The sequence below is a fragment of the Thamnophis sirtalis genome, unplaced genomic scaffold (genome assembly GCF_051295495.1).
Source record: "Thamnophis sirtalis isolate CommonGarterSnake01/CBP01778 unplaced genomic scaffold, rThaSir2_p1.2 scaffold_15, whole genome shotgun sequence".
Taxonomy (NCBI): domain Eukaryota; kingdom Metazoa; phylum Chordata; class Lepidosauria; order Squamata; family Natricidae; genus Thamnophis; species Thamnophis sirtalis.
The window spans coordinates 41372580-41512092 of NW_028261395.1; the positions used below are offsets into that span (position 1 = coordinate 41372580).

Below are 139513 nucleotides of genomic sequence, written 5' to 3' on the forward strand. Positions count from 1 at the left end.
GTTAAACCTAGAAATAAGGAAAATATTGCACCTTGCGCCCAATCATTTGGTGGTGCTGGTGTATTTATATTTTATTTCCCTCTAGGTATTTTAAGAGCAGTGAAGTGTTAACACCACTTTATAAGGCCTTGGTAAGGTCAGATTTGATATCCTGCATCCAGTTTTGGCCGCTATGATGTAAAAAAGATGTAGGAACTCTAGAAAGAGTGCAGAGAAGGGTAACAATTAGGGGACTAGAGGAACATATGAAGAACGGTTGCAGGAACTGGGCCTGGCTAGTTGAATGAAAAGAAGGACTAGGGGAGACATGATAGCAGTGTTGCAAAATCTCAAGGGCTGCCCCAAAGAAGAGGGAGTCAAGCTATTCTCCAAGGCACCTGAGTGTAGAACAAGAAGCAATGGGTGGAAACTAATCAAGGAGAGAAGCAACTGAGAACGGAGGAAAAATTTCCTGACAGTGAGAACAATTAATCAGTGGAACAGAATTTGCCTCCAGAAGTGAATGCCCCAACATTGGAAGCTTGTTTAATTTCCACCTGTTGCTTCTTGTTCTGCCTTTTGGTGCTTTGATCCCCTTCTTCTTCGTGGCAGCCCCTCAGATATTGGAACGCTGCTATCAGGTCACCCCCAATGATATGGTTGGATTACCGTTGTGTAATGTTGTGTGTTGTGTGAATGCAGTCTTTCTATAAAATCACTGTTTATTCAATAAAACACAGGGTTGTTTTTTTTAAAGTAAATAAAATACCTTTAAATAAATGTGTGTTTCTGTGACATTCACGCTCAGTTGAATAAAATGAAACAAATCCCACTTTAGCCCTGGGGTTTTTTTTTGAAAGGGGGGGGGCGCGGGAAGCTGCATCTCCACACTCCTTTTCTGCACTAAGTCCTGTCCAATTCACACTTGGTCGAGCGAATCAAACATATCTTTGTCTTCTAATCAGGCTTACGGTGAAGACACTGAGATTTAACGCAGAATATTTCAAGCTTTATTGTGGTGAGGGCTGCTTTTCTGCATTCCAGCAGGACAGGATAAAATATAAAATAAAATAAAATAAACGCCCTTATATCGCTTTAGCGTGTTTCTTTTTAAAAGGGCCCGATCCACCCGGATTTTGGAGGCCCGTTTCCTCAACCGCACCCTGGCCATCTTTTTCCAACAAGGGCCTCCATTAAAAAACCTCATGACGAATCAATCCCCGTGAGTGCCATTTTGGAGGTATACTGCCCCTCTGAACGGAGGTTCTATTTAACTCCCCACTGCTTTGTGATCTCGAGCAAGTAGCTGGGGCACCTCCTAAGCCGGGATAACCGTGGCAATTTTACGACCTGTGGACTTCAATTCCCAGAATTCCTGAGCCAGCTTGAACCAGGTTGGCTGGAGAATTCTGGGGATTGAAGTCCACAAGTCGTATAGTTACTATAGTTGTCCACTGTCCTAAGAATAGAATGGAAACTAAAATAATGAATAGAATAGAATAAAATAGAAACTAGAATTATGAATAGAATAGAAACTAGAATTATGAATAGAATGATATGGAGTAGAATAGAAAATAGAATGGAAACTAGAATAATAAATAGAATAGAAAACAATAGAAAATACAATAGGAACTAGAATAATGAATAGAATGGAATAGAATAGAATAACACGGAAGAGAACTTGGAGGTCATCTAGTCCAACCCCCTGCTTAGGCAGGAAACCCTATATACCATTTGAGACAAACGGTTGTCCAATCTCTTAAAAACTTCCAGTGATGAAGCACCCACAACTTCTGGAGGCAAGTTGTTCCACTGGTTAATTATTCTGTAAGGGAATTTCTCCTTAGTTCTAGGGTTATAATAAAAAGTATGATTAGAGTAGGGGGTTGATCTTACTGCAAAGAGGCCCAAGGTTCTTTATTAATTTAATTTGTTATTTTGTTTTATTAATCAGATTTATTCGGCCACCCATCTCGCAGCAAGTGACTCTGGGCACTGAGCGAATGCTAAATAAAAAGACATGTATAAAAACAAAAATTCCTCTTCACTTGGAGGGATTTTTCCCCTCAGTCATGACATTTCAGTTTACTCCACCTCATCACGTTGCTCTTCGTGGGGACAAGGGAGGAGGACATGTTTAATTGAATAGAAAAGTAATGTCTCCTTTGACTTGAGCGGAGCTGAAAGACAGCACTAGAGGAAAAGGGGATGAGAGAAAAAGGGAAGAGAGGAAGAAAAATGTGCGATTACCAGTAGTAGTCTTGGTTCTTGTCAGTTGCGAAGTTGTATCCGACCCATCACGACCCCCTGGACAATGTTCCTCCAGGCCTTCCTGTCCACTACCATCCTCTGGAGTCCATTAAAGCTCACGCCGACTGCTTCAGTGACTCCATCTATCCACCTCCTCCTCTATCATCCGTTCTTTTGCCCTCCATTGTTCCCAGCATGAGGCTCTTCTCCAGGGAGTCCTTCTTCCTTCTCATTAGGTGGCCAAAGGATTTGAGTTTCTTCTTCAGGATCCAACCTTCTAAAGAGCAGTCAGGGTTGATCTCCTCTAGGACTGACCGGTTGGATGGCCTTGCAGTCCAAGGGACTCAATGCAGGAGTCTTCTTCTCCAGCACCAGAGTTCAGAGGCCTCCATTCTTTGGCTCTCGGCCTTTCTCATGGTCCAAACTTCACAGCCATCCATGGCAACTGGGAAAACCATCATCTTGACTATGCACACTTTTGTTGTCAGGGTGATGCCTCTGCTTTTTAGTCGGCTGTCTAGATTTTCCATAGCTTTCCTCCCCAGGAGCAAGCCTCTTTTGATTTCTTGGCTGCAGTCCCCATCTGCGGCAATCCAGGAAAATAAAATATATCACTACCTCCATTTCTTCCCCATCTATTTGTCATGGATGGAGAGGGCCAGATGCCATGATCTTCAAAGCCAACTTTTGCACTCTCCTCCTTCACCCGCATCCAGAGGCTCTTTAGTTCCTCCTCACTTTCTGCCATTAAGAGTGGCATCGTCTGCATATCTGAGGTTGTTGATATTTCTCCCAGCCATGGTTATGACACCTGGAATGTGGTGGAGGAATTCCCTGCTTTACTTTCCTGGCTGAACTGGTTTGCTCAAACCAATTCTCTGACTTCGCGTGACATGCTGAAATGTAAATTAACATGCGAGATCAGAGATGTTGTGGCGGGACTAAGCAAGGCTCCAGCTCTCATTGACTGCCTCTCAGAAATCTTGTGAAGGTCCACATAGCTAATTACTGTTGATGTGTGCCCCCCTGCCCCACCCCAGGTCCCACAGCTGGTAAGGTAAAGGTTCCCCTCGCACATCTGTGCAAGTTGTTCCCGAATCTAGGGGGCGGTGCTCATCTCCGTTTCAAAGCCGAAGAGCCAGCACTGTCCGAAGTCGTCTCCGTGGTCATGTGGCCGGCATGACTCAACGCCCAAAGGCGCATGGAACGCTGTTCCCTTCCCTCCAAAGGTGGCCCCTATTTTTCTACTCGCATTTTTGACGTACTTTCAAACTGCTCGGTTGGCAGAAGCTGGGACAAGTCAACGGGAGCTCCTTCTGTTACGCGGCATTAGGGATTCGAACTGCCGACCTTTTCAAGCTTGTGGGTTTATTGGCTTGTTTCCTTTCTGTTTTTAATTTCCAATTAGCAGGAATCCTGCTTTAAATATACCAAATATTCTCAGCAGCTGGAACATCTGCTAGGGGTGGCATCTAGTGACTTAAAGTCAAACCGATGCTCTGAAGCCATCCATTTTTTAGAAAGGCAAAACCCTTTTGCCTTCCTAAACTGTGACTGCCGGCAGGAATAGCCGCTTTGGGACTCATACAGGGACAGCACAGGGACCCTCCCCATGTGCAATTCAATCTGTTGCCTCTCAAACCCCCCCCCCCCCAAAGTCTGGAGGCACGGTTGGATTGGCAGCTGCCACTCTTATTCCAGCGAACTCCCACCCGGGCGGGGGCCCCCATGCAGTTTAGATAATCCAAGATACAAGCCCGAGCAGGGACTCCTGCAGAGAAGCAGCAGCGACCCTCCGCATGGGGAAACCAGCCTCCTTGAGCGGCTCTTTTGAAGCCTCCCCCTTTGGCAACCCCGGGAGTTGCCCTTGCCGTCCCGCCCTAGCAGAGCCCCGGCCTGCCGGAGGGCCGCCCTCTGTGCATGCTCAGGAGCCGCCCTCTCCTTCTCCAGGGGCAGGCTTTGGTCCGGCGCCAGAGCGCAAGGAGGAGCGGCCGAAGGAGGAGCCAAGCCAGTCACCGGGATGGGTGGGTGTGGCGCGCCGTGGGGCGCCTCTGGGCCCTTCCCGGCCGGGTCTCCGATGCCTCCGCCCTGCTGAACCCGGCGCCGACCGCCCCTCGCCGGAGGGCAAGGGAGCCGCGCCCCGGACCTGTCTGGAGAACAAGGAGGAAGGTCGGCAGCGCGGCTTTTGCGCCCCGGAGATCCCCCGCTTTCGCTCTTCGCTCGCCGCTTTCCCTTTCTTCCTCCTTTCCTTTTGTGTCCCTTTCCCTTTCTTTCCCCGTTCTCTTTCTTCCCCCTTTCCCTTCGCGCCCCTTTCCCTTTCCCCGTTCTTTCTTTCCCTTTCTTCCCCCGTTCTCTTTCTTTCCTCTTTCCCTCTCTTTTTCCTTTCCCTCTTTCCCCCTTTCCTCTCTTTCCCCTTTCTTCCCCGTTCTCTTTCTTTTTCTCTTTTCCTCTCTTTTTCCTTTCCCACTTTCCCCTCTTTCTCCTTTCTTACCCTCTCCTTTCTTTTCCCTTTTCCTCTCTTTCTCCTTTCTTCCCCCGTTTCCTCTCTCTCCCCTTTCTTGCCCCCGTTCTCTTTCTTCCCCCTTTCCCTTTCCCCGCCATGCTCCTGCGGGACCCCCCGGCCACGCCGGTCTTCCCCTGGGAGCGCGGGGTGGTGCTCCTCTCCTGCGCCCTCTCCGTGCTGGGCTGCTGCCTTCTGCTGGGCACCCAGGCCCGCTGGCCCGAGCTCCGGACGCGGCCGCGCCAGCTGCTCTCCTGCCTCTCGGGGGCCGACCTGCTCTCCGCCGCCTCTTACGCCTACGGGGTGCTGAGGGACTTCGAGGCCTCGTCCTGGGACTGCGTGGCGCAGGGCGCCCTCTCCACCTTCGCCAACACCAGCTCCTTCTTCTGGACCACGGCCATCGCCCTGGACCTCTACTTCGCCATCGTCCGCGGCTCCACCGGCGCCGGCTTGCTCTGCTTCTTCCACCTGGTGAGGTGGGTGGCCTCCCCGGTCTCCCCTTTACCTGGTTTTGAAGGGGTTGGCAAAGCACACCTCTCTTCCCTCTTCTCCCTGCTTCTGGTCTCCCAAAAGCAGGGTAGGATAGGATAGATACAGAGCAGAACAGGGAATAGAATAGAATAGAATAGAATAGAATAGAATAGAATAGAATAGAATAGAATAGAATAGAATAGAATAGAATAGAATATGAGTAGAGTAGAGTAGAGTAGCGTAGAGTAGAATAATAGGAATATGGAATAGAATAGAATAATAGGACTATAGAATAGAATAGAATAATAGGAATATAGAATAGAATAGAATAGAATAGAATAATAAGAATATAGAATAGAGTAGAGTAGAATAGAATAATAGGAATATAGAATAGAATAGAATAATAGGAATATAGAATAGAATAATAAGAATATAGAATAGAGTAGAATAGAATAGAATAATAGGAATATAGAATAGAATAATAGGAATATAGAATAGAATAATAATAATATAGAATAGAGTAGAGTAGAATAGAATAATAGGAATATAGAATAGAATAATAGGAATATAGAATACAACAGAATAGAATAGAAATTAGATTAGATTAGAACAGAACAAAATACAGATGAATAGAATGAAATAGAATAATAGGAATGTAGAATAGAATAGAATAATAGGAATATAGAATAGAAGAGAGATTAGATTACATTACAATAGAACAGAACAGAGCAGAATACAGATGAATAGAACAGAATAGAATAATAGCAATGTAGAATAGAATAATAGGAATATAGAATACAACAGAATAGAATAGAGATTACATTAGATTAGAACAGAACAGAATACAGATGACTAGAATAAAATGAGAAGAGAATAAAAGGAATATAGAATATAATAGAGATTACATTACATCAGAACAGAACAGAATACAGATGAATAGAATAGAATAGAACAGAACAGAATTCTTTATTGGCCAAGTGTGATTGGTCACACAAGGAATTTGTCTTTGGTGCAGATGCTCTCAGTGTACATAAGGGGAATAAAATGTATTCATTAGGAATAAAAAGATACAACACTTAGTGATAATCATAGGGTACAAATAAGCAATCAGGAAACAATCCATATCAATATAAATCGGAAGGATATAAACAACAAAGTTCCAGTCCTGCAGTCATAAGTGGGAGGAGATGGGGGATAGGAACAATGAGAAGACTAATAGTAATAGTAATGCAGCCTTAGTGAATGGTTTGACAGTGGTGAGGGAATTATTTGTTTAGCAGAGTGATGGCGTTTGGGGGGAAAACTGTCCTTGTGTCTAGTTCTCTTGGTGTGCATTGCCCTATAGCATCATTTTGAGGATAGGAGTTTAAACAATTTATATCTAGGATACGAGGACTCTGTAAATATTTCCACGGCCCTCTTTTTGACTCGTGCAGTGTACAGGTCCTCAATGGAAGGCAGGTTGGTAGTAATTGTTTTTTCCTGCAGTTTTAATTATTCTATGAAGTCTGTGTAGGTCTTGTCCTATGTCTGGATCGCTGAGGACTAGCCCCTTGCAATGCTCCTTGGTGTTAGAAATAAAGGCCGGCCCAAAGGCAGGGATTATATTTAACCATCCCCCCCGCAAAATGCTAGAATGGGACTAACAAATTCATAATAATCTTTTTTTAAAGTATTTTTATTAAATGGTTTTCTTCATTTTACATCACAGATTCAGCTTTGCAACAGTGATATGCTGGTTGTATCCACAATTTTTTTACATTATACATACTATTATGTCTCCTAGTAGTATACAGTATCATGTTCATAGCTATTGTTTCCATATTTCTAACGTACACCTCTATATATTTATCTTTCTAGATATTTTATTTTACATTTTGCATCTTTATAACATCTTACGGTAATACTGTTCACAAAAAAATATTCTTCTATCTATCATTATACTTAAACTTATTTCTAATTTCTAATTCATTAAACGTCTTTCATTGTTCATTTATCTTATCTTTGCATCTGCTATCTAACTAATTATACCATATATCCCAAATTAAATAGTATAGTCTGTCTTTAATTTCCATTGTCAACCTATCCATCTCAGCGCTGTCTTAATTCCTCTGTGGGTATATTTCCATTTTTCCAACTTTGAGCAGATATAATTCCAGCAGCTGTTATTGCATGTAGCTTTAAATATAGAGGTTTTTTTAAAATTATATTTCCCTGTTAGCATATTTAATAGAAATAGCTCTGATTTAAGTCTGTTCGTTGTTTTACCATTTCCTCTCACCACGTTTTTATCCTTTATTCATAATAATCTTTATTGGTGTTTTTATTTTATTTTTAAACATCCTTCCCTTTTCAATTCCCCAGTGGTATTGACCTGCCTTGTAAAATGCAACACAATTTTTAAGGAGGAACGAGGTGAGATGGCGAAGAGATTTTTTTAAAGTTTGGGGGATTACCAATTGGAAGTTCTCTGTTTTATTTGTTTCTATTCTGTTCTATTCTCCAAGGCACCTGAGTGTAGAACAAGAAGCAATGGGTGGAAACTAATCAAGGAGAGAAGCAACAAAGAACTGGGGAGAAATTTCCTGACAGTTAGAACAATTAATCAGTGGAACAGAAGTTGCCTCCAGAAGTTGTGAATGCCCCAACACTGGAAGTCTTTAAGAAGAGGTTGGATAGCCATTTGTCTGAAATGGTATAGGGTTTTCTGCCTAGGCAGGGGGTTGGACTAGAAGACCTCCAAGGTCCCTTCCAACTCTGCTATTGTATTGTATTATTTCACCCATTGCAATTAGGATATTCGGGGTTATTTGAAGAAGTTATTAGATTCAAGGACTTTATTATTTATGGAAAGGCCAATGAACTGTTTGTCTCAGCAGAAGCAAACACACACACACACACACACACACACACAAACACACACCCCACACACTGCATGCTGATTGCAGGCCTTAGCTTGGAAAAAAAATTGGCGCCCCTCCGCTTCGCATCAAAAGTCCTTTATCCTTTATTCCAGTGTTTCCCAACCTTGGCAACTTGAAGATGTCCGGACTTCAACTCCCAGAATTCCCCAGCCAGCATTCGCTGGCTGGGGTATTCTGGGAGTTGAAGTCCAGACATCTTCAAGTTGCCAAGGTTGAGAAACACTGCTTTATTCATTTGTTCCCAGTTCCCATAAGCCACAGCCAGCCAAAGTCAGAGGCAAGGATGATGGAGCTGTGCTTTCCCAAAGTCGGCCTCTCTTTTTCTCTGGGCGGTGAGCTTGGCGTGGCTGAGACAACAATTCTTGGAGACCTGTTTTTCCAATCCAACAATGTTAATTTTAAAAAAAAGGAAACGAAACTTCTAAAGTAAAACCTGTTTTTGCTTTCGAAGGCCATTCTATAGTCTTCCTCTCCCCCCCTCCCTGCAAAATTAATTCTTGGATTTGGTAGAAAAGCAAAAAAAAAATGGGCACATCCTCCTTTCTCCTTCCTTGCCTCTTCTTAACATCCTCGAGTTACGTATGACAAGTGAGCCCAAAATTTCCGTTGTTAAGCGAAACAGTTAAGTGAGTTTTGCCCCATTTTACGACCCTTCTCGCCACAGTTGTTAAGGGAATCACTGCGGGTGTTAGAATCGGTTGTTAAGTGAATCTCAGCTTCCTCATTGACGCAAAAGGTCGCAAAAGGCGAATCACATGACCCAGGGACACTGCGACCGTCATAAGTACAAGTCCATTGCCAAGCATTCAAATATTGATCACGTGAGCAACAGAATGCTGCAATGGTGTGGAAAACGGTTGCAAGTCATTTTTTTAATTGACGTTGTAACTTTGGACCGTCGCTAAACAAACGGTCATAAGTTGAGACTTACAGAAGACCCCAAATCAGCCTCTTCTCCTTGGTGACTTCTATCCTAGTCCCCGACTTAACAACAGTTCATTTAGTGACCGAAGTTACAGCGGCACTGAAAAAAAGAGACGATCGTTTTTCACACTTATGACCATTGACGCATCCTCAAGCTCACGGCGTCAAAATTCAGGAGCTTGGCAACTGCCTCATATTTATGACGGTTGCCGTGTCCCCACAAAGCCAATGGGGAAAGCTGAACTCACTTAACAACCCTGCTTTTAACTTAACAGCGGCAGTGAATCACTTAACAGCTGCAGCAGGAAAGGTCAGAAAATGGGGCAAAACTCACTTAACAAATGTTTCACCGAGCCACGGAAATTTTGGACTCCATTCTGGTCGTATGTCGAGGACTGCCTGTTAATTGGGCGGATAAGTGTGTCTATATTTATTTATCAGCACAAATACAACACAAATGTAACAAAGGCAACAGTAAAAATATTGGGTTTCTGTCGTGATGGTCTCTTGTGACGAGCCGATAGACAGAGAATGGAAGCAGTCTGCTTCCTCCCATATTTGGGCATACCAGGGGTTGTGACACTAAATACATACCTATTTCCCTGGCTCAGCTGATAAGGAGGAGAACCTTGTGGCTTAGTGGTTAACACAACTGCTTAATATGTAATACAGCACAGGTTCAAATCCCAGTAAGGGTATGGCTAGCTGATGAGAGCTAAATAGCTTGAAATAGATCTATACTAGTCTCCCTTTATTTATTTATCAGCACAAATACAACATATATACATATACATATAATATACATATACATATACACATACATATACATATATATATATACACATATACATACATGCATGCATGCATACATACATACATACATACATACATATACAATAGCAGAGTTGGAAGGGACCTTGGAGGTCTTCTAGTCCAACCTCCTGCCTAGGCAGGAAACCCTACACCACTTCAGACAAATGGATGTCCAACATCTTCTTAAAGACTTCAAGTGTTGGGTATATATATATATATATATATATATATATATATATATATATATATATATATATATATATATATTGCCATAAAATGCATTTCTGGTGCTGCAATTGTAAATGAGATGTGTTTGCACTTCGGAATGCCTCCTTTGCGATATCCGGTGGTTTTGAGTTCCTCAGGCTGCAGAGATGCTTGACAAGAGACTCTGGAGTGGTTGTGCAAACAGTGGCACGAGAGAGACGTTTGGCTTTTGCACGCTTAGTCTTGAGCAGGCGGGCGAAGGCGGGCACCTGAAACTGATTTTTTTTAAAAAAAGGCTTCCCTAGCATGTGAATTGGTTTTATGTTTAGCTGCCATCTTTTCCATCCTGGTTTGGGGTTTGGGGAGCGTCACTTTCCAACCAGCCGATCCCCCTAAAGGCAAAATTAAGGATGTGTGTCCTTTTACTCCTTGATGTATCTTTAAAAAAAAGAATAGGTAGAGGTGAGTTTGAAGATATTGGGAGGCCTGGTTCCCATCATCCATCCTCCCTCCCCGCCCTGTGTTGGCTGAGGCTGATTGGACTTGCGATCCCAAAGCTGGAGGAACGCTCAAAAGAGTTTGAGAATGGAAAAATTCCAGGGGGTAAATTCCAAAGTTTGCGCTGCATTTTATTATATTTTTGTGATCAAAGGGCGCAGTGTGATATATGAAAAGGAGCACAGAAGAATCCCAGATCTGGGCTTGTTAGATTTTCTTTGGCTGATATTTGAATTATCCTGTGCTGCAAAATAACAGAGTTGGAAGGGACCTTATAGGTCATCTAGTCCAACCCCCTGCCCAAGCAGGAGATCCCCACACCATTTATGACAGAGGGCAGCCCAGTCTCTTCTTGAAAGCTTCTAGTGACGAAGCGCCCAGAACTTCCAAAGGCAACTTCTGTTCCATTAGTAAGCTGTTGGTAAGCTGTTCCGAGGAAAAACAGGGAATCGTGCAGAGATGCAACGGGCAGGCTCATTAGCCAGAAAGGCACAAATTCCTAGCTGTCTGCACCACCTGCATTCTGTTATTATTCTGTTATTCAGAAGTTATAGGAATTTCATCCCTGGAAGCTTTCAAGAAAATACTGGATTGCCATCTGTCAGAAATGGTGTAGGTTCTCCTGCTCGGTAGGTGGGGGTTGGACTAGATGACCTACAGGATCCCTTCCATTAATCTGTAAAGACTCCCTGCCTGCCTGAACTGGTGGTGGCCAGACCCAGAAACCAAGCAAGGAGAAATTTCATCAAAGAACCAAGGGGGCTTGGACTGCACCTCACATCAATATGAGTCTCGCTTTGCGTGATGGGTGGTGGAATCCCACCTCTCCAATCATAACTTGGCTTTAAAAAAAGTCACATTTCTGCGTTTCAGCGCTGTTGTGCAGAGGACATTTCAGAAGTGCAAATTAATTCAGGGGAGTTTATCCTCGTCGGCTATTCAGGGACTGCTTGGGAAGAGGGATTATGTTGCAAATAACCTACAAAACTGCATTAGTGAAATGTCAGCCGCTTGGCTTGTGACTGGAGTGTATTTATAGCTGGGGGGGGGGTGTATTTTACAACTCGAGCTAATTTTAGACCGCTGCTTGGGTTGAGAAAGAACTGAGGCTGGTGGGTTCGTTGATCTGCCTCTCAATTCATTCACATCTGGATTAAACTGGACAAAAGTCGGTCCGGATTGCAATTATAATCCAGTTCCCCAATCCGGTTCACTGTTTTGAGTCCAGCCAGAGCATGTTAGAAATGATCCACCTCCCTCCCTCCCTCCCTCCATCCATCCATCCATCCATCTATCTTTCTATCAGTGGTGGGTTTCAAAAATTGTTTGAACCTACTCTGTGGGTGTGGCCTCCTTTGTGGAAGTGGCTTGCCACCCATGTGACCAGATGGGAGTGGCTTGCCGCCCTCTCTCTCTCTCTCTCTCTCTCTCTCTCTCTCCCTCTCCCTCTCCCCCCCTCTCTCTCTCCACCCTGCAAGGGATTATGACATCGTAAAAGAGCCGAGGTGGCGCAGTGGTTAGAGTGCAGTACTGCAGGCCACTTCAGCTGACTGCTATCTGCAGTTCGGCGGTTCAAATCTCACCGGCTCAAGGTTGACTCAGCCTTCCATCCTTCCGAGGTGGGTGAAATGAGGACCCAGACTGTGGGGGCGATATGCTGACTCTGTAAACCGCTTAGAGAGGGCTGAAAGCCCTATGAAGCCCTATGAAGCGGTATATAAGTCGAACTGCTATTGCTATTGCTATCGTTAAAAGAGTATGATGATTCGAGCAAGCTCTGCCAATTTTACAATCTAATCTCCACTTCCAGCGTCCTACCTTCAAAGGGTGTCGTTCCTCAAATTCAAAAAGAAGATTTTGAGCTCATTTCCCCACCTGCAAGTGGGGAATTCTGCCCAGTTTGACGGCTCCAACTCTTTCTTTTTTCCCCTTCTCTCTCTCTCTCTTTCTCTCCCTGATTTGCAGCTGGGGGATTCCCCTTGGCATCACTGCGGCCGCCGTGGCCTTGAAAAAAATTGGCTATGACGCCTCGGACGTCTCGGTTGGCTGGTGCTGGATCGACATCAACGCGGAAGATAGGCTTCTTTGGATGCTGCTGGCAGGGAAACTGTGGGAAATCCTCGCTTATGTGACCTTGCCCTTCGTTTACGTCCTGATAAAGAAACACATCAACCGAGCGGTGGGTGTTGAGAATCTGATCGGCCGGGGGAGCTTCTACCGGCGTTCCTCAACTTGCAGTAATTCACTTAGTGACCGTTAAAAAGTTACAGCGGCACTGACAACATAGTGTAGCCTTTATTGTCATTGTGCAAAACAAATGCAACAAAATTGGTTCTTATGGGGACTTGTGGCCGTTTTTTCCCCACTTAACGACGGCTGTAGCATCCCGGCGGTCAGGCCATCAAAATTTCGGACGCTTTGCCATGGACTCATATTTATGACGGTTTGCAGCCTCTCGGGAATCCCCTTTTGTGACCTTGTGACGCGCAGAGTCCAATTCACTTAACAACCCCCCCCCCCGGTTGCTAACGTAACCCCTGCAGTGATTCATTTAGCAGCTGGTTGTTACATGCGGCAAACTAAGAAATTAAGCTCGGTTTCATTTAGCAACGGAAATGTGGTTGTAAGTCGAGGACTGCCTGTAATTGGGCAGGTCAATGATGGTAGATAACTTAAAACTCCCTCCCTCCCTCCCTCAGTCCATCTGTCTGTCTTCTATCAATCTATTATCTATCTGTCTTTCTGTCTTCCATCTATCTTCTATCCATCCATCCATCTTCTATCTATCTATCTATCTATCCCATCTCCCCTACCCCTTTCTCTTTCTTTCTTTCTTTCTTTCTTTCTTTCTATCTATCATCTATCTATCTATCTATCTATCTATCTATCTATCTATCTATCTATCTATCTATCTATCTTATCTGTCCACCTATCTTCTATCCATCCATCCATCCATCGATCTTCTATCTATCTATCTATCTATCTATCTATCTATCTATCTATCTATCTATCTATCTATCTATCTATCTATCTATCTATCTTATCTGTCCACCTATCTTCTATCCATCCATCCATCCATCCATCCATCGATCTTCTATCTATCTATCTATCTATCTATCTATCTATCTATCTATCTATCTATCTATCTATCTATCTATCTATCTCCCCTACCCCTCTTTCTATTTCTCTTTCTCGCTCATTCTATCTATGTATCTATGTATCTATGTATCTATGTATCTATCTATCTATCTATCTATCTATCTATCTATCTATCATCTATCTATCTATCTATCTATCTATCTATCTATCTATCTATCTATCTATCTATCTAATCTATCTATCTACCTACCTACCTACCTACCTACCTACCTACCTACCTACCTACCATCCTACCTACCTACCTACCATCCTACCATCACCTTTTATTTATTTATTCAATTTATTCAGCCCACCCCATCTAGTCAATGGGCAGCTTATCACATTTTAAAATGAAAAGCCATAGAAACCTCCAAAATCATTATACATCTAACTGGGGAAGGGTTGCCTCCCTCTTTTTCTTTCCCAGCACACAGCCCTCTCTGAGTATCGGCCCATTCTGTCCAGGAACCCGTCTTCCCAACCGAGAGCCGCCTCCGTAGCGGACAGGAAGCTGACCTTAATCCCGATTATTTTCATTTTCCTGCGTATCTGGAGTACCGTTCGTTTTGTCCTGACCCTTTCTGGCTCCCCTGCAGACCGAAACTGGCTCCTGGTCATACTTCACGTGAGTTTTGAAAAACAACAGGTTCCCTGCACGGGCCTTGCGCACCCAGCTGCCTCCAGATGTGCAGCAAAGGATTCTGGGAATTGAAGTCCACCTTGTTTAAAAGCTCAGGAGAGGTGTTTTTTTTTTTTTAAATTCCAGAAGCAAAATTTTTTTAAAAAAATTATTCCTCTCCTTTTCCCACCAGGGAGTTGGGAACACGTTTCAAGGAGCCGCAAACTGCATCCTTTTCGTCTTTTGCACACGAGTCGTCCGGAATAAGCTGTTTTCTTCCTTGTGCTGCTGGAGACACTCGGAGGCTCCCCCGCCGAGTTTGGAGACCAGCTTCCAGGCTGAGCCCCCGCTTCGCAAAGACTGGGAGCTGCTGCAAGGCAGCGATAGCACAGGGGAAGACTCACCCATCCCCTGAACGTTGGCCTGCATCGTGATGGAAATCACCTTTTTTGCCTGGTGGGGTTTTCACCGTGAGTGTTTTTAGCTTGTCCTCATTTTGCAAGGGGAGCTTTTAGAATAGAAAAGAATAGAACAAAACAGAACAGAACGGGAATGGAATGGAAGATGGGATGGGATAGAAAATAAATAGAAACTAGAAAATAAAATAGAAAATAGAATAGAAACTAGAAAATAAATAAAATAGAAACTAGAAAATAAATAAAATAGAAACTAGAAAATAAAATAGAAACTAGAAAATAAAATAGAAACTAGAAAATAAAATAGAAACTAGAACATAAAATAGAAACTAGAAAATAAAATAGAAACTAGAAAATAAAATAGAAAATAGAAAATAAAATAGAAAATAGAAAATAAAATAGAAAATAGAAAATAAAATAGAAAATAGAAAATAGAAAATAGAAAATAAAATAGAAAATAGAAAATAGAATAGAAAATAGAAAATAGAAAATAAAATAGAAAATAGAAAATAGAAAATAGAAAATAAAATAGAAAATAGAAAAGAATGTTACAATAGCAGAGTTGGAAGGGACCTTGGAGGTCTTCTAGTCCAACCCCCTGCCTAGGCAGGAAATCCTATACCGTTTCAGACAAATGGCTATCCAACATCTTCTTAAAGACTTCCAATGTTGGAGCATTCACAACTTCTGGAGGCAACTTCTGTTCCACTGATTAATTGTTCTAACTGTCAGGAAATTTCTCCTCAGTTCTAAGTTGCTTCTCTCCTTGATTAGTTTCCATCCATTGCTTCTTGTTCTACACTCAGGTGCCTTGGAGAATAGTTTGACTCCCTCTTTTTTGTGGCAACCCCTGAGATATTGGAAGACTGCTATCATGTCTCCCCTAGTCCTTCCTTTCATTAAACTAGACATACCCAGTTCCTGCAACCGTTCTTCATGTTTTAGTCTCCAGTCCCCTAATCCTCTTTGTTGCCCTTCTCTGCACTCTTTCTAGAGTCTCCACATCTTTTCTACACCGTGGCAACAAAAACTGGATGCCGTATTCCAAGTGTGGCCTTACCAAGTCCTTATAAAGTGGTATCAACACTTCACATGATCTTGATTCCATCCCTCTGTTGATGCAGCCTAGAACTGTGTTGGCTTTTTTGGCAGCTGCTGCACACAGCTGGCTCCTATTTAAATGATTGTCCACTAGGACTCCAAGATCCCTTTCACAGTTACTACTGTTGAGCAAGGTACCACCTATTCTCTACCTGTGCATTTTGTTTTTTCTTGCCTAAATGTAGAACCTTACTCCAGAATAGACTAGAATAGAAAATAGAATAGAATAGAATAAAGTAGGATGGAATGGAATTAGAAGAGAAGAGAGGAAATAGAAGCGAACCGGTAGCATTCCACCCCTGCTTTGAACAGTTAACTAAGCAAATGGCTTAAGTGGAGAACGAGCTATTTATCTGCTTTCTGATTTTTCTACTAAAACTTATCTTCTCATTGGTCCTTGTCTATGTTTTGTTCGGACAGGTAACAAAGACGCTGAGTGCCTCTCACAAGTGATATTCATTCACCTGAGAAAGAAGAGGGAAAAAACCCATAGACTTTTGGACTTTTTTTTTTAACAGAAAAAGAAAAACCATTAAGATTTTCACCATAAAACGGCTGGATTGGATTTCTTCCAAATAACTTTCTCAGGGTGTTCTTTCTTTCTTTCTTTCTTTCTTTCTTTCTTTCTTTCTTTCTTTCTTTCTTTCTTTCTTTCTTTCTTTCTTTCTCTTTCTTTCTTTCTTCCTTCCTTCCTTCCTTCCTTCCTTCCTTCCTCCTTCCTTCCTTCCTTCCTTTCTTCCTTCGTTTTTAAAAAGATGCTATGAAGACATCTCTTTTTCAATTTTTTAATTCAAGTTTTAAGAATAAAAGAGGATAACGCGTTGAATGAAATGTTAAGGAACAAGGCTTTCCAGGCTTAAAAGGTGGGGGGAAAGGAGAGATGTGGCTGTCGACACCCTATTTGGAAATCATAGAGGAAAGAGAGAGGGGGGGGGGGGGCTAGGTCCCATCATCCTCAACTAGCCCGATCAGGGATGGACATTGGAGTCGAGCAATTGCCTACAATTTTCTTCTTGAAACGATCCGATACGAGGCGGATACTTGTGGGTGGTAAAGACTTTGCATTTGAGTTGACTGCAAATGGTTGCATATCACTTAATTATGATTTTAATCGCAAGCCATCCAGGAAAGCAACGGACTCACACATGTCTGGTTCCAGTGGACAGCCACAATTTTGCAGGGATGCCACTTGGTTGGCCTTCGAATAAATGCTGCAATTTTTAAAACTTTTCTTTTTTGGGGGGGAGGGGGGGATGCTGATTTTTCTCGTTCTGTATACCTCACTTCTCCCTTGTGTGTTTGTGCGTTTTGAACATCCATGGAACAAAACTCTTAAATCTACAGATTAAAATTTAATTGTCCATCTGGGGCTTTGAACAAAAAGTGTGTTTTTTAAAAATAAAATAAAAATAAACGAGCTTTGAATCTTTGTTCGGTTTTTTTTTTTACCCCTGTTTTAATTCCACCCCCCCCCCACCCCCAGCAGTTCAATTTAGAGAGAATGGCAAAGATGCTTCAAAAGTGTATCTCGGTATATAATGCTTGTGTGTGTATGTGAGAGAGTTTTTCACACTTTCGTTTTCGGCGATTTGCTAGGTTTTTTTTAAAATCGTTCTCACAACCTTCTTGCATTTAAGTAACTATTTTTTACTCTTCTACCTTGTGATTTCTTGGTTTTGGCTCCCATTCAGAGCTTCTGCACTGGAGACAAATTCCATGTGTGTTTAAACACACTTTTCCAAATAAAGTATCCGATCAATTAATTCCCCCATTTCATGGGGAAACGGGGCGTTTAAATTAAGGAAGGACTGGGAAGAAAGTGCGAATAAATTGGCTTAGAATTGGGACGGAAGACCATCAGGAGATCACCAGGTGCTCGGATACGGAGGAAATTGGAAAAACTTTCTGTAGCGCAAACACTGGGAAAATTATGCGCCGTCCCTGAACCTGGAATCCCCTGGATGTAAATTTATGCAAAACAGCTCCCTAACTGCCATTTCTCTTTTCCCGGAATCTTCCCGCCTCCTTCTCCTGATTGGCTCTTAGTGCTTTTCCAGCATTTTTCCTTCAAAGGAAAAGACAGCTGTGGTTTTTCTCCCTTCACTCCCAAGACACCTTCCCCAAAAAAGAGTAAGTTGGGTTTTTAAAAAGAATTACTAGCCTTAAAGTCTAGAGACTGGCCTGCTCCAAATGGGGTGACAGAGGAGCAGTGGAGGGTCAGGGAAGATGCCAACGAATTTGGGGGATTTATTACAACAATTAGGAATCGAACAGGAAACTCTCAAGCCAAGGTTCAGAAGAAAAGAAGGGGGAAACCGTTTGCTTAGGTATGTCCTCTTTAATTTCCTCTTTGAGAAAAGCCGTCCGTTGTTGGTGATGGGCTCTAAGGAGCCTCCTCGGTCCGGCGCAGTCTATCTTGCAATCATCAGGGAAGGCAGCTTGTGGAGGTTCTCTGCCTGGATTCAGGGGGAGTGTGGTTTGTAAAAAATGTTTTGTTTTGTTTTGTTCGATCAGGGGTTCCCCTTGATCTCTCCGGAAGGATGGAGGACAATGAGGTCTCGGAACACACAATCCAAAGTAATGTGAGTTTGGAAGGCTGCGGAAAGTGCGGTTATTTCTAAGCTCCGGGGCAAGGCAGGGCAGAGAAATTATAAAGCATTTCTGAAGAGGATCAGCTCGCAACTGTATTAAAAAAAAAATTGCAGTGCCTAGAAAATCTTTGGAATCTCCTAAAGCTCAGCTGGCTTGCTTGTGGATGAGACCCCACCAGGAGATGCCTAGGGGTCCAAACTAACTTGGGGGAAATCGTTCGTTTCCCCTAACAGAAAAGCACATGCAAAAAATCGGCCGCCTTCTTATCCAAACCAGAAATTGGAAGGGAGAGGGGAAGCCTTCGATGAGTTGTGGGTGTTGCGTTGGTTTTTCTGCTTTCCACTAAAGGAATTGTGTTGTTGTTTTCTTCCACCTCCTCCTCCTGCACCTTCTCATAGAAACTGACCCGCCCACTCGTTCTCTCAATAGTGGGGTCCAGTTTGGGGTTTTTCCAGTATGGATATACGTTCTTCCTGATCACCAATCCCTTTGTGGTAAGTGAGCCCCGCTGGGTGCCGCTGGGTGGGCCTGGGTTTGGGACTTGGCAGTGATTCACACAACCTGTTGGGATTGCTGAGGTTACTCTGTGTGGAGCCAGTGTCTTTCATGCACTAGCCCACCCCATCGGGTTTTCAAAAGGGTATTGCCTCCCACTTTCTCCCCTTCCTTTTCCCCTTTTCCTTCCCTCGTCCCTTCCTTTTCCTCCCTTCCTTTCTTTTCTCTTTGTCTTTCCATCCCACCCCATCCCTTCCCCTCTCCTCTCCTCCAGTGGTGGGATTCATTTTTTTTACTACTGGTTCTGTGGGCGTGGCTTGCTGGGCATGATAGGGGAAGGATACTATAAAATTTCCATTCCCTCCCCACTCCTGGGAGAAGGATTCTGTAAAATCGCCATTCCTTTCCCACTCCAGGGGAAGGATACTGCAAAATCCCCATTGCCTTCCACTCCAGGGGAAGGATTCTGCAAAATCCCCATTCCCTCCCCACTCTTGGGAGAAGGATTCTGTAAAATCGCCATTCCTTTCCCACTCCAGGGGAAGGATACTGCAAGATCCCCATTCCCTCCCCACTCCAGGGGAAGGATACTGCAAAATCCCCATTGCCTTCCACTCCAGGGGAAGGATTCTGCAAAATCCCCATTCCCTTCCACTCCAGGGGAAGGATTCTGCAAAATCCCCATTCCCTTCCACTCCAGGGGAAGGATACTGCAAAATCCCCATTGCCTTCCACTCCAGGGGAAGGATTCTGCAAAATCCCCATTCCCTTCCACTCCAGGGGAAGGATACTGCAAAATCTCCATTCCCTTCCACTCCAGGGTAAGGAAACTGCAAAATCCCCATTTCCTCCCGATCAGCTTGGACTCGGGAGGCAGAGCATAGATGGGGTGGGGCCAGTCAGAGGTGGCATTTATGGGTTCTCCGAACTACTCAAAATTTCCGCTACTGGTTCTCCAGAAAAGATAAAGGCCACTCTTTTGAAGACAGCGAAGTCCACATTTTGGACAGAGAGGAGCACTGGTTTGAAAGAGAGGTCAAACAGGGCCATCTATGTCAAAATTACAGACCTCCCTCAACAGAAGGGGAGGGATACGGCATCATTTAACTCCAAACAGTCCTTTCAGCAGTTCCAAGAAGGCTCCACCCCCATTTGCACAGTTCAGGACACAGAAAAACCTCCAAGTGGCCTCAATGGCTTTCTAGAAGGCTGCAAATGACCAGCGGTCTGCAAGGAATCTCGATCCGTCCAGTCGGAGCTGAAGAAGCTTCTTGGATGAGAAGCGAAACGTTTTCCGAGAGCCAAGGTGGTGCAGTGGTTAGGGTGCAGTACTGCAGCCACTTCAGCTGACTGCTAGTTCAGCAGCTCGGCGGTTCAAATCTCACCGGCTCAGGGTTGACTCAGCCTTCCATCCTTCCGAGGTGGGTAAAATGAGGACCCGGATTGTTGTTGGGGGCAATATGCCGACTCTGTAAACCGCTTAGAGAGGGCTGAAAGCCCTATGAAGCGGTATATAAGTCTAACTGCTATTGCTATTGCTATTGCTATAAAAACAAGGAAGTCTTCAAAAAGCACCTTTTGGAAACCATGGTTTGTTTTCCTTCAAGAAAAAATAAAACCCAGTCTGGTTTTTCATCTGGGCCTCAGGCCTCATCTGCCCAGCATAATGGCCGACGGTGAACCACGTTGTTTGGAGGGGAAACTGTCCCAAAGTTCCCCCCCCCCGCAAATTAAAATTCTTTAGCATCTCTGCTCCAGATTCCTTCAGGACCTGGATTTTCGATAGGGCTCTGCGTCAGAGGCAGAGAGGGGGCCAGAGCCATATGACAGTTATTCAGCTGCCTTCGGAGTCAGACATCAGTGAGGCAGAAGAACAACTGGAGCCTGTTCCCAGTGTGCGCATGCACAGAGTTGCCAGACGAAGGGAACAGCTAAAGAACAGGGGTTGACTTGGGAGTGAGGCCACAGGTGGACGGTGAATGGCCCCTCCCAGATGGAATAAAAGAGGAGTGAAATCGGAGTGGAGTTTGCAGGAGACCATTAGTTCATTTAATTGGTTCGTGACTCTCCAAGGCTCCTTGCCAATTTCTGCAGATATCAGCCTGGCAGCTCTCCAAGCCAGATAAGGTCTGTGACTGTAAATCCTCCCTGGAAAGACTTTGCTGGGTGTGAATGAGCAGAATTCACGGTCAATTCATAAAAGGGCTTTTTGTCAGGACAAGGAGTTTTCTTCCTGCTCTTGGGAAGCCTCGGTCAGAACACTGGCCTACCTTGCAGGGATGTGTTAGGGGAAGTGGAAGGAGGCAACTGGGAAGGAAGTGCAATACCGTTGTGTGTTCTTGATGTGTTTTTTCCAATTTATGTTTTTAAGGTAAAGATACAGTTGATGAATCTTCAGAAGCAAGGAATCGAGAAAGACTCTGTGCGTTTCAAGTTCTTACTCGTCCTCACCATTTTGGTCCCCATTGGAGGTCTTTTGGGGGTGTATCTCTGGGGCTGCCTGGCAGACACATATGGCAGGTACAGTAGGCATAACTTAAACGGTATTCCTGGGCTGTGGACATACAACAAAGTGCCAAATTTCAGCTGTTTCTGTTGGCATTGGTGCAGTGGTGAAATTCTTTTTTTTTTTTTTACTACCAGTTCTCTGGGCGTGGCTTGGTGGGCATGGTGTGGCTAGGTGGGTGTGGCTTGGTGGGCATGACAGGGAAAGGATCAGAGGTGGGTTCATACCAGTTCGCACCGGTTTGGTAGAACCAGTTCGTCAAATCTACCGAACCGGTTAGAAGAGGTTCCACCAGTGGACCCGGAAAGCAGGCCACACTACAGAAGAGGTTCCAAAAACTTTTGAAATCCACCACTCACACACACGCACACACACACACACACTCTCACACAGAGGGAGAAAGAGGAAGAAAGGAAGAAATAAATAAAGAAAAAAGAAAAAAAGAAAGAGAGATGAAAGAAAAAAGGGAAAAGGGGACAGAGACAAAAGGAAGGAAAGAGAGAGAGAGAGAGAAAGAAAGAAAGAAAACACATGGCCAGCAAGCCACTCCCACAGGTCACATGGCTGGCAAGCCACTCCCACAAAAGAGGCCACACCCACAGAGTAGGTTCAAAAAAATTTTGGAAACCCACCACTGGAAAGGATACTGCAAAATCTCCATTCCCACCCCACTCCTGGGGCCAGCCAGCGGCGGCATTTGCCGATTCTCCAAACTACTCAAAATTTACGCTACCGTTTCTCCGGAACCTGTCAGAAGCTGCTGGATTTCACCCCTGCATTTGGTGCCATACGTTGCCATGTAACGTGGAACCATTTCCTGAGTACCAACTTAGCTCCTAACCACCAGCGCGCCAAATCAATTAAGAGAATCAAAGTTTAAATTGAGCCAGATTAACAGGGGCTGTGTTTAAATAAATATACAATAAATGACATAATAACAGAATTGGAAGAGACTTTGGAGGTCTTCTAGTCCAACCCCCTGCTCAAGCAGGAGACTCTATACCATTCTGGACAAATGGCTGTCCAATCTCTTAAAAACTTCCAGTGTTGGAGTCCCCACAACTTCTGGAGGAAAGTCATTCCGCTGATTAATTGTTCTCACTGCCAGGAAATTTCTCCTTAGTTCTACATTGGTTCTCTCCTTGTTTAATCTCCATCCATTGCTTCTTGTCCTGCCTTCCGGTGCTTTGGAGAATGGGTTGACCCAGTGGTGAAATTCAGGTTTTTTACTACCGGTTCTGTGGGCATGGCTTGGTGGGTGTGGCAAGGGAAGGATACTGCAAAATCTCCATTCCTTTCCCACTCCAGTGGAAGGATACTGCAAAATCCCCATTCCCTCCCCACTCCAGGGGAAGGATACTGCAAAATCCCCATTCCCTCCCCACTCCAGGGGAAGGATATTGCAAAATCCCCATTCCCTTCTCAATCCTGGGGAAAGGATACTGCAAAATCCCCATTCCCTTCTCAATCCTGGGGAAAGCATACTGCAAAATCTCCACTGCCACTCTACTCTAGGGCCAGCCAGATATGATATTTGCCAGTTTTCCAAACTACTCAAAATTTCCACTACCGGTTCTCCAGAACCTGTCAGAACCTGCTGGATTTCACCCTTGGGTTAACCCCCTCTTCTTTGTGGCAACAGCTATTACATCACCCCTAGTCCTTTTTTTAAACCAGACATACAGGAAGGCCGAAATTAGCAGAGTGACGCGAGTGAGTTAGAGTCGTCCTTCTATCTCCAATTGGGTTGTTATTCTATATTTTTTAATAATACTTATTGAATGAATCATATCTATATAATTTTGAAAAGTTTATTTGCTCAGGAAATCATTGTCTTGGGCCTTCTAGCCTCAACAATATGAATAGATCCCCATTTTAATCTTCTCTGTCCCCTCACCCTAATTCCCCTGATGCCAACATCTGGATGGTTACAGCACATGTTGGAGCTCCCCCTGAAGGTATTTTAGCGTATTGCATGAAACTGTTCCTCTAAAACAGTGTTTCTCAACCTTGGCCACTTGAAGATGTCCGGACTTCAACTCCCAGAATTCCCCAGCCAGCGAATGCATTCGCTGGCTGGGGAATTCTGGGAGTTGAAGTCCGGACATCTTCAAATGGCCAAGGTTGAGAAACACTGCTCTAAAAAAAAAGACAAACAAGATGCTGGTGGCTGATCTTTGAATGTGTCTCTTTCTGTGTCTTTTCAGAAAATCCGCCCTCTTAATTAGCAACGGATTTAGTATTTTTTCGTCCGCCGTCTTGTGTTTTGATAAAATATTCGAGCGCTTTGAATTCAGCATCTTTGCCCGTTTTTTTGTAGGAATGGGGTCAGGTGAGTCCTTGGCCACTTAAAAGGGCTGAACTCTGTCTTTGCGTTAAATGTTCCTTAATTTAGGAGTTTAGGATTGGGGAAGTAAAAAGTATAACACAGTGCTCCCTACCTTGGAGATTTAAATCTGCAAATATCAGGGCCAACCACGCACCATTAGATACCCCAAATTCCTGCCCTTGCTAGAATGTAGGCTGTGACCATGATGCAGTGTTTAATTTATTCCACAGGAACACTTATTTACTCTTCCCCTCTCTACATCCTTGAAATCTCTTCCTTGAATATGAGGGGAGCCTTGGTGACCACTTTGTTCCTCTTCTTCATGTGGGGATACCTTCTGGTCCAAATCTTAACCAGTCCCTGGATCTGGGGAAATGAAGAAAGTAAGTATTTTCACCTTCATCCTTGCTGCAAATGTTAAGTCATGCTAAGCCAGGGAGGGTAGTGTGTAATGGGCTTCAGTAGGCAAGAACCAGACCAGCATAGCTGGAACAACATTTATTGACTCAAAAATGGAACTCAGGAACTGCAGGCAAATGCTTATGATTTATACTCTAGGCCCACGGAGCCTTAACCAATCATAGAACTAGAAAAAGTCTGCCCAAATATAAGTAAATGTTCTAAATTTCCCTCCAAAACAATTGGGGGTCATCTAAAGGTTAGTTTCACTTTAGCACAGTTAACACTTAGGGTCATCTAAAGGTTAGTTTCACTTTAGCACAGTTAACAGGATCATCTAAACATTAGTTTCACTTTAGCACCTTTAATAGGGTCATCTAAAGGTTAGTTTCACTTTAGCACAGTTAACAGGATCATCTAAAGGTTAGTTTCACCTTAGCACAGTTAACAGGGTCATCTAAAGGTTAGTTTCACTTTAGCACAGTTAACAGGATCATCTAAACGTTAGTTTCACCTTAGCACACTTAACAGGGTCATCTAAACATTAGTTTCACTTTAGCACCTTTAATAGGGTCATCTAAAGGTTAGTTTCACTTTAGCACAGTTAGCAGGATCATCTAAAGGTTAGTTTCATTTTAGCACAGTTAACAGGATCATCTAAACGTTAGTTTCACCTTAGCACACTTAACAGGGTCATCTAAAGATTAGTTTCACTCTAGCACAGTTAACACTTAGGGTCATCTAAAGGTTAGTTTCACCTTAGCACAGTTAACAGGATCATCTAAACATTAGTTTCACTTTAGCACCTTTAATAGGGTCATCTAAAGGTTAGTTTCACTTTAGCAGAGTTAACAGGATCATCTAAAGGTTAGTTTCACTTTAGCACAGTTAACAGGATCATCTAAACATTAGTTTCACCTTAGCACACTTAACAGGGTCATCTAAAGGTTAGTTTCACTCTAGCACAGTTAACAGTTAGGGTCATCTAAAGGTTAGTTTCACTTTAGCACAGTTAACCCAATGATATACATTCAATACGTAACAGAGGATATCTTTCCATTGTCAAAAATCCCAGTGCAGAGGGATCAAAACAAGATAAGAGGCAGTAGAAAAGAGAAAGTTTAGTCTAAAACCTGGACTGTGGCCAGCAACTTCCTAACATTCTCCCTCCCTCCCCGGCTTCTCTCTGCCACAGATTTTTCATTATTAGTGGGTGTTACAGCCATATTTGCCATAATTAGTAGTATATTTTTGGTGCCATCTCCGGAAAGTCCGAGGTTTCTGTTCTTGCAGAGGAATGACCAAGAGAAAGCAAGACAAGGTACGTCTGGCATTACGGCTTTATGAGCCATTCATCTGGACCAAAGGGAGGATCAGGCCAGTAGCCCAGCTTCTGCCCTTCGGATCTGCAGGACTTGGTGGCTCCTTCCAAAGGTAGTCCTGTTCTACATGTTCTTGTCTTCCCCTCCTCTTCCTCCTCCTTTAGTTTTGAAGAAGCTGAGAGGGAAAGAAGACGTGGAGGATGAGATGTTGGAACTTTATCAAGAACACCTTGCCGAAAGCAACCAGAAGAACATGACAGTGTGGAAACTTCTTCGCTTCGGCAGCCTCCGGTGGCATCTCATCACCGTTGTGGTCTTGGTCTCCGGAAGTCGATTTATCCAAACAAACGCGGTTAGGGACTTCCCCGAGTAACCTCGCATACCATTTGCTTTTTCACGGTTCAAATTTGGAGTCTGTCCAAAGTGACGAGTGTCTGGCTTGTTATCCAGGAACAACGTTTCTGGATCCAGGTCCAGACTCTTCCTGGGCTGCTGGACAACCAAGGGATGGAGAGGCAGCTGTTACAGTTTAAAAAAGGGCAAAGTGTGATGGAATGGGTTCTGGATTCCCAGGAGGGAGGAGCTGCATTCCAGAGACAACGCAGTTATGATAGTTGGTATGAGAGAAATAGGGTGAGGACGGTTCCTCCTCAATAGTTCCCAGAATCTAAGCTTTATGGTGCAATTGTCTGGTATTATTTGGCAAGATTCAGTCTGCAGGTGATGAATCAGAAGAATTTCATTAAGGGTTGTTAGAGCCTGAGCCAATTCTACGTGTGCCTCCATCTGCATCTCTTTTATCTTTGATTGCAGGTTTTACTTTTCGCACAGCAGACCTATAGAATTTTAGGACTATCCGCCAAAGATATGAGGCTCCTTCCCTTAGTAGGAGGCTTGATCGTCCAGATGATGCTTCTGATAACTGTAAGCCACATTAAATCCCTTGATTACTGGCTTGTTTGTGTTCTCAGCTGCCTCCATCACCCCACTGATTTAGAGTGATGTACCCCAAAGCAATGCAACCAGCAGGGAGCAGTTCGGACTAGCGAAAACACAATAACAAAAGTGAAGACTGGAATTATTTTAGCCTTGGTGAAGAATTGTGGGCTCCGTAGTTTGATGATCTATTGATTTGTGTTCTTGGCTGTCCATGGTCTTCTCGGGAGTTTTTCTCCAGGGTCCCGAAGTGTCAATCCTCTTCTGCTTTGTTTTTTCCCCCCTAGATCTGCACCATCGAGCCCTTGGGGCGGAGAGTTTTCCTTTTGGGTGGCATCATGATTTGTATCATCTCAAATATTGCCCTAGTTTTCTTTTTTAAGGTAGGTAACATTCCTGATCTCTGCACCGGGCCAATTGAGTGCCCCTCCCTCTTAACGTCCCTGTGCTTTTTCTCACACACAAACCTTCCCAGCCAGTTAAAATTGATCTGGTGAATTTCATCCAGTTGTTCAATTTCACAAGTCCATCCATTTCACCAATCCATCCATTTCACCAATCTGTCAATTTCATCCAGTTGATCAATTGCACCCATCCATCAATTTTATCCAGTTTTTCATTTGCACCAATCCATCAATTTCACCAATCCATCAATTTCACTAATCCATCAATTTCATCCAGTTGGTCAATTTCACCAATCCGTCAATTTCAGCCAGTTTGTCTTTTGCACCAATCCATTAATTTCATCAATCCATCAATTTGGTCCTGTTTGTCAATTTACCTATCTGTGAATTTCATCTAGTTGGTCAATTTCACCAATCCTTAAATTTCATCCAGTTGCACCTGTCCATTGCATCAGTCCATCAATTCCAACAATCTGTCAATTTCATCTAGTTGGTCAATTTCACCCAGTTTGTCAATTTCACCAATCAATCAATTTCACCCAGTTTGTCATTTGCGCCAATCCGTCAATTTCATCAATCCATCAATTTGGTCCTGTTTGTTAATTTAATCTATCTCTAAATTTCATCTAATTGGTCAATTTCACCAATCCTTAAATTTCATCCAGTTGCACCAGTCCATCAATTTCAACAGTCCATCAATTTCAACAGTCTGTCAATTTCATTCAGTTGGTCAATTTCACCCAGTTGGTCCATTTCATAGTTAATGCCAGTTTTCTCTAGATGGGGTTCTCAAACCCTGTGGAAGATCAGTTGAAGAAATGAAGTTGGGGGTGGGAGGGTTACTACTTTGATGGTCACCCCACAGGTGCTTCCTTCTTCCCCACAGAGCAACAACCCCGCCCTGGCCTTCATCAGCATTGTTTTGATTATCCTCTTCTTTGTGGGCTACATAACGGGACCAGGTTTGTGATCAGCTGGGCTACGGAGTCTTCGCAAGTGGAAAAAGACCAAGGGAAGTTTCTGCGGTTGTTGCTTAAAAAATAACATTACAAGGCCTGCCCTCTTTTCTCCATCCAGCTTCCATTCTTCCCTTGATTATTGGTGAATTGTTCTTCCAGTCATCCCGAGCGTCCGCATTTGTCATTGCAGGATCCGTCAATTGGACAGTCCAAATTTTCTCAGCCTTGCTGTTTGTTCTGACTAAGGTAAGGGACCTTGTAATCCCTTTGGAAATTTAAAAAGTACTGTAATTTTCATATTATAAGACGCCCTTTTCCACACCCTAAAAGAAGGTGGAAATTTGGGTGCATCTTATACACCGAATGTAGCCAAAAATGCGAGGCATGGAGGAGGAGATGGTCTGTGGCAATTCCTGCAGCCTGGGACAGCTGATTGGGGGTGTTCAGCTATTTGGAGGCTAATCCACCCGTCAATCAGCTGCTCATGCTGAATCAGGCTGTGATAACGTGCTGAAGCTGACCTGGCTGTTTGCTATTTGCTGCAAGGAGGCGTCAGAGTTTGCAGCAGCAATCACATTCAGAAAGCAGACACAAGTAATGGATTCAGAAGGATTCAATAACTTCTCTTTATATATAATATAACACATGAAGTAAATATACAATACCAAAAGCAGCTTTTCCAACGTAGTATTTTCAGCAGAGGAGAGAAGTTTCACTTCCAGTTTTAGTTTCAGATATCAGCACAGCATGCAGCTTTAGTACAGAACAACCCACGCTCAGGCTCCTTGCTGTCTCCTTCCTTGTTCACACAGCAAAGAGTGTTTGTTTCCAAACAGCCCTCAACTCTCTCACACACTGACAGGACGCTAGCCAGATGAATACCATGGATGCTGGTAGGCAGAGGCAGATTTTTTTTTTTCTTATTTTTCTCCCCCAAAACTAAGGTGAGTCATACTCCAGAGTTTCTTATGCTCCGAAAAATACGGTAAATAAAATATATTAAAGAAATGTTTACTTAAAACTCCTGGGGATTTTTTTTCAATACAGAGGTGACCTTCCCATGAAATTCTGTGTGACTTGTGGGTCTGCCAAGTTTGATCACAATATTTCTTAATTTTTGTTTCTGTCTCTAGTCCTACCTTGAGACCTACTACTTGCTCCTTTACTGGCCTTTTATGATCCTCGCCTTTATCTACATTTTCTGGAGAGTCCCAGAAACCAGCGGCAAGACATTTCAAAAGATCCAGGAGAACATGGCGGCGTATTCCAGAAAAATAGTGGCTGAATAGAAACAGGAGATCTCTTTCTTCCCTCTGTTTTCAAAGTTGATCTGGAATTAAAATAATGAAGTAAAACAGAAGCTCTCTTCAAGCTGGATGGATTTATTTGTACTGTTTTTAGCTCCTCTACACTAGTTTGGGGGGGGGGATTGGATTATAAATTTAGCAGAGCTGTTGGGAGTGTCAGCCCTGCGAGGTAGGCCAAGGCAGAAAATCAATCCTGTAGGAAGGCTTTAAAAAATTCCATTATTGAGATTAGCTATAAAAAGAACATCTCGCAAGCCCGATTCTGCTTTATCCCATTTTTCTGTTGCTCCAATGAACCAGGAAGGCACTTCCAAATATTGTCTTATTCCCCAAAGGACATAAAATAATTTCCCACCCTTTTTAGCTATAATTCTTGCATATTTCTGCCAAGGTGGTTTTCCTGACTCCATTATTAGGGGAACAATTCAGCTTGTAGCTCCCATTATATAAGAAATGGATTGCCTCCTCTATCCTATCCCTTTCTCTCCCTCAGGATTGCCCCATAGAATCCTCTCCTCTCCCCTTCTCTCCCTCAGGCTTGCCTCACAGTAGCCCCACTTATCCTATCCCCTTCTCTCCCTCAGAACCACTGTTCCCTCTAAGGTGCGCGGCTGCGCGGCCGCGCACCTTGCAAGAAAGCCCCGCGCAGAGTTTCTATCTGCCGCGCAGAGATTTCTGTAAAGGAAACGTTTTGCAGGCGGCTACAACTGGATCCGGCAGTGCTGTTGCCTGTTGGAGGAGGAGGAGGCGAACCAGCCTGCCACCAACGGCCACCGCCAGCTCCGCCGCTCTTCCCGCCCCCTTCCCAGTCCCACAGTCCAGCGGACGCAGCAGAAGCAGCCCCGGGGCTCCGCTGCCGCTCCCCCCATTTTCTGGACGGGGATCCCTTGGAGAGGGGATTCCTTCCTGCGAGACCCCGTCCAGAAAATGCGGGGAGCGGCAGCGGAGCCCCGGGGCTGCTTCTGCTGCGTCCGCTGGACTGTGGGGCTTGGAAGGGGGCGGGAAGAGCGGTGGGGCTGGCGGTGGCCGACGGTGGCAGACTGGTTCGCCGCCTCCTCCTCCAACAGCACTGCTGGATTTCCGCCCAACGCTGCGGGGGCGCCAGCGGGAGCTTTGGCAGCTTCACCTCAGCCGCAGCGCTGGGCAGCAAATGTGCTGGTGCTGTTGGAGGAGGAGGAGGAGGCGGCAGCAATAGCACCTGAGGACAGGACAAGAAGCAATGGAAACTTGTCAGAAGGAGACTCAAGCTGGAAATAAGGAGAAATCTGACAGTAAGAACAATTAAAATCCTAGGAAAATGTCCTTTCATGAAAAATTACTTTTTCAGTTAACTCTGCCTGGCATTAGTTGGGGGAACAGAAATATTAGTTGGCCAATTCTAAAAGAGAGCACCAGAAAGAACTTAAAAGATTTTTTAAGAGAGCTGGGTTTTTCATTTATATTATATGTATGAACAGAATTAACACAAATTGCAGATACCAATCAAAAATAAAGAAAAAAAGGATGAAATAATGCTCATTTTTAAAAACTCAATGAAAATAAAAACAATATACCAAGAAGGTGGCATACTGGTTGTGATTTGATCTCTTCGGGGGATCCCGGGGATCCCCTATACAAGTATTTTAATATTGCAGACTTGCAGTATTATAAGTCATACTGATATTATAGAACACTTTAATTAAGCGGGTCCCTTGAATAAACATAACTTTGAGTTTCAAATAACACTGATTTCGTTGTTGTCTTAGGTGACATCTGTGAAAAAAATTCAGGCATGAAAATGTACCGCTCAAACACTATACTTTTCCGCTCACACTGAAAAAAAATTAGAGGGAACATTGCTCAGAACCCCCTTATCCTATCCGTTTCTCTCCCTCAGGCTTTCTCCACAGAATCCTCTCCTCTCCTCTTCCAACCAATCAGAATACATGTCTTACACAGGAACAGGAAACAGAGAGGTGGGACTAAACAGGTTATAAAAAGCTTTTCAAGCCCCTCCTTCAGCCCTTCTCTTCTTCTCCACCAACATTGAAGTACGTGATCACCTTTTCTGTTCAGGGCTCAAGCCATGTGGCCCTGTCCAACAATAAACCATCTTTCCAAGCAGCCTCCATGTCTCCAGTGTCTTTTTCCCCACTTGGAGCTGAACCCATTTCTTTCATCATGACAATGCTCAAAAATTGCTACAATGTTGAGGCTGGAAGGAAAGACAAAAGTAACATTTTGGAGGGCGGGGGGATTTCATCCTACCCCAACCTGGCCCAAAATAAAATATCTCACCCAAGCACAAAATTATTTAATAAGGCGGAATGCTCCCCAAAATGGAGTTCTTCATTCAAACTCGGTTCCTATTTTTTAAAAAAAGGCATTTAACAGGGTGAGTGAAAGCCGGGCGAAATGCTTTCCTGCACTCTGCAGTGTGTCTTTGTGTTTGTATAAGTTTATTCGTTTTATCAACAACAATAACATGCAAAACATAAAAACATACATCTAAACTAAGAACAAAAATTGTGTACAGAAAAGGGTAAAAAATTGACCCAAATATCAAATTAAATTTAAAGATAAATAATCCACCCTAATTGGATGCTGGAAAAAAAAAAGGAAATTTTTAAAAAACCCAGATAAATCCTTCTATCCTTACACAATTATGTCTAAAATATAGGTAGTCCTTGACTTGCAATGGTTCATTTAGTGACCAAAGTTGCAATGGCACCAAAAAGAGTGACTTATGACCATTTTTCACACTTTTGTTTTTAAATAGTCTTTATTGGTTATACATTTTTTAAAGGATAAAACATACAAATACAAATACAGTTTTAAACATACAACCCCCCCATCCCCCCCCCACGGTGACAGTCATTCACAGCCCAACTTTTTTTTCCTTCCTCATTGTTTAGTCTCTAAGCAGCATCTTCTCTTTACAAAGTTCAGGGATCTATTACAATACCTATGTTCACTTTTAGTTCCATTGTTAACAACTGCTATTTAACTTTCCCCGTTTTAAGTCCCTGCTGTTCTCCTTGTCGCTCACATATACCATAGGTTCCAGCTAACTGAACCGGGAGGCCCTCACAACAGTCACTCGTGCCCTTGTGACCTCTAGGCTGGAATACTGCAATGTGCTTTACATGGGGCTGCCCTTGAAGAGCATTCAGCGACTTCAGCTAGTCCAGAATGCAGCCGCGCGAGCGATTGTGGGTACACCTCGTTTCACCCACGTAACACCTATCCTCCGCGAGCTGTACTGGCTGCCTGTTGATCTCCGGGTGCGATTCAAGGTGCTACTTATCACCTATAAAGCCCTTCATGGTACTGGACCTGGGTACTTGAGAGACCGCCTACTGCCAATTACCTCCACTAGACCGATACGATCGCATAGATTAGGCCTCCTCCGAATTCCATCATCCAGCCAGTGCAGACTGGCAACTACCCAGAGGAGAGCCTTCTCGGTGGCTGCTCCGACCCTCTGGAACGAACTCCCCGTGGAGATTCGGACTCTCACCACCCTCCAGTCCTTCCGCGCTGCCCTAAAGATCTGGCTGTCCCGGCTGGCCTGGGGTTAAGATTCTGACCCCACTCGAATTGTGTGACTGTTGTGTTTCTTTTAATATGTTGTATTGTCCTTATGTTGGAAATTGTTTGTCCTCCCCCCCCCCTTTTTGAACTGTGAGCCGCCCTGAGTCCCCCCAGGGAAAAGGGCGGCATACAAATAAAGGGAAAATTAAAAAAATAAAAAAATAAAAAAAAGATAATGTTCTGTTTCTCCTTTGTCCCTCAGCCAACCTATCATTCTGTCCATTTTTGCACATTCATAGATCTTTTTAATTATGGCATCTTCCGGCGGTATGGTAGTAGATTTCCAAAATTGTGCATAGGTTATTCTTGCAGCCACAATTATATGTAGGCTCAAATACCATATAGATTTACTCATGTTTTCTGGTTTTATGCTTAGTGAAAAATTCTCGGGTTTCCATTCCATGCTTGTCCCGGTAACCTCTTTTAGCCATTTTTGAATCCTTCTCCAGTATTTCGTGGCCTCAGTATAAGACCACCAAATATGGTAGAATGTGCCACACTTATGACCATTGCAGCATCCCCATGGTCACATGATTTACATTCAGATGCTTGACTCAAATTTATGACGGTCGCAATGCCCCAGAATCACGTGATCCCCTTTTGCGACCTTCTGACAAACAAAGTCAATGGGGAAGCCAGTTTCACTTAATAACCATGGGACTAACTTATCAACGGTAGTGATTCACTTAACAACTGTAGCAAGAAAGGTCGTAAATTGGCACAAAGTTCACTTAACTAAAGTCTCACTTAGCAACAGACATTTCAATCTCTGAAAGCGGAACGACCTGGATGTAAATGTATGCAAAACAGCCGCCTAACTGCCATTCTGCTTTTCCCGGAATGTTCCCGCCTCCTTCCCCTGATTGGCTCTCACTGCTGCTCCAGCATATTTCATTCCAAAGAAAAGACAGCTGTGGTTTTTCTCCCTTTACTCCAACACACCACCAAAAATAGTAAGTTGGCTTTTAAAAAAAAATATTTCTAGCCTTAAAATCCAAACTCTGGAAGATCGGCCTCCACCAAATAGGCTGGCAGAAGAGCGGCAGAGGATCAGGGAGGATGCCAATTAATTTAGGGAATTTATTACAACAATTAGGAATTGAACAGGAAGCTCTCAAAAGGGAAAAAAGGGGGGGGAACCCTTTGCTTACATTTATCCCCTTTGATTTCCTCTTTAAGAAAAGCCGTCCATCGTTGGCGATGGGCTCTATGGAGCCTCCCTGATGTTCAGCAGTCTACCTTGGAACAGGAGTCACCTGGGAGAACAGTTTGGGGAGGTTCTGTGGCTGGATTCCTGGGGGTGGGGGAGAATTGTTTGTAATTATAGTGGAAGAATGAACAAAGTGTGAGGCTTTTTTGCTTTTTTTTTTTTGCTTTTTGTTCTATCAGGGGTTCCCCTTGATCTTCCCGGAAGGATGGAGGAAAAAGAGGAATCGGAACTCTCACTCCAAAGTAATGTGAGTTTAGAGGGCTGCCGAAGTTGCGGTTTATCTTGATCCACGGTTATTTCTAAGCTTCAGGTCAGAGAAATTTTAAAGAATTTCTGAAGAGGATCAGCTCGCAACTGTATTAAAAAAACAAATTGCAGTGCCTAGAAAATCTTTGGAATCTCCTAAAACTCAGCCGGCTTGTTTGTACTGTTTGTATAAGAAGATCAGAAGGGTGAAAGGAGAGGGAGGTCTAAGATGTGTTGTGGGTGTTGTGTTGGTTTCTATCTTTTTTTCCACTGAAGGAATTGTGTTGTTGTTTCTCCCCTCCTGCACCTTCCCATAGAAACTGACCTGTCCATTCATGATCTCATTTGCAGGGTCCAGTATGGCATCTTTCCAGTATGGATACATGGCCTATCTCATCACCAATCCCATTGTGGTAAGTGAGCCCTGCTGGGTAGTCCTGGGTTTGGGACTTGGTAGTGATTCACACAACCTATTCGAGTCGCTGTGGTTGCTCTGTGTGGAGCCGGTGTATTTCATGGCACATGGATCCTGGATTATCCCACCCCCATGGGGTTTTCAAAATGGTATTGCCTGCCCTGTACTCTCCATTCCACTTTTCCCTCTTCCTTTCCTCTTCCCTTCCTTTCCCCCTTTTTCCTTCCCTTCCCTTTCCCTTTCCTTTTCTATTCCATCCCATCCCATCCTTTGTCCATCTACATTAAAAAGAAAAAAGACATTCTTTTGAAGACAGAAAAGTCCACATTTTGGACAAAGAGGGCCACCAGTTTGAAAGACGGGTCAGAGAGGCCATCTATGTCAAAAGTACAGCCCCCTCCCCTCAACAGAGGAGGAGGGATATGTCATCATCTATCACCAGTTTACAACACAGTCCTTTCAGCACAGTAGTGGGAATCGTTTTTTTTTTTACTGTCGGTTCTGTGGGCGTGGCTTTGAGGGCATGGTGTGGCTTTGTGGGCGTGGCTTTGTGGGCATGGCAGGGGAAGGATACTGCAAAATCCCCATTCCCTCCCCACCCCACTAACCTGCTTTCCAGCTCCGTTCTCCTGTTCAGGGCAACAAAAGAAGATCAGCTGAGAGGCAGCAGGGGCATGGCCAGCCTATTTGCCGGTTCTCCAAACTACTCAAAATTTCCGCTAACCAGTTCTCCAGGACCTGTCAGAACTGGCTGAATACCACCTCTGTGTCAGCAGTTCCAAGAAGGCTCCACACCCATTTGCACAATTCAGGACACAGGACAACCTCCAAGGGGTCTCAACGGCTTTCTAGAAGGATGCAAATGACCAGCGGTCTGCAAGGAATCTAAATCCTTCCCTTCCTCACTGTCCAGTCAGAGCTGAAGAAGCTTCTTGGATGAGAAGCGAAACGTCTTCCAAATAAAAACCAGAAAAGTCCAGTTGCCTCTTGAAAAAAGCACCTTAGGGACAACCGTGGTTTGTTTTCCTTCAAAAAAAAAAACCCAGATGTGGTTTTCCACCTGGCCGGTCTCACCTGCCCTTCATAACGGCTGCGTTGTTTGGAGGCGAAAGAGGGGGAAATGTCATTCAGTTGGTCAATTGCACCAATGTCAATTTCATCCAGTTGGTCAATTGCACCCATCCATCAATTTCATCCAGTTGGTCATTTGCACCAATCTGTCAATTTCATCAATCGATTCATTTCACCAATCCATCAATATTGTTTTGTTGGTCAGTTTCATCTAGCTGGTGAATTTTACTAATCCTTAAATTTAAGCCAGTTGGTTAATTGATCCAGTCCACGAATTTCACTAATCCATCAATTACACCAATCCATCAATTTAATCCAGTTGGTCAATTGCACCAATGTCAATTTCATCCATTTGATCAATTTCACCAATCCATCAATTTCATCCAGTTTGTCATTTACACCAATCCATCAATTTCATCAATCCGTCAATTTCATCAATCCGTCAATTTCATAGAGTTAATGCCAGTTTTCTATAAATGGGGTTCCTAAACCCTATGGAAGATAGGAGGTTGGTTGAAGATGTGAAGTTGTGGGAGGGGTTACTAATTTGATGGCCACCCCACAGGAGCTTCCTTCTTTCCCGCAGATCAACAGCCCTTCGCTGGCTATCTTCAGCATTGTTCTGATTTTCATCTTCTTTGTGGGCTACTCAATGGGAGCAGGTTTGTGATCAGGTGGTATACGGAGTCTTCGCAGGTGGAGAGAGACCAAGGGAAGCTTTTGCGGTTATTGCTTTTAACATAAAATAAAAAAATAAAATAATAATAAAATAAAATAAAATAATAAAATAAAAATAAAATAAATTAAAATAAGATAAAATAAAATAAAATAAAATAATAAAATAAATAATAAAATAAAATAAAATAAAATAATAAAATAAAATAAAAAATAAAATAATAAATAAAATAAAATAAATAATAAAATAAAATAAAATAAAATAAAATAATAAAATACAATACAATACAATACAATAATAAAATAAAAAATAAAAAATAAATAATAAAATAAAATAAATAATAAAATAAAATAAAATAAATAATAAAATAAAATAAAATAATAAAATAAAATAAAATAAATAATAAAATAAAATAAAAAAAATAAAAATAAAATAAAATAAAATAAAATAAATAATAAATAAAATAATAAAATAAAATAAAATAAAATAAAATAAAATAAAACTACAAGGCCTGCCTTCTTCTCTCCATCCAGCTTCTATTCTTCCCGTGATTATCGGTGAATTCTTCCTCCAGTCGTCTCGAGCATCCGCGTATGCGATTACAGGCTCTCTCAGCTGGGGAATCCATTGTTTCTCAGCTTTGCTGTTTCTTCTGACACAGGTAAAGGGGCCAGGGGTGAAATCAACTTACGGTTTTCAAATGTACCTTCGGCGCATGCACAGAGTGTCCGAAATGGGATGGGATGATGTCTGAGCGAGTGGGCGGAGCTTCCCGCTGCCAGCGCTACTGGTTCACCCGAATCGGTTGGAACTGGCTGCATTTTGCCACTACAAGGTTAAAGAAAAAGTAAATAATATGTTTACTTAAAAGTTCTGTGGTTTTTTTCCCCCCCAGTATGAAGGTGACCTTCCCGCGGAATTCTGTGTGTCTCCTGGGCCTGCCAAGTTTGATCACAATATTTCTTAATTTGTGTTTCTGTCTCTAGTCCTACCTTGAGACCTACTACTTGTTCCTTTACTGGCCTTTTATGATCATCACCTTTATTTACATTTTCCGTGTCGTCCCGGACACCAGCGGCAAGACATTTGAAGAGATCCAGGAGAACATGGCAGCGTACATCTCTAAAAATCACAGAAAAATAATGGCTGAATAGAAGCAGGAGATCTCTTTCTTCCCTCTGTTTTCAAAGTTGATCTGGAATTTTTTTTAAAAAAAATGAAGTCAATCAGAAGCGCTCTGGAAGCTGGATGGATTTATTTTCTTTGTTGTTGTTTTTTAAGTGCTATCCGCTAATTTGGCAAAAACCGATTGGGTTGTAAGTTTAGCAGAGCTGTGTGAGCAGGGATCTTGGGGGTGCCAGCCCTGCGAGGTAGGCCAAAATAGAAAATCAATCCTGCAGGAAGGCTGAAAAAAAATTCCATTATTGAGATTAGCTGTAAGAAGAATATCTCGCAAGCCTGATAGTGCTTTATCCCCTGTTGTTCTAATGCTCCAATGAACTAGGATGGCACTTTCAAATATTATCTTATTCCCCAGGACAGGGATAGCTATCCATAGGTTTTGCCATCACAGCCCCCAGGACATAAAATAATTTTTCCATCCTTTTTAGCTATAATTCTTGTATATTTCTGCCAAGGAGATTTTTTTCTGTTTCCAGTTTTGGTCACTACAATATTTAAAAAAATGTTGAGACTCTAGAACAGGGTGTCAAACTCAAGGCCACGGGGTGCTTAGATCTGGCCCAAGCCCCCCCCCTGGAAACAGCAAAGGACAGGCCCGTGGTGCCTCTGCCAATGAAAATGGTGCCCACAAGCTCAGTTTATTCTGACAGAGGGTTGCAAGACACTGTCACAGCCAAAAACGGAGCTCGGGAGCCTGTTTTTGCTGGCAGAGTGCTCAAGCCGCCGCAGGAGCCCCAACACGAGGGATCTTGAGCTGGCCATGCCCTCTCTGGCCATGCCCACCCTGGCCATGCCCGCCCTGGCCAAGCCCATCCCAGCCCCCCGAGGTCAAACACAACCAGGGTTGAAATGCTCCAAAGTTTGCTACAGGTTCGTTTCGCTACTGGTTCGCTTCGTGCACATGCACGTTCCCATGCAGTGCTGAAAAAGGAGGGTAATGGAGCCTTTTCTGAGTCTGCAAAGGTAAGTAGAATAGTGAGGGAGGAGGGAAACAGCTGTGACACGCGATTTAGATTTGCTAGGAAGCAGGATTTCCTACTTTCTAGTGAATATAAATCACCCGGCACAGCTGATCGTTGGAACCTTAAAAAATGCTACCGGTTCGAGCGAACCGGTAGTTGCAATGATCAGCTGTGTGACAATCAGCTGTGTCATGCGTTCGCGTAAGCACAGCCGATTGTTGCAACAGCTGATCGCCAGAGCTACTGGTTTGGGTGAACCAGTAGCATTTTTTACTACCGGTTCAGATGAATCGGTCCAAACCGCTAATTTCATCCGTGAACACAACCCTGATGTGTCTCTCAGCACTGTTTCCTCTAAGGTGCGTGGCTGCGCGGCTGCGCACATGGCAAGAAAATCCCGCACAGCAGTTTCTAACTGCCGCGCAGAGATTTCTTTCAAAGCAAACGTGGGGAAGTCCTTTGCAGGCGGCTAGAACTGGCCACCTGCAAAGGACCTCCCCAGACTTGTTTTGATGAGCACGGAGCGACTGATGGTAGTTTGCGCCAGCCGCAGCTGCTCAAACTAGCATCAGTCGCCCCGTGTTTAGCAAAGCAAGCCTGGGGAGGTCCTTTGTGGGCGGCCAATCCTAGCCCGGCGCTGAAATGAATCCCCAAAGCCCCCCCCACCAGAATATCTGCTGCCGCCCAGCTGAGGTGCTCCGAGCGGAGGGAGAGGCACCACCGCCGCTGCCATGGGCGGGGGCGCCAGCAGGAGCTTTGCTGGCTTCACTTCAGCCGCAGTGCTGGGCAGCAAATGTGTTGGTTCACCCTCTGACTCCTGCTGAAATATCCCCTGCCTGCCAAGATCCCTTTTTCCCTCCTCGAAGGATCGAGGAGGATCCGGCCTCAGCGTGGGGCGGGGGGGGGGGGAAAGGTCTTCCTCCAGGGCCCTGGAAGGTGCGCAAAGGAACACAGTGCTGTTTCGTCTCCCACAAACTTTACGGACAGAAGGCGTAGCTGTCCTGGGCAGATTTTAGCGATCTTTTCAGCCGCTGAACGCAAACTAGTTGCTCCGGTCGCAGGTGCAAAAGGCCTCCCTATTCGGGCGGGGGGGGGGGGCGATGCAGCTGTGCCTGGGACCCCTCCTGTCCCTCGGGGCGGCGCTGATGATTCTCTTGCAGGGCGGGGGGTTGCGGTGAGTTCCTGGAAGCGAGGAGGTGGGGGGGGGAGATAGCCAGGGTCCACGTTTGCATCTTTCTCCCTGCCTCCAGCTCTTTTCCCAGAAGGAAACATCTTCCTTCCTCCGCGTTACGCTGAGCCTCGTTTAAAGGCTGCGGTAATTTGAGCTCAGGCAAGATGGGAAGAAAGGAGGCGTTTTGCACAGAACTTCTTCAGCTCTGACAGGATTGTGGGGAATGGAAGCTTGGGGAATCTCATGTCCTGCAGCCCAAACTTTCTCCTCCCAGCAACTTGGCCTGTTGGATACAGTGGTGGCGGGGGAAGAATGGGCTGGCTGGGCTGGCTGGCTGGGGAGGGGGGAGCCCTTTAAAGCCCTGCTGCCGCGCCTTCCCAGCAAGACTTCCTTTTGGCTCGCGGTTTCCCTTGCCAAGCATTTTTTTTCCTCTTTAAAGGAATTTTTGGATTTCTCCTCACCAAACCTTTAAGACTGAAAGAGTTAGAGTTGAAATATAAAGAGATTGTCAATCGCCATACTGTTAGATTGATAGGCAATTATAGACTATCTTGATTATATCCTCCTTAGAAAGAATATGCTACTGTATGGTTGAGAAAAAGATCAAACTTCATTCCATGGAATGAAGGGGAGGTTGGGGGAGGGTTGGGTTCGGGTGGGGAGGGGGGGAGGTGAGGTAAATATTTGTAAAAGCTTTTTTAAAAAAAAAATTCAATAAAAAAAAGAATTTCAACCCCTTGAAAGTGGAATCCCCGGATGTAAATTTATGCAAAACAGCCACCTAACTGCCATTCTGCTTTCCCCGGAATGTTCCCACCTCCTTTCCCTGATTGGCTCTCTCTGCTGCTCCAGCATTTTTCATTCGAAAGAAAAGACAGCTGTGTTTTTTCTCCCAAAAAAATAGTAAGTTGGCTTTTTTAAAAAAATATTTCCAGCCTCAAAATCTAAAATTTGAAGACTGGCCTCCTCCAAATGCGCTGGTGGAGGAAGGACAGGGAGGGTGCCAATTAATTTGGGGAATTTATTACAACAATTAGGAATTGAACAGGAAGCTCTCAAGCCAACGTCCACCATTGGCAACAGACTCTTTGGAGCCTCCCTGATCCACCGCAGTCTACCATGTAATCATCGAGGAAGAGAGTTTGTGGAGGTTTTCTGCCTGGATTCGGGGGAGAATGATTTGTAAAAAAACTTGCTTTTGTTCGAACAAGGGTTTCCCTTGATCTTCCCGGAAGGATGGAGGACGATGAGGAACCCGAACCCACACTCAAAAGTAATGTGAGTTTGAAAGGCTGCTGATGTTGTGTTTTTCTTGATCCATGGTTATTTCTAAGCTCCGGGGCAAGGCAGGGCAGAGAAATTATAAAACATTTCTGAAGAGGATCAACTCGCAACTGTATTTAAAAAACAAATTGCAGTGCCTAGAAAATCTTGGGAAACTCCTAAAGCTCAGCTGATTTCTTTATGGATGAGACACCACCACGAGATGCTAGGAGTCCAAACTAACGTGGGGAAAATAATTAGCTTTCCCTAACAGAAGAGAAGGTGAGGAAGATCGGCCTTCTTCCCATCCAAGCCAGAAATTGGAAGGGTGAGAGGAGAGAGGAGGTGTAAGATGTGTTGTGGATGTTGTGTTGGTTTTTCTGCTTTCCACTGAAGGAATTGTGTTGTTGTCTTCCTCCTCCTCCTGTACCTTCCCATAGAAACTGACCCTCCCGCTCATTCTCTCAGTAATGGGGTCCAGTTTGGGGAGTTTGCAGCATGGATACATCTACTTCATGATCAATAATCCTGTTGTGGTAAGTGAGCCCCGCTGGTTGTTGCGGGGTAGACCTTGGTTGGGACTTTGCAGTCATTCACACAACCCGCCTTCGTGCATTAGGGTTGCTGAGGATGCTCTGTGTGGACCCAGCGTCTTTCATGGACCCTGCATCCTGGCTTATCCAGAGGTGGTATTCAGCCAGTTTGGACCGGTTCACCCACCCTCCCCGGCTCTACGTTATCCTCTTTAGGCACGTTTTTGAGGCTGGGTGCAGAAGGCGTGTGCGCAAGCACAGGGCATCTGCGGAAGGCCACACGGACGGGCGGGGCAAACCGGTGGTAACAAAATGTGAAACCCACCTCTGGGTTTATCCCACCCCATCAGGTTTTCAAATGGTGTTACCTGCCTTGTCCTCTCCCCTCCACTTTTCTCACTCCCCTTCCCTTTTTTTCTCCTTTTTCTTTTCCTTTCCGTCACCTCCCCTCCCTCCCCTTCCTTCCCTTTCTTTCCCTTTCCCTTTCCTTTCCTTTCCTTCCGTTCCCTTCCCCTCCTTTCCTTCCCTTCCCTTCCCTTCCCTTCCTTCCCTCCCCTCCCCTCCCCTTCCCCTTCCTTCCCTTCCCCTTCCCCTTCCTTCTTTCCCCTTCCTTCCCTTCCTCTTCTTTCCTTTTCTATCCCTTTCCTCTTTCTTTTCCTTTCCTTTCCCTCCCCTTCCTTCCTTTCCTTTCCTTTTCTTCCTTTTCCCTCCCTTACCTTCCCCTTCTTCCCCTTTCCCTCCCCTCCCTTCCCTTCCAAGTGGCCTCAGTGATTCTCTAAAAAGAGGCAAATGACCAGCTGTCTGTTAGGAAACTAAGTCCTTCCCTTCCCCACCGTCCAGTCGGAGCTGAAGAAGCTTCTTGGATGAGAAGAGAAACGTCTTCCAAAGAAAAACCAGAAAAGTCCAGTTGCCTCTTGAAAAAAGCACCTTTGGGAAACCATGGTTTGTTTTCCTTCAAGAGAAAACCCAGATATGGTTTTCCACCCGGCAGGCCTCACCTGCCCTTCACAGTGGCCGCCTTGTTTGGAGGCAACAGAGAGGGAAATGTCCCAGAGTTTTCAAAGATAAATAAATCAATTTATTTAGCATCTCTGCTCCAGATTCCTTCAGCATCTGGGTTTTTCCGTAGGGACTGCCCACTGGCCAGCCTACCTCGCAGGGATGTGTTAGGTGAAGTAGAAGGAGGCTGCTGGGAAGGAATTGCAGCACCGTTCTGTGTTCTTGATGTGGTTTTCCAATTTATGTTTTTAAGGTAGAGATGCAGGTGGTGAATCTTCTGAAGGAAGGAACCGAGACAGACGCTGTGCGTTTGAAGTTCTTCTTCCTCCTCCTCATTTTATTCGCAATTGGCGCTGTTTTGGGGGTGTATCTTTGGGGCTGCCTAGCAGACAGATATGGCAGGTATAGTAGGCAGAATTTCTGGGTTGTGGATATACAACAAAGTGCTACATTTTGGGTGTTGCTGTTGGCATGGGTGCCATACATTGGCATTTAAAGCCAACACAGTTCTAGGCTGCATAAACAGAGGGATAGAATCAAGATCACATGAAGGGTTAATGTTAGGCCTTGGTAAGGCCACACTTTGAATACAGCATCCAGTTTTGGTCGCCACGACGTAGAAAAGATGTGGAGACTCTGGAAAGAGTGCAGAGAAGAGCAACAAAGAGGATTAGGGGACTGGAGACTAAAACATATGAAGAACGGTTGCAGGAACTGGATATGTCTATTTAAAAGAAAGAAGGACTAGGGGAGACATGATAGCAGTGTTCCACTATCTCAGGGGTTGCCACAAAGAAGAGGGAGTCAAACTGTTCTCCAAGGCACCAGAGGGTAGAGCAAGAAGCAATGGGTGGAAACTAATCAAAGAGAGAAGCAACTTAGAACTGAAGAGAAATTTCCTCACAGTTAGAACAATTAATCAGTGGAACAGAATTTGCCTCCAGAAGTTATGAATGCCCCAACACTGCAAGTCTTTAAGAAGATGTTGGATAGCCATCTGTCTGAAACAGTATAGGGTTTCCTGCCTAGGCAGGGGGTTGGACTAGAAGACCTCAAAATCATTGACTCGGGCCTTCTAGCATCAGCGATAGAAACAGACCCCAGTTTTAATCTTCTCTGCCCCGTCGCTTTAATTCCCCTGATGCCAGCATCTGGATGATTATAGCACACATGTTAGAGCTCCACATGAAGGTATTTTAGCATATTGCATAATCTCCTGCAATTCCAGCAACAAAAATGTTCCTTTAAAAAAAAGACAGTCTTGAGGACTGGATCCATGGGCACTGTATCTATTTATGTTAGCTTCAAGCGGGACGATGAATCCATTAAAAAAAAGTGCATTAGCTAATTTAAGCTCGAATAAGCTTCAAGGAAAAGAATAGAAAACGAAGTGGTAACACCCGTTGTAGAGTATAAATCAATACAAAGAAAACGAGAACTCGAGATCTTCTCTTTAATTCCAGTCAGGTGTGAAAGTGTGGAGACAAAGGATGACCTTGGCTTCTATTAAAGAATGAAAATAATACATTCCACAATCCTACTCCTTCTATTCCCCCCTCCCATCGACTATACCTAAAGAAACAGCATAATGAAATAAGAGAAAGTGTGGCAGGCCAAAATTCTAAAAGGAGTATAAATGCAGGCCTGACTTTATCGCTTTATAAAGATTAAAATTCTGTATATTTGATACATTAAAAAAAGGTTTACTTTTCTTTTGAAATAAAATAAAATAAAAATAAAATAAAATCAGGATGCTGTTGGTAGTTCAGGACTAAAAAAAATTAACATTTTTGCGACTCCTATTTCCTTGAATGTGTCTCTTTCCGTGTCTTTTCAGAAAATTCACCATCTTAATTAGCAACGGAATAAGTATTTTTTCGTCTGCCGCCTTGTGTCTTGCTTCCGTTTTAAAGCACTTTGCATTCAGCCTCTTTACTCGTTTTTTTGTGGGGATAGTGTCAGGTGAGTCTTTGACCACTTTATTATAAGCTTCCCCCCCAAAAGGGGATGAACTCTACCTTTGCATTAAATGCAAACCAGGGTCTCTTTGCACATACTCTAATTTTTTGGCTCCGGGTTCAATTTTGAGCTATCAGCCCAAACCAGAGTGCTAGGCTGGAACAAGAGAATACTGCACTGGACAGTTTAGCACTGTTTCAACCCAGTACTCCCTAACTTGGAGATTTAAATCAATGGTGGGTTGTTGATTTTTTAAATACCAGTACGGGCATGCTCTCTCTCCCATGCTTGTGCAAAAGTGTCCGGGTGGGAGGGCAGAGACTCCTGCCACTGCTACTACGGGTTCACATGATACGGGCTGATAAGGGCACCTCTTATTTAAATCCGCAAATCTCAGGGCCAGCCGCAAACCGTAGATGCCCCTTAATTCGGCACTCGCTAGAATGCAAGCTGAGACTGAAATGCAATATTTAATTCATTCCACAGGGACATTTACTTACTCTATGTCTCTCTACATCATTGAAATCTCTTCCTTGGACCTGAGGGGAGCCTTCGTGACCAGTCTGCTCATCTGGGTCAGCTGGGGATACATTCTGGACCAAATCTTAACCAATCCCCAGGTCTGGGGAAACAAAGAACGTGAGTATTTTCACCTCCACCTCCACAACTTTAAGTCATGCTAAGCTGGGGAGGGTATCTTTCCATTGTCCCAGCACAGAGGAATCAAAGTAAGGGGAAAGGAAGCTGAAAAGAGAAAAGTTTCTTCTAAAACATGAAGTAGGATCAGGAGCTTCCTAACATTCTCCTTCCCTCTCTTTCTAACATAGATTACACATTATTGGTGGGCATTACAGCCATATTTGCCATAGTTAGTAGTATATTGTTGCTGCCTTCTCCGGAAAGTCCCAGGTTTCTATACTTGCAGCAGAATGACGAAGAGAAAGCAAGACAAGGTACGGCCATGTGAGTCTGGTGTTACGGCCTTATCAGCTGTTTGTTTGGGCCAAAGCAAGAATCAGGCCTGTAGCCCAGCTTCTGCCCTTGAGATCTGCAAGACCTGATGGCTCCTTCCAAATGTAGCCCCTTTCTGTTGTGGCCCGCCAGTGGCCAGCAGAGCTGACAACAGATTCGGACAGTGTGGAGGTTGGTGAGAAAGATGGGCCACTCCTGGAGTCTGGGGAAGGCTCTGATGAGGGCTCTGTGTCGGAGGCAGAGAGGGGGCCAGGGCCGTCTGACAGTTATCAGCTGCCTTCAGAGTCAGACATCAGTGAGGAAGAAGAACAGCTGGAGCCTCTTCCCAGTGTGCGCATGCGCAGAGCTGCCAGACGAAGGGAGTGAAAGGGGAATGGAGTTTGAAGGAGACAATTAGTTCGCTTAATTGGTTGGCGACTCTCCGAATCTCCTTGCCAAGTTGTGCAGATATCGGCCAGGTAGATCTCCAAGCCAGAGAAGGTCTGTGACTGTAAATCCTCCCTCGAAAGACTTTGCTGGATGTGAATGAGCAGAATTCACAGTCAATTAAGAAAAGGGTTTTTTCTCGGGACCAGGAATCTGCCTCAGGCTCTTGGGAAGCCTCGGTCAGAACACTTTCCACATGTTCTTGTCTTCCCCTCCTCTTCCTCCAACTTTAGCCTTGAAGAAGCTGAGAGGGAAAGAAAACGTGGAGGATGAGATGGAAGAACTTCGTCAAGAACACCTTGCCGAAAGCAGCCAGAAGAACATGACAGTGTGGAAACTTCTTTGCTTCCCTCGCCTCCGGTGGCAACTCATCACCGTCATAGTCGTGGTCTCCGGAACTCGATTTGTACCAACAAACGCAGTTAGTGACTTCCCCAAGCAATCTCGCATACCATTTGCTTTTTCATGGTTCAAATTTGGAGTCTGTCCAAAGTGCTGAGTGGCTGGCTTGTTATCCAGACACAAAGTTTCTGGATCCAGAACCCACGCTTTTCACCTATTTAAAAGAGAATGTTTTTCTCAAACCCCAAACAATCAGTCACATGGTCCAATCTCCTCTTTCCACGGTCCAGGTGTGAGAATGTTCTTAGTTCTCAAGAGAAGGAATTTTATTTTGACTACACAAAACCCTCTATGTCTAATCCCCTCCCCCGAGTCCCTCAGCTCTAGTGTGGCAACACTGAAGCTCCAATATGGCTCCGGTCAGGTCAGCTTCAGGGTTGACATAAGGTGAAGACGGCTCCTCCTTAATAGTTCCCAGAGCCTAGGTTTATGTGCTTTAGTTTAGCAAGATTCTGTCTGCAGGTGATGAATCTGCTTAGAAGAATTGTGAGGGTTTTTTAGAGCCTGACCCAAATCCTATGTGTTCCTCTTTTGTCTTTCATTGCAGGTTTTTTTTTTCAGCAAGCAAAGCTATAAAATTTTAGGAATATCTGCCAAAACTGCGGGGCTCCTTCCATTAGCAGGACTCTTGACCATCCAGCTGATGATTCTGACAGTTGTAAGTTACCTCGTATCCTGCTTGATTACAGGTTTGTTCATTTTTTGTGCTGCCTCCATCACCCCACTGACTTAGGGTGATGTACCCCAAAGCGATACAACCAGAAGGGAGGAGTTCAAATTAGTGACAACACAATAGCACAGGTGAACACTGGAAATATTTTAGCCTCAATGAAGAATTGTGGGCTCCATAGTTTGATGATCTATTGGTTTGTGTTCTTGGCGGCCCATGGTCTTCTTGGTAGTTTTTCTCCAGGGTCCTGATGGGGTCAATCTTCCTCTGCTTTGCTTTTTTTCCCTAGGTCTTCACTGTTGATTCCTTGGGGCGGAGATTTCTCCTTTTGAGTGGCTTCTTGATATGTAGCATCTCATATATTGCCCTAGTCTTCACTTATCAGGTGGGTTACGTTCCTGCTCTCTGTGCCAGGACAATTGAGTGGCCCCCTGTTAATGTCCCTATGCTTTTTCTCACACACAAACCTGTCCAGCCAGTTATAATTGATCTGGCGAATTTCATCCAGTTGGTCAATTTCACCATCAATTTCACCAGTCTGTCGATTTCACCCGGTTTGCACCAATCCATCAATTTTGACTTGTAGCTCAATTTCACCCATCTGTGAATTTCATCTAGTTGGTCAATTTCACCTATCCTTAAATTTCATTCAGTTGGTCAGTTGCATCAGTCCATCAATTTCAATAATCTGTCAATTTCACCCAATTGGTCAATTTCACCAATCTGTCAATTTCAGCCAGTTTGTCATTTGCACCAATCCGTCAATTTCATCAATCCCTCAATTTGGTCCTGTTTGTCAATTTAACCTATCTGTGAATTTCATCTAGTTGGTCAATTTTACCAATCCATTAATTTCACCCAGTTGCTCCATTACATAGAGTTAATGCCAGTTTTCTCTAGATGTGGTTCCCAAACCTGTGGAATAGGAGGTTTGTTGAAGATATGAAATTGGGGAGTGGGGGGAAGTGTTACTGCTTTGATGGTTAGCTCACACGTGTTTCCTTTTTCCCCATAGATCAACACTCCCACGATGGCTTTCAGCAGCATTGTTTTGGTTGTCGTCTCATTAGTGGGCTTCGTAATGGGACCAGGTTTGTGACCAGATGGGATACAGCGTCTTAACAGGTGGAGAAAGACCAAGAGAGCCTTTCATGGTTCTTGCTTTAAAAAAATATATATTACAAGGCCTGCCCTCTTCTCTCCACCCAGCTTCCATTTTCCATCTGATTATTGGTGAAGTGTTCCTGCAGTCATCCAGAGCGTCCGCATATGTGGTAGCTGGGTTTTTCAGTTGGGCACTCCTTTTTTTGACAAACATATTGTTTACTCTGACTCAGGTAAGGGTGTTCTGACCTAGGCTTCCTGATACATTAAAAAGCACACTGTCAGATTTCCTAAAAATGCCCTAATTAATTCATGAGCATTGAATCAAGGTTCAATACAAAAATAAGTCATTTATTGGGAGCATCATTAGGCAAGATTTGTTCGCAGTCAAGTCTATGCTTTGTTTGATTTATTTCTGACCTTGACCTCTGTTCTGTGTCACGATAACATTCCCCTGTAAGATGCACCCCTTCCAAGCCTGCTGCACTAATCTGAGATCTGACGCCAGCCGACAGTATGCGTGGAATGCATTTCCCCTCTTTGTCTCCCATGGCAACGCAGGGAATTGACACACAGACTTACTCCCCCACACCCCTCTTTTTATTTCAAAGGCTATGATTTGTGTTCATTCAAAGTCCATAATGAGTCACAAAGAGTTGTTCAAGAGTCCTACAGTAGGCTGCCAAAGTCTTTCGGGGTAAACCTGATAAGCACCCACCGTTATCTTCCTTGAAACACTGACAAAGACTTGGAAATTGGCTTGTCAAGGCCACATGTAGCAAAGAATCAAAACAGACCACTATGAACAAAGTTGCTTCCTGCAAAGACTCAGGTGCCTTTGCTTTTCCTTTACGTCGTATAGGAGGGCCTAATTACCTCCAAGCCTTACTCCCAAGTCACCTTTTCTGTCTTAACTGTTCCTGCCTTCTGGCAGCTCTACGCATGCATGCACAGGGAACAGGGGGAGCCTGTTCCTCTGCCTCGCTGATGTCCAACTCTGGAGGCTCCGGAGGCAGCACATAACTCCCAGATGGTCCTGGCCCACTCTCCGCCTCCGACACAGATCCCTCATCAGAGCCTTCCCCAGACTGTAAGGCTGGCCCATGTTCCTCCCCAATCTCCTCACTGTCCGATTCTGCAGCCAGCTCGGTGCACCACAACAAACAGACCCTTTGATAATCTCAAAGTATGGAGGTGACTTTACCGCGGAATTGTGTGTGACTCGTGGGCTTGCCAAGTTTGATCACAATATTTCTTAACTTTTGTTTCTGTCTCTAGCCCTACCTTGAGACCTACTTCTTGCTGCTTTGCTCGCCTTTTCTGATCTTCACCTTTTTGTACATTTTCTGGGTACTCCCGGAAACCAGCTACAAGACATTTCAAGAGATCCAGGAGAACATGGCGGAGTACACCTGTAGAAATTCCAGAAAAATAATGGCTGAATAGAAGCAGGAAATCTCTTTCTTCCCTCTGTTTTCAAAGTTGATTTTGGAATTAAGAAATGAAGTAAAACCAGAAGTTCTCTTCAAGCTGGATGGATTTATTTCTACTGTTTTTTAACTCTTCTACATTTGTTTGGCAAAAAAAAAAGAGAAGAAGATTGAGTTGTAAGTTTAGCAGGCACTTCCAAATATTATCATATTTCCCGGGACATAAGATATTTTTTTGCCCTTTTTAGCTATAATTCTTCCATGTTTCTGCCAAGGTGATTTTCTTAGCTCTCTACAGATTAGGGGAGGAATTCAGCTTGTAGATCCCATTATATAAGAAGTGGATTGCTGCCGCTTCTTTCCTGCAATGTCTTCATATTGCCTTGGTAATGTCACACTGGGAATACTGCATCCAGTTTGGGTCGCTACAATAGAAAAGAAACTCTACAAAGAGGACAGAGGAGAGCAACAAAGAGGATTAGGGGACTGGAGGCTAAAACATATGAAGAACGGTTGCAGGAATTGGGTTTTGTCTAGTTTAATGAAAAGAAAGACGAGGGGTGATATGATAGGGAGTCCACCTATTCTCCAAAGCACCTGAAAGCATTTTTAGACATTTTTTTTTAAAATTAAGATTTATAGGCCGCCCTTCTCCCTGAGGGGACTCAGGGCAGCTTACAATCACAGGGAAAGGGGTGCAATACCAAAAGACAAACAGTGAGTGAACAAAATAAAATAGTAAAACACAACTTGCATTCAACAGTAAACACTCGGGCGGGTAAATTAAGAACCTATCCCCAGGCCTGATGGGAGAGCCAGATCTTAAGGGCCGTGCGGAAGGTCTGGATGGTGGTGAGGGTACGAATCTCGACGGGGAGATCGTTCCACAGGGTCGGAGCTGCAACAGAAAAGGCTCTCCTCCGTGTAGTCGCCAGTCGACATTGACTGGCAGATGGGATCCGGAGGAGGCAGGACAAGAAGCAATGGATGGAAACTAATCAAGGAGAGAAGCAGCCTGGAATTAAGGAGAAACTTCCTAACAAGGAGGACAATTAACCAGCGGAACAGAAGTTGCCTTCAGAAGTTGTAAGTGCTTCACCACTGGAAGTTTTAAAGAAGAGATTGGATGTCCATTTGTCTGAAATGGTATACAGTCTCCTACTTGATCAGGGTTGGACTAGAAGTAGCTCCAGGGTCCTTTCCAATTCTGTTATTGTATCAAATAGATCTCCTTTTGCAACAAAAGGATATGTGGTTAAATGGATACTTTAAATGCCTTCACGGCTGCCAAGAAAGTGAAACTGAGTGCAAATTTTTTATTACAGCTTTTGTGTCAGACCTGTCCCAATCTGATCCCTTAAGAAAGAGAGACCCTCGACTACATTTGGTTGAAGCGAAAGGTTCTTTTACTAAAGAGGTGTTAGCTGCAATTAAGTCAGACTTGATCTGGGTTTCCTACACTCAAAAAATACAGACAGGTTTCCCCTCTTCCCAGCCCCCCCCCCCAATGACCAGTCGATCTTCAGCCAATCAGAACTTGATGAAGTGTTTTGAGAACCCTGAGATGTTTCGGAGTAGTCCACATTATTTCTAATGGTACCTGGCCTTGGATTCTAGTGCAAACTGGTTCCCAGTTTCTGTGCTTATCACCTGTTGTCCCCCCCTCAGTTTCTGGAAAGTGAAACTGAGTGTAAATTTTTTATTACAGCTTTTATTACTGCCCAATCTGATCCCCAAGGAAAGAGAGACCCTCGACTCCATTTACATAAGTTTATTTGTTTTATCAACAAGAATAAGATGAAAAACAGAAAAACATACATCCAACACTAATAACAAAAAAAATGGGTGTGTGTCTGTGATTGTACGCAAAAAAAAGGAAAAAACAGAAAAAAACCAACTTAAATAGCAAATGAAATTGAAACATACATAATCCACGCTGACTGGATTCTGAAAAAAGGATTTTTTTTTAAAAAAAACCGATAAATTCTCCTCCACTTACACAACAGGTCTAAAATATAGGTAGTCCTTGACTTTCAGCGGTTCATTTAATGACTAAAGTGGCACCGGCACCGGAAAAGAGTGACTTATGACCATTTTTCAGACTTATGCCTGTTGCAGCATCTCCATGGTCATATGATCAAGAGAGAGATGCTTGGCAATTGTCTCATATTTATGACAGTCTCAGTGTCCCAAGGGTCACAAGTTGGCGCAAAGCTCACTTAACAAAGGTCTCACTTAGCAACAAGAATTTCAACCCCCTGAAAGGGAACTTCCGGTTGGCATTGTCTGTGGGAGTTGTTTCGTTTTTAGCAGCTCCAAACCCATTGATGCGTTAAGCTGTCTAAACAGCATCCATCAGCTGTTTGACAGATTGATTACCTCTCCTTCGGGCATAGAAGGAGAGGTGAGAAGCTGAGTTTGGGAAGTGCTCCATTCAACCTCCCCCAGGAGATAAATCTGGGGTGTGGAAGGTTTGAGCCGCCCTATAACCCAGTGAATTATCTGCACCAGGGATTTTTTCTGCCTTTTTGCAGAACGAAGGCATACGTCCACCCTCAGCTCAACTATTGATTTATACCTGATTCCAACACGGGCAAAAAAATACCGGAGTACTTCTAATTTTATGTATTACAGACTTTAACTCCATTTTTCTAAAAATTCCTTCTGATTAACTACGTGGCAGAAAGACAAAGATGGCGCCGAACAGTTTTGTAGGTGTGGTTGTGCTGTGATGTTACAGATTTTCACAGAGCTCAAACTATTATAGAGTTCAAGATCATCTAAAGATCATTAAATCAGTAGTGATTTATTAGTAAACTGCAGAGTAGTTACTCGAACAAGCGGCTTGCCTGGATTTATTAACTGGGTGCAAGATAAGATTAACTGAGGAAATGGCTTCTAAGCAAAAACCGATTAATACCTCGAAAAGCGCTGGAAGTTCACCTGCTCCGGCATCTAAATTACAGTCATTACTCCCCTCCCAACCCCCTCCTACTCCTGCTGGGGAACCTTTGACTCGAAAAATACTGCAAAAAGAATTAAATGATGCTTTAAAAAAATCATGCAGCTGTGATGGAAATTAAAATAAAGGAAAAGATCTCTGTTGCTTTTAAGGACTTGTCAGAAGAAGTTATGGGTTTGGTCCAGATTCGTAACCAAGAAATTAGAGATGATATTTTAGAGGCTTTTAAATGCTTATCAGGAATCGAGGACAAATTGGAAGATCTTGGTGATTCCAATATTAACCTGGTAACAAAAATGGATGTGTCCCAATGCAAGGTTGATGATGCAGAAAATAAAATTATAATGTTGCAGTATAGACAGATGGAATTTGCTTTAAGGATAAGGGGCCTTAAAGAGAAAAACCAAGAAAATCTGAAGGAGATCTTCTCAGAAGCTTTTGATCAACTGATGGGACGGCCAGGAGGGGACTTTGACTGGCAAATTGACAAGATATATCATGTTAATTCCTGGCTTGCTGGACAAAAACAACTCCCAAGGGACATTGTGGTGTATTTTGCCACAAGGGATATGAGGAATATTGCAAGAGTCTTATAAAACCAAGTTGCAAATTGGGGGTCAGGAGGTGACTGTTTTGAAGGAAATACCACCCAAAATGTTGAGATCAAGAAAAGACTATGCCTTCTTAGTGGATGAGCTCAAAAACCGTCAGTTACAATTTAGATGGGAAGCTCCAGCTGGGTTAGCAGTTAATTACCAGTGACCAAGATATCGTCTTAACTCAGTATGGAAGGCTAAAGATTTTTATAGCAATATACTGAAGGCTGGACATCCCCCCCTCCAGGACCCAGAGAAAGAGAACAAGAAGGACGGAACAGACAGCAAGATATCCAAGGATCAGTATTGCTGGACTAACTTCTTCTGTCGAAACTAGAAGAAGCGAAAGAGCAAAGGGAAACCCGCGTCGTCACTAGGCATATGGAACAAGAGTTAAAAAAGCAACAAGCTTTGCAACAAACACACACAATGGTTAAAGAATTCACAGGTCTTACTCAACCAAAAAATTATAGACCTATATCATTACTTAATATAAATTTTTACAAAAATATTAGCGAATGGGTTAATGTTGGTTATTCACCAACTGATTCATAATGATCAAACCGGTTTTATACAAGGGAGACAAATGAGAAGTAACGTAAGACAAATTGTTAATATACTGGAATATTTGGGAAAGAATAACCAAATCCCCGCAGCGCTTATATTTTTAGATGCCAAGAAAGCCTTTGATCGAGTGAATTGGCAATTTTTAATGAAAACAATGCAAAAGATGCAAATAGGAGAGTATTTTCTACAATCAATCAATCAAAGCAATATATCAGGAACAAACAGCACAAATTATAGTCAATGGAAGTTTAACAGAACCATTTAAAATCGAGAAAGGTACAAGACAGGGCTGCCCTCTATCACCATTATTGTTTATTATAACCCTGGAATTATTGTTGAATAAAATACGGGGGTCAGATGATTTACAGGGAATCAAGATTAGGCATTAAAATATAGACTACGTGCATTTGCGGACGACTTGGTTATAACATTAATCCAACCAGAGAAATCTATCAAGGTCTTAATGAATATGATTAATCAATATGGCCAAGTATCTGGGTTTAAAATAAACCTAGGAAAAACAAAGTTGCTAGTTAAAAATATGAACACTAATCAAAGGGAAGACTTAGAAAAAATGACAGGATGTGAAATAGTTAAAAAGATTAAATATCTAGGAGTTTACATCTCAACCTCAAACGGGAAACTATATAAGTATAATTATGAGCCACTATGGCATAGTATAGAGGTAGAGATGAAAAATTGGGAAAAATTACAATTATCTTTGTTGGGAAGAATAGCAGCAGTGAAAATGAATGTCTTGCCTAAATTTCTATTTCTTTTTCAAATGATACCAATACTTTAAAAAGATGCAAATTTGCTTGAATGGCAGAAGGGTATTAACAAATTTGTTTGGGCAGGGAAGAAGCTGAGAATAAAACTTAAAATAATGCAAGATGTACGTGAGAGAGGAGGTTTTAAATTGCCAAATTTAAAATTATACTATGAAGCAGTAGTTTTATCACTAATCAGTGATTGGATTAATTCAACAGACGATAGAACACTTAACATCGAAGGGCATGATTTGGTATATGGTTGGCATGCTTATCTGTTATATGACAAGAAGGTGGATAAGAATTTTAAAAGTCATATTTTAAGGAATGCTCTACTGCATGTCTGGAAAAAATATCAACATAAACTAAACGACAAGATACCTATGCGGGCAATTCCCAGACATGCAATAGCATAGCACAAAAATAGGATGTAATTACATACAGACAGCTTCTCACTATAGAGAGAGGTGTATTACAGCTAAAACCCTTGAATATACTAAAAGAGGAAAAGGTAATCCAAACATGGTTTCAGTATGGACAGTTACAGGCCAGATGGAAAAAAGATCAGAAAATTGGTATTACGCAAAATGAGGATAATTTACTAAAACAAATTAGGGATCAAAGTCAAATGCATATAAAAAAGGGTATATAATGTATTAATAGAAATGGATTCGGAAACAGAACTAGTCAAAGATTGTACGATAAAGTGGGCACAAAATTTTGAAGAACCAATAATGTTGGATACATGGGAAAAGATATGGGTAAGAAATGTAAAATTCACGCAAGCCCAAAATCTGAGAGAGAACTTTTATAAGATGTTTTATAGATGGAATTTAGACCCTAAAAAACCAGCTTACATGTATCCGAATTTACAACCTAAATGCTGGAGATGTGATTGTGTTGATGCTACATATTACCATATATGGTGGACTTGTAAAAGGGTTAAAGCATTCTGGATAAAAATACGGTGAATTATGCAAAATATTCTTAAAAAGAGGATAAAGTTTACCCCTCAGTTATTCCTGTTAGGTATAACTACTGATTGTACTGTTATAGAGACTAATTTGATTTTGTACTTAATAATGGCAGCAATAGCAGTAGACTTATATACCGCTTCATAGGCCTTTCAGGCCTCTCTAAGCGGTTTACAGAGAGTCAGCATATTGCCCCCAACAATCTGGGTCCTCATTTTACCCACCTCGGAAGGATGGAAGGCTGAGTCAACCCTGAGCCGGTGAGATTTGAACCGCTGACCTGCTGATCTAGCAGTAGCCTGCAGTGCTGCATTTAACCACTGCGCCACCTTGGCTCTTGCGCCACCAGCAAGACTGCTGGTGGCGCAATACTGGAAGAAGGAAGATTTGCCTACTATTCAAGAATGGACATTAAAAGTAACAAACTTAGCAGAGACGGCTAAAATATCAGCATATCTTTTTTTTAATTAAATTTTTAAAATTTTTAATTTAAAACAAATACAACATCCTTCTTTACATGCTATAGAAAGTGTATCAGTTGGTTACAATAGACTTTTGTGCATCTCTTCCACAGTCAACAAACATAATTCATGTTAACGCAAGCATTTTAACTCAAATATTCATACATGTCACCATCATCATATATCTATTTTCATTTGACTATAATTGTTATTTAAAAATAATAATAATAATAATAATAATAATAATAATAATAATAATAATAATAATAATAATAATAATAATAATAATAAATCCTCTGATGATGCCAAATGCAGACTTTGCAAAGAAGCTGATGAAACTGTTGATCACATACTCAGCTGCTGTAAAAAAATAGCGCAGACTGATTATAAATTGCGGCACAATTCAGTAGCACAAATGATCCATTGGAATTTGTGCAAAAATTATAATATTAAAACAGCAACAAACTGGTGGGAACATCAGCCTGAAAAAGTCACAGAAAATCAGATGGTCAAGATCTTGTGGGATTTCCGTATACAAACCGACAAAATACTGGCGCATAATACACCAGACATCACACTGGTTGAGAAAAATAAGGTCACAATCATAGACATCGCAATACCAGGTGATAGCAGGGTCGCCGAGAAGGAACATGAAAAAATCGCAAGATACCAGGACTTAAAAATCGAAATTCAACGACTATGGCACAAACCAGCAGTGGTAATTCCAGTGGTAATTGGCACACTGGGTGCTATTCCAAAAGCACTGGAATTACATTTAAAACAGTTAAAAATTGACAAAATCACCATCAGTCAAATGCAAAAAGCCGCACTGCTTGGATCTGCACGCATATTACGAAAATACGTTACGACGTCCCAAGCCCCTGGTTGGGGCCCGACTAGTAACCAATGCCAAATCCGGCGAAACAACTGGCCGCTGTGATACAATTGTACAATAATAATAATAATTTTTGTTACTTAAACAACACATGCCCACACCAGTGGGAAAAGAAAAAACAAACAAAGAAGACAAAAAGAACAAAAAAAACAAGGCAGGGGAAAAAAAGAAAAACAAAAGAAAAACAAAAGAAAAAAAAACACAGGTATATATTATAAAAAAAGTATATCAGCTGGTTGCAACATGTTTTGGTGCATCTCTTCCATTAATTCATATTAATTCAAATATCTTAACTCAAATGTTTACCATATTGACATCATTATACCTCCACTTTTAGTTGACTACAGTTATTTAAACATCCTTCATCCTTAACTATGCCAAAGATTTAATCCATAACCACATGCTGACATTTCATTTACTTGTTTGTAAAATCCTCCATTAACATCAAATCCTCATATCCTGTTTTAGCTGAACATCCATAATATTTAATACCCAAAATTCCATCTTCCATGCAGTATAGTTTATTATCATTCTCCCTTCTTTATGTAATTATATCGTATATCGTAATATTTTCCCCATATTAGTTAACATTTAACTGTATATATTTTATTTTATTTTTTAATAGTGATAATTATTGTGATTAATAACCTTTGTATATGGTCCAAAAATATTTCCAACCTTCCCTTCTCATATCCAATTATTATTTATCATATCAACTCCACATTATATACATTACTATCAATATCAGTTATTATTCAGCTATGTCTATTACAAATAAGAGTAATTAGATTTAGCTAATTTTGAATTGTATTCTTCCATCTATCAGCCTATATCTCTCCAATAACAAAACCTCCTTAGTCCTATTGCCATTCGTGGAACAAATTCACCAAATGTTTTTATAAGCAAGTCCAAACAGGAATATCTTCGCACCTTTTGCTTAGGATACCTCTGATGTAATAACGTTGTCCTAGGCTTGTTGCACTTTTCAGCTTGTCTTTAATTTTCAAGGGTGGTATCGAAAATTCTGCAAATGATGTTTCATAAAATATAGATTCTTTAATGCTTCTCATTCCTCCTGTGCTTTGTCTTTTGAAATAAATCTTCTGTATGGCTGCCCCCCTTTCAAGCGTTGCATCTCTTTCTCCCTCCAAAGTAAACCAGACGCCCAGCGTGTCAGCAAGTTGAGAAACTTCATTTCTGACATTCTTCATTTGTATTTCAGGAACATTCAAACATTCAACGTTCTCACTTTTTTCTTCATATTTTAATGTTAAAAACAACAAATAGTCCAGCTTTTTTTCAAATCTTTCATATGTGTCAAACAACTTTTGAAATGCGGAGAAAATCATTTGAAACGAATCATTTGAAGCATGTATAGATGCCATGTTGTGACCCAGCTAGAAGCTTTAAGATATTTGCAAGTAAGAACACGCTGGGAGCTGTGCAATCTTATCTGATTTTAGACCAACACAGCCAAGCAATAAAAGTGTCAAATTGTAAGAAGCCAAATTATAGTAAATTGGTTTACAGCCCACTTAAGGAAAGTCAGAGGGAATGTTGAAGTAATCTTTCCTTTATCCACGTAAATAGCATTCAAAACATTTAAGAAATAGGGTAACCACCGGCCATAAACCCATAAAAAAAAAACAATTCGCCACTAGATTCTTCTGTTCTTTGGTTTCAATTAGCTTAAATTTTAATGCGGACTGTATCTCTTTGAGTAATAAAATCAGCTTACCAGTTGAAAACACTCCCACCATTCTTAGGAGCAACCTGCAGTTTCGGTTAGCTTACAGCTAACTGGCAAAGGAGGTTAAATTCCAAGCCCCCCAGAGACTTTGCGAATGTCTCTGAGGTCACTGGATCTCCTCCAACCTTTCACTGTCTCTCCGGGACAGCTTGGGTCCAAAACGACCCGTCCAATTTCCTTCGGAATAGGGGAATTTCAGGAATAGCCTGAAACTCCGTCTTCTCACTGCTAAGCCTCGCCTTCTTCCCAAATATCAGCATATCTTAAGGACCACTCAGATGAGAAATATAAACTGGAGTGGAGAAGATGGATTGGCTATATTCAAAATAAATATGGGACTAAGAAATTCCAGATAGTTTATGACTGAAAAAGCGAGGAACGGTATAATCTGTTTAGAGTTAGCCTAACAAAAGAGTAGTTAAAGCTCAAATGAAAGATAATAAAAACATTCCTTAAGTTTATTTTAGTATATGCTTGTTAAAGATTTATACCCTGTATTTGTTCTGGGAAGTTGGGGGGGGGGAGGTTGGGGGGGTTGGGTTCGGGTGGGGAGGTGAGGTAAATATTTGTAAAAGCTTTTTTTTAAAAAATTCAATAAAAAAAAAGAATTTCAACCCCTTGAAAGTGGAATCCCCGGATGTAAATTTATGCAAAACAGCCACCTAACTGCCATTCTGCTTTCCCCGGAATGTTCCTGCCTCCTTTCCCTGATTGGCTCTCTCTGCTGCTCCAGCATTTTTCATTCGAAAGAAAAGACAGCTGTGTTTTTTCTCCCAAAAAATAGTAAGTTGGCTTTAAAAAAAATATATTTCCAGCCTCAAAATCTAAAATTTGAAGACTGGCCTCCTCCAAATGCGCTGGTGGAGGAAGGACAGGGAGGGTGCCAATTAATTTGGGGAATTTATTACAACAATTAGGAATTGAACAGGAAGCTCTCAAGCCAACGTCCACCATTGGCAACAGGCTCTTTGGAGCCTCCCTGATCCACCGCAGTCTACCATGTAATCATCAAGGAAGAGAGTTTGTGGAGGTTTTCTGCCTGGATTCGGGGGAGAATGATTTGTAAAAAAACTTGCTTTTGTTCGAACAAGGGTTTCCCTTGATCTTCCCGGAAGGATGGAGGACAATGAGGAACCCGAACCCACACTCAAAAGTAATGTGAGTTTGAAGGGCTGCTGATGTTGTGGTTTTTCTTGATCCATGGTTATTTCTAAGCTCCGGGGCAAGGCAGGGCAGAGAAATTATAAAGCCTTTCTGAAGAGGATCAACTCGCAACTGTATTTAAAAAACAAATTGCAGTGCCTAAAAAATCTTGGGAAACTCCTAAAGCTCAGCTGATTTCTTTATGGATGAGACACCACCACGAGATGCTAGGAGTCCAAACTAACGTGGGGAAAATAATTAGCTTTCCCTAACAGAAGAGAAGGTGAGGAAGATCGGCCTTCTTCCCATCCAAGCCAGAAATTGGAAGGGTGAGAGGAGAGAGGAGGTGTAAGATGTGTTGTGGATGTTGTGTTGGTTTTTCTGCTTTCCACTGAAGGAATTGTGTTGTTGTTTTCCTCCTCCTCCTGTACCTTCCCATAGAAACTGACCCTCCCGCTCATTCTCTCAGTAATGGGGTCCAGTTTGGGGAGTTTGCAGCATGGATACATCTACTTCATGATCAATAATCCTGTTGTGGTAAGTGAGCCCCGCTGGTTGTTGCGGGGTAGACCTTGGTTGGGACTTTGCAGTCATTCATACAACCCGCCTTCGTGCATTAGGGTTGCTGAGGATGCTCTGTGTGGACCCAGCGTCTTTCATGGACCCTGCATCCTGGCTTATCCAGAGGTGGTATTCAGCCAGTTCGGACCGGTTCACCCACCCTCCCCGGCTCTACGTTATCCTCTTTAGGCACGTTTTTGAGGCTGGGTGCAGAAGGCGTGTGCGCAAGCACAGGGCATCTGCGGAAGGCCACACAGACGGGCGGGGCAAACCGGTGGTAACAAAATGTGAAACCCACCTCTGGGTTTATCCCACCCCATCAGGTTTTCAAATGGTGTTACCTGCCTTGTCCTCTCCCCTCCACTTTTCTCACTCCCCTTCCCTTTTTTTCTCCTTTTTCTTTCCCTTTCTGTCACCTCCCCTCCCTCCCCTTCCTTCCCCTTCTTTCCCTTTCCTTTCCTTCCCTTCCGTTCCCTTCCCCTTCCTTCCCTTCCCTTCCCCTTCCCCTTCCTTCTTTCCCCTTCCTTCCCTTTCTATCCCTTTCCTCTTTCTTTCCCTTTCCTTTCCTTCCCTTCCCCTTCATTCCCTTCCCCTTCCTTCTTTCCCCTTCCTTCCCTTCCTCTTCTTTCCTTTTCTATCCCTTTCCTCTTTCTTTTCCTTTCCTTTCCCTCCCCTTCCTTCCTTTCCTTTCCTTTTCTTCCTTTTCCCTCCCTTACCTTCCCCTTCTTCCCCTTTCCCTCCCCTCCCTTCCCTTCCAAGTGGCCTCAGTGATTCTCTAAAAAGATGCAAATGACCAGCTGTCTGTTAGGAACCTAAGTCCTTCCCTTCCCCACCGTCCAGTCGGAGCTGAAGAAGCTTCTTGGATGAGAAGAGAAACGTCTTCCAAAGAAAAACCAAGAAAGTCCAGTTGCCTCTTGAAAAAAGCACCTTTGGGAAACCATGGTTTGTTTTCCTTCAAGAGAAAACCCAGATATGGTTTTCCACCCGGCAGGCCTCACCTGCCCTTCACAGTGGCCGCCTTGTTTGGAGGCAACAGAGAGGGAAATGTCCCAGAGTTTTCAAAAATAAATAAATCAATTTATTTAGCATCTCTGCTCCAGATTCCTTCAGCATCTGGGTTTTTCCGTAGGGACTGCCCACTGGCCAGCCTACCTCGCAGGGATGTGTTAGGTGAAGTAGAAGGAGGCTGCTGGGAAGGAATTGCAGCACCGTTCTGTGTTCTTGATGTGGTTTTCCAATTTATGTTTTTAAGGTAGAGATGCAGTTGGTGAATCTTCTGAAGGAAGGAAACGAGACAGACGCTGTGCGTTTGAAGTTCTTCCTCCTCCTCACCATTTTATTCCCCATTGGAGCTGTTTTGGGGGTGTATCTTTGGGGCTGCCTAGCAGACAGATATGGCAGGTATAGTAGGCAGAATTTCTGGGTTGTGGATATACAACAAACTGCTACATTTTGGGTGTTGCTGTTGGCATGGGTGTCATACATTGGCATGTAAAGCCAACACAGTTCTAGGCTGCATAAACAGAGGGATAGAATCAAGATCACATGAAGGGTTAATACCACTTTGTTAGGCCTTAGTAAGGCCACACTTTGAATACAGCATCCAGTTTTGGTCGCCACGATGTAGAAAAGATGTGGATACTCTGGAAAGAGTGCAGAGAAGAGCAACAAAGAGGTTTAGGGGACTGGAGACTAAAATATATGAAGAACGGTTGCAGGAACTGGGTATGTCTAGTTTAAGAGAAAGAAGGACTAGGGGAGACATGATAGCAGTCTTCTGATATCTCAGGGGCCGCCCCAAAGAAAAGTGAGTCAAACTGTTCTCCAAGGCACCAGAGGGTAGAGCAAGAAGCAATGGGTGGAAACTAATCAAAGAGAGAAACAACTTAGAACTGAAGAGAAATTTCCTCACAGTTAGAACAATCAGTGGAACAGAATTTGCCTCCAGAAGTTGTGAATGCCCCAACACTGCAAGTCTTTAAGAAGATGTTGGATAGCCATCTGTCTGAAACAGTATAGGGTTTCCTGTCTAGGCAGGGGGTTGGACTAGAAGACAGTCTTGAGGACTGGATCCATGGGCACTGTATCTATTTATGTTAGCTTCAAGCGGGACGATGAATCCATTAAAAAAAAGTGCATTAGCTAATTTAAGCTCGAATAAGCTTCAAGGAAAAGAATAGAAAACGAAGTGGTAACACCCGTTGTAGAGTATAAATCAATACAAAGAAAACGAGAACTCGAGATCTTCTCTTTAATTCCAGTCAGGTGTGAAAGTGTGGAGACAAAGGATGACCTTGGCTTCTATTAAAGAATGAAAATAATACATTCCACAATCCTACTCCTTCTATTCCCCCCTCCCATCGACTATACTTAAAGAAACAGCATAATGAAATAAGAGAAAGTGTGGCAGGCCAAAATTCTAAAAGGAGTATAAATGCAGGCCTGACTTTATCGCTTTATAAAGATTAAAATTCTGTATATTTGATGTATTAAAAAAAGGTTTAGTTTTCTTTTGAAATAAAAAAAATAAAAATAAAATAAAATAAAATCAGGATGCTGTTGGTAGTTCAGGACTAAAAAAAAATAACATTTTTGCGATTCCTATTTCCTTGAATGTGTCTCTTTCCGTGTCTTTTCAGAAAATTCACCATCTTTATTAGCAACGGAATTAGTATTTTTTCGTCTACCACCTTGTGTTTTGATTCCGTTTTAAAGCACTTTGCATTCAGCCTCTTTACTCGTTTTTTTGTGGGGATAGTGTCAGGTGAGTCTTTGACCACTTTATTATAAGCTTCCCCCCCAAAAGGGGATGAACTCTGCCTTTGCATTAAATGTTCCTCAATTTAGGAGTTAAGGATTAGGGAAGTAAAGAGTAGGATTGGGGAGATAGGAGGCGGGATGTCATGGTGACAGGAACCAAAGCTGTCAATTTGGAGCAGACCAACCAATCAAGGACGGAGCCGTGAGAACAGAATGTGAAACTCCATCAAAGAGGTGAAGTGGGGAGAGCCCAGGAAGAGGGAAAATCACAGGCTTTCTGCAGGAATATTCAGATCCGGCTTTGCTAATGCTGTAACCGCTTGACTTTAGTAAAAGTAATCCTGTCCTTCAGACCTGGAGTTGAGGGTCTTTCTTTCCTAAACGCTCAAGTCGGGAGAAGCCTGACAGTGAATTTCTTGGAGCCTAGGAATCAGGATGGTCATTTGCAAATATTCTGAACCTGGAGCCAAGCAATTAGAGCATTAGGACTGAATCTGACTGAATCTCCTTATGACTAAAATCCTCGAAGTCTTTAATCAGATTTATTGAAGGGGACAGAGAGTTGGGTTGCAGAAATATTGGCACGTGGCTACAAACAGTCCTTGACATATGACTGCATATTCTACATTCAGAATATTTGCAAATGATTATCCTAATTCCGAGGCTCCAAGAAACCTACTGTCAGGCTTCTCCTGATTGAGCGTCTAGGAAAGAAAGACCCTCAACTCCAATTCCGTGAAAGTAAAATATTACTTTTATTAAAATCAAGTGGTTACAGAATCAGCAAAGCCAGATCTGAATATTCCTGCACGAAGCCTGCGATTTGCAAATATTCTGAATATAGAATATGCAGTTATTACTTTCGTTAGCAAGAAAACAGGGCACTGAATCCCCCAGGAAGCAATCTCCCTAATGAATGGAGAAATCGTTTGTATGTAGAAGGAAATGTACAATTAGCCCTTGACTTACAACAGTTCATTTAGTGACTGTTCAAAGGTACAACAGCAGTTAAAGCAGTAAATTGTGAGCATTTTCACATTTGTGACTATCTCCCTTAGCAACAGAAATTTTGGGCTCAGACATGGTCGTACATCAAGGACTGCCTGTAGCCATGTGCCAAGGTTTCTGCAGCCTAACTCTGTCTCCCCTTCAATAAATCTGGTTAAAGGAGATGGCAGTCAGATTCAGACCCGTGAAATGAGAAGGAAGAGCAGGCTGGGAGAAAGGGGCTGGTAAACCAGGGTCTCTTTGCACATACTCTAATTTTTTGGCTCCGGGTTCAATTTTGAGCTATCAGCCCAAACCAGAGTGCTAGGCTGGAACAAGAGAATACTGCACTGGACAGTTTAGCACTGTTTCAACCCAGTACTCCCTAACTTGGAGATTTAAATCAATGGTGGGTTGTTGATTTTTTAAATACCAGTACGGGCATGCTCTCTCTCCCATGCTTGTGCAAAAGTGTCCGGGTGGGAGGGCAGAGACTCCTGCCACTGCTACTACGGGTTCACATGATACGGGCTGATAAGGGCACCTCTTATTTAAATCCGCAAATCTCAGGGCCAGCCGCAAACCGTAGATGCCCCTTAATTCGGCACTCGCTAGAATGCAAGCTGAGACTGAAATGCAATATTTAATTCATTCCACAGGGACATTTACTTACTCTATGTCTCTCTACATCATTGAAATCTCTTCCTTGGACCTGAGGGGAACCTTGGTGACCAGTCTGCTCATCTCGGTCAGCTGGGGATACATTCTGGCCCAAATCTTAACCAATCCCCAGATCTGGGGAAACAAAGAATGTAAGTATTTTCACCTCCACCTCCACAACTTTAAGTCATGCTAAGCTGGGGAGGGTATCTTTCCATTGTCCCAGCACAGAGGAATCAAAGTAAGGGGAAAGGAAGCTGAAAAGAGAAAAGTTGCTTCTAAAACATGAAGTAGGACCAGGAGCTTCCTAACATTCTCCTTCTCTCTCTTTCTACCATAGATTACTCATCATTGGTGGGCATTACAGCCATATTTGCCATAGTTAGTAGTATATTGTTGCTGCCTTCTCCGGAAAGTCCCAGGTTTCTATACTTGCAGCAGAATGACGAAGAGAAAGCAAGACAAGGTACGGCCATGTGAGTCTGGCGTTACAGCCTTATCAGCTGTTTGTTTGGGCCAAAGGGAGAATCAGGCCTGTAGCCCAGCTTCTGCCCTTGAGATCTGCAAGACCTGATGGCTCCTTCCAAATGTAGCCCCTTTCTGTTGTGGCCCGCCAGTGGCCAGCAGAGCTGACAACAGATTCGGACAGTGTGGAGGTTGGGGAGGAACATGGACCAGTCCTGGAGTCTGGGGAAGGCTCTGATGAGAGCTCTGTGTCAGAGGCAGAGAGGGGGCCAGGGCTGTCTGACAGTTATCAGCTGCCTTCAGAGTCAGACATCAGTGAGACAGAAGAACAGCTGGAGCCTCTTCCCAGTGTGCATATGCGCAGAGTGGCCAGACGAAGGGAACAGCCAAGGAAAACGACTCGACTTGGGAGTAAGGCCACAGGTGGGCAATGAACGGCCCCTCCCAGAGGGAATAAAAGAGGAGTGAAAGGGGAATGGAGTTTGAAGGAGACAATTAGTTCGCTTAATTGGTTGGTAACTCTCCAAATCTCCTTGCCAAGTTGTGCAGATATCGGCCAGGTAGATCTCCAAGCCAGAGAAGGTCTGTGACTGTAAATCCTCCCTCGAAAGACTTTGCTGGATGTGAATGAGCAGAATTCACAGTCAATTAAGAAAAGGGTTTTTTCTCGGGACCAGGAATCTGCCTCAGGCTCTTGGGAAGCCTCGGTCAGAACACTTTGCACATGTTCTTGTCTTCCCCTCCTCTTCCTCCAACTTTAGCCTTGAAGAAGCTGAGAGGGAAAGAAAACGTGGAGGATGAGATGGAAGAACTTCGTCAAGAACACCTTGCCGAAAGCAGCCAGAAGAACATGACAGTGTGGAAACTTCTTTGCTTCCCTCGCCTCCGGTGGCAACTCATCACCGTCATAGTCTTGGTCTCCGGAACTCGATTTATACCAATAAACGCAGTTAGTGACTTCCCCGAGCAATCTCGCATACCATTTGCTTTTTCATGGTTCAAATTTGGAGTCTGTCCAAAGTGCTGAGTGGCTGGCTTGTTATCCAGACACAAAGTTTCTGGATCCAGAACCCACGCTTTTCACCTATTTAAAAGAGAATGTTTTTCTCAAACCCCAAACAATCAGTCACATGGTCCAATCTCCTCTTTCCACGGTCCAGGTGTGAGAATGTTCTTAGTTCTCAAGAGAAGGAATTTTATTTTGACTACACAAAACCCTCTATGTCTAATCCCTTCCCCCGAGTCCCTCAGCTCTAGTGTGGCAACACTGAAGCTCCAATATGGCTCCGGTCAGGTCAGCTTCAGGGTTGACATAAGGTGAAGATGGCTCTTCCTTAATAGTTCCCAGAGCCTAAGTTTATGTGCTTTAGTTTAGCAAGATTCTGTCTGCAGGTGATGAATCTGCTTAGAAGAATTGTGAGGGTTTTTTAGAGTCTGACCCAAATCCTATGTGTCCCTCTTTTGTCTTTCATTGCAGGTTTTTTTTTTCAGCAAGCAAAGCTATAAAATTTTAGGAATATCTGCCAAAACTGCGGGGCGTGTTCCATTAGCAGGACTCTTGACCATCCAGATGATGATTCTGACAGTTGTAAGTTACCTCGTATCCCGCTTGATTACAGGTTTGTTCATTTTTTGTGCTGCCTCCATCACCCCACCGACTTAGGGTGATGTACCCCAAAGCGATACAACCAGAAGGGAGGAGTTCAAATTAGTGACAACACAATAGCACAGGTGAACACTGGAAATATTTTAGCCTCAATGAAGAATTGTGGGCTCCGTAGTTTGATGATCTATTGGTTTGTGTTCTTGGCGGCCCATGGTCTTCTTGGTAGTTTTTCTCCAGGGTCCTGATGGGGTCAATCGTCCTCTGCTTTGCTTTTTTTCCCTAGGTCTTCACTGTTGAGTCCTTGGGGCGGAGATTTCTCCTTTTGAGTGGCTTCTTCATATGTAGCATCTCATATATTGCCCTAGTCTTCACTTATCAGGTGGGTTACGTTCCTGCTCTCTGTGCCAGGACAATTGAGTGGCCCCCTGTTAATGTCCCTATGCTTTTTCTCACACACAAACCTGTCCAGCCAGTTATAATTGATCTGGCGAATTTCATCCAGTTGGTCAATTTCACCATCAATTTCACCAGTCTGTCGATTTCACCCGGTTTGCACCAATCCATCAATTTTGACTTGTAGCTCAATTTCACCCATCTGTGAATTTCATCTAGTTGGTCAATTTCACCTATCCTTAAATTTCATTCAGTTGGTCAGTTGCACCAGTCCATCAATTTCAATAATCTGTCAATTTCACCCAATTGGTCAATTTCACCAATCTGTCAATTTCAGCCAGTTTGTCATTTGCACCAATCCGTCAATTTCATCAATCCCTCAATTTGGTCCTGTTTGTCAATTTAACCTATCTGTGAATTTCATCTAGTTGGTCAATTTTACCAATCCATTAATTTCACCCAGTTGCTCCATTACATAGAGTTAATGCCAGTTTTCTCTAGATGTGGTTCCCAAACCTGTGGAATAGGAGGTTTGTTGAAGATATGAAATTGGGGAGTGGGGGGAAGTGTTACTGCTTTGATGGTTAGCTCACACGTGTTTCCTTTTTCCCCATAGATCAACACTCCCACGTTGGCTTTCAGCAGCATTGTTTTGGTGATCATCTCATTAGAGGGCTTCATAATGGGACCAGGTTTGTGACCAGATGGGATACAGCGTCTTAACAGGTGGAGAAAGACCAAGAGAGCCTTTCATGGTTCTTGCTTTTAAAAAATATATATTACAAGGCCTGCCCTCTTCTCTCCACCCAGCTTCCATTTTCCATCTGATTATTGGTGAATTGTTCCTGCAGTCATCCAGAGCGTCCGCATATGTGGTAGCTGGGTTTTTCAGTTGGGGACTCCTTTTTTTGACAAACATATTGTTTACTCTGACTCAGGTAAGGGTGTTCTGACCTAGGCTTCCTGATACATTAAAAAGCACACTGTCAGATTTCCTAAAAATGCCCTAATCGATTCATGAGCATTGAATCAAGGTTCAATACAAAAATAAGTCATTTATTGGGAGCATCATTAGGCAAGATTTGTTCGCAGTCAAGTCTATGCTTTGTTTGATTTATTTCTGACCTTGACCTCTGTTCTGTGTCACGATAACATTCCCCTGTAAGATGCACCCCTTCCAAGCCTGCTGCAGTAATCTGAGATCTGACGCCAGCCGACAGTATGCGTGGAATGCATTTCCCCTCTTTGTCTCCCATGGCAACGCAGGGAGTTGACACACACACACTTACTCCCCCACACCCCTCTTTTTATTTCAAAGGCTATGATTTGTGTTCATTCAGAGCCCGTAATGAGTCACAAAGAGTTGTTCAAGAGTCCTACAGTAGGCTGCCAAAGTCTTTCGGGGTAAACCTGATAAGCACCCACCGTTATCTTCCTTGAAACACTGACAAAGACTTGGCAATTGGCTTGTCAAGGCCACATGGAGCAAAAAATCAAAACAGACCACTATGAACAAAGTTGCTTCCTGCAAAGACTCAGGTGCCTTTGCTTTTCCTTTACGTCGTATAGGAGGGCCTAATTACCTCCAAGCCTTACTCCCAAGTCACCTTTTCTGTCTTAACTGTTCCTGCCTTCTGGCAGCTCTGCGCATGCATGCACAGGGAACAGGGGGAGCCTGTTCCTCTGCCTCGCTGATGTCCAACTCTGGAGGCTCCGGAGGCAGCACATAACTCCCAGGTGGTCCTGGCCCCCTCTCCGCCTCCGACACAGATCCCGCATCAGAGCCTTCCCCAGACTGTAAGACTGGCCCATGTTCCTCCCCAATCTCCTCACTGTCCGATTCTGCAGCCAGCTCGGTGCACCACAACAAACAGACCCTTTGATAATCTCAAAGTATGGAGGTGACTTTACCGCGGAATTGTGTGTGACTCGTGGGCTTGCCAAGTTTGATCACAATATTTCTTAACTTTTGTTTCTGTCTCTAGCCCTACCTTGAGACCTACTTCTTGCTGCTTTGCTCGCCTTTTCTGATCTTCACCTTTTTGTACATTTTCTGGGTACTCCCGGAAACCAGCTACAAGACATTTCAAGAGATCCAGGAGAACATGGCGGAGTACACCTGTAGAAATTCCAGAAAAATAATGGCTGAATAGAAGCAGGAAATCTCTTTCTTCCCTCTGTTTTCAAAGTTGATTTTGGAATTAAGAAATGAAGTAAAACCAGAAGTTCTCTTCAAGCTGGATGGATTTATTTCTACTGTTTTTAACTCTTCTACATTTGTTTGGCAACAACAAAAGAGAAGAAGATTGAGTTATAAGTTTAGCAGGCACTTCCAAATATTATCATATTCCCCGGGACATAAAATATTTTTTTGCCCTTTTTAGCTATAATTCTTCCATGTTTCTGCCAAGGTGATTTTCTTGGCTCTCTACAGATTAGGGGAGCTTGTAGATTAAGGTGACCAGATTTTAACATTGGTAAAGAAGGACACCTTTGACCGGGGGGGGGGGGGGTGTTCTTGATTAAAAATTTAAAAAAAAATCGTGACTTTTTAGTTAATGCTACCTTCAATCCTCATGAAGGAATAATCCAATTGAATTGATTAGGAATAAGATGTTCTGATAGAATAAATGGTCTATGGTTCATTTATTTTTATTATTTATTAGATTTTTATCCCACCTGTCTTATTTTTACAAATAACTGAGAGGCGGAAAACATACCTAATCTTCCTTTTAATATTTTCCACATAACAACAACCCTATGAGGTGGGTTGGGCTGAGAGAGAACGACTGGCCCAAAAGCAGGACTCAAACTCATCTTCCGTTGGTGTGTAGGCCAGCCAGGGCCGGATTTTCCTATAGGCTAACTAGGCTTCAGCCTAGGGTAGGGTGACCAGATGACCCGATTTCAGTGGGACAGTCCCGATTTTTAACAATTTTTCCCGCTTTCAACATGAAGCCCAGTGGATTTGCTTAAGAAATCCTAACCGGGGCAAGACAAAAAACACCCTGTCTAACCTCTCTCTCTGTCTCAGTACTTTCACTGAAGATATTAAAACGTTAAAGCAACAAAACGGACCTCTCCCCTCCCCCCACGCCGATCGCGTTTACCTCATTTTATAAGGAAAAAAAAAATGATCCTAGTACCATAGAGCTGCAGGAAATGGCTAGAGGGGTCGCCAGTGTTACTTCCTGGATTTTCCAGAGGGGAGGGGCACGGAGGTTGGAGGACTGCTCAATATGGTGGGAAAAGAAACTTTCTGGTAAGTGTGCTGGTTTTTTTTCTTTTCTTTTTTAATGCGTTTTAAAATAATGTAGGTTTTTAAAAATGTGCAGCTACTGTTTTTTTTATTCAAAACAATATGTGATGTGCCATGGAAAAATCATTAAAAAAAACCCTGAAAGAACAAAAGGGTTTTTTTAGGGTATTTTCCTGACCAAAACTATAATTGTTTCTGCATGACACCCTTAATCAGAAATAGCCAACTACATTTCATTCTAAATAGTTTTATTTCCTTTATTGTATGTGATTACTCAAGTCCAAAAACTGAGTTAATTGGATAAACCCAGCTCCACAATTTACTAAATATACAGTTACAGGAATTTCATGTATAGTATGCTGTCTCTTAGGGTTTATTGAACATAGGAGAATAATATGAGAGGGATTTGATGTAAAATAAGCTCTTTTAATGAATTCAAAATCAACGCAGCAGACAAGACATGGGAGTGAACATAATACACACTTTAACAATATATTTTTTTCTTTTAGTCATCAAATATTGCAGCAAGTGTGTCAGTAATAATAGCAAGACAGGAATAGGATTTTCCAGCCAGGTTAATTTTACTTTTTTATGGTTTTGATGTTGTATTTAATTTTATCTGTATTAGAAACTTATGAAGGCTGTGCAACATTTTGAGGTGATATAGAGTATGTAAAGACATGAATACAGTAGAACCTCTGGTCACAACCATAATTCGTTCCATAACTTTGGTCGCAAACTGATTTGGTCATGAATCAAACCTAATTTTGGAAATTTGGTGCTTACAAAAAAAAAATGGTGCAGAAGGGGAAATCAGCAGCGGGGAGAATGTGAATATTTTGGTCAGAAGCATTCGTGACCAGAGGTTCTACTGTATAACATCTTCACTTAAGACTTAAGATTCACTTAAGATATAACATCTTCACTTAAGATTCACTTAAGAACTGTGGCAAGAAAGGTGGTATAGTGACCAAAGTTACAATGGCATTGAAAAAAGTGACTGATGACCATTTTTCACACTTAGCGACCATTTTCACACTTAGCGACTGTTGCAGCATCCTCATGGTCACGCGATCAAACTTTTGATGTTTGGCAACAGATTCGTATTTATGATGGTTTCAGTGTCCTGAGGTCATATAATCACCTTTTGACAAAGTCAAATGGGGAAACCAGATTCACTTATGTTACTAATTTATCAGCTGCATTTATTCATTTAAGAACTGTGGCAAGAAAGGTGATATAGTGACCAAAGTTACAATGGCATTGAAAAAAGTGACTGATGACCATTTTTCACACCTAGCGACCATTTTCACACTTAGCGACCGTTGCAGCATCCTCATGGTCATGTGATCAAAATTCGGATGTTTGGCAACAGTTACAATTTATATTTGTAAATTGTAGTTATGTTGAAATAAAAAAAAACATTACAATACTATTTTTGCGTCGTATGAAAATTTTTGTTGCTCCGTATAAAATTTTTAATCAACCCCCCCCCCCCCCCCGGTCAAAGGTGTCCCTCTTTACCAATCTGAAAATCTGGTCACCTTAGCCTAGGGCCTCAAGATCAAGAGGGGCCTACATTCAAATTGTTAGCAAAATTAAAATTACACTATCCTAAAAACAGTGAACACTAAAACACTGAACCGAAAATAAGGAGAAATTCTACACATATGACTAATAAACAAACATAAAAATGTATTGGTTAAGATCGTTCCAGTGCCGCGGCAGTTGGGGAGCCCGCCCACGTTCCCAGCACCGGCGGTCGGGCAAGAGGTGCGGCCGCTCCCAGTAGCCGCCCCATCGACGCGGACCCCGCCAGGCAGGTGAGAGGGAGGGGGCCGAGCCGAGCAGCTGAGCGCAGCAGGGGAGGTGGCTGGCTTCGCTGCCTTTGCCGCAGAGCAGAGCCGCTCTTCCACTTAAAAATGGGAGATGAAAGCGCCTCATAAGTGGAATAGCCTAGGGCCTCTTTTCATCTAAATCCGGCACTGAGGCCAGCCCTTTCACCACTACACCAAAAGGCTCTCATTTAGTAGGAAGACATGGAAGAGGATTTTTTAAAGTGTAATGAGGGAAATGGGGGGAAATTCAGCTTGAAGCAAGATTTCTGGGATAGGGTCTTTCTTTTTTGGGTTGGCTTTAATGCCCATTTCTGGGCATTCTGGGAGTTCTCCCCTCGGAAGGAAGCTTTGATAGAAATATTATTTTTACTCCACTAGAAAAGGCCAAAGTAAGAGGGAAAGGCACTGATGGTGGACGAAGATGAAAAGTGAACTTTAATCACATTAACTTTTCATCTTTCTCGCCTGCTTAATTATTTTTATTAGTTTATCAGAATATGCACCGGGGGGGGGGGGGGAGATCAAAATCACAATTAAAATAGCACATACACATGCATAACCCAACATGTTCTGGTTCCGTAAAAGCTACAGAGAAAAAAAAATGAGGTACGAGGAGGTGAATAGAAATGATTTTCTATTTCTGTGCAAGTTGCCAAGGTGGCGCAGTGGTTAAATGCAGCACTGCAGGCTACTGCTAGATCAGCAGGTCAGCGGTTCAAATCTCACCGGCTCAGGGTTGACTCAGCCTTCCATCCTTCCGAGGTGGGTAAAATGAGGACCCAGATTGTTGGGGGCAATATGCTGACTCTCTGTAAACCGCTTAGAGAGGCCTGAAAGGCCTATGAAGCGGTATATAAGTCTACTGCTATTGCTATTGCTATTATCAGAATATAAAAGACAAAAAAAATGAAAATAAGGGGAAATTAAGAGTGGGAAAAGGGAAAAAGGAGAAAGTGTGTGGTCGAAGGGGAAAAGGGCGGGGGGAGGCATTGACTTCTGACTCTTTTTTAGCACAGTAGAAGATAATAACATTACAACCTCAACTTTTTACTTTTACACAATAATATATACTACCCAATTCTATAACAACGAACGATCTAATCAGGGAAATCAAAATCACAAATTTCATTTTTTTCCACCGCAAGGACAAAATTTAAAAGTGGTTTCCACATGGAAACTAAAATAGATATGTTCTTTTCTTTGAATAAAGCAATCAGTTTAACCATCCCTACTTTTCATCTTGCTGGGATAAATAAACATATAATTCTGTTCACACCAGTGACGTGCGGTCAGCTTTAGGGCTGTTGAGGCACTTTTTAGACTTGTGGACTTCAACTCCCAGAATAGCAATAGCAATAGCAGTAGACTTATATACCGCTTCATAGGGCTTTCAGCCCTCTCTAAGCGGTTTACAGAGAGTCAGCATATTGCCCCCAACAATCTGGGTCCTCATTTTACCCACCTCGGAAGGATGGAAGGCTGAGTCAACCCTGAGCCGGTGAGATTTGAACCGCTGAACTGCTGATCTAGCAGTAGCCTGCAGTGCTGCATTTAACCACTGCGCCACCTTGGCTCTTAGAATTCCACAGCCAGGCATGCTCAGTTCCGATTTAAAGCGACAGCATTTTTCCCCCTTGCAAATTAAGTTTTCCCATTTTTTTCTTCTCCCTCCCCCTCCTTCCTCCCTCTCTCCCTCCCCCCCTCTCTCAAACAGACACACGCACACAGAGAACTTCGATCCCTCTCTCATTCACTCACTCTCAAACACAAACACAGAGGTTGGATTGGATATATTTTCCAAAGGCTTGAAAGCAGCTCCTCTACCATACCCCCCCTTCCCCTGCTGCCTTCTGATCAAACTTTTTGAATTCCTCCCCCCTCCCCATACACGGACCTTTTTCCAGCTGTTTCAGAAACGATTTCAACTCTGCTTCTACCTGCCCTGCCCTGCCCTCCCCTCATGAAAGGCCAGAGCTCTGTCAGACTGAGCTAGTTGCTCCCAGAGAACTCTAAAAAGCCTCTAAAAATGCCCTCTACAGGAGGCGAGAGAATACGTGCCTCATTTGCATAAGGAATTTTTCGCTTGTTAACCCTTGCTTAACTCTTAAAAGGCGAAAAATTCCTTATGCACAGGAGGCCCCTATTTCTCTGGCCTCCTCCTATGGTTAACACAAAGCACTGTTCCAAGTCACTGTGAATCTGGTAGCAACTACCTTGGCTTTAATTATTTTTTAAAAATTCTTTAAAATTCCTTTTCCTCATGACTGGTGAGGCCATGCCTCCCCTGCCTCTAGTGACTGCACGTCCCTGGTTCACACCTATTAATCTTTATAGACTATCATCATTTATATTAAAAAGGGAAAAACCTCTTTTTACATCCATTTTAAAACTCTAAACTTTTCTTTAAAAATATTTAGCAAGAGGGAAAGGCAGAAGGAAAATGCCCCCTTTTTCCTGTGCCTTTCCTCAGTTGCTATGGGGAATGAAAGGACCAGGGTCCCCCCCTCCCTACACTGAAAAGAACCCCTGAACAACTTTGTGAAATGCACAGCTCCATTTCGGTGTTTTTTACTGCTCAGTTTGATGCCATTTCCATCAAAGATTTGGAAAAGTTTCTTCTTCTTTCCTTATGCTATAATTTTGACTTGGAGAAGTGTTTGCTGTTCTTTCTGACCTTTAAAATGATACATTTCAGTGACTCTTTTTCTGTGCTTGCCTTTAGAAGCACTCCAAGTCAATCCAGAATGATGTAGATGTTAATACAAAGAACTGAGCAAATTAAAGTGGTGAAATTAGTCCCAGGGAAATATTTTTCAAAGAAACATACACCATTTTCCCCACACGAGCCGACCTCCAACCTCTGTGCCCCTCCTCTCTGGGAAATCCAGGAAGGAACAGTCGCTACTTCTCTAGCCAAAGTATTTCCTGGAGCTCTATGGTACTGGGTCATCTTTTCTTATAAGAGGAAGTAAAAGGGGCCGGGGGGGGGTTCATTTTCTTGCTTTAATGTTTTAAGATCTTCAATGAAAATACTGAGACATAGAGAGGGGTTAGACAGAGTGTCTTTTGTCTTGCCCCGGTTAGGATTTCTTAAGCAAATCCACTGCAGTTTCAACATGAAGCCAAAATCGGGACTTTCTTAAAACACTGCGGGACACGGGACAAATTGTTAGAAATCATGACTGTCCCGATGAAAGCGGGACTTCTGGTCACCTTATTGTAGATCCCATTATATAAGAAGTGGATTGCTGCCGCTTCTTTCCTGCAACGTCTTCATATTGCCTTGGTAAGGTCACACTGGGAATACTGCGTCCAGTTTGGGTCGCTACAATAGAAAAGAGACTCTACAAAGAGGGCAGAGGAGAGCAACAAAGAGGATTAGGGGACTGGAGGCTAAAACATATGAAGAACAGTTGCAGGAATTGGGTTTGTCTAGTTTAATGAAAAGAAATGGGTGATATGATAGCTGTGTTCCAATATTTGAGGGGTTGACACAAATAACCGGAAGTCCACTTATTCTCCAAAGCACCTGCAAGCAGGACAAGAAGCAATGGATGGAAACTAATCAAGGAGAGAAGCAGCCTGGAATTAAGGAGAAACTTCCTAACAAGGAGGACAATTATCTAGGGGAACAGAAGTTGCCTTCAGAAGTTGTAAGTGCTTCATCACTGGAGGTTTTAAAGAAGAGATTGGATGTCCATTTGTCTGAAATGATATACGGTCTCCTGCTTGAGCAAGGTTGGACTAGAAGTAGCTCCAGGGTCCTTTCCAATTCTGTTATTATATCAATAGATCTCCTTTTGCAACAAATGGAAAGGTGGCTAAATGAATACTTTAAATGCCTTCACGGCCGCCAAGAAAGTGAAACTGAGTGTAAATCTTTTATTACAGCTTTTGTGTCAGACCTGTCCCAATCTGCTCCCTTAAGAAAGAGAGACCCTCGACTACATTTGGTTGAAGCAAAAGGTTCTTTTACTAAAGAGATGTTAGCTGCAGTTAAGACACACTCAAAAAATACAGACAGGTTTCCCCTCTTCCTGGCCCCACCAATGACCAGTTTGTCTTCAGCCAATCAGAACTCACTGAAGTGTTTTGAGAACCCTGAGATGTTTCAGAGTAATGCACATTATTTCTAATGGTACATGGCCTTGGATTCTGGTGCAAACTGGTTCCCAGTTTCTCTGCTTATCACCTGTTGTTCCCCCCTACGTTGTCCCTGAATTGTTGTTGTTCCCAATACATACATATACACGCACACACACACACACACGCACACACACACACACACTTTATTGCCTATTTATTCTAACCCACACCCTCCAGCATTTGATGGCAGGACACCTGTGAGGCACGAAGCTCAGCCTGAGAGACCTGCCATTTTGTTCCACATTGGCTTGTTGTAAACCAGTGACGTGTGGTGTGGTTTATGGCTGGTGAGGCACTGACACAGTGGTGGGTTTCAAATTTTTTTAGACTTGTGGACTTCAACTCCCAGAATTCCACAGCCAGGCATGCTCAGTTCCAATTTAAAGCGACTTACATGGTTCATTTAGCTATCAAAGTTGCAACGGCACCAAAAAGAGTGACTTATGACCATTTTTCACACTTATGATCATTGCAGCATCCCCATGGTCACCTGATCAAGATTGAGACAGCTTGGCAACTGTCTCACATTTATGACGGTCACAGTGTTCCAAGGTCACATGATCCCCTTTTGCGACCTTCTGACAAACAAAGTCAACGGGGAAGCCAGATTCCCTGGGACTACAGCCACGGTTCTAATTTATCAACGGTAGTGATTCACTTAATAAATGTAACAAGAAAAGTTGTAAGTTGGCGCAAAGTTCACTTAGCAAAAGTTTCGCTTAGCCACAGAAATTCCAACCCCTGAAAGTGGAATCTCCTGGATGCAAATTTATGCAAATTTCTGCAAAACAGCCACCTAACTGCCATTCTGCTTTTCCCGGAATTTTCCCACCTCCTTTCCCTGATTGGCTCTCTCTGCTGCTCCAGCATTTTTCGTTCGAAAGAAAAGACAACTGTGTTTCTTTCTCCAACAAACACACCACCAAAAATAGTAAGTTGGCTTTAAAAACATATATTTCTAGCCTTAAAATCTAAAATTTGAAGACTGGCCTCATCCAAATGGTCTGGTGGAGGAGCAGTGGAGTGTCAGCGTGTATGCCAGTTGATTTGGGGAAATTATTACAACAATCAGGAATTGAACAGGAAGCTCTCAAGTTTAAGTTTAAGTTTAAGTTTTATTTATATGCCGCCCTATTCCCTAAAAGGGACTCAGGGCGGCGAACAACTTAAACAAGCCAACGTTCGAAAGAAAAGATGCTTAAGGCTGCCCCTGAAGAGTGTTCGAAGACTGCAGTTGGTCCAGAATGAGCCGCACGAGCGATATTGGGTGTACCTAGATACATCCATGTTACACCTATCCTCCGCGAGCTGCACTGGCTCCCCATTGGTCTCCGGATGCACTTCAAGGTGCTAGTCGTTACTTTTAAAGCCCTACATGGTTTAGGACCTGGCTACCTGAGGGACCGCCTCCTGCCATTTACCTCCCAATGACCAATAAGATCACACAGATTGGGCCTCCTCCAGGTGCCGTCGGCCGGTCAATGTCGGTTGGCGGGTCCCCGGGGGAGGGCCTTCTCTGTAGCTGCTCCGGCCCTATGGAACAATCTCCCCATAGAGATCCGGACCTTTCCCACTCTCCCGGCCTTCCGTAAAGCCACTAAGACCTGGCTGTTCGGCAGGCCTGGGGCTGTTGATTAGTATCCAGCCCCACTCCAACTATATGCATGTTGTTGAAATTTTTAATACTTGTCCCAAGGGAGTGGGCGGCATACAAATGTTAATAAATCTAAATCTAAAATCTTAAGTTTGTCCCTTTTTCTTTAATTTCCTCTTTGAGAAAAGCTGTGTGGAGCCTCCCTGATCCACTGCAGTTTCAGGGAACACAATTTCCGGAGGTTCTCTGCCTCGGTTCAGGGGGAGAATGGTTTGTTAAAAAATGTTTTTGTTTCTTTTCGATCAGAGGTTTCTCCTCAGAGGGATGGAGGACAAAGACGAATCGATACCCCCGCTCCGAAGTAATGTGAGTTTGGGGAGCTGCTGAAGTTGCGGTTTATCTTGACTCGTGGTTATTTCTAAGCTTCGGGGCCAGGCTGGGCATAGAAATTATAAAGAAATTCTGAAGAGGATCAGCTCGCAACTGTATTAAAACAAAAAAATTGCAGTGCCTAGAAAATCTTTGGAATCTCCTAAAGCTCAGCTGGTGTGTTTGTGGATGAGACACCACCAGGCGATGCCTAGGAGTCAAAATTAAATTGGGGGAAAGAATTAGCTTTCTCTACAGGTGCCAAAGATCGGCCATCTTCCCATCCAAGCAGGAAATTGGAAGGGTGAAAGGAGAGGGGAGGTCTTACATGTGCTGTGTGCATTGTGTTGCTTTTGCTGCTTTCCATTAAGGGAATTGTCTTTTTGTTTCCTTCCTCCTCCTGCACCTTCTCATAGAAACTGACCCTCCCGCTAATTCTCTCACTAATTGGGTCCTATGTGGGGTTTTTGCTGTATGGATACATGTTCTTCCTGATCACCTCTCCCTTTATGGTAAGTATGTCCCGCTGGGTGACAATGGACCAGGGATGGGTTCCTGCCAGGTCTAACCTCTTCTATAGAAGAGGTTCCACAAATCTACAGTGCCCTTTAGAACCGGTTCCAGCTCCCTCCCCCTGCCCATCCGCGCCGTGACCCATCAAAACCGCGCTCGACTAAGCCGCGCCCGATTAAACCGTGTCGCTGACGTCATCAACAGGGCGACAACAGCCAGCGCGGAGAAAGAAGGGCGCTTTAAATAGCGCTTTGAAAGCAAGCCGATTCAACTTAAGGTAAGGGTTAGGTTTTGGGTTAGCTTTAGGGTTAGGTTTAGGGTTAGGTTAAGGGTTACGGTTAGGCTTAGGGTTAGGTTAAGGGTTACGGTTAGGTTTAGGGTTAGGTTAAGGGTTAGGATTAGGTTTAGGTTTAGGGTTAGGTTAAGGGTTAGGTTTAGGGTTAGGTTTAGGGTTAGGCTAAGGGTTAGGTTTAGGGTTAGGTTTAGGATTAGGTTTAGGGGTTAATTTTAGTTTTAGGGTTTACAGCGTGCTTCTGTCTCCGCGCTGTTGTCCCCCTGTTGATGACATCAGCGACGTGGTTTAGTCGGGCGCGGTTTAGTCGAGCGCGGTTTTGTGGTGGAACCCGTCCGCACATCATCAAGATGAAGAGCGAGAGGAGGAATTCTGGGAGTTGAAGTCCACAAGCCTTAAAGCTGTTAAGTTTGAACACTCCTGGCTTTTTTTTTCCTAAAGGGTTAGGGGTGCAAGGGTCTTGTAACTTGACAGCTTTAAGACTTGCATGCTTCAAATGCCAGTTTCTGAGCCAACACTTTGGTTGCTAAGCAAGAGCGTTGTTAAGTGAGTTTCACCACATTTTACAAGTTGGCCATGCCCACCCAATCACATGGCTGGCAAGCCACTCCCACCTGGTCACATGGCTGGCAAGGCACTCCCACCCAGTCACATGGCCGGAAAGCCACACCTGCAGAAGAGGTTCTAACAAAATTTGAAACCCACCACTGCAATGGACCTCTCCTCTCCTCTCATAAGAACCAAGGTGGCGCAGTGGTTAGAGTGTAGTACTGCAGGCCACTTCAGCTGACTGCTAACTGCAGTTCGGCGGTTCAAATCTCACCGGCTCAAGGTTGACTCAGCCTTCCATGCTTCCGAGGTGGGTAAAATGAGGACCCAGACTGTGGGGGCAATATGCTGACTCTGTAAACCGCTTAGAGAGGGCTTAAAGCCCTATGAAGCGGTATATAAGTCTAACTGCTATTGCTATTGCTATTTCACCTTCCTTCCCCTCCTGTCTCTTCCCTTCCCCACCCCATGTCCCCCCTCCTCTCCTTTTCCCTCCCCTTCAGACCCCTCCCCTCTCCTATCCTTTACCTTCCCTTCCCCTCCCATCTCCTTCTCTCCCCTCCTCCCCCCTCCTTTCCCCACCCCTCCCATCCCCTCCCCCCACGTGGCTATCTACCTCACAAGGTTGAGCTGGAGGGAGGCAGCTGGGGAGAGGGAAGGGAGGAAGTGCATCTCAGTTGCATGTTGTTGATGCAGCTCTCCATTTTTTCCTTTTTAAGGTACGGATGCATTTCCTGAATTTGCAGGGGGTCGACGGACGTTCCTTCTATTTCCAGTTCTTATTATTTCTCTCCGTCCTTTTCGTCCCGTTAGGAGGCCTTTTGGGGGTGTTTCTTTGGGGCTGTCTGGCAGACAGATATGGCAGGTATAGTAAGTAGGTGGCTATATAACAAAGTTCCAAATTCCGGCTGTTTCTGTTGGCGTTGGTGCCATACATTGGCATGTAAAGTGAAGCCCTTTCCTGAGTACCAAACCGCCCAGAGAACAGAATTTGATCCACTAAAAAGAGAACCAAGGTTTAAATTAACCAAGGTGAACAGGGGCTGTGTTTAAATAAATATTCAATAAATAACAGAATAACAGAGTTGGAATGCGAAGCGGAGGGGCGCAAAAAAATTTTCCCAAGCTAAGGCCAGCAATCAGCATTTATTTATTTTATTTATTTATAAAATTTATATGCCGCCCAATCCCGAAGGACTCCGGGCAGCTTACAAAAAGAGAAATTAAAAAAAAAAAAGAGATGAAAAAAACAGTTTAAAATCACAACACCACATACATTCATTCTAATCGGGGGGGGGGGGGGGCTGGACCTCAACAGTGAGGTCAACAGCCCCAGGCCTGCTGGAACAGCCAGGTTTTTACAGCTTTCCTGAAGGCCATGAGAGTGGGTATGGTCCGGATCTCTGGGGGTAGCTGATTCCAAAGTGTGCATGCAGTGTGTGTGTGTGTGTGTGTGTGTGTGTGTGTGTGTGTGTGCATTTGTTTCTGCTGAGACAAACAGTTCATTGTCTTTTCCATAAATAATAAAGTCCTTGAATCTAATAACTTCTTCAAATAACCCCGAATATCCTAATTGCAATGGGTGAAAAAAATACAATACAATACAATACAATACAGTAGCAGAGTTGGAAGGGACCTTGGAGGTCTTCTAGTCCAACCCCCTGCCTAGACAGGAAACCTTACACCACTTCAGACAAAGCATTATCCAACATCTTCTTAAAAACTTCCAGTGTTGGAGCATTCACAGCTTCTGGAGGCAACTTCTGTTCCACTGGTTAAGTGTCCTCACTGTCAGGAAATTTCTCCTTAGTTCTAGGTTGCTTCTCTCCTTGATTAGTTTCCACCCATTGTTTGTTTATTATATTTATATTTGTTTGTTTATTATATTTGCTTCTTGTCCTGCCCTCAGATGCTTTGGAGAATAGCTTGACTCCCTCTTTTTTGTGGCAACTGCTATTAAGTCACCCCTAGTCCTTTTATTAAACCAGACATGCCCAAATGAGCAGAGGGAAGGGAGTGAGTGAGAACCATCTTTCTATCCCCAACTGTGCTAATATTCTATATATTTTGAAAAGTTAATTGACTCAGAAAATCATTGACTTGGGCCTTCTAGCATAGGAACAGACACCAGTTTTAATCTTCCCTGCCCCGTCCCTCTAATTCCCCTGATGCCAACATCTAGATGGTTACAGCACACATGTTAAAGCCTCCCTGTGAAGGTACCGTAATTTTCGGAGTATAACATGCCCTCTCTCCCCCCAAAGTGAGTGAAAATTTGGTTTTATACACCGAATGTAGCCAAAAATGCAAGGTTCGGAGGAGGCAATGGTCTGTGGCAATCCCTGCAGCCTGGAACAGCTGATTGGGGGTATTCTGGGAGGCCGATCCACCCGCCAATCAGCTGCTCATGCTGAATCAGGCTGCAATCATGTGCTGAAGCTGAACTGGCTGTTTGCTGTTTGCTGCAAGGAGGTGCCAGAGTTTGCAGCAGCAATCACATCCAGAAAATAGACACAAGTAATGGATTCAGAAGGATTCTATAACTTCTCTTTATATATAATATAACACATGAAGTAAATATACAATACCAAAAGCAGCTTTTCCAACGTGGTAGTTCAGCAGAGGAGAGAAGTTTCACTTCCAGTTTTAGTTTCAGATATCAGCACAGCATGAAGCATTAATACAGAACAAGCCACGCCCAGGCTCCTTGCTGTCTCCTTCCTTGCTGCTCACACAGCAAATACTGTTTGCTTCCAAACAGCCCTCAACTCTCTCACACACTGACAGGACACTAGCCAGATGAATACATGGATGCTGGTAGGCAGAGGCAGAATTTTTTTTTTCTTATTTCCCCCCTTTAAAAACTAAGGTGTGTCTTATAGTCCGAAAAATATGGTATTTTAGCGTTTTACATAATCTCTTGCAATTCCAGGAACAAATTGTTCCCCTTAAAGAAGACAATGATAATTTTTTAAATAAACCATTCTTCTGTTTCCTGATTTCTGAATATATCTCTTTCTGTCTCTTTGCAGAAAATCCGCCCTGTTAATTAGTAATGGACTTAGTATTTTTTCGTCTGCCTTCCTTTGTTTTGATAGAATATTCCAGAGCTTTGAATTCAGCCTCTTTGCTCGCTTTTTTGTAGGAGTAGGGGTAGGTGAGTCTGTGACCACATTTTTTATAAACCCCCAAATAAAAGGGCTGAACTCTGCCTTTTCATAAAATGTCTCTTAATTTAGGAGTTAAGGATTGGGGAAGTAAAGAGTAGGATTGGGGAAGTAGGAAGGGAGGGTGATAGGAACCAAAGCTGTCAATCTGGAGCAGAATGGCCGATCAAGGATGGAGCTGTGAGAAGGGCATGTGAAATGCCACCAAAGAGTTGCCAAACCCCAAAGTTGTTCCCAAAACATCTAGTCCGAATATCATTGGTCACGGATGGTCAAGCGGGGAGGGCAAGGGAAGAGGTAGAATCGCAGGCTTCGTGCAGGAATGTTCAGATCCGGCTTTGCTAATGCTGTAACTGCTTGACTTTAGTAAAAGTAATCTTGTCACTTCAAAACTGGAGTTGAGGGTCTTTCTTTCCTAGATGCTCAAGTCAGGAGAAGCCTGACAGTAGGTTTCTTGGAGCCTAGGAAACAGGATGGTCCTTTGCAAATATTCTACAAATATTCAGTTAGCAAGAAACAGGACAGTAAATCCCCCGGAAAGAAATCTCCCTAATGAATGGAGAAATAATGTAAATGTAGAAGGAATGGGACATGGTGGCTCTGTAGCTAAGATGCTGAGCTTGTCAATCAGAAAGGTCGGCAGTTCGGCAGTTCAAATCCCATTACTTGTCCCAGCTTCTGCCAACCTAGTAGTTCGAAAGCAAATGCAAGTAGAAAAATAGGAACCATTTTTAGTGGGAAGGTAACAGCGTTCCGTGCACCTTCAGCCACATAACCACGGAGATGTCTTCGGACAGTGCTGGAACTTCGGCTTTGAAATGTAGATGAGCACTGCCCCCTAGTGTCGGGAACAACTAGCACATATGTGTGAGGGGAACCTTTAGAAGGAAATGTAGAGGTAGCCCTTGACTTACAATAGTTTATTTAGTGACAGTTCAAAATTACAACGGCATTGAAAAAGTTGTTGTTGCCATTTTCACATTTATGAATGCTGCAGCATGCCCGCAGTCATGAGAACAGAATTCGGAAGCTGGGAAACTGACTTGTATTTATGACGATCGTAGTGTCCCGAGATCATGTGATCCCCTCTTACAACCTTCTGGCCAGCAAAATCAATGGGGAAGCCAGATTCGCTTAACCATCTTGTGACTAACTTAACAACTGCAGCGATTAACTTAATAACTGTGGCGAGAAAGGTCGTAAAAGGGGGCAAAGTTGACTTAACAAACGTTTGGGCTCAGCCATAGTCGTACGTCAAGGACTGCCTGTAGCCACGTGCCAAGATTTCCTGCAACCTAACTTTGTGTCCCCTTCAATAAATCTGGTTAAAGAAGACTCTGAGGATTTTAGTCATAAGGAGACGGCAGTCAGATTCAGACCTGTGAAATGAGAAAGAAGAGCAGGCTGGGAGAACAGGGCTGGTAAACCAGGGTCTCTTTACACAGGCTCAAATTTCTTGGTTCTGGGCTCAGTTTTGAGCTATCAGTCCAAATCAGGCAGAGGAACGAGTGACGATTGTGTTGGACAGGACATCACTGTTACAACCCAATGGTCCCTAACTTGGCTAGAAATCTGCAAATCTCAGGGCCAGCCACACACCGTAGATGCTCCTAAATTCTGCACTGGTTAGAATGCAGGCTGTGATCATAATGCAATGTTTAATTCATTCCACAGGGACATTTACTTACTCTGTCCCTCTCTACATCCTTGAAATCTCTTCCTTGAATCTGAGGGGAGCCTTCGTGACGTTTTCAATCCTCTTCTTCAGCTGGGGACACTTTCTGATCCAAATCTTAACCAGTCCCCGGATCTGGGGAAATAAAGAAAGTAAGTATTTTCACCTTCATCCTTGCTGCAAACGTTAAGTCATGCTAAGCCAGGGAGGATAGTGTGCAGTGGGCTTCAGTAGGCAAGAACCAGACCAGCATAGCTGCAATGACATTTATTGACTCAAAAATGGAACTGAGGAACTGCAGGCAAATGTCTGTGATTTATACTCTAAGCCCACAGAGCCTTAACCAAACAGAACTAGAAATAGCCCACCGAAATATAAATGTCCTACATTTCCCTCCGAAACAGTTGAGGGTAGTCTAAAGGTTAGTTTCACTTTAGCACAGTTAACAGTTGGGGTCATCTAAAGGTTAGTTTCACTTTAGCACAGTTAACAGTTGGGAGTCATCTAAAGGTTGGTTTCACTGTCATGCCTCCAAAAGATGCCCTAATTAATTAAGGGAAATGCTTTACAAGTTGACATTCACTTTAGCACAGTTAACAATTAGGGTCATCTAAAGTTTAGTTTCACTTTAGCATAGTTAATCATTAGGGTCATCTAAAGGTTAGTTTCACTTTAGCACAGTTAACAGTTGGGAGTCATCTAAAGGTTAGTTTCACTGTCAGGCCTCCAAAAGATGCCCTAATTAATTAATGGAAATGCTTTACAAGTTGACATTCACTTTAGCACAGTTAACAGTTAGGGTCATCTAAAGTTTAGTTTCACTTTCGCATAGTTAATCGTTAGGGTCATCTAAAGGTTAGTTTCACTTTAGCACAGTTAAGAGTCACTGTTCCCTCTAAGGTGCGCGGCCGCGCGGCCGCGCACATGGCAAGAAACCCCCGCGCAGAGGTTTCTAACTCCCGCGCAGAGGTTTCTTTCAAAGCAAACGTGGGGGAGTCCTTTGCAGGCGGCTAGAACTGGCCGCCCGCAAAGGACCTTCCCAAACTTGTTTCAGCGGCAGCTCTCAGCCTGGCGGCAGCGTCACTCAGACTGTGGAAGGAGGGGGAGGAGGAGGGAACTAAAGAGAGCTTTTACCGAGTCTGCGCCCCACAGCCAGGACTGTCCTGGCGCCCCTCAAGCCGCGTTTCTTCCCCGCAAAGCCCTTCGGGCAACCCGAGAGTTCCGCTTGACGCCAGAAGGGCTTTGCAGGAAGAAACGCGGCGTTTCTTCCTGCAAAGCCCTTCTGGCGCCAAAAGGAACTCTCGGGTTGCCCGAAGGGCTTTGCGGGGAAGAAACGCGGCTGGAGGGGCGCCAGGACAGTCCTGGCTGTGGGGCGCAGACTCGGTAAAAGCTCTCTTTAGTTCCCTCCTCCTCCTCCTCCTCCTCCTCCTCCTCCTCCTCCTCCTCCTCCTTCTTTCTGGAGCCCCTTCCTCAAAGATTTGGTACCAAAGCAATGGCGGTGAGGAAGTTGTGTCTTTTGGATTTTGCACTGTTGTCTTTTCAATGGTTCTCAGACTGGTTGAACCTTTAGCAGCTGGGGTGATATTCTTTACTGTTAAGGTTACAATTGGATGTGTTGGACAAATCTTAAAAGATGAAACTTTTATTAAAACGTTTGACTTAACTAAAAACGTCTTCCTTTTTCTTCTTCTTCTTAAATATGATTTATTTATTTATTTTTACTTCAGAAGTTTGATGACCGTTGTACAAACTAATCCAACCTAAATGTAGAGGAGGAGAAGAAGGGGGGGGGGGATTTAAAAAGAGCAGAGGAAAAAGAAAAGAAAGCATGAAGAAAACATAAAGAAAGGGATGGGAGGGAGGGAAGGAAGGAAGGCACTTTATGTTGAAACAGAAAATATTATATAAGGAAGAAAATGGAAATAACTTAGGAAGGAAGGAAGGAAGGAAGGAATTGCACTTAATATTGAAGGAAAAGAGAATGAAGGAAAAAGTATTGGAAGGATTGAAAGAAGGAAGGAGGAACAAAGAATTACACTTAATATTGAAATGGAAAAGAAAATATAATGAATGAAAGAAGAAGTATAGGAAGGGAAGGAAGGAAGAAAGAAAGAAACAAAGACTGTTGAAACAGAAAAGATAATATAAGGAAGAAAATGGAAAGACGTATAGGAAGGAAGGAAGGAAAAAAGGAAGACAATGTTGAAATGGAAAAGAATATAAGGAAGAAAATGGAAAAAAGTATAGGAAGAAAGGAAGAAATGTACTTAATATTGAAACAGACAAGGGAATGAAGGAAAAAATATTGGAAGGATTGAAAGAAGGAAGAAAGAATGGAAGGAACAAAGACAATGTTGAAATGGAAAAGAATATAAGGGAAAAAATGGAAAAATGTTAGGAAGGAAGAATTACACTTAATATTGAAACAATTGAATATAATGAAGGAAAAGGAAACAGGAATAAGGGAGGGCTGAAGAATTCTGGGAACTGAAGTCCACCCCTCGTAAAGTGACCAAGGCTGGGAAAAGAATCCGCACTAGGGACAATGCAAGCTATGCTTCACCCCGTCAGTCCATCTTAGCGTGCAAGAAAGACATCAGACAACGCCATAGTTGCTATGGTAGCATTTGGCTATGCGCAGCGATGCTCTCCTGGTCTTTATGGGTGGGAGGGGGGCAGTTGAGCTATGATGCTAATCCCCTCGTGGGAACACAGAGGGTGGGAGAAGAGAACCAAAGAACTTCAAACTCCAAGGTTCTGGAGTGGAGAATAAGGGGATCAACTTTGTCTAAATGATATTGACATATAAAGAACGGTTGTAGGAACTGGGTATGTCCAGTTTGATGAAAAGAAGGACTAGGGGAGACATGATAGCAGTCTTCCAATATCTCAGGGCCCAGGGTTGCTCCAAAGAAGAGGGAGTCAAACTATTCTCCAAGGCACCTGAAGGCTGGACAAGAAGCAATGGATGGAAACTAATCAAGGAGAGAAGCAACCTAGAACTAAGGATAAATTTCCTGACAGTGAGAACAATTAACCAATGGACCAACTTGCCTCCAGAAGTTGGGAATGCTCCAACACTGGAAGTTTTAAAGAAGATTTTGGATAACCGTTTGTCTTAAGTAGTGTAGGGTTTCCTGCCTAGGCAGGGGGTTGGACTAGAAGACCTCCAAGGTCCCTTCCAATTCTATTTCTATTGTATTCTCTATATTCTATTCTTTCTCTGTTCTATTCTAATCTCTTCTGAACTAAATGTTTATCTAGAACTCAAATAAATAGCTGCTTTTTGGTTTTATTTTTTTTAATATTTATCAGTCTCTCTTTTATTCCATACTTCTGGTTGAAAGACTATTCTATGTCATGCTAAACAAATGCATATTCTAGTGGCGGCGGGAGCTCGTTGGCATCTTCAGCAGCAGCCCTGCCTCCTGTGAAAAAACCGAAGATGGAGCAGATCCACGCAGATGACGTTGCTGCAACATGACTGGAGGAGGAATTCTGGGAGTTGAAGTCCACAAGGCTTAAAGCTGTCAGGTTTGAAGACCCCTGGGGTTTTTTTCCTAAAGGGTTAGGGGTGCAAGGGTCTTGTAACTTGACAGCTTTAAGACTTGCACGCTTCAATGCCAGAGTTTCTGAGCCAACATTTTGGTTGCTAAGCAGGACCGTTGTTAAGTGATACTGATATTATATAACACTTTTAATTAAGCGGGTACCTTGAATAAACATAACTTTGAGTTTCAAATAATACTGATTTCGTTGTTGTCTTAGGTGACATCTGTGAAAAAAATTCAGGTGCTCAGGCATGAAAATGTGCCGCTCAAACACTATACTTTTCCGCTCACACTGAAAAAAAATTAGAGGGAACATTGTTAAGAGTTAGGGTCATCTAAAGGTTAGTTTCACTTTAGCACAGTTAACAGTTAGGGTCATCTAAAGGTTAGTTTCACTTTAGCACAGTTAACAGTTAGTGTCATCTAAAGGTTAGTTTCACTTTAGCACAGTTAACACAACTACATATACATTCAATACATAACAGAGGGTATCTTTCCATTGCCAAAAATCCCAGTGCCAAGGGATCAAAGCAAGAGAGGAGGAAGTCAAAAAGTGACAGGTTACTTCTAAAATTTGGATTGTGGTCATAAACTTCCTAACATTCTTTCCCTCTCCCTCCCTTCCTCCCTCATAGATTACTCATTATTGGTGGGCCTTGTAGCCGTATTTTCCATAATTAGTACCATATGTTTGGTGCCATCTCCGGAAAGTCCAAGGTTTCTATACCTGCAGAGGAATGACGAAGAGAAAGCAAGACAAGGTACGGCCACATGAGTCTGGCGTTACGGCCTTATGAGCCATTCATCTGGGCCAAAGGGAGGATCAGGCCAATAGCCCAGCTTCTGTCCTTTGGATCTGCAGGGCTTGGTGGCTCCATCCAAATGTAGCCCCTTTGTGTTGTGATCCGCCTATGGCCAGCAGAACTGTCCACAGAATCAGACAGTGAGGAGGTTGGGGAGGAAAATGGGCCAGTTCTGGAGTCTGAGGAAGGCTCTGAGGAGGGCTCTGTGTCGGAGGCAGAGAGGGGGCCACAGCCGTATGCTAGTTATCAGCTGCCTTCAGAGTCAGACATCAGTGAGGGAGATGAACAACTGCAGCCTGTCCCCAGTGTGTGCATGCGCAGAGTTGCCAGCCGAAGGGAACGGCTAGAGAACAGGAGTCGACTTGTGAGTAAGGCTACTGGTGGACGATGAATGGCCCCTCCCAGAGGAAATAAAAGAGTAGTGAAAGGGGAGTGGAGTTTGCAGGACACAATTCATTCGCTTAATTGGTTCGTGACTCTCCGAGGCTCCTTGCCAAGTTCTGCAGAGATCGCCCTGGCAGCTCTCCAAGCCAGATAAGGTCTGTGACTGTAAATCCTCCCTTGAAAGACTTTGCTGTATGTGAATACGCAGAATTCACAGTCAATTAAGAAAAGGGTTTTTTTTCTCAGGACCAGGAGTCTGCTTCAGGCTCTTGGGAAGCCTCTGTCAGAACACTTTGTACATGTTCTTGTCTTCCCCTCCTCTTCCTCCTCCTTTAGCCTTGAAGAAGCTGAGAGGGGAAGAATATGTGGAGGACGAGATGGACGAACTTCGTCAGGAAGACCTTGCCGAAAGCAGCCAGAAGAACATGACAGTGTGGAAACTTCTTTGCTTCCGCCGCCTCCGGTGGCACCTCATCACCATCATGGTGCTTATCTCCGGAAGTCAATTTGTGGAAACAAACTCGGTTAGTGACTTCCCCGAGCAATCTCGCTCACAGTTCAAATTTGGAGTCTATGTCCCTCTCTAAGTGCCGAGTGGCCTGCTTGTTATTCAGGAATAAAGTTTCTGGATCCACATCCAGATTGTTCCTGGACTCCAGGGTAGCAGAGGCAGTGGTTACAGTTTACAAAAGGGCAAAGTGTGACAGAATGGGGTCTGGATTCCCAGGAGGGAGGAGACAATGCAGTTATGATAGTTGGTGTAAGAAAAATAGGGTGTCAGGTTCCAAGTAATAGATTTATAGCAAGCAAAACCAAGGTAGATAAATTTATCAAAGGATAGATTTATTGGAAAAATCATGCTGGCACATATCTGGTGAAACCTGACTCTAAAGGTTCCCACGGTTTTCACCTAGTTAAAAGAGAACATTTTCCTCAAGCAATCAATCACATGGTCCAATCTTTTTCTTCCACGGTCCAGGTTTGAGAATGCCCTTGGTTCCCAAGAGAAAGTAATTTGTTTTGGCTACACAAACCCCTCTATCTCTAATCCCCCCCTCCCTGTCCCTCAGCTCTAGTGTGGCAACACTGAAGCTCCAGTATGGCTCTGGTCAGTTCAGCTTCAGAGTTGACAGGGTTTCCAGAGAAGCAAGAGACAACGCAGTTGAGATAGTTGGTGTGAGAGAAATAGGGTGAAGACGGCTCCTCCTTAATAGCTCCCGGAGTCTAAGCTTTATGGTGCTTTAGTCTGGCAAAATTCTGTCTGCAGGGAATGAATCTACCGTATTTTTCGGAGTATAAGACGCACCTTTTTCCCCCTGTAGTGTCTTATACACTGAATGTAGACCCACCCACTGGCCCCAACCCTTTGGCCTCTTTCAATTTCCATTTGGAAATTGAAAGTGAAACTTGCTGTTTGCTCCACTTGGCAAATTGCGGGGAAGCAGGTTTTTTTTTCTTGTGCTAATCAGGCTGTTTGCTGCAAGGAGGTAAGTCAACAACTACAAATGCCTATAGAATGTTCCAATTATTAGACTTATTTTTTTAAAGACTGCTTTATTATTATTATTCTAGACAACTTAACAAAACGAAGAAGCTTTTTAAAATAAATGCTTGATCTGAAGAGGCCCATTGCTATTGTTTTAAAAAGTGCTATTCTTTTAAATAGCAGAGAATAACTATACTTCCAGAAAGCACATCATTTTTAACAGCATCTGTACAAGTATAGTCTGAAATATAACACTACAAACAGTGTATATTGTCTGTTCTGTTTGTTGCAAGAAGGCAAATTGCTGAGAGGCAGATATTTTTCCCTTGTTTTCCTCCCTGAAATCTAGGTGCGTCTTATACTTTGGAGCGTCTTATACTCCGAAAAATATGGTACTTAGAAGGATTGCAATAGGGGTTTTTAGAGCCTGAGTCCAATACTAAGTGTGCCTCCATCAGCACCTCTTTTGTCTTTGATTGCAGATCTTAATTTTCGTCAACCAGAGCTATAGAGCTTTAGGACTGTCCGCCAGAGCTATGCGTCTTGTTCCGTTAGCAGGAAGCATCATCATCCAACTGATGCTTCTGACGACTGTAAGCGTGTTTGTGTGCCTGCATCACCCCATCGACTTAGGGCAGTGATGGTGAACCTTTTAGGCCCCAAGTGCCACAATACGTGTGTATGTCCACACATGCGGGCATGAGAGCACCAGCCAGCTGGTCTTTGTGAAAACCAAAGACCAGCTGGCCAGTGTGCGCATGCCTGGGTTTTTTGTCGATTTTGGCCATTTTTCGGGTCATTTTTTTTGCCTGAAAAACAGCCTGGGTTTTGTGGCCATTTTTTGGGCCCTTTTAAAAAGTTTAGAGCTTAGAGTTTTGTTTAGCTTGTATGCCGCCCTATTCCCAGGGCGGCTAACAATAAGAAGGGAAGGGGGGTACAAAAATAAAAACAACAATTAAAATTCAGCAACAGTCATAACATAGGATGGAGCTGGATAATTCAACAGCCCCAGGCCTGCCGGAACAGCCAGGTCTTAGTTGCTTTGCAGAAGGCCGGAAGGGTAGTAAGGGTCCGGATTTCAGCAGGGAGATCGTTCCATAGCAGCTACAGAGAAGGCCCTCCCCCGGGGGGTCGCCAGCTGACATTGGCCGGCAGATGGAATCCGGAGGAGGCCTAGTCTGTGGGATCTAATAGGTCTTTGGGAGGTGACTGGCAGAAGGCAGTCTCTCAGGTAACCAGGTCTGATACCATGTAGGGCTTTAAAAGTAACAACTAGCATCTTGAAACGTGTCCGGAGACCAATGGGAAGCCAGTGCAGCTCGCGGAGGATAGGTGTAACGTGGGTGTACCTAGGTGCACCCACAATTGCTCGCGCGGCTGCATTCTGGACTACCTGAAGTCTTCAAACACTCTTCAAGGGCAGCCCCATGTAGAGCGCGTTACAGTAATCCATTTTAAGGCCATTTGGTGGCACTCCGGTGGCTTCGAAGACCAGCTGACCAGAAGACCAGCTGGTGACGGCACAGGTGCCCACAGAGAGGACTCAGTGTGCCACCTCTGGCCATAGGTTTCCCATCACGGACTTAGGGTGATGTACCCCAAAGCAATGCAATCAGCAGGGAGAAGTTCAAATGAGTGAAAACACGATAGCAAAAGAGAAAACTGGAATTATTTTAGACTCGAGGAAGAATTGTGGGCTCCTTTGTTTGATGATATATTGCTGTGATGGCGAGCCTATGGCACACGTGCCACAGGTGGCATGTGGAGCCATTTGTCAGGGCACGCGAGGCGTTGCACAAGCATTTCGAAAATCGGCCCTACAGACAAACCAGAAGTTACTTCCGGTTTGCTCGTAGGGATGTTTTTTGCTCCCCGGAGCCTTCAGGGAAGCCTTATGAAGGCCCCTGAAGGCACTGAAGGTTGAAAATCAGCCCTACGGACAAACCGGAAGTCGATTCTGATTTGCTCGTAGGGCCGTTTTTTGCCCTCCGGAGCCTTCTTGGAAGCCTCCTGAAGCCCCCTGAAGGCTCCGGAGGTCCAAAATCGGACCTACGGGGAACCCGGATGTTTGAGAATTGTGATTTCCGGTTTGTCCGTGGGGCCAATTTTTAACCTCTGGAGCCTGTTTTTGCCCTCTCCAGGCGCCTAGAAAGCACCTGGAGACTGGGGAAGGTGAAAAAACTGCAGCAAAAGCTGGGGGAGTGGCTGGGGACATGCACGCACATAGCATTATGGGTGTGGCATGCTGGCGCATGACCCCACCCCCCTGTGCTCCCCCTGCTTTTGGCACAGCAGCCAAGAAAGGTTTGCCATCACTGATATATTGGTTTCTGTTCTTGGCTGTCCTTGGTCTTCTCAGGGAGTTTTTCTCCAGTGTCCCAAAGGGTCAATCCTCTTGTACTTTCCTTTTTTTCTAGGTCTGCACTGTTGAATCCTTGGGGCGGAGATTTCTCCTTTGGAGTGGCTTCTTGATGTGTAGCATCTCAAATATTGTCCTAGTCTTCACTTTGCAGGTGGGTTCTGCTCTCTACACCAGGGCAACTGGAGGGACTCCCTGTTAACATCCCTGTGTTTTTTTCCCCACACATACAAATCTTGCCAGCCAGTTAAAATTAATGTAATGCATTTCATCCAGTTGATCAATTTCACCAAATACAGTTGGTCAATTTCACCAATTCTAATCAGTTTTGTCAATTGTACCAATTTCACCAATCTGTCCATTTCATCCCATCCATCAATTGCACCAGTCCATTAATGTCACCAATTCATCAATTTCATCCAGTCGGTCAATTTCACCAATCACAGTTGGTCAATTTCACCAATCACAGTTGGTCAATTTCACCAATTCCAATCACTTTTTGTCAATTGTACCAATTTAACCAATCCATCAGTTTCATCCAGCCGGTCAATTGCGTAGAGTTCACGCCACTTTTCTGCCAATGGGGTTTCCAAATCTTGTGGAAAAGGGGAAGTTGGTTGCAGATGTGGAGTCAGCCTGGTGCAGGGATTGGGGGGATACTAGTTTGTTGGTCACCCAACAGGTGTTTCTTTCTTCCCCACAGAACAAAACAGTCGCAGTGGCCTTCATCACCCTTATTTTGACTATCCTCTTCTTCCTGGGCTACATATCAGGACCAGGTGTGTGATCAGATGGGATACAGAGTCTTCGCAGTGGGAGAAAAACAAGGAAGATTTTGTGCATTTATATATATATATATATATATATATATATATATATATATATATATATATGTGTGTGTGTGTGTGTGTGTGTGTGTGTGTGTGTGTGTGTGTGTGTGTGTATGTATGTGTATATATATATATATATATATATATATATATATATATATATATATATATATATATATATATATATATATATATATATATATATATATGACATACCCTTCTTCTCTCCATCCAGCTTCCGTTCTTGTTGTGATTATCGGTGAATTATTCCTCCAGTCATCCCGAGCGTCCGCGTATGTGCTTGCAGGATTAATCAGCTGGGGAATTAATTTTGTCTCGCTGACGCTGTTTCTTCTGACTAATGTAAGGCAGGGGTCCCATGCCCCCAGAGAACTATTTGCAACCAGGTGGCTCGAATGGCGAGTCCCCAGTGGTGGAATCATCCTGGTTTAACAAACGGGTTCAGGGATCGCGTTATTTGTCCAGTTTGAAGAAATCTTCACTCCCGGGTTTCTTCGGATTAACATAGCCAATTTGCGCGGCTCTGCCGCGCGAATCAGCTGAGAAGATAAGGATAGGAAAGTTTTACGCGGGTGGGCTGGTGAGCCCATCTGATCGTCGGGGCGAACCAGTTTTCTCCCCACTGATTGTCGGAGTTATTGGTTCGCCCAAACCTATCAGAACCAGTAGAATCACACCCCTGGCTGTCACACATGTGTACACTGGCATGCCTCTTGCACAAGTGGAGCTGCGTGTGCGGGGGCATGCCATCCCACAGCTCACATGGCCTGGGTCCCCTCTCCCACCCCCACCAGTCCGCCAAGCCTCAAAGTCTTCAAGAGCCGAGGTGGCACAGTGGGTAGAGTGCAGTACTGCAGGCTACTTCAGCTGACTGTTATCTGCAGTTCAGCGGTTCAGATCTCACCGGCTCAAGGTTGACTCAGCCTTCCATCCTTCCGAGGTGGGTGAAATGAGGACCCAGACTGTGGGGGGCGATATGCTGACTCTGTAAACCGCTTAGAGAGGGCTGAAAGCCCTATGAAGCGGTATATAAGTCTAACTGCTATTGCTATTGCTATTGCTAAGTCTGGGCACTGATGATTTAAGGGACTTTTAATCCCTTTAGAAGTTTAAAAAGTAAAGAAGATATATTAAATAAATAATAGCAATAGCACTTAAACTTATATACCGCTTCACAATGCTTTACAGCCCTCTCTAAGCGGTTTACAGAATCAACCTATTGTCCCCGCAACAATCTGGGAACTCGTTTTACCCACCTCGGAAGGAGGGGAAGCTGAGTTGATCTTGAGCCAATTGGTCAGGATCGAACTCCTGATAGTGGGCAGAATTAACCTATGATACTGCGCTCTGCATATGATACTGGGAAGGGAGGAAGGAAAGAAGGAAGAAAGAAGAAGAGAGAGAGGGAGGGGGACAGAAAGAAGGAATAGTACTTAAGACTTACATACTGTTTCACAGTGCTTTACAGCTCTCTCTAAGCAGTTTATGTCAGCCTATTGCCCCCCAACAATTTGGGTCCTCATTTTACCGACCTCGGAAGGAGGGAAGCAGAGGTGGGTTGTTCCCGGTTTGGCCCGGGTTGGGCAAACCGGTAGTAGTGGTGGTGGGAGATTCCGCCCATCTGCCTGGACGATTCTGCACATGTACAAGCGCGCCTGAACCGGTAGTAAAAAAAATTGGGTGGAGGGAAGGCTGAGTCAAACTTGAGCCTGGTGAGATTCGAACTGCCCAAACTGCAGGCAGCCTGCAGTCAGCAGAAATAGCCTGCAGTACTGAACTCTAACCATTGCACTACCATTTTAAATACTTCAAAAACTCCGCAGAGATTTTTCCCCCCCCCCTGGACAGAGGTGACCGTACTGCGGAATTCTGTGTGCATCGTGGCCTGTTGAATTTTCTCTCAGTGTTTCTTAATTTTTGTTTCTGTCTTTAGTCCTACCTTGGATCCTACTACTTGGTCCTTTACTGGCCTTTTATAATCCTCACCCTTATTTACATTTTCTGGGTGATCCCGGACACCACCAGCAAGACATTTGAAGAGATCCAGGAGAGCATAGAGGCCCGCAGAGGCCCTTCCAGAAATTCTAGAAAAATAACAGCTGAATCGTCCTTCTCTTTTCAAAATTGATCTGGAATTTAAAGATGAAATAAATCAGAAGCTCTCTGCAAGCTGAATGTATTGGTATTTTTTTTTAAAGTGTACAATGCTACATGGGAGTTTGGCAAAAAAAAAGAAGAAGAAGAAGAAGAAGAAATCACTTCCAAATATTATCTCATTCCCCGGGACATAAATTAATGTTTCCTGCCCTTTTAAAACTATAATTCTTGCCTATTTCTGCCAACGTCATTTTCCTGACTTTTGTTGTGGGCTGCCAATGTCCAGAAGAGCTGGCAGCAGAGTTGGACAGTGAGGAGGTTGGGGAGGAACATGGGCCAGTCCTGGGGGGGCTGAGGAAAGCTCAGATGAGGGCTCTGCATCGGAGGCAGAGAGGGAGCTAAACACGGACTTAGGGTGATGTACCCCAAAGCAATACAACCAATACAGGGAGCACTTCAAACGAGTGAAAACACAATAGCAAAAGCGAAGACTGGAATTAATTTAGACTCGATGAAGAATTATGGGCTCCTTTCTTTGATGATATATCGCTGCGATGGCAAACCCAAATGACACACAGTCATTTCTCAGGGCACATGAGGCATTGCCCTGTAAGCTGGCCAGTGCGCAGGAACAAGCATGTCAAAAATCGCCCCTACGGACAAACCGGAAGTCACTTCTGATTTGCTCGTATGGCCATTTTTCACCCTCCGGAGCCTTCAGGGAAGCCTCCTGAAGGCCCCTAAAGGCCGCGGAGGTTGAAAACCGGCCGTACGGGCAACCCAGAAGTTTGGGAATTGTGATTTCCGGTTTGTCCGTAGGGCTGATTTCCCACATCCGGAGCCTGTTTTCGCCTTCCCCAGGCTCCTAGAAAGCCTCTGGAGCTTGGGGAAGGTGAAAAAACTGCAGCAAAAGCGGGAGGAGGGTGTTGCTGATTGTGCGCATGTGCGCTGGGGGCACTCACATGCATAGCATTATGGGTGTGGCATGCTGGCTTTTGGCACGGCAGCCAAAAAAGGCTTGCCATCACTGATATGTTAGTTTTTTTTCTTGACTCTCCATGGTCTTCTCAGGGAGTTTTTCTCCAGTGTCGCGAAGGGTCAATCCTCTTGTGCTTTCCTTTTTTTCTAGATCTGCACCATTAGCAATAGCAATAGCAGTTAGACTTATATACCGCTTCATAGGGCTTTCAGCCCTCTCTAAGCGGTTTACAGAGTCAGCATATCGCCCCCACAGTCTGGGTCCTCATTTCACCACCTCGGAAGGATGGAAGGCTGAGTCAACCTTGAGCCAGTGAGATTAGAACCGCTGAACTGCAGATAACAGTCAACTGAAGTGGCCTGCAGTACTGCACCCTAACCACTGCGCCACCTCGGCTCTTCATTGAATTCTTGGGGCGGAGATTTCTCCTTTTGAGTGGCTTCTTGATGTGTAGCATCTCAAATATTGCCCTAGTCTTCACTTTTCAGGTGGGTTCTGCTCTCTACACCGGGGCAACTCCCTGTTAACATCCCTGTGTTTTTTTCCCCACGCATACAAATCTTGCCAGCCAGTTAAAATTAATGTAATGCATTTCATCCAGTTGGTCAATTTCACCAAATACAGTTGGTCAATTTCACAAATTCTAATCAGTTTGCACCGATTTCACCAATCTGTCCATTTCATCCCATCCATCTATTGCACCAGTCCATTAATGTCACCAATTCATCAATTTCATCCAGTCGGTCAATTTCACCAATCACAGTCGGTCAATTTTACCAATCACAGTCGGTCAATTTCACCAATTCTAATCAGTTTTGTCAATTGTAACAATTTCACCAATCTGTCCATTTCATCCCATCCATCGATTGCACCAACTCATTAATGTCACCAATCCATCAGTTTCATCCAGCCGGTCAATTGCGTAGAGTTCGTGCCACTTTTCTGTCAATGGGGTTTCCAAATCCTGTAGAAAACAGGAAGTTGGTTGCAGGTGTGGAGTCAGGCTGGGGAGGGGTTTGGGGGGGATACTGCTTTGTTGGTCACCCCACAGGTGCTTCCTTCTTCCCCACAGAACAAAACAGTCGCAGAGGCCTTCATCAGCCTTATTTTGATTGTCCTCTTCTTTCTGGGCTACATATCAGGACCAGATGGGATACAGAGTCTTTTAAAACTATAATTCTTGCCTATTTGTGCCAATGTGATTTTCCTGACTTTTGTTGTGGCCTGCCAACGGCCAGAAGAGCTGGCAGCAGAGTCGGACAGTGAGGAGGTTGGGGAGGAACATGGGCCAGTCCTGGGGGCTGAGGAAAGCTCAGACGAGGGCTCTGCATCGGAGGCAGAGAGGGAGCTAGGCAGCAGGGAGGCAGAGGAAAATCTGGATCTACCCAAACGCAAGTGTATTGAACAAGGTGGAACATTCCACAAGACGGATTTCTCCATTTCAAACTCGGCTCCTGTTTATAAAAAAGGCATTTAACAGGGTCAGAAAGCCACGGGAAATGCTTTTCTCCACTCAAGTCTTTGTGTTTCTATACATTTATTTGCTTTATCAACAAGAATAAAATGCGAAACAGGGAAAAAGAAGCCTATGTCCAAAGTTTGCCTTAGCGCCGCTGACATCAGCTGATTTTACATTCCATGTGGAAATGTATGCAAATCAGCTCCTAACTGCCAACCGCTTCTCCTGGAATGTTCCTGCCTCCTTTCCCTCATTAGCCGCATCCTTTGTGCTCCAGAGTTTGTTCGAAACAAATTTTGGCCGAGCAGATCCGGTTTGTCCCTTTTCACGCCATGGCACGGAGAAAATCCCAGTGAGTTGGCAATTATATTTTCTTTTTTCCCAGCCTTAAATGCCAAAGCTGGAGATGGGCATTTTCCAAATGTTCATTAAAAAAAAAAGACGGGGAAAAGCTTTTGTTTACTTCTGTCCCCTTCCTTCTAATTTCCTTTTTTGCAAAACACTGCCCATCAGCGGCAATGGGATCTATGGAGCCTCCCCGATCCACAGCAGTCTACCTTTGAACAGGAGCTGCCCAGGGAGCACAGGTTTCGGGGGGGGGGGACAAACGCTCGCAAATATGGTAGAAGAACGAACGAGGGGACAGATTATTATTTTTTGCTTGTTTCCTTTTTGTTGTGTGTTTGATCAGGGGTCCTCATCCCAGAAGGATAGATGCTAAACCGCGCCCAAAAAAGAGAATCCGACATTATGTGAGTTTGGTGTTTCGGATAAGTTGGTGGGTGATGGACCAAGATGGTTATTAGTCTGGATCGGTTATTATTTTAGCTTTCTTCAGCGCAAGGCAGGGTGGAGATCAGGGCTCATCCCGCAATGACCCAAAAAGTTTAGTTTAGTTTTCCTTTATTTGTATGCCGCCCTTTTCCCTGGGGGGACTCAGGGCGGCTCACAATTCAGAAGGGTGGGGGGACAACACAAACAGTATTCCAAACATGGAGACAATACAACATATTAAAAGAAAGCACAACAGTCACACAATTCGGGTGGGGTTAAAATCTTAACCCCAGGCCAGCCGGGGTTAAGTATTTCTAAAGGGGATCCTTTGTTGCTCCAGAATATACGTTCACAGTACTGTAAGGTTTTTGAATGCAGCTCCGAATCTGATAAATCCAATGAAATTCTGAACATGAGACTACTGATAAACAGCTGTTATTTCTAGCTAGAAAGCAAAACTGGGCGACCCTTTTAGCCTCCCACCTTAAAAAGGAGGCGGAGAGAAAAGCAGGCCCTCCCCTTTTGTCAAACTTCTTATAGTCTCACACAACGTGAGAAACATTATTTCATATCACGCAAACCTCGTGATTTTCTCAGCGCTTCTGCGAGCAGCGGACCTTATAAGGGGAAAGAAATACATTTCCTGGCATATAACTCAGAGCCGTGACCTGACAAATGCGTGCACGACAAAAGTGCGCCGACGAAACTGCGGCGACAAAAACAAGCGACATCATAAACGCGCCCACAACAACGCGCCGACAAAACCGTGCCCACAAAAGCGCGATTTCAGTTAAGGTAAGGATTACATTCAGGGTTAGGTTTAGGGATTTCAATTAAGGTAAAGGTTAGGTTTCAGGTTAGGTTTAGGGTTAGGGTTAGGGTTAGGTTTAGGCTTAGGCTTAGATTTAGGGTTAGGTTTAGGGTTAGGGTTAGGGTTAGGTTTAGGGTTAGGGTTAGGGTTAGGGTTAGGGTTAGGGTTAGGTTTAGGGTTAGGGTTAGGGTTAGGGTTAGGATTAGGGTTAGGGTTAGGTTTAGGGTTAGGTTTAGGGTTAGGTTTAGAACTTGTGGTTATTGTTTGTTTAAGGCGCGCTTTTGTCGGCGCGCTGTTGTCGCTTCTGCGCTCATTCGTCGGCACAATTTAGAACTCGCAGTTTTTTCACCACGGTTTTGTCGGTCGCGCTTTTGTCGAGCGTGCATTTGTCGGTGAACCACTCAGAGCTTTATCGGGGTGATATTCCACCTTAGGTTGCTGAGAATCCACATTTTAAGTTACAGCAAACAGAGAGAATCCACATTTTTGCATTTCACAAGAAGTTACTTTATCTAGGCCTACGATGGCGAACTTTTGCGGCACCGAGTGCCCAAAATGGAATATGCACGCATGTGCGTGCATGAGTACACTCGTGTGCACCAGAGCACGGGAAATCTGAAGACCAGTGAGCCAGTATATGCATGCCTGTTTTCAGGCCAGTTTTTCTGGCCATTTCCAGGGCGTTTTGGGCCATTTCAAGTCTTAAAAAGAAATATTAGAGAAGAAAAAGATATAAAAGGAATGAAAATTTAAAAAAAGAAGAATACAAACAGCAAGAATTCGCAGATGACCTGTTTTTCGTTTTAGACGACCCATCAGAAACAGCACTCAAATTGATAGAAAAGATAGAGATATGCGGAAAAGTAGCAGACTTGAAAATAAACAAAGAGAAAACGAAGATTTTGACCAAGAATATGTTAATAAGACAGAAAAACGACCCAAAAAATGGCCTTAAAAACAGCCTGGAAAATGGCCCCAAAACAACCCAAAAATGGCCAGAAAACAACCTGGAAAACAGCCTGAAAATGGGTCCCAAAATTGGCTGATTTTTGGTTTTTTTCAGGCCATTTCCAGGCCGTTTCTCAGCAATTTCAAAAATGGCTCAAAATCAGCTGGAAAAATGGCCTCTTTTTTGCCGGTTTTGGGGGCCATTTTCAGATCGTTTTGCAATGCTCTGGCGTCTGAGAAGACCGACTGGCCAGCGAGGATGACACACGCACCAAAAACCAGAAAAGCAGCTGGCGACGGTGCGCGTGCCCTCTCAACAGCAATGAACAAAAGCTGGATTCGGTTACACTCTCTGTATGCTCTAGTCCAGTGTTTCTCAATCTTGGGGACTTTAAGTCCTGTGGACTTCAACTCACAGAATTCCCTATGCCGGCTGGGGGATTCTGGGAGTTGAAGTCCACAGGACTTAAAGTCCCCAAGTTTGAGAAACACTGGACTAGTCCTTTCAGCAGCAACCTTGGCGTGTCCGTGAACCCCACAAGTCGGGACTTATATAAAGCCATATTACCTGTTTTAAAAAAAAGAAGAAGAAACACGGCTTACGGCATTCCGGTAACCATTGTTTGTTTCCCTTCCGCTGAAGCTAACGATCACGTTGATTTTTTCGATGTTGGTTTCGTATCTCGGGTATTTTCAATATGGCTACGGTATCGTGCTGGTGCACCACCAAGCTTCGGTAAGTCTCGCCGAGGGACCCAGGGTTTGTCTGGCGTGGGGAGCCCCGATTATGAACCCCTGGCCCGAGGTCTCCCTCTTAACCCTGTTTGAATGTTTTGGGTTGAACCCGGGTAGCGTGGCACCCCGGCTGAGATTTTGTTATTTTTTTCATTAAGCATTTAATATACGAAGTGATAGGAAAGTGGAGAAAGAAAAGAGAGAAAAAAAAGGAGTACTAAGAGGGGAGGAGTACCATAAAATACAAAATAGAATCATAGAAATATTATTCTATTCCATTCTATTCTATTCTATTCCATTCCATTCCATTCCATTCATTTTGTATTCTGTCCTGTCCTGTCCTGTTACATCCTATCCTGTGCGGTGCTGTGCTATCCTATCCTATCCTATCTTATTCACTGGTTCTAAAGTGAATAAAACTAGTTTAATCAACAAAACCCAAAGTTTTCATTTTTAAAATTTATTTTTTGCCTCGAGCATAAAGTCCAAGATCAGTTTCCAGCTAGAAACGAAACCGGGTGCATTCTCTCCCCCCCCCCCCCCGATGAAAAGAAGTCAAGTTTGCCCTCACTTCCTTTTTTCATTCATTCTTCTATTCCGTGGCATTGACGGATCTTTTCAGCTGGTGTTTTGCGAAGGACAATGTATCTCGCTATGGAAAGGGAAGTGTGCCAGGGTGTGCCAAGGAGCTGGTGGGCACAAGGGTGTGATTTCCCCCAGGTTCGTGTCTCTGTTTGCACACATAATACACTTTTGCACAGACTTAAGCCGAGAGCTGCATCTTTGCTGACTAACAAAACCTGTGTGCTGTGCTAAATTTGATTTTTCCCTGTATCTGTCCTGCAATTATTTATTTATTTATTTATAAAATTTATATGGCGCCCAATCCCGAAGGACTCCGGGCAGCTTACAAAAAAGAGAGAGGAAAAAAAGGCACATAACGAACACATAACAAAAGAAAACGGTTTAAAATAGCAACACCTCATACATTCATTCTAATCGGGGCTGGACCTCAGGCCTGCCGGAACAGCCAAGTTTTTACAGCTTTCCTGAAAGCCATGAGAGTGGGTATGGTCCGGATCTCTGAGGGTAGCTGATTCCAAAGAGTTGGAGCAGCCACAGAGAAGGCTCTCCTCCGAGGGCCCCGCCAGCCGACACTGACTGGCTGACGGCATCTGAAGGAGGCCCAATCTGTGGGATCTTACTGGCCACTGGGAGGTATGTGGCAGTAGGCGGTCTCGAAGGTACCCTGGCCCTAAGTCATGTAGGGCTTTAAAGGTAATAACCAACACCTTGAATTGTGTCCAGAGACCAATTGGTAGCCAGTGCAGGTCGCGGAGGACAGGTGTAACGTGGGTGTACCTTGGTGCACCCAATATCGCTCGCGCGGCCGCATTCTGGACTAACTGCAGTCTCCGAACGCTTTTCAAGGGTAGCCCCATGTAGAGCGATTTTTGGAGACTGGCTCTGAGATGGAAGACAAACAGCTGACAGAGAGCGAGAGAGTGGCTCGGTTGACTGGGGAGGAAACTGGGGAAGGGCAAAGTCAGGCTGGGCAGAGCAGGGGAGAGGAAGGTCATATGAAGACCAAGGCCCATCCCCTCCTCATCCTAGGGCACTCAGGGAAGAATGCGGAAGAGAGCAACGTGGGTTGCGTGGCTTACGAGAAAGGAAAGGGCCACAATCCCCTTCACAAGGCACACCTGGGGATGGAGTTTAAAGGAGAGGCAGTTGGGAGGGGTGTTTGATGGGAACAAACACTGAATTCCTATAGTGATGAGAGTTGTGACTTATTATCTTGCCCTGTTGGAGTGATTGATTGCAGTCAGTCTGCTTACAGCATTTGGAGTATCTGCAGGTTTGTGAAAAAGCTTTTTCTCCAGGCCAGAGTGTAAAAGGGATGTTGGGGGCAAATGTTGGGGCCAATAAAGCGACTCATACCGGTTCTCTGGCTGTTTTGCCTTCATGCCACGCCCCGGCTCGTCACAGCTATGCAGTCAGAGATTGACACCGCTGGTTATATTTTACGTGACCCGTCAAAACCGCGGAGGACAAAATCACGCTCGACAAAAGCACGCATGTGATGTCATCACAGCGCGACGAAAAAAATTAAAAATTGAAATAAAATTAAAATTAAAGCAAGCCGATTCACATAAAGGTAAGGGTTAGGGTTAGGGTTAGGGTTAGGGTTAGATTAAGGGTTAGGGTTAGGGTTAGAGCGTTAGGGTTACGTTTAGCGTTAGGTTAAGGGTTAGCGTTAGGTTTAGCGTTACGTTAACGGTTAGGTTTAGGGTTAGATTTAGGGTTAGGTTTAGGGTTAGGTTTAGGGTTAGGTTTAGGGTTAGGTTTAGGGTTAGGTTTAGGGTTAGGTTTGGGGGGGTTAGGGTAAGGTTTTCGCTTTATTTTTACATTTTTCGATCACAGCGCGATGTTTTCGTCGCGCTGTGATGACGTCAAATGCGCGCTTTCGTCGAGCACGATTTTGTCCTCCGCAGTTTTGTGGTGGAACCATATTTTAAGCTTTTGTTTTGTACCCCCACATCTTAAATTTAATTTCTGGCTGACCCAAAAATGGGAAACCTCTTCTTTACTTCCTCACTTTTCTCATTCTCCCACTTTTCTCCCCTAAGCTCCTTATGTCCAACTTGACAAAGGAGGAAAAGAAGGACTTCAAATTATCCTCGTTCGTCTTATCGTCCGCTGTCATATTATTCCCAATTGGAGGGTTCACTGGCTTTGCGTTGTTTGCATGCCTGGTGGACAAATACGGCAGGTAACAGAAGTGGCAAAATGATTTGGGGAGGGGGGAGTCGCGTACAATTTCTCCGTACCATAGAGCAAAGCAAATGTTCCCCAGGGATCTCCTGGTGGTCTCATTTCCAGGCGTTACTGTCGGAGTTTTGGCAGCGTGACTATTAATATGAGATAAACCCAGGAGCAAAACACAGCACACAAAGCCTTTCGATAATTAACAGTGGTTTATATATACATATATACAGACCAGTGGTGGGTTCCAGCCGATACAGCTCGGTACGGCCGTACCGTTAGTAGCTGGGAACAGCTGACAGCGTACCAGTACGATGGCTCGTTTGGCCTGCCCGTCCGCCAGCATTCTATACCAGTTTTTAAAGCAACCGGCCAATTGTGCATACGTGCACAGCTTGCGGCATCTGAGTGAGCTCTGACAAGCAGCTGGGTATCGCAGGGGCGGTGGAGTGCGCATGCGTCCGCAGTATGTGTGCACGAAAGGATGCACGGCCCCGTGAGCACCATACCGGTAGCGACAGGGAGAGGAACCCACCACTGATACAGACATACACATGTAGATAAATCCCTTACCACTCAGCTATGGACATAAGGAGAGAAATGAGATACATGATGAGAGAGAGAGAGACAGAAACAGAGACACAGACACAGACACAGACAGAGAGAGAGACACCCTCTAATGGCCACCTATATAAAGACACCTCTTAAGATGGTAAAAGACTTGTGTGGACCCCACCAGAGTCTTAAACTGGCTATATATGCATTCTGAATCATCCTCATTGCATCAGCTTACAGTTTACAGCTTACAACCTTACATCAGCTGGCAGCTATTAAATCCTCAGTACTTGATAATTACCCTATACTGTACAGGTGGTCCTTGGCTTATGCCGACAATTGGGCCCCAAAATTCTCTTTAAAACCTTTTGTTTCGCAATGGTGGTTAAGTGAATCTGGTTCCCCCCCGCCCCACATTGACTTTGTTAAGCGGAACAATGGAGTTTTGTCCCATTTTACAACCTTTCTTGCTACAGTGAATTGAATCACTGCAGTTGTTAACATTAGTCACCCGGTCGTTAAGCAAATCGGGCTCCCCCGTTGACTTTGCCTGTCAGAAGGTCACAAAAGGGACTTCTATAAGTGAAAAACATAAGTCATTTTTCCCCCAGTGCCGTTGTAAGTTCGAACGGTCAGTAAATGAAGCGTTCTAAGTCGAACGCTACCTGTATTTGTCCATTCAATGAGGTTGCTAATAGCTTTTCTCTCTTGCCTCTTCCCCCCCCCCTCATTTTTCCCCCTTTTGCAGAAAATGCGTCTTGCTGATGAATAACATCTTAACTTTCTTTGGCTCAATTTTTCTCTGCATATCCAACAGCCTCCGTATCTTCGAATTCACCCTGTTAGCCAATTTCTTAATTGGGATAGCTTCAGGTGAGTTGACCTCCGAGATGATTTGGGGATGATCGTCCTGTGAGAATCGGTCTCCCGGATTGGTTTGTTGATATTTCCCATGACCACTTGGGGGCGCTGAAGAGGCCGACCACTTTCTTCGAGATACGGCTCTTCAGCAATGGAGCTAATAGTAGATCGAGCAGATCTGTTCTGACCCAGCTCCCCGAACACGGCAAACCCTCTGAAGTTAAACCAATGATTCCTTTATTAGGAGTGCCGGCGGCCCCGGCAAAGAGTTTCTCTCTCACCGCAGGCTAATGAGTCTGGCTGGCCGGGAGATGAATAGTTGTCTGCCACATCTATTCATCTCCACCCCCTGCCTTTTATCCCCAAAGCTAGTATGGGGCTTCACTAGCAGCGGTGGCTCTTCCGTCCCAAGGACCGGCCCATAGATTTCCACTGCTCTCCTCTCCTCTGCCTTCTGCGCATCCGCGCGTCAGGCACTGGGCCCATCTGTTCCTCCTCTTCCTCATCAGGTACCTCCAGACCGTGTGGCTGTTGACTCTCCATCTGAGGGCTGACGGGCGGCCCAGGCTCTGCCTCTGTCTCTCTCTCCCTCAGTTCCACTCCCTCTTCCCCCTCGGAGCTCTCAGGTTGCCTGGATGCTGACCCTGATTCCCACGCCTCCTCCTCCTCCTCCTCTGATTTGGTTGCTGGAGGGGCTGGTGGCCAACAGGCCCCAACAAGACTCCTCATCACTGTTCAATTTTCTCGTTCGACTTAGGGATGTTTTCCTGCTGTGTTCCACTATACCTTCTAGAGATCTCTCCCACCCCCGTAAGAGGGTCGATGACCGCAACCTCAACCCTCTTCTTCAGCCTCGGCACATTTTCAGGTCACCTGCTAGGACTTCCGCAGATTTGGGGGAACAAAGAAGGTACGTCCATGGAACCTAAGCTTGCAAGAGACCTTTATACCGCCTGAATCTTCCGATTTCCCCAGCCCTTGAAGTTGTCCATCCAAAATGCCTTTTTCTCCTCCGCATCTTGAATGGTTCTCTTATCACCTACACATTTCCCTTGACTGTTAGTTGGTCAGATTCTTGTAGAGAACCTAAGCTTGCAAGAGACCTTTATACCACCTGAATCTTCCGATTTCCCCAGCCCTTGAAGTCGTCCATCCAAAATGCTTTTTTTTTCTCCCCCCTTCCTTCCCAGGTTACCCGCTCATGACTGTTGTTCTAGGTACCACTGCTACCTTTTGCATTGTGCTCTTCCTGGTCTGTCCGGAAAGTCCTCGCTTTATTTTAATCCAGAAGAAGAATGAAACCAAGGCAAGAGAAGGTAAAGAGATTCTGGTAGTTAGCAAAAGCCTCCTGGCTGGATCGCAAATGCGAGCTCCCGACTGGATCGCAACAAGCCGATACTCTTTCCCCCTTGTTGTACGGTGCAAATTTACTCTTCGTCTCACGGACTTCCCTCTTTCCAACCAGTTTTAAGAAGCTTGAGGACTGGAGAGGACGTGGGGAATGAGATACAGGAACTCAACGAAGAAGATTATCAAGAAGTCTTGGCCAACGAGAAAAAGATGACAATGAAGAAATTTTTACGTACTAAGAAATTCCGGTGGCCCATATTCACAGTCATCGTGTTGATGGCCGGAAGTCAGCTTACTGGCATCAATGTGGTAGGGGAGAAAAAAACATCCCAAATCCTTATTGAACACCCCTCTCCCCACCCACCCAAACCAAGTACAATAATGTACAATAATAAGCCGAGGTGGCGCAGTGGTTAGGGTGCAGTACTGCAGGCTACTTCAGCTGACTGTTATCTGCAGTTCAGCGGTTCTAATCTCACCGGCTCAGGGTTGACTCAGCCTTCCATCCTTCCGAGGTGGGTAAAATGAGGACCCGGATTGTTGTTGGGGGCGATATGCTGACTCTGTAAACCGCTTAGAGAGGGCTGAAAGCCCTATGAAGCGGTATATAAGTCTAACTGCTATTGCTACAATATGAATCCCATTGTTTCACGGGGAAATAATGTCATCTCCTCACTTTGTCGAGTTCCTTTCTCTTTTAAGGGCAGCTGATAAAAACCTAAAATCTCCTTCTTTCTCTTTTCCCTCCCCCCTGCCCAAATTTATTTTCCAGTTTCATCTTTATCACAAATTCTCTCTTTTTTTATATCTGGACACAGATATTCTTCTACGTCGAGAAAATCTACATGACACTGGGGTTACCCAGGTCGATCTCAAGTATCATTGCTGTATGCATCCATGTTGTCCTCGTCACTACCGCTTTTATCGCGGTAAGCTGCTCACTTTTCCAGCTGACTTCACGGCAAAAACTCAGGGCAAAATGTGTGTTCTCCCCACCCACACCCCCACCCCAGGCCCCCTGCATTAAAAATAAAATAAAATAAATCAAAATGTTTTGATCTCCGAGTGAGGCTAAAGAAGAGGAAATAAAGGTTTATTTGGACGAGCGGCTCCATTTGGTAGAGACAACCATAACAGAAAAACAAAACTGGAAGGGACCTTGGAGGTCTTCTAGTCTAACCTCTATTCAAGCAGGAGACACTTTGCCATTTCCGACAAACGGCTGTCCCAGTTTCTTCTTAAAAACCTCCAGTGATAGAGCACTCACAACTTCTGGAGGCAAGCTCTTCCACCGGCTAATTGTCCTCCCTGTTAGGGAATTTCTCCTTAATTCTAAGTTGGATCTGTTCTTGATTAGTTTCCATCCATTGCTTCTTATCTTGCCTTCTGGAGCTTTGGAAAATACCGTATTTTTCAGAGTATAAGACGCACTGGAGTATAAGATTCACCAAGATTTTGAAGAGGCAAATTTTTTTTAAAAAGGTTTTGCGCTCTGCAGACTTCCCGAAAACGGCCCCTTTTTTCACAAAAATCAGCCAGTTTTTTTCCCAAAAAGAGGGCACGAGAGTCTGGGGCTCTGATGCCCATTGCCTTGAGATCCCCCTGCCACCATACCTCCGTCCCAGTGGTGGGTTTCACCTTTTGTTACCACCAGTTCACCACGCGCACACACACACGCCTCGTAGGTGCACGGGCCCCTTCCACACATGTGCCTGGCCTTCCGCACATGCCCTTTGCTCTCCCATGCCTTCCGTGCAAGTGCCCAACCTCAAAAACATGCCTAAATAGGATGGCATAGAGCTGAGGCGGGGTGGGGGTGGGCGCATCATGATTTCCGCTATTAGTTCAGGCGAACCGATCCGAACCAGCTGAATACCATCTCTGCTCTTTTCCCTTGGTTTATTTTTCCCCCCTAGGTCAATTTTATTGAGGTGTGGGGCCGGCGTGTTCCTCTAATCATGGGTTACATGATCTGTAGTATGACCTGTATCATTTTAACCTTCACACTGGAATTCCAGGTTTGAGAGCTCCCTGCTTCCCGCGGGGAACTCCCCCCTTTGCTCTTCTTCCTGAGCTCCCGCACCATGGGATACAACCGGTTCGATCCGGTACGGGCGTACCGGTTCCTTCTTATCCTTGCTAGGAGGGCGCGGATAGTGGGAGCACCTGAAGCTTAGAGGAAGCTGGGTGCTGGCGCAGGAAGAAGGGGGTCTCCTTCCCATGGCTATCTGTCTCCCTTTCTCCCTTTCTTTGCACAGGAGCAATCCTATGTGATGTCTCTTCTAAGCCTGCTTTTCATCATTATCTTTTTAATCGGATATATGCTAGGACCAGGTAGGCAAACCAGCTGCACCATGCCGAACCTTTACTAGAAACCCCAGGCGGCCGTGGGGCCCGAAAAACCAGCAAATGAGGAAGCTACATCAAGCTGGAAGGGACCTGGGAGGTCTTCTAGTCTAACCCTCTGAAGGCTGAAAGCAGGAGACCTTATCCCGGCCTGGTCAAGCCCTTCCTTTCTTCCCCCAGGTTCGATCCACTTGGTCGTGCTGGGGGAGCTTTTCTTGCAGTCAACCCGTTCTTCGGCTTTCACCATAGGATACATCACCCTGTGGTTTATTCGCTTTTCCTCTGGGGTACTCCTGGTCCATCTGGAGGTGAGTCCTCGTACAAACTGGAGTCTGGGTGGGTTGCACCTTTACAAGATCCTCGGATGGCCTTGGGGGCCCTCCGCTGTCCGAAATCTCCCGCGAGGACGTCAGAGTTGTGATTCTGGGTTGCAACGCCCATGTGGGTAGACGGCACCGATTTGGGGGCTTAGAGGGCTCTCTCAAAAGAGCCAAGGTGTCGCAGTGGTTAAGGTGCAGTACTGCAGGCCACTTCAGCTGACTGTTATCTGCAGTTCAGCGGTTCTAAGGATGTGAAAGGATGTGCTCCCCCCGTCCTCTTCCCACCAGAAACTCCTCTCAAAATTGTGGCGCCGATTGGCGACAGGGATCCACAGCAGAAGGATGAAAGAGGATGACTCCTGGCTTAGATACAAACCAGGTTTACCCCCAGAGGGAGGGTTGTGAGCTGGGAATTGTAGAGGGGAAAGAGAAGAGACACCTTCCGATGAGATCGATCCGAGCAGATTCGTTAAATCGGCGGATTTGCTATTGAGCTAAGTTAAAAAAAAAAAAACCGGTACGGGCAGGAGTTGAATTTCAGCCTGGACAACAGGAAGCTAACGGGAAGTTAAAAAAGAAAACCTCTTTTGTCATATTGCTCCCTTCCTAGTACTTCCTGGGCCCTCACTCTCTGATGATCTACTGTCCCTTCACCATGGCCACCTTCATTTATCTTTTCTATGTGCTTCCCGAAACGAGGGGCAAAACCTTTGTGGAGATCCAACCCGCCCAGAAGGAAGAACCAAAGAATAGTGCGGAATCGTTTTAAAAGAAACAATGGCTGATTTACAAGCAGCGGCCTGCGGGATGCCATGGTTGCGCCCTTTCCATGTGTGTCGTTCACTGTTTCTTTCTCTTTTTTTTTGAGGGGAGGGAGGGTATTACCTGTAGGTCTCCTTTCCCCACTGGATCTCAGCTCTTTTGTTCCACCACGAATTTGGCACTACGTATTTTAAGCCTTTTCCTTCTGCAGATTTTTCTGGGATGATCCGCTAAGAACTCAAATATTTCTCTCTGGAAGATCGTTTTTGCGCATCGGGACACTACTAGATCTGCCTAGGGCACTTTCACAAAATGGCTGCCAAGGGGCGGTGTGGCCGGGAGAAGAGCCACGCCTTATTTATGCAAACGTCCCTTCATTTCACGACCTAAACCTTTGTTTGCAAGCTCACCCTAGAACCCTCAGTACTGTTAGCAATAAAGATATTGGGCCATTTTCTGTTGTTTTTCCTTGGTTTTTTTGAAAAATTAATTTATTTAGAAGCTTCAGTCGCAAATGTTGTGGAGAATATTGCTCTGCAAGGAAACACTTTAAAAAACAGGAGTAATACGGGGGACCTAATAATAAGTCAGGAGTAATACGGGGGACCTAAGCAGGACAGCATACAAGGAAGGAGGAAGGAGGCAGGAAGAGGAAAACAAGCAAAAAAACCAAGGCACTTATCATTGTGACCAGCTAGGAGGAGAGCCACTGATAATAGCAGGGGTTGGACTAGAAGACCTCCAAAGCCCCTTACAACTCTGTTATTCTATTCCGTTGTGTTCTGTTCTATTCTACACTTTACTCTACTCTACTCCATTCCATTCTATTCTATTAATTTTTTATATTGTATTCTATTCATTTTCTATATCCTATTCTATTCTAAATCCATTGTTCTCTTTTCTATTCTCTTTTCTATTCTATTCATTTTCTATTCTCTTCTGATCTATTCTCTTCTATTTCTATTCTATTTCTATTCTACACTCTACTCTACTCCACGCCACTCCACTCCATTCCATTCCATTCTATTTTATATTGTATTTTATTAATTTTCTATATTCTATTCTATTCTATTCTAGTTTATTCATTTTCTATATTCTATTCTATTCTAAATTCATTGTTCTATTTTCTATTCTATTTTCTATTCTATTCATTTTCTATTCTCATCTCTTCTCTTCTATTATTTCTCTTCTCTTCTCTTCTATTCTATTCTACACTCTACGTCTACTCCATTCCATTCTATTAATTTTTTATATTGTATTCTATTCATTTTCTATATTCTATTCTAAATCCATTGTTCTCTTTTCTATTCTCTTTTCTATTTTATTCATTTTCTATTCTCTTCTGATCTATTCTCTTCTATTTCTATTCTATTTCTATTCTACACTCTACTCCACGCCACTCCACGCCACTCCACTCCACTCCATTCCATTCTATTTTATATTGTATTTTATTAATTTTCTATATTCTATTCTATTCTAGTTTATTCATTTTCTATATTCTATTCTATTCTAAATTCATTGTTCTATTTTCTATTCTATTTTCTATTCTATTCATTTTCTATTCTCCTCATCTCTTCTCTTCTATTATTTCTATTCTATTCTATTCTATTCTATTCTATTCTACACTCTACGTCTACTCCATTCCATTCTATTAATTTTTCATATTGTATTCTATTCATTTTTCTATATTCTATTACATTCTAAATTTATTGTTCTCTTTTCTATTCTATTCTATTCATTTTCTATTCTCTTCTCATGTATTCTCTTCTATTATTTCTATTCTATTCTATTATTTCTATTCTATTCTTATTCAATTCTACTCTAATCTACTCTACACTACACCACTCTACTCCATTCCATTCCATTCCATTCCATTCCATTGGTAGTCCTCAATTTACAAGTTCATTTAGTGACTGTTCAAAATTACAGCATTGAAAAAATGTGACTTATGACCGTTTTTTCACAGTTACGACCTTTGAATTATACCCATGGCCATGTGATTGAAAGGAAAGGCGCTTGGCAACTTGGGTTCCTATTTATGACCATTGCTGTATCCCAAGTGGCGATCTCCTTTTGCGACCTTCTCACAAGTAGAGGCAAGGGGCAAAACCCAGATTCACTTAACGACCAGGTTATTAACGGAACCGCTGCAGTGTTTCAACTAAGCAAACTGGGGCAAGAAAAGCCACAAGTGGGGCAAAACCCACAACCGATGTTTCACTTAACAGCAAAAACTTTGGGCTCAATCTTGGTCGTAAGCTGAGGACTACCCATAATTGTTTTCTTGGAATGCCTGAGACCCCCACCCCATGATTAATTAATTAATTCCACTTATACTCACCCTCCCCACAATTTTTTTTTGGGGGGGGATTTCCCCTGACAACGTAAATATTGTTGAAAACAATTTCAGTTAATAATTGTATGCCTTAAAAAAGGCCAAAAGTGATCACACGAGGGCAGCGTTTTCGGCATTCATACTTCTTCTCCAGTATGGGAACACTTTATTGAAATATTAATATTACCAATAAGGTTCATAATGATCAAAATAATATGAATAATAATCTGAGGAAATAATAAACCTGAGGAAAAAGAAATCCTTTGACGGCTGCAACTCCGCCAATGGCCACAGGATGGCGGTGTTTTCCATCATTGCAATCTTCATTTTGAACAGCCCGTTTTAGCTCAGTTTGACGTGATTTAATTTAATTTGTCGCGTCTGTGCCTGTTGTTCAGCATAAAGGCTTCTAACTGCAATATTAATATTAATAATAATAACGTGAATATTGGTGAAAATAACGTGAATACTAAGCGAACCCCTTGAGAAAAAGAATAAATCCTTTGACGGCTGCAACTCCGCCAATGGCCACAGGATGGCGGTGTTTTCCATCATTGCAATCTTCATTTTGAACAGCCTGTTTAAACTTAGTTTGCCGCGTCTCTGCCTTTTGTTCAGCATAAGGGCTTCTAACTGCAATATTAATATTAATAATAACGTCCAGAATGAGCCACGCGGGCGATATTGGGTGTACCTAGATACAGCCATGTTACACCTATCCTCCGCGAGCTGCACTGGCTCCCCATTGGTCTCCGGATGCACTTCAAGGTGCTAGTCGTTACTTTTAAAGCCCTACATGGTTTAGGACCTGGCTACCTGAGAGACTGCCTCCTGCCATTTACCTCCCAATGACCAATAAGATCACACAGATTGGGCCTCCTCCGGGTGCCGTCGGCCGGTCAATGTCGGTTGGCAGGTCCCCGGGGGAGGGCCTTCTCTGCAGCTGCTCCGGCCCTATGGAACAATCTCCCCATAGAGATCCGGACCCTTCCCACTCTCCCGGCCTTCCGTAAAGCCACTAAGACCTGGCTGTTCGGCAGGCCTGGGGCTGTTGATTAGTATCCAGCCCCACTCCAACTGTATGCATGTTGTTGAAATTTTTAATACTTGTATCCTTATTTTAAATTTTTTAATATATGTTTTGTCTCTCTGTAAGCCGCCCAGAGTCCCAAGGGAGTGGGCGGCATACAAATGTTAATAAATCTAAATCTAAAATCTTAAGTTTGTCCCTTTTTCTTTAATTTCCTCTTTGAGAAAAGCTGTGTGGAGCCTCCCTGATCCACCGCAGTTTCAGGGAACAGTTTCTCTGCCTGGGTTCAGGGGGAGAATGGTTTGTTAAAAAATGTTTTTGTTTTTTTTTCGATCAGAGGTTTCTCCTCAGAGGGATGGAGGACAAAGACGAATCGATACCCCCGCTCCGAAGTAATGTGAGTTTGGGGAGCTGCTGAAGTTGCGGTTTATCTTTTTTTCTGTGAAAACTATTTTATTTCATTTTCCTTTTCCTTTTTATACAATCACTTATATACTGTGCAATTAAAAAAGCAATAAACACAACTCATCTTCTATTCCACCATGGAAAACCAACATAACACTTCAATCCTCCATACACCCTTTCTTCTCCCCCTCCAACTTTCATTTCTCCCCTCCAGCATTCCCCTCTTCTACTTCCCCTCCCCCTCAAACATTCCTTTCTCCCCTTCCCTCCATCTCACCCTCCTTACATTCCCCTCTCACTCCCTCTTGACTCCTCCCTCTTCTTTCCCTCTACTCCTCACTTCGGTGTATTTCTACTATTCATTAATCTATTCAATTTGTATTTTACACTAAAATTATAAGAAAAGAAAAAAAAGGGAAAAGAAAAAAAAAGAAAAAAAAGAAAAAAGAGCAACAGTATACAAGTGCATTCTTATTGTTTTGAAAATTGAAACTATATCTCCACCCTCCCCCCCTCCCCCCCATAAACCCCCCTCCCTAGCCCCCTTCCGACTTCCCAGATCCCATTCCCGGCATAACTCTTTATCAAGCACAGTCTGGAGTATATTAAAACCGAATAGACTTCCGGGGAGGGGTCTGCCGCCGCCGGCAGCTTATCTGAGCTGCCTCCAGAGTTCTGGTTCGTTATCTATTTAATACCTTAGATATCTCTTTTTTCAGGCTAGAAAAAAGCAGAGAGCAGTCGATTCAGTCGGTGAGAATCTTCTTTGAAGTTTGTAGTTTTTTTTTTTGGCTGTGAACGGAGGAAGAGATTCTGCCAAGGCTGAGTCATTTAACTCCGGTCAGATCTTCTCAGCTGTTTTTTACAGTACAAGGCAAGTGACCCCCCCCCCCTCAGAACAATCTTTTGAAACTAGGCTATAGAAAACTAACACGAGCAGAAACCAACCTGAGAACTTTTTTTTTGTTTGTTCTATCAAAAATACCAGCTTCAATGTTATAAAAAACTCTTTTGTTTAATTGTTTTCAAAATGGCGATTTTATAACTTCCGCATTTGTTATAATGATATATCTCCAACGTCCTGGCACAGAATCAAAGGAATAACACTCCCTTGAAGCTTTCAAAGACTCTTTGTTGTTATAGAGACATTCCAACGGGGTTTTCCTTTGTTTTTTACTTAAAGCAAAGATATAATGGCATCAAAATCGACCTCTGCGAAATTACCTCCGAGATCCACATCTCCCATACCTGGCATAAAGTTGCAGCCCCCACCTTCTATGCCCCCTAGTGGAGATGTACTAACGAAAGAATTTTTTTTGGAAATGTTCAGAGAATCCAGAGAACAGAACTTAGAAATGTTTAGAGAATCCAGAGAACAGAATTTAGAAATGCTTAGAGAGTTCAAAGATGAAATAAGGAATGAGATGGAAGTCTTATATGATAAATTTGATACTAAGGTCACCAAAATGAATGAGGATATGATGGGAATTGTAAATGTAATGACGGAATATATTTCTGGAATGGAAGACAACTTAAGAGATTCTCAATGAAGCTAAGACTAACTTAACATCTAAAACTGAAGTGGTGGAACAAAAAATTGAAAATGCTGAAAAACAAATTATTATGATACAGTATAAGCAGATGGAGCTTGCATTAAGAGTCAGGGGGCTGCGTGAAGAGAAACAGGAGAACTTAAAGCAAATGTTTTCTGAGGCTTTTGACTGCCTGGTGGGAAGACCGGGATCCAATTATGATTGGCAGATTGACAAAATTTTTCGCGTTAACTCTTGGGCGGCAAAACAAAGGCAACTCCCCCGAGATGTGGTAATATACTTTGTTACAAGAGAATCTAGAAATATGATATTACAAGAGTCCTATAATACCAAGCTTCAAATTGGCGGACAGGATCTGATTGTTTTGAAAGAAATACCACCTCAAATGCTAAGAGCCAGAAGAGATTATGCTTTTCTGGTGGAAGAGCTCAGAAAGCGTCAGATACAGTACAGATGGGATGCCCCATTCGGTATCATAGTTACAATGGACAAGCAAAGATATTTTCTCAGCTCTGTATGGAAAGCTCGAGATTTCTATCATAAGATTCTGAAGATGGGACACCCTGAACCTTCTGGATGTGGAGAAAAACCACGAGACGAACAAGATAAACAGCAAACCATACAACCATCAGATAAAATGCACCATCTCCCCCTCCCGGAAGGACAAGGGGTCAAGGAAAGAAGACCTAACCGTATGACCACCAGACAAATGGATAAACAAGCTACAATGCAACAATCTCAACAATCGTCGGCCATTGATCAAGGAGCTACAGCAACAAGCTCAGAAGCTGTGGGAGGAGCCAGACCAAAGGTGAGACAGGCCTTGCGGGAGGCTCTAAAAAAGCTTCAGGCAACCAAAAATGACAACTAAGATTTTGACATGGAATGTTAATGGACTGAACTCTCCACAGAAAAGAAAGAAAATATTTCATTATCTCAAACAGTTTAAGAATGATATAATTTGTTTGCAAGAAACCCATATCAAATCAACGGATCAAAATTTTTTGTTTAACCCCAAACTTGGTCAACATTTTGTGACCTCAGCCACGGAAAAGAAAAACGGCATAGTAGTATACTTAAGAAAAGACATTAAAGCCGAGCTAATTGAAGCAGATCCCTTTGGAAGATATATTGCATTAGATTTAATCTTAGAAGGGAAAAGGACATTACTTTTGGGAATTTATGCTCCTAATCAACAACAAGATTGATTTTATAGAAATCTCCATGCTAAATTAGTACAGTGGGACTTCAAGTCTTGTATACTATTGGGTGACTGGAATGGCGTGATTGATACCAAAAGAGATAAGAAGATATCTCGCCCGAACACCAAACTTCGAGCTAAGTTACCCAAATCTTTTTTTGACATGATGGACGACTTCGAATTGCGAGATGCTTGGCGTGAAAGGCATGCAGAAGAATATGACTTTACCTTCTTTTCCGATAGACATCAATCTCTTTCAAGGATTGATTTTATACTAATTACTAATGACTTACTTTCTAGGGTGAAGAAGACAAAGATCATGGCGAGAGTTCTTTCGGATCATAATCCAGTTTGGATGGAATTGGGAAGGGTAGTCCAGGCAAGAAGGTCTTGGAGGTTGAATGAAAATTTATTTAGATATGAAAAGTATATTAAGGATTGTAAAAAATTGTTATCTGAATATTTTGTTCTTAATATGAATAAGGGTACATCTATGGAATATGTATGGGATGCAAGCAAAGCGTATATGAGAGGAGTACTAATGAACATAAACAAAATACATAGACACAAACAAGGGCAAAAACGAAAAGAATTGGAAGAGGAAATTAAAGGGAAAGAGTTGGAATTAACATTGAACCCAAGTGATACAAAGATTAAGGAAGCAATTTCTATATTAAAATCCCAGTTTGATATGCTGGTCTCTGACCAGGTAGCCACCAGTTTATTATATGCCAAACATAATACTTTTTGCAACGCAAATAAACCCGGTAGGTGGTTGGCTTACCAGATTAGGAAAAAAAGGAAAGCTCGAAATGTATCCAAATTGTGTTATAGAGGGAAGGAAGTTTTTCAACAGGAAGAGATCCAAAAGGCATTTCGAGAATTTTTTACAGAGTTGTACAAAGGGGATAAAATTAGGGATGTAGACATAGATAAATACTTAGATAAAGAGAAAATCCCCCTAGTTAGAGAAGAACATAGTCACAAGCTGAATCAACCAATAACCTCTGGGGAAATCCTGCAGGCAATTAAACAATTAAAGTTAGGGAAAGAAATCAACAGGATTTCTTTCAGCCTTAATGTCTCTTCCAAATATATATTTTATTCATTTTCACATTCCATTTTACAATCACTTATATACAGGGTATTTGCTATAAGAAAAAAAAAATTTAAAACAAAATAAAAAAGAAAACACAACTCATCATTCACAACCCCACCTGACACTTCCATCCTCCATACACCCCATCTACCCCCTCCAACTTTCCTTTCCTCCCTCTAACACTCCCCTCCTACTTCCCTTTCCCCTCAAACCTTCCTTCTCCCCTTATTCCCAACACACCCTCCTTACATTCCCCTTACTCCTTCCTTACTCCTCCCTCCTCTTTCCCTCTACCTCCCTCCTTGGTGTATTCCTTTATTCAAGTGTTGTTTATTATATTCTGATAAAAAATAAAATAAACCAAGGGAAAAAAATATAAAGAAAGAAAAGAGAAAAAAAGGGGGGGGGGGAAACAACCGTATATAAGTGCATTCTTGTTTTTATTGAGACTATGTTAACACCCACCCACCCACCCCCCATAAATCCCCATCCCTAATCCTCCCGACTTCCCAGGGCCCACACCTGGCACTGCCTTCTATCTAAAGTATCTTATGTTCGTATGGATTAAAAATAAAAGTAATATATTAAAGGAAAGAAAAAGAAAAAAAGAAAAAAAGAAAAGAAAAAGGAAAAAAGAAAAAAAAAGAACTCTTTGTGTTAAGCTCAGCCCCCCATCTTTATCTATGCTTAAATAGTGTAAGTCATTCTATCTATATTTTATTCTCGTCTCTTGCTTCTTTGTTATTTACCCCGACCTCCTGTAGACTCTCCCGTTCCTCTTCCTTAACCTTGTATTCAGATAAACATTTATCCAAATTTATATAGACATCAATATACAATCTAGCTCAAAAATAATCCCTTCTAGTAAAATTTAAGCAGCGTGGATCATTCCACATATTCAAATATTACTTTACAGAAGAATAATCAAACTTTCCCTTCTAATAGGATTTAAACAGCGTAAATAATCTTTCTTAACCTTAATTTCAAACAGTAATTCAAAATATGCAGACATTAGTTTAAAATCTAGCTCAAAATAATTTCACCAAGCTTTCCCTTCTAATAAAAATTAAATACCATGGATCATTCCACATATTCAAATAATACTTTCAACAAGAATCAGTTTAGCTTCTGTTTTAAAATAATCTCATCCAGCTTTCCCTTCTAACAGAATTTAAACAACATAAATCATTGCATTCATTTTACATATATACATTCAGTATCACCCCACCAATATACGTAAATCATTCCGCATGCATTTTACCCTCATCCTTTGCTTCTCTGATATTTGCCACTATCAAATTTATGCAGACATTAGTTTAAAATCTAGCTCAAAATAATTTCACCAAGCTTTCCCTTCTAATAAAAATTAAATAGCATGGATCATTCCACATATTCAAATAATACTTTCAACAAGAATCAGTTTACCTTCTGTTTTATAATAATCTCATCCAACTTTCCCTTCTAACAGAATTTAAACAACATATATCATTCTACATTCATTTTACATATATGCATTCAGTATCACCCCACCAATAAATTCCGCTTTTTCTACCGGAGAGAGGTCGCAAACCCCCACAACTTTGGCGAATATTTTAGAATGTCTAAATCCTCGATCTCCGCTTTTCTGCTTCTCCGAGGGGGGAAAAGCTACCCCCTCCATCTTGCAGCCATGTGGTCTGTTGCTTGCCTTCTCCTTCGGCTTGTCTCTCCTCTTTTCCAAGTGAGTCAGGAAGCCCCGCCTTCAAAGTCTTGTAATAGAAATCTCGAGCCTCCGAAACAGAGTTGAGACGAAATCTTTGATTCTCAAATGTAACCGTAATACCAGCTGGAGCCTCCCATTTATATTGAATCTGATAATTTCTAAGCACTTTAGTTAGAAAGGTATAGTCTCTTCTTGCCTTTAACATTTGAAATGGTATTTCTTTAAAGACAATCAGATCCTGGCCATCAACTCTCAAACTATTATTATGAAATTTTTGCATAATCGCGTTTCTGGATTCTTTTGTGGAAAAATATATAATTATATCCCTCGGGAGCTGTCGCTGTTCCGCTACCAACGAATTCTGGCGATAGATTTTCCGAATCTGCCAATCAAAGTTAAGTCCCGGGCTTCCCACCGCATGGCTGAAGGCTTCAACAAAGGTCTGTTTCAGATTCTCTCGCTCCTTTTCACGGAATCCTCTGACTCTCATTGCGAATGCCTTCTTATTAAAGTTTATCATAACGAGCTGTTCTTGAGTGTCTCTAATTTTTTGTTGTAATATTTGAATATTAGTAGTCAAATTAGAATTAGCCTCCTCCAAGCTTTCCAATTTATTCTCTATTTCAGCGGTATAATCTGACAGAGCAGACACGGCTGCAAACGTATTCGCCTTCATTTGGTCAATTTTAGACTTTAAATCACCATATAGCTCCAATACAAATTCCTTAATTTCTTGTTTAAAATCATTAAACATTTGAAAGAAAAATTCCTGTGTTAAGAATTCTCCAGTAGATGGCGTAGGAGACAAGGGCTGCGATTCCAGTGTAGATTCTTTAAGTTCATTCATAGATTCTTTAGGCACATTTGTAGAGAGACGCTTCGATTTTGACCTGGGTGCCATTATAAATAAACAAATAAACAACGCTTTCGCTCCCCTCTGTTTCCAAAAAGAAAAAAATTATTTTGTTAAGGAGCGGTCTGCAGGAAGATAAAACCGGCTAAGTACTTCCCCTATCAGTCACCAACGGAGAAAAATCGCCATTTTGAAGTCCGTTTAAACAAAGAAGCCTCTAAGACAAATGGTGCTGGTGTTTAAGATAGTAATAAAAGCATAAATCTCACAGGAGTGGGACCCGCCCGTATTAATCTTAGCTTCAAACAACTTTGCTTTGTCCTGGGGGGGGGGGGGATCGCCTGTCTAGGGCTGCAAAAAAAGGCAGCTGAGAAGAACTGGCTGGAGGTAAAAGCTCCGTTTACGCTGGATCTAATCTCTGTCCACAGCCAAAAAAAAGAGAAAGGCTGTGGATTACGAATAGACCCTAGCACACAGAGCTACTCCCTGCCCCTTTATAGCCAAAAAGGGGTGATATCTATGATCTTATTTAGATATACAGACCAGATCTCTGAGAGGAGCTCGGTTGAGTCCTCCTCGGCGACAGGCTCTGCCCCCCCGGAACCAGCCTTAATGTCTCTTCATCGGTATACCACTATACCATTTTATATAAGACAGAAGTCACAAAGTATTATTCAACTTAAAATTAAGCAAATGTTTTGGAAGCATAACTAAATCCTTGTTCTCTGCTCTTCTGCCCTTCTGGAGGGGAAAAACGATACCTCCCGCCTTGTAGTTGTGTGTTTGGTTGTTTCTCTTCTACTTCTCCTTGTCTCTCTCCGTGTCTGGGTGATTCAGGAAGTCCCGCCTTCAGGATCTTGTAGTAAAAATCTCGGGCTTCTCAAACAGAATTGAGGCGATGTTTCTGGTCATCAAATGTAACCGTAATACCAAATGGCACCTCCCATCTGTACTCTATTTGATTATTTCTGAGTTCTTTAGTTAGAAAAGCATAGTCTCTCCTGGATCTTAACATTTGGGGTGGTATTTCTTTGAAGACGATCAAATCCTGTCCATCAATTCGCAGCCTGTTATTGTAAAACTCTTTTAGTATCACGTTTCTGGATTCTTTTGTAGCAAAATATATAACTATATCTCTCGGAAGTTGTATCTTTTTTGCTGTCCACGAATTATGGCGGTAATTTTTTTGGATCTGCCAATCAAAGTTGAGTCCCGGACTTCCCACCAAATGACTGAAAGCCTCAAAAAAGGTCTGTTTCAAATTCTCCTGTTCATTTTCACGCAATCCCCTAACTCTTATTGCAAACGCAGTCTTTTTTTAATTTGTCATAACAAGTTGTCTTTCTGCATTATCAACTTCCTGTTGTAACATTTCAATTTTAGATGTCAGATTAGAATTAGCTTTTTCCAAAAGTTCCAGTTTATCTTCCATTCCTGCAATATAATCTGTCATTACAGTTATAACCTCGATCGTATTCTCCTTTGTTTGAGCAATCTTGGCATCAAGCTTATCACATAATTCTGAAACAAGTTGCTTCATTTCCACCCTAAATTCTTTTAGAGTTTCAAAAAGAAATTCTTTCGTTAACAAATCTCCAGTAGAGGGCGTAGAAGGCAAAGGCTGCGGCTTTATGGCGATTGCTTGGGATGTATTATTGAAAAGACGTTTGGGTTGCTTTAATTTAGGCGCCATTGTAAAAGAAAAAAAAGAAAACAAAGTCTCTGTTCACCTTGATTTAAGATAAAATACTTTCAATAAACTTTTGGCAATTAGTAAAAAGAAGTCTTCAGGAAAACGGTGCTAGTTAAATATATCATATATCAAATGCTGTAAAATCGCCATTTTGAAAAGCAATTAGACAACGGAGTTTTTTATAAAATTGAAGCTGGTATTTTGAGTAATAATAAAAAAAAGGTTCTCAGGAATGGTCGCTGCTCGAATTGATTTTAAATAGCTTAGATTTGTCCTGAGGGGGGAGGAAAACCTGCCTAGAGCTGAAAAAAACAGCTGAGAAGATCTGGCTGGAGTAAAAAAACAAAAACCAGCTTTTGTTGAACCTCTTTTCCGTTCACAGCGAAAAACAAAAGGCTGTGAACTACAAAGAGATTCTAACGACTGAGTTCCTCCTCCCTGCCCCTTTCTTGCCTGAAAGGGGAGATATCTATAGATTTTTTAGATATACAGACCAGAACTCTGAGGGCAGCTCCTTTGAGCCACCGGCGACAGCAGACACCTCCCCCGGAAGCCAAGTTGCAGTTTATCTTGACTCGTGGTTATTTCTAAGCTTCGGGGCCAGGCTGGGCATAGAAATTATAAAGAATTTCTGAAGAGAATCAGCTTGCAACTGTATTAAAACAAAAAAATTGCAGTGCCTAGAAAATCTTTGGAATCTCCTAAAGCTCAGCTGGTGTGTTTGTGGATGAGGCACCACCAGGCGATGCCTAGGAGTCCAAATTAACTTGGGGGAAAGAATTAGCTTTCTCTACAGGTGCCAAAGATCGGCCATCTTCCCATCCAAGCAGGAAATTGGAAGGGTGAAAGGAGAGGGGAGGTCTTACATGTGCTGTGTGCATTGTGTTGGTTTTTCTGCTTTCCATTAAGGGAATTGTCTTTTTGTTTCCTTCCTCCTCCTGCACCTTCTCATAGAAACTGACCCTCCCGCTAATTCTCTCACTAATGGGGTCCTATGTGGGGTTTTTGCTGTATGGATACATGTTCTTCCTGATCACCTCTCCCTTTATGGTAAGTGTGTCCTGCTGGGTGACAATGGACCAGGGATGGGTTCCTGCCAGGTCTAACCTCTTCTATAGAAGAGGTTCCACAAATCTACAGTGCCCTTTAGAACCGGTTCCAGCCCCCTTCCTCTGCCCGTCCGCACCGTGACCCGTCAAAACCGCGCTCGACTTGTATGCCGCCCTATTCCCGGAAGACTCAGGGCGGCTAACAATAAGAAGGGAAGGGGGGTACAAAAATAAAAACAACAATTAAAATTCAGCAACAGTCATAACATAGGATGGAGCTGGATAATTCAACAGCCCCAGGCCTGCCGGAACAGCCAGGTCTTAATTGCTTTGCAGAAGGCCGGAAGGGTAGTAAGGGTCCGGATTTCAGCAGGGAGATCGTTCCATAGCAGCTACAGAGAAGGCCCTCCCCCGGGGGGTCGCCAGCCGACATTGGCAGATGGAATCCGGAGGAGGCCTAGTCTGTGGGATCTAATAGGTCTTTGGGAGGTGACTGGCAGGAGGCAGTCTCTCAGGTAACCAGGTCCGATACCATGTAGGGCTTTAAAAGTAACGACTAGCACCTTGAAGCGTGTTCGGAGACCAATGGGAAGCCAGTGCAGCTCGCAGAGGATAGGTGTAACGTGGGTGTACCTAGGTGCACCCACAATCGCTCGCGTGGCTGCATTCTGGACTAGCTGAAGTCTTCGAACCCTCTTCAAGGGCAGCCCCATGTAGAGCGCGTTACAGTAATCCACTTTAAGGCCATTTGGTGGCACTCCGGTGCCTTCGAAGACCAGCTGACCAGAAGACCAGCTGGTGACGGCACAGGTGCCCACAGAGAGGACTCAGTGTGCCACCTCTGGCCATAGGTTTCCCATCACGGACTTAGGGTGATGTACCCCAAAGCAATACAACCAGCAGGGAGAAGTTCAAATGAGTGGAAACACGATAGCAAAAGAGAAAACTGGAATTATTTTAGACTCGAGGAAGAATTGTGGGCTCCTTTGTTTGATGATATATTGCTGTGATGGCGAGCCTATGGCACACGTGCCACAGGTGGCATGTGGAGCCATTTGTCAGGGCACGCGAGGCGTTGCACAACCATTTCGAAAATCGGCCCTACAGACAAACCAGAAGTTACTTCCGGTTTGCTCGTAGGGCAGTTTTTTGCCCTCCGGAGCCTTCTTGGAAGCCTCCTGAAGCCCCCTGAAGGCTCTGGAGGTCCAAAATCGGACCTACGGGGAACCCGGATGTTTGAGAATTGTGATTTCCGGTTTGTCCGTGGGGCCAATTTTTAACCTCTGGAGCCTGTTTTTACCCTCCCCAGGCGCCTAGAAAGCATCTGGAGACTGGGGAAGGTGAAAAAACTGCAGCAAAAGCTGGGGGGGTGGCTGGGGACATACGCGCACATAGCATTATGGGTGTGGCATGCTGGCGCATGACCCCACCCCCCTGTGCTCCCCCTGCTTTTGGCACAGCAGCCAAGAAAGGTTTGCCATCACTGATATATTGGTTTCTGTTCTTGGCTGTCCTTGGTCTTCTCAGGGAGTTTTTCTCCAGTGTCCCAAAGGGGCAAACCTCTTGTACTTTCCTTTTTTTCTAGGCCTGCACTGTTGAATCCTTGGGGCGGAGATTTCTCCTTTGGAGTGGCTTCTTGATGTGTAGCATCTCAAATATTGTCCTAGTCTTCAGTTTGCAGGTGGGTTCTGCTCTCTACACCAGGGCAACTGGAGTGACTCCCTGTTAACATCCCTGTATTTTTTTCCCACACATTCAAATCTTGCCAGCCAGTTAAAATTAATGTAATGCATTTCATCCAGTTGGTCAATTTCACCAAATACAGTTGGTCAATTTCACCAATTCTAGCTCCCTCTCTGCCTCCGATGCAGAGCCCTCGTCTGAGCTTTCCTCAGCCCCCAGGACTGGCCCATGTTCCTCCCCAACCTCCTCACTGTCCGACTCTGCTGCCAGCTCTTCTGGCCGTTGGCAGGCCACAACAAAAGTCAGGAAAATCACATTGGCAGAAATAGGCAAGAATTATAGTTTTAAAAGACTCTGTATCCCATCTGGTCCTGATATGTAGCCCAGAAAGAAGAGGACAATCAAAATAAGGCTGATGAAGGCCTCTGCGACTGTTTTGTTCTGTGGGGAAGAAGGAAGCACCTGTGGGGTGACCAACAAAGCAGTATCCCTCCCAAACCCCTCCCCAGCCTGACTCCACACCTGCAACCAACTTCCTGTTTTCTACAGGATTTGGAAACCCCATTGACAGAAAAGTGGCACGAACTCTACGCAATTGACCGGCTGGATGAAACTGATGGATTGGTGACATTAATGAGTTGGTGCAATGGATGGATGGGATGAAATGGACAGATTGGTGAAATTGTTACAATTGACAAAACTGATTAGAATTGGTGAAATTGACCAACTGTGATTGGTGAAATTGACCGACTGGATGAAATTGATGAATTGGTGACATTAATGGACTGGTGCAATCGATGGATGGGATGAAATGGACAGATTGGTGAAATTGTTACAATTGACAAAACTGATTAGAATTGGTGAAATTGACCAACTGTGATTGGTGAAATTGACCGACTGGATGAAATTGATGAATTGGTGACATTAATGGACTGGGCCAGTCCTGGGGGCTGAGGAAAGCTCAGACGAGGGGTCTGCATCGGAGGCAGAGAGGGAGCTAGACAGCAGTGAGGCAGAGGAAAATCTGGATCTACCCAAACGCAAGGTGAACAAGGTGGAAAATTCCATAAGACGGATTTCTCCATTTCAAACTCGGCTCCTGTTTATAAAAAAGGCATTTAACAGGGTCAGAAAGCCACGGGAAATGCTTTTCTCCACTCAGGTCTTTGTGTTTCTATACATTTATTTGCTTTATCAACAAGAATAAAATGCGAAACAGGGAAAAAGAAGCCTATGTCCAAAGTTTGCCTTAGCGCCGCTGACATCAGCTGATTTTACATTCCATGTGGAAATGTATGCAAATCAGCTCCTAACTGCCAACCGCTTCTCCTGGAATGTTCCTGCCTCCTTTCCCTGATTAGCTGCATCCTTTGTGCTCCAGAGTTTGTTCGAAACAAATTTTGGCTGAGCAGATCCGGTTTGTCCCTTTTCACGCCATGGCACGGAGAAAATCCCAGTGAGTTGGCAATTATATTTTCTTTTTTCCCAGCCTTAAATGCCAAAGCTGGAGATGGGCATTTTCCAAATGTTCATTAAAAAAAAAAGACGGGGAAAAGCTTTTGTTTACTTCTGTCCCCTTCCTTCTAATTTCCTTTTTTGCAAAACACTGCCCATCAGCGGCAATGGGATCTATGGAGCCTCCCCGATCCACAGCAGTCTACCTTTGAACAGGAGCTGCCCAGGGAGCACAGGTTTCAGGGGGGGGGGGGACAAACGCTCGCAAATATGGTAGAAGAACGAACGAGGGGACAGATTATTATTTTTTGCTTGTTTCCTTTTTGTTGTGTGTTTGATCAGGGGTCCTCGTCCCAGAAGGATAGATGCTAAACCGCGCCCAAAAAAGGGAATCCGACATTATGTGAGTTTGGTGTTTCGGATAAGTTGGTGGGTGATGGACCAAGATGGTTATTAGTCTTGATCGGTTATTATTTTAGCTTTCTTCAGCGCAAGGCAGGGTGGAGATCAGGGCTCATCCCGCAATGACCCAAAAAGTTTAGTTTAGTTTTCCTTTATTTGTATGCCGCCCTTTTCCCTGGGGGGACTCAGGGCGGCTCACAATTCAGAAGGGTGGGGGGACAACACAAACAGTATTCCAAACATGGAGACAATACAACATATTAAAAGAAAGCACAATAGTCACACAATTCGGGTGGGGTTAAAATCTTAACCCCAGGCCAGCCGGGGTTAAGTATTTCTAAAGGGGATCCTTTGTTGCTCCAGAATATACGTTCACAGTACTGTAAGGTTTTTGAATGCAGCTCCGAATCTGATAAAATCCAATGAAATTCTGAACATGAGACTACTGATAAACAGCTGTTATTTCTAGCTAGAAAGCAAAACTGGGCGACCCTTTTAGCCTCCCACCTTAAAAAGGAGGCGAAGAGAAAAGCAGGCCCTCCCCTTTTGTCAAACTTCTTATAGTCTCACACAAGGTCGCACTCACAGCGTGAGAAACATTATTTCATATCACGCAAACCTTGTGATTTTCTCAGCGCTTCTGCCAGCAGCGGACCTTATAAGGGGAAAGAAATACATTTCCTGGCATATAACTCAGAGCCGTGACCTGACAAATGCGCGCACGACAAAAGTGCGCCGACAAAACTGTGGCGACAAAAACAAGCGACATCATAAACGCGCCCACAACAATGCGCCGACAAAACCGTGCCCACAAAAGCGCGATTTCAGTTAAGGTAAGGATTACGTTCAGGGTTAGGTTTAGGGATTTCAGTTAAGGTAAGGGTTAGGTTTAGGGTTACGTTTAGGGTTACGTTCAGGGTTAGGTTTAGGGTTAGGTTTAGGGTTACGTTTAGGGTTACGTTCAGGGTTAGGTTTAGGGTTAGGTTTAGGTTTAGGGTTAGGTTTAGGGTTAGGTTTAGGGTTACGTTCAGGGTTAGGTTTAGGGATTTCAATTAAGGTAAAGGTTAGGTTTAGGGTTAGGTTTAGGTTTAGGTTTAGGTTTAGGGTTAGGGTTAGGGTTAGGGTTAGGGTTAGGGTTAGTGTTGGGTTTAGAGTTAGGTTTAGGGTTAGGTTTAGGGTTAGGTTTAGGGTTAGGGTTAGGTTTAGGGTTAGGTTTAGAACTTGCGGTTATTGTTTGTTTAAGGCGCGCTTTTGTCAGCGTGCTGTTGTCGGCACGCTTCTGCGCTCATTCGTCAGCACAATTTAGAACTCGCAGTTTCCTCGCCACGCTTTTGTCGAGCGCGCATTTGTCGGTGAACCACTCAGAGCTTTATCAGGGGGTGATATCTCACCTTAGGTTGCTGAGAATCCACATTTTAAGTTACAGCAAACAGAGAGAATCCACATTTTCGCATTTCACAAGAAGTTACTTTATTTAGGCCTATGATGGCGAACTTTTGCGGCACCGAGTGCCCAAAATGGAATATTCATGCATGTGCGCGCATGAGTACACTCGTGTGCACCAGAGCACGAGAAATCTGAAGACCAGTGAGCCAGTATATGCATGCCTGTTTTCAGGCCAGTTTTTCTGGCCATTTCCAGGGCGTTTTGGGCCATTTCAAGTCTTAAATAGAAATATTAGAGAAGAAAAATATATAAAAGGAATGAAAATTTAAAAAAAGAAGAATACAAACCGCAAGAATTCGCAGATGACCTGTTTTTTGTTTTAGACGACCCATCAGAAACAGCACTCAAATTGATAGAAAAGATAGAGATATGCGGAAAAGTAGCAGGCTTGAAAATAAACAAAGAAAAAATGAAGATTTTGACCAAGAATTTATTAATAAGACAGAAAAACGACCCAAAAAATGGCCTTAAAAACAGCCTGGAAAATGGCCTAAAACCAACCCAAAAATGGCCAGAAAACAACCTGGAAAACAGCCTGAAAATGGGTCCCAAAATTGGCTGATTTTGGTTTTTTTCAGGCCATTTCCAGGCTGTTTCTCAGCAATTTCAAAAATGGCTCAAAATCAGCTGGAAAAATGGCCTCTTTTTTGCCAGTTTTGGGGGCCATTTTCAGATCGTTTTGCAATGCTCTGGTGTCTGAGAAGACTGTCTGGCCAGCGAGGATGACACGCGCACCAAAAACCAGAAAAGCAGCTGGCGACGGTGCGCGTGCCCTCTCAACAGCAATGAACAAAAGCTGGATTCAGTTACACTCTCTGTATGCTCTAGTCTAATCTTGGGGACTTTAAGTCCTGTGGACTTCAACTCACAGAATTCCCTATGCCGGCTGGGGGATTCTGGGAGTTGAAGTCCACAGGACTTAAAGTCCCCAAGGTTGAGAAACACTGGACTAGTCCTTTCAGCAGCAACCTTGGCGTGTCCGTGAACCCCACAAGTCGGGACTTATATAAAGCCATATTACCTGTTTAAAAAAGAAGAAGAAGAAACACGGCTTACGGCATTCCGGTAACCATTGTTTGTTTCCCTTCCGCTGAAGCTAACGATCACGTTGATTTTTTCGATGTTGGTTTCGTATCTCGGGTATTTTCAATATGGCTACGGTATCGTGCTGGTGCACCACCAAGCTTCGGTAAGTCTCGCTGAGGGACCCAGGGTTTGCCTGGCGTGGGGAGCCCTGATTATGAACCCCTGGCCCGAGGTCTCCCTCTTAACCCTGTTTGAATGTTTTGGGTTGAACCCAGGTAGCGTGGCGCCCCGTCTGAGATTTTGTTATTTTTTTCATTAAGCATTTAATATACGAAGTGATAGGAAAGTGGAGAAAGAAAAGAGAGGAAAAAAAGGAGTAATAAGAGGGGAGGAGTACCATAAAATACAAAATAGAATCATAGAATCATTATTCTATTCTATTCTATTCTATTCTATTCTATTTATTTATAAAATTTATATGGCCCAATCCCGAAGGACTCTGGGCAGCTTACAAAAAAGAGAGAGAGAAAAAAGGCACATAACGAACACATAACCAAAGAAAACGGTTTAAAATAGCAACACCTCATACATTCATTCTAATCGGGGCTGGACCTCAGGCCTGCCGGAACAGCCAGGTTTTTACAGCTTTCCTGAAAGCCATGAGAATGGGTATGGTCCGGATCTCTGAGGGTAGCTGATTCCAAGGAGTCGGAGCAGCCACAGAGAAGGCTCTCCTCCGGGGCCCCCGCCAGCCGACACTGACTGGCTGACGGCATCTGAAGGAGGCCCAATCTGTGGGATCTTACTGGCCACTGGGAGGTATGTGGCAGTAGGCGGTCTCGAAGGTACTCTGGCCCTAAGTCATGTAGGGCTTTAAAGGTAATAACCAAGACCTTGAATTGTGTCCAGAGACCAATTGGTAGCCAGTGCAGGTCACGGAGGACAGGTGTAACGTGGGTGTACCTTGGTGCACCCAATATCGCTCGCGTGGCCACATTCTGGATTAACTGCAGTCTCCGAACGCTTTTCAAGGGTAGCCCCATGTAGAGCGATTTTTGGAGACTGGCTCTGAGATGGAAGACAAACAGCTGACAGAGAGCGAGAGAGTGGCTCGGTTGACTGGGGAGGAAACTGGGGAAGGGCAAAGTCAGGCTGGGCAGAGCAGGGGAGAGGAAGCTCATATGAAGACCAAGGCCCATCCCCTCCTCATCCTAGGGCACTCAGGGAAGAATGCGGAAGAGAGCAACGTGGGTTGCGTGGCTTACGAGAAAGGAAAGGGCCACGATCCCCTTCACAAGGCACACCTGGGGATGGAGTTTAAAGGAGAGGCAGTTGGGAGGGGTGTTTGATGGGAACAAACACTGAATTCCTATAGTGATGAGAGTTGTGACTTATTATCTTGCCCTGTTGGAGTGATTGATTGCAGTCAGTCTGCTTACAGCATTTGGAGTATCTGCAGGTTTGTGAAAAAGCTTTTTCTCCAGGCCAGAGTGTAAAAGGGATGTTGGGGGCAAATGTTGGGGCCAATAAAGCGACTCATACCGGTTCTCTGGCTGTTTTGCCTTCATGCCACGCCCCGGCTCGTCACAGCTATGCTGTCAGAGATTGACACCACTGGTTATATTTTACGTGACCCATCAAAACCGTGGAGGACAAAATCGCGCTCGACAAAAGCGCGCATTTGACGTCATCACAGCGCGACGAAAAAAATTTAAAATTGAAATAAAATTAAAATTAAAGCAAGCCGATTCACATAAAGGTAAGTGTTAGGTTTAGGGTTAGGGTTAGGTTAAGGGTTAGCGTTAGGTTTAGCGTTACGTTAACGGTTAGGTTTAGGGTTAGATTTAGGGTTAGGGTTAGGGTTAGGGTTAGGGTTAGATTAAGGGTTAGGGTTAGGTTTAGAGCATTAGGATTACGTTTAGCGTTAGGTTAAGGGTTAGCGTTAGGTTTAGCGTTACGTTAACGGTTAGGTTTTGGGTTAGATTTAGGGTTAGGTTTAGGGTTAGGTTTAGGGTTAGGTTTGGGGGGGTTAGGGTAAGGTTTTCGCTTTATTTTTACATTTTTCGATCACAGCGCGATGTTTTCGTCGCGCTGTGATGACGTCAAATGCGCGCTTTCGTCGAGCGCGATTTTGTCCTCTGCGGTTTTGTGGTGGAACCATATTTTAAGCTTTTGTTTTGTACCCCCACATCTTAAATTTAATTTCTGGCTGACCCAAAAATGGGAAACCTCTTCTTTACTTCCTCACTTTTCTCATTCTCCCACTTTTCTCCCCTAAGCTCCTTATGTCCAACTTGACAAGGGAGTCAAAGAAGGACTTCAAATTAGCCTCGTTCGTCTTATCGTCCGCTATCATATTATACTCAATTGGAGGGATGACTGGCTTTGCGTTGTTTGCATGCCTGGTGGACAAATACGGCAGGTAACAGAAGTGGCAAAATGATTTGGGGAGGGGGGAGTCGCGTACAATTTCTCCGTACCATAGAGCAAAGCAAATGTTCCCCAGGGATCTCATGGTGGTCTCATTTCCAGGCGTTACTGTCGGAGTTTTGGCAGCGTGACTATTAATATGAGATAAACCCAGGAGCAAAACACAGCACACAAAGCCTTTCGATAATTAACAGTGGTTTATATATACATATATACAGACCAGTGGTGGGTTCCAGCCGATACAGCTCGGTACGGCCGTACCGTTAGTAGCTGGGAACAGCTGACAGCGTACCAGTACGATGGCTCGTTTGGCCTGCCCGTCCGCCAGCATTCTATACCAGTTTTTAAAGCAACCGGACAATTGTGCATACGTGCACAGCGTGCGGCATCTGAGTGAGCTCTGACAAGCCGCTGGGTATCGCAGGGGCGGTGGAGTGTGCATGCGTGCGCAGTATGTGTGCACGAAAGGATGCACGGCCCCGTGAGCGCCTTACCGGTAGCGACAGGGAGAGGAACCCACCACTGATACAGACATACACATGTAGATAAATCCCTTACCACTCAGCTATGGACACAAGGAGAGAAATGAGATACATGATGGGAGAGAGAGAGACAGAAACAGAGACACAGACACAGACAGAGACAGAGACACCCTCTAATGGCCACCTATATAAAGACACCTCTTAAGATGGTAAAAGACTTGTGTGGACCCCACCAGAGTCTTAAACTGGCTATATATGCATTCTGAATCATCCTCATTGCATCAGCTTACAGTTTACAGCTTACAACCTTACATCAGCTGGCAGCTATTAAATCCTCAGTACTTGATAATTACCCTATACTGTACAGGTGGTCCTTGGCTTATGCTGACAATTGGGCCCCAAAATTCTCTTTAAAACCTTTTGTTTCGCAATGGTGGTTAAGTGAATCTGGTTCCCCCCCGCCCCACATTAACTTTGTTAAGCGGAACAATGGAGTTTTGTCCCATTTTACAACCTTTCTTGCTACAGTGAACTGAATCACTGCAGTTGTTAACATTAGTCACCCGGTCGTTAAGCGAATCGGGCTTCCCCGTTGACTTTGCCTGTCAGAAGGTCACAAAAGGGACTTCTATAAGTGAAAAACATAAGTCATTTTCCCCCCAGTGCCGTTGTAAGTTTGAACGGTCAGTAAATGAAGCGTTCTAAGTCGAACGCTACCTGTATTTGTCCATTCAATGAGGTTGCTAATAGCTTTTCTCTCTTGCCTCTTCCCCCCCCCCTCATTTCCCCCCCTTTTGCAGAAAATGCATCTTGCTGATGAATAACACCTTAACTTTCTTTGGCTCAATTTTTCTCTGCATATCCAACAGCCTCCGTATCTTCCAATTCATCCTGTTAGCCAATTTCTTAATTGGGATAGCTTCAGGTGAGTTGACCTCCGAGATGATTTGGGGATGATCGTCCTGTGAGAATCGGTCTCCCATGACCACTTGGGGGCGCTGAAGAGGCCGACCACTTTCTTCGAGATACGGCTTTTCAGCAATGGAGCTAATAGTAGATCGAGCAGATCTGTTCTGACCCAGCTCCCCAAACACGGCAAACCCTCTGAAGTTAAACCAATGATTCCTTTATTAGGAGTGCCGGCGGCCCCAGCAAAGAGTTTCTCTCTCACCGCAGGCTAATGAGTCTGGCTGGCCGGGAGATGAATAGTTGTCTGCCACATCTATTCATCTCCACCCCCTGCCTTTTATCCCCAAAGCTAGTATGGGGCTTCACTAGCAGCGGTGGCTCTTCCGTCCCAAGGACCGGCCCATAGATTTCCACTGCTCTCCTCTCCTCTGCCTTCTGCGCATCCGCGCGTCAGGCACTGGGCCCAGCTGTTCCTCCTCTTCCTTATCAGGTACCTCCAGACCGTGTGGCTGTTGACTCTCCATCTGAGGGCTGACAGGCGGCCCAGGCTCTGCCTCTGTCTCTCTCTCCCTCAGTTCCACTCCCTCTTCCCCCTTGGAGCTCTCAGGTTGCCTGGATGCTGACCCTGATTCCCACGCCTCCTCCTCCTCCTCCTCCTCTGATTTGGTTGCTGGAGGGGCTGGTGGCCAACAGGCCCCAACAAGACTCCTCATCACTGTTCAATTTTCTCGTTCGACTTAGGGATGTTTTCCTGCTGTGTTCCACTATACCTTCTAGAGATCTCTCCCACCCCCGTAAGAGGGTCGATAACCGCAATTGCAACCCTCTTCTTCACCCTCGGCATATTTGCAGGTCACCTGCTAGGAGTTCCGCAGATTTGGGGGAACAAAGAAGGTACGTCCATGGAACCTAAGCTTGCAAGAGACCTTTATACCGCCTGAATCTCCTGATTTCCCCAGCCCTTGAAGTTGTCCATCCAAAATGCCTTTTTCTCTCCCGCATCTTGAATGGTTCTCTTATCACCTACACATTTCCCTTGACTGTTAGTTGGTCAGATTCTTGTAGAGAACCTAAGCTTGCAAGAGACCTTTATACCACCTGAATCTTCCGATTTCCCCAGCCCTTGAAGTCGTCCATCCAAAATGCTTTTTTTTTTCTCCCCCCTTCCTTCCCAGGTTTCCTGCTCCTGACTGTTGTTCTAGGTACCACTGCTACCTTTTGCATTGTGCTCCTCCTGGTCTGTCCGGAAAGTCCTCGGTTTATTTTAATCCAGAAGAAGAATGAAACCAAGGCAAGAGAAGGTAAAGAGATTCTGGTAGTTAGCAAAAGCCTCCTGGCTGGATCGCAAATGCGAGCTCCCGGCTGGATCGCAACAAGCCGATACTCTTTCCCCCTTGTTGTACGGTGCAAATTTATTCTTCGTCTCACGGACTTCCCTCTTTCCAACCAGTTTTAAGAAGCTTGAGGACTGGAGAGGACGTGGGGAATGAGATACGGGAACTCAACGAAGAAGATTATCAAGAAGTCTTGGCCAACGAGAAAAAGATGACAATGAAGAAATTTTTACGTACTCAGAAATTCCGGTGGCCCATATTCACAGTCATCGTGTTGATGGCCGGAAGTCAGCTTACTGGCATCAATGTGGTAGGGGAGAAAAAAACATCCCAAATCCTTATTGAACACCCCCCCACCCACCCACCCAAACCAAGTACAATAATGTACAATAATGAGCCAAGGTGGCGCAGTGGTTAGGGTGCAGTACTGCAGGCCACTTCAGCTGACTGTTATCTGCAGTTCAGCGGTTCTAATCTCACCGGCTCAGGGTTGACTCAGCCTTCCATCCTTCCGAGGTGGGTAAAATGAGGACCCGGATTGTTGTTGGGGGCGATATGCTGACTCTGTAAACCGCTTAGAGAGGGCTGAAAGCCCTATGAAGCGGTATATAAGTCTAACTGCTATTGCTACAATATGAATCCCATTGTTTCACGGGGAAATAATGTCATCTCCTCACTTTGTCGAGTTCCTTTCTCTTTTAAGGGCAGCTGATAGAAACCTAAAATCTCCTTCTTTCTCTTTTCCCTCCCCCTTCCCCAAATTTGTTTTCCAGTTTCATCTTCATCACAAATTCTCTCTTTTTTTATATCTGGACACAGATGTTCTTCTATGCCCAGAAAGTCCTCAAGGTAATGGAGTTACCCAAGTCGATCTCAAGTATCATTGGTGTAGGCATCAATGTTGTCCTCATCACTACCGTTTCTACCACGGTAAGCTGCTCGCTTTTCCAGCTGACTTCACGGCAAAAACTCAGGGCAAAATGTGTGTTCTCCCCACACCCACCCCCGCCCCAGGCCCCCTGCATTAAAAATAAAATAAAATAAATCAAAATGTTTTGATCTCCGAGTGAGGCTAAAGAAGAGGAAATAAAGGTTTATTTGGACGAGCAGCTCCATTTGGTAGAGACAACCATAACAGAAAAACAAAACTGGAAGGGACCTTGGAGGTCTTCTAGTCTAACCTCTATTCAAGCAGGAGACACTTTGCCATTTCCGACAAACGGCTGTCCCAGTTTCTTCTTAAAAACCTCCAGTGATAGAGCACTCACAACTTCTGGAGGCAAGCTCTTCCACCGGCTAATTGTCCTCCCTGTTAGGGAATTTCTCCTTAATTCTAAGTTGGATCTGTTCTTGATTAGTTTCCATCCATTGCTTCTTATCTTGCCTTCTGGAGCTTTGGAAAATACCGTATTTTTCAGAGTATAAGACACACTGGAGTATAAGATTCACCAAAATTTTGAAGAGGCAAATTTTTTTTAAAAAAGGTTTTGCGCTCTGCAGACTTCCCGAAAACAGCCCCTTTTTTCACAAAAATCAGCCAGTTTTTTTCCCAAAAAGAGGGCATGAATAGCCTTTAGGAGGCTTATAGAATGCTCCTGGGGTCAGGGGGGGAGGATTGAGCAAAAAAACGGTCCATTTTTTGCTCATTTCTGTCTTCTCCAGCCCCCAGGAGCACTCTAGAAGCCTCCTAAAGGCTACGCATGGCCATTTTGGTGAAGGGGGCGGGGTTTCGGGAGGCAAAAGATTGCTGTATTCAGTGTATAAGATGCACCCAGATTTTCAGCCTCTTTTTTGAGGGGGAAACATGCTTCTTATACTCCAAAAAATACAGTAATTTGCCTTTGTAGGAGCCCCTCAAATATTGGAAGACTGCTATCATGTCTCCCTTGATCCTTCTTTTCACTATACTAGACATACCCAGTTCCTGCAGCCCTTCTTCCTATGTTTTAGCCTCCAATCCCCTCATCCTCTTTGTTGCTCTTCTCTGCACTCTTTTTAGAGTCTCCACATCTTTTTTACAATATGGTAACCAAAATTGGATGCATTATTCCAATTGTGGACTTGCTAAGCCTACAAGATAGAACCATAGGGTTGGAAGGGACCTTGGAGGTCTTCTAGTCCAACCCCTTCCCCATAGCAAGGGATATACATACATACATACATACATACATACATACATACATACATACATACATACATATTCCTAAAAATAAGAGTTCCCGTTGTAGTTATAAAAGAAGAAACAGACATTGCAATCTCTGGAACTTTAAAATATACGGCTCACTTAGCTTTTGTTAGCCACTGCTAATATCGTCAGAGTGTAAAATCCATTAAAGAGATATCTGCCTTTATACACTATTAATCAATTTGGCCATTGCGCACATGATAGGCCCTTCCAAGTGGAAGGTGGGTGGATGGGCCTATATCTATATCTATCTATCTATCTATCTATCTATCTATCTATCTATCTATCTATCTATCTATCTATCTATCATCTATCTCTATCTCTATGTCCATTTATCTATATCAAGATATATTTATCTATCTATATATGTCTGCCTGTCTGTCTATCTATCTATCTCTATGTCCATTTATTTATATCTCATATAGTTATCTATCATCTATCATCTATCATCTATATCTATCTATCTATCTATCTATCTATCTATCTATCTATCTATCATCTATCTCTCTATCTCTCTCTCTCTATCTCTATGTCCATTTATCTATATAATCTATATAGATATAATCTATCTACCTACCTACCTACCTACCTACCTACCTACCTACCTACCTACCTACCTCTATCTATCTATCTATCTATCTATCTATCTATCTATCTATCTATCTATCTATCTATCTATCTATCATCTATCATCTATATATCTATCATCTATCTATATCTCTATGTCTATTTATCTATATCTAGATATATTTATCTATCTATATCTGCCTGCCTGCCTGCCTGCCTGCCTGCCTGCCTGCCTGCCTGCCTATCTATCTATCTATCTATCTATCTATCTATCTATCTATCTATCTATCTATCTATCTATCCATCCATCCATCCATCCATCCATCCATCCATCCATCCATCCATCCATCTATCTATCTATCTATCTATCTATCTATCTATCATCTATATATCTATCATCTATCTATATCTCTATGTCTATTTATCTATATCTAGATATATTTATCTATCTATATCTGCCTGCCTGTCTGCCTGCCTGCCTATATCTCTATCTATCTACAATATCTATCTATCTATCTATCTATCTATCTGTCTGTCTGTCTGTCTGTCTGTCTGTCTGTCTGTCTGTCTGTCTGTCTATCTGTCTATCTGTCTATCTGTCTATCTGTCTATCTGTCTAGCTGTCTAGCTGTCTAGCTGTCTAGCTGTCTAGCTGTCTAGCTGTCTAGCTGTCTAGCTGTCTAGCTGTCTAGCTATCTAGCTATCTATCTACACACACACACACACACACACACACACACACACACACACACAAACACTGCAAGACCTGTCATTTTCTAATGGCAGCAGATCCTGAACTTACCCCCTTGAAAAAAATAAATAGCCGATAACTCTGGGTGGGGTGTTTTTTTTTGGTCTGCCATAGAGACCTTGGGGGAAAGCCACCACAGGATGCTGGGAACCAGCCAGCCACACGAGAGTCTGGGGCTCTGATGCCCATTGCCTTGAGATCCCCCTGCCACCATACCTCCGTCCCAGCGGTGGGTTTCACCTTTTGTTACCACCAGTTCACCACGCGCACACACACACGCTTCGTAGGTGCACGGGCCCCTTCCACACATGTGCCTGGCCTTCTGCACATACCCTTTGCTCTCCCATGCCTTCCGTGCATGTGCCCAACCTCAAAAACATGCCTAAATAGGATGGCATAGAGCTGAGGCGGGGTGGGGGTGGGCGCATCATGATTTCCGCTATTAGTTCAGGCGAACCGATCCGAACCAGCTGAATACCATCTCTGCTCTTTTCCCTTGGTTTATTTTTCCCCCCTAGGTCAATTTTATTGAGGTGTGGGGCCGGCGTGTTCCTCTAATCATAGGTTACATGATCTGTAATATGGCCTGTATCCTTTTAACCTTCACACTGGAATTCCAGGTTTGAGAGCTCCCTGCTTCCCGCGGGGAACTCCCCCCTTTGCTCTTCTTCCTGAGCTCCCGCACCATGGGATACGACCGGTTTGATCCGGTACGGGCGTACCGGTTCCTTCTTATCCTTGCTAGGAGGGCGCGGATGGTGGGAGCACCTGAAGCTTAGAGGAAGCTGGGTGCTGGCGCAGGAAGAAGGGGGTCTCCTTCCCATGGCTATCTGTCTCCCCTTCTCCCTTTCTTTGCACAGGAGCAATCCTATGTGATGTGTCTTCTAAGCCTGCTTTTCATCATTATCTTTTTCATCGGATATATGCTAGGACCAGGTAGGCGAACCAGCTGCACCAGGGGTGGGTTTCAACTGGTTCGCGGCGGTCCCCGCGATCCGGTTGGTTGCTGAACCCGGAAGTAAGTAACTTCCGGGAACGGCGAAGCCCCCCCCCTGCGCCCCCGCGCCCGCGCCCGCTCCTTACCCGGTTTTGCCGAATTCTGCGCTTCCACGCATGCGCAGGACGCATACAGCGCCTGTGTGATCCTCCAGGAGCAGCTGGAGCATCGCACAGACGCTAGTACGCATGCGTGCAGTGCGCGCGTGCACGCGCGCACCGCGCGAATGCGCAAGTTCACCGCCGGCCTTGTTCCAACCGAACCGGTTGGAACCGGGCGAGAAACCCACCCCTGAGCTGCACCATGCCAAACCTTTACTAGAAACCCCAGGCGGCCGTGGGGCCTGAAAAACCAGCAAATGAGGAAGCTACATCAAGCTGGAAGGGACCTGGGAGGTCTTCTAGTCTAACCCTCTGAAGGCTGA

At 43.8% G+C, this 139513-nt stretch overlaps 8 protein-coding genes and 2 long non-coding RNA genes across 15 annotated transcripts in view; all 10 read left to right on the plus strand.

Annotated features, from left to right (window-relative positions):
- The first annotated feature begins 4763 nt into the window (after window positions 1-4763).
- On the plus strand, window positions 4764-17270 carry GPR157 (G protein-coupled receptor 157). 2 transcript variants are annotated; one of them, XR_015695121.1, is made up of 5 exons: window positions 4764-5205; window positions 12532-12745; window positions 14132-14329; window positions 14517-14793; window positions 16261-17270. XR_015695121.1 is itself a non-coding variant. In XM_087702025.1 (4 exons), exons 1-4 carry the CDS (start codon window positions 4829-4831, stop codon window positions 14736-14738), a joined length of 1011 nt encoding a protein of 336 aa, XP_087558151.1. In that variant the 5' UTR covers window positions 4764-4828; the 3' UTR covers window positions 14739-14795. The 2 variants fall into 2 exon arrangements, 1 of the variants encoding a protein (XP_087558151.1); XM_087702025.1 differs by lacking the exon at window positions 16261-17270 and having other exon boundaries at window positions 14517-14795.
- Window positions 17271-18755: 1485 nt separating this feature from the next.
- Window positions 18756-24219, plus strand: LOC106551719 (uncharacterized). Its single transcript, XR_015695156.1, has 4 exons — window positions 18756-18926; window positions 21299-21447; window positions 23641-23765; window positions 23993-24219. It is a non-coding gene; the product is annotated as an uncharacterized LOC106551719 (long non-coding RNA).
- Window positions 24220-25612: 1393 nt separating this feature from the next.
- On the plus strand, window positions 25613-28600 carry LOC148042577 (solute carrier family 2, facilitated glucose transporter member 5-like). The gene is made up of 5 exons (XM_087701868.1): window positions 25613-25835; window positions 26297-26407; window positions 26707-26802; window positions 27710-27785; window positions 27901-28600. The coding sequence occupies exons 1-5, from the start codon at window positions 25689-25691 to the stop codon at window positions 28059-28061; spliced, it is 591 nt and encodes a 196-aa protein (XP_087557994.1). The 5' UTR covers window positions 25613-25688; the 3' UTR covers window positions 28062-28600.
- A 1525-nt stretch (window positions 28601-30125) lies between these two features.
- On the plus strand, window positions 30126-49452 carry LOC148042578 (solute carrier family 2, facilitated glucose transporter member 5-like). Of its 3 annotated transcripts, XM_087701836.1 has the most exons (13): window positions 30126-30360; window positions 40807-40873; window positions 41299-41394; window positions 42644-42792; window positions 44228-44352; window positions 44836-44988; window positions 45177-45302; window positions 45981-46168; window positions 46697-46807; window positions 47109-47204; window positions 47835-47910; window positions 48029-48156; window positions 49202-49452. In XM_087701836.1, the coding sequence occupies exons 2-13, from the start codon at window positions 40832-40834 to the stop codon at window positions 49367-49369; spliced, it is 1458 nt and encodes a 485-aa protein (XP_087557962.1). In that variant the 5' UTR covers window positions 30126-30360; window positions 40807-40831; the 3' UTR covers window positions 49370-49452. The 3 variants fall into 3 exon arrangements, with proteins under 3 accessions (XP_087557962.1, XP_087557963.1, XP_087557964.1); XM_087701837.1 differs by lacking the exon at window positions 40807-40873; XM_087701838.1 differs by lacking the exons at window positions 40807-40873; window positions 41299-41394.
- A 10219-nt stretch (window positions 49453-59671) lies between these two features.
- On the plus strand, window positions 59672-69139 carry LOC148042579 (solute carrier family 2, facilitated glucose transporter member 7-like). Of its 2 annotated transcripts, none has more exons than XM_087701839.1 (11): window positions 59672-60008; window positions 61285-61433; window positions 62672-62796; window positions 64439-64591; window positions 64780-64905; window positions 65666-65853; window positions 66382-66492; window positions 66794-66889; window positions 67520-67595; window positions 67714-67841; window positions 68889-69139. In XM_087701839.1, the coding sequence occupies exons 1-11, from the start codon at window positions 59943-59945 to the stop codon at window positions 69054-69056; spliced, it is 1386 nt and encodes a 461-aa protein (XP_087557965.1). In that variant the 5' UTR covers window positions 59672-59942; the 3' UTR covers window positions 69057-69139. The 2 variants fall into 2 exon arrangements, with proteins under 2 accessions (XP_087557965.1, XP_087557966.1); XM_087701840.1 differs by having other exon boundaries at window positions 65666-65820.
- Window positions 69140-76764: 7625 nt separating this feature from the next.
- On the plus strand, window positions 76765-88631 carry LOC148042580 (solute carrier family 2, facilitated glucose transporter member 1-like). The gene is made up of 7 exons (XM_087702445.1): window positions 76765-77077; window positions 78047-78106; window positions 78526-78621; window positions 80183-80328; window positions 82496-82620; window positions 84305-84457; window positions 88492-88631. The coding sequence occupies exons 2-7, from the start codon at window positions 78065-78067 to the stop codon at window positions 88629-88631; spliced, it is 702 nt and encodes a 233-aa protein (XP_087558571.1). The 5' UTR covers window positions 76765-77077; window positions 78047-78064.
- Window positions 88632-89387: 756 nt separating this feature from the next.
- Window positions 89388-95902, plus strand: LOC106556251 (solute carrier family 2, facilitated glucose transporter member 5-like). Of its 2 annotated transcripts, XM_087701841.1 has the most exons (6): window positions 89388-89567; window positions 91012-91122; window positions 92947-93042; window positions 93592-93667; window positions 93954-94081; window positions 95673-95902. In XM_087701841.1, exons 1-6 carry the CDS (start codon window positions 89421-89423, stop codon window positions 95865-95867), a joined length of 753 nt encoding a protein of 250 aa, XP_087557967.1. In that variant the 5' UTR covers window positions 89388-89420; the 3' UTR covers window positions 95868-95902. The 2 variants fall into 2 exon arrangements, with proteins under 2 accessions (XP_087557967.1, XP_013930715.2); XM_014075240.2 differs by lacking the exon at window positions 91012-91122.
- Window positions 95903-98965: 3063 nt separating this feature from the next.
- Window positions 98966-105734, plus strand: LOC148042581 (uncharacterized). The gene is made up of 4 exons (XR_015695151.1): window positions 98966-99026; window positions 101451-101543; window positions 104173-104315; window positions 105612-105734. It is a non-coding gene; the product is annotated as an uncharacterized LOC148042581 (long non-coding RNA).
- A 754-nt stretch (window positions 105735-106488) lies between these two features.
- LOC148042582 (solute carrier family 2, facilitated glucose transporter member 5-like) lies at window positions 106489-110509 on the plus strand. The gene is made up of 8 exons (XM_087702446.1): window positions 106489-106634; window positions 106915-107040; window positions 107190-107383; window positions 107893-108003; window positions 108991-109092; window positions 109333-109408; window positions 109601-109728; window positions 110351-110509. The coding sequence occupies exons 1-8, from the start codon at window positions 106547-106549 to the stop codon at window positions 110507-110509; spliced, it is 984 nt and encodes a 327-aa protein (XP_087558572.1). The 5' UTR covers window positions 106489-106546.
- Window positions 110510-133148: 22639 nt separating this feature from the next.
- Window positions 133149-139513, plus strand: part of LOC148042583 (solute carrier family 2, facilitated glucose transporter member 5-like) — a 7425-nt gene continuing 1060 nt past the window's right edge. The window contains exons 1-7 of the mRNA XM_087702628.1: window positions 133149-133271; window positions 133997-134149; window positions 134431-134556; window positions 134706-134899; window positions 135409-135519; window positions 138611-138712; window positions 138953-139028. Coding sequence (XP_087558754.1) covers window positions 133163-133271; window positions 133997-134149; window positions 134431-134556; window positions 134706-134899; window positions 135409-135519; window positions 138611-138712; window positions 138953-139028 — 871 coding nt within the window. The 5' untranslated portion in view covers window positions 133149-133162. The remainder of the gene's footprint in view (window positions 133272-133996; window positions 134150-134430; window positions 134557-134705; window positions 134900-135408; window positions 135520-138610; window positions 138713-138952; window positions 139029-139513) is intronic.

What these genes read in the sequence shown, in the direction of transcription:
- GPR157 (XM_087702025.1), top strand. Translation starts at nt 4,829, where the DNA reads ATGCTCCTGCGGGACCCCCCGGCCACGCCGGTCTTCCCCTGGGAGCGC. An exon ending in AGAAACACATCAACCGAGCG is followed by an intron (nt 12,746 to 14,131) that starts GTGGGTGTTGAG and finishes TTTCTTTCCCAG; the next exon opens with CACACAGCCCTCTCTGAGTA. An exon ending in GGCTCCTGGTCATACTTCAC is followed by an intron (nt 14,330 to 14,516) that starts GTGAGTTTTGAA and finishes TTTTCCCACCAG; the next exon opens with GGAGTTGGGAACACGTTTCA.
- LOC148042577 (XM_087701868.1), top strand. Translation starts at nt 25,689, where the DNA reads ATGTTGGAACTTTATCAAGAACACCTTGCCGAAAGCAACCAGAAGAAC. An exon ending in GATTTATCCAAACAAACGCG is followed by an intron (nt 25,836 to 26,296) that starts GTTAGGGACTTC and finishes CTTTGATTGCAG; the next exon opens with GTTTTACTTTTCGCACAGCA. An exon ending in AGATGATGCTTCTGATAACT is followed by an intron (nt 26,408 to 26,706) that starts GTAAGCCACATT and finishes TTTCCCCCCTAG; the next exon opens with ATCTGCACCATCGAGCCCTT.
- LOC148042578 (XM_087701836.1), top strand. Translation starts at nt 40,832, where the DNA reads ATGGAGGACGATGAGGAACCCGAACCCACACTCAAAAGTAAT. An exon ending in CTAGCAGACAGATATGGCAG is followed by an intron (nt 42,793 to 44,227) that starts GTATAGTAGGCA and finishes GTGTCTTTTCAG; the next exon opens with AAAATTCACCATCTTAATTA. An exon ending in CCCTAGTCTTCACTTATCAG is followed by an intron (nt 47,205 to 47,834) that starts GTGGGTTACGTT and finishes TTTTCCCCATAG; the next exon opens with ATCAACACTCCCACGATGGC.
- LOC148042579 (XM_087701839.1), top strand. Translation starts at nt 59,943, where the DNA reads ATGGGGTCCAGTTTGGGGAGTTTGCAGCATGGATACATCTACTTCATG. An exon ending in GATTTATACCAATAAACGCA is followed by an intron (nt 65,854 to 66,381) that starts GTTAGTGACTTC and finishes CTTTCATTGCAG; the next exon opens with GTTTTTTTTTTCAGCAAGCA. An exon ending in TATTGTTTACTCTGACTCAG is followed by an intron (nt 67,842 to 68,888) that starts GTAAGGGTGTTC and finishes TTCTGTCTCTAG; the next exon opens with CCCTACCTTGAGACCTACTT.
- LOC148042580 (XM_087702445.1), top strand. Translation starts at nt 78,065, where the DNA reads ATGGAGGACAAAGACGAATCGATACCCCCGCTCCGAAGTAAT. An exon ending in TACCCCCGCTCCGAAGTAAT is followed by an intron (nt 78,107 to 78,525) that starts GTGAGTTTGGGG and finishes ACCTTCTCATAG; the next exon opens with AAACTGACCCTCCCGCTAAT. An exon ending in TTTTGTAGGAGTAGGGGTAG is followed by an intron (nt 82,621 to 84,304) that starts GTGAGTCTGTGA and finishes TTCATTCCACAG; the next exon opens with GGACATTTACTTACTCTGTC.
- LOC106556251 (XM_087701841.1), top strand. Translation starts at nt 89,421, where the DNA reads ATGGACGAACTTCGTCAGGAAGACCTTGCCGAAAGCAGCCAGAAGAAC. An exon ending in GGGCTACATATCAGGACCAG is followed by an intron (nt 93,668 to 93,953) that starts GTGTGTGATCAG and finishes CTCTCCATCCAG; the next exon opens with CTTCCGTTCTTGTTGTGATT. An exon ending in CGCTGTTTCTTCTGACTAAT is followed by an intron (nt 94,082 to 95,672) that starts GTAAGGCAGGGG and finishes TTCTGTCTTTAG; the next exon opens with TCCTACCTTGGATCCTACTA.
- LOC148042582 (XM_087702446.1), top strand. Translation starts at nt 106,547, where the DNA reads ATGACCGCAACCTCAACCCTCTTCTTCAGCCTCGGCACATTTTCAGGT. An exon ending in CCTTCACACTGGAATTCCAG is followed by an intron (nt 109,093 to 109,332) that starts GTTTGAGAGCTC and finishes TTCTTTGCACAG; the next exon opens with GAGCAATCCTATGTGATGTC. An exon ending in TACTCCTGGTCCATCTGGAG is followed by an intron (nt 109,729 to 110,350) that starts GTGAGTCCTCGT and finishes CTCCCTTCCTAG; the next exon opens with TACTTCCTGGGCCCTCACTC.